At 32.4% G+C, this 116,283-nt stretch overlaps 1 protein-coding gene across 1 annotated transcript; it reads left to right on the top strand.

The window, feature by feature from the left end:
- The first annotated feature begins 633 nt into the window (after positions 1-633).
- On the top strand, positions 634-69,786 carry LOC123720652 (dopamine receptor 1-like). Its single transcript, XM_045677352.1, has 8 exons — positions 634-695; positions 56,423-56,563; positions 60,893-60,980; positions 62,869-63,049; positions 64,297-64,425; positions 66,451-66,699; positions 67,396-67,643; positions 69,257-69,786. Exons 2-8 carry the CDS (start codon positions 56,534-56,536, stop codon positions 69,562-69,564), a joined length of 1,233 nt encoding a protein of 410 aa, XP_045533308.1. The 5' UTR covers positions 634-695; positions 56,423-56,533; the 3' UTR covers positions 69,565-69,786.
- Positions 69,787-116,283: the final 46,497 nt, after the last annotated feature.

The following is a 116,283-nucleotide window of genomic DNA, read 5'->3' on the forward strand; positions in this document are numbered from 1 at the left end:
AAGTTACGAAATGAATATGAAAAAAATAAACCAAAGCAATATAATAGTAATATTTAAATTCAAAAGGATGAGAAAATTAAGCTCTTAAAGATTATGTTCTCGTCTCATAAGATCAGGCAAATAATTTTCTTCATACTTACGGTAAGGGTTGCCAATTATCTTAACGTACTTATTATTAAGCTATGTAAAATAATAATTATAGCAGTTTTTTTTGCAATAATAAATATTTTTAGTAATGCTTTATAAAACCATTATGTTAATTTAAAATGGTTTTTTCGTTAATATTTATTAACAATTAACGCAAAGCAAGGCAAGAGGTCAAATAATCCAATAATACATTTTTTTTCCTAATTTGAGTGTCAAGATAAATACTTTTTTCCTTCAATTTAGTTTGAATGAAAATAGGGTGAGTTACAACCCTACCTGTAGAAGAAAATGGCGCCAATTCACGGCACGGCAGTAGACTGTGCGGCGCCGATGCCAGAGGCCACTAGTTGAGTACGGCAAGTTCAAGATCGGAACGTATCAGGACATTTGAAATTCGAACTATTCTCTATTCTTATTCTGTTTAATTTAGCGCGATTTTTTGTCTGTGGTATTTAATTGATGACATTTTTTTGTGTTTTCTGAGTGAGTGTCCGGTGCATTGTCTATTTTTTCGAGCCCTATTTTGACATATGAATATTGGGAATAAGGTAACATATGTTTACTTATAATTAATATGACAATACAACTTAGCGAACTATCATATGTTTCTTAAGACTTTAACTATATTTTTAACGAGCATAATCCTAATTTAATCGTTTATTACAGTAGAGTAAGTTTGAAAGTCTTCACAATCATAGCTACTGAAGATTTGTAACATTCTATAAGCTGCTAGCATTCTGTAATAGTTATAGATAGTCATAATAATAGAAGTAACAATTTTGCCGCACACAATAAACTATAATTAAGTTGGAATTTCTAAATTTAATCGCTTCAATGTAAGCGGATATTAATAAGATTAAAGTACACACAACTACATATGACATAAAGAAAAAACTTTATTATATTCAATTTACAGGATATTCGTGTAAAATAAAGTGCAATATAATGCACTTCTGCTTCCTTTTGACGTGTAAACAGTATTTTACTCTATTATTTCTACATAAAACAAATTTTTAATTAAACTATATTTGCACAGTAAGAATATTTTCTGCATCCAGCATATAACAGCTTGACAAGATATTGTTTGAGATTTTTGGTAAATGTATGTAATGTGAGTTTAGAAATGTTAGTGATATTTTGTTTTTAAGGAAGTGGTTAAAGATTAATGGTCCTCGGAAGGAAGCGTTGGGCGAAGAAAATGCGTTTGGGTTGCTTATATATTTAGGTTTACGTTGTGTTTGATGTGGTGTGGTCGGTGTTTGTTACCAAAAAAGTCTGCATATTTCTATTAAGTCTAGTTCAAAAGTTTTGTTTCGTTGTACAATTTTGAAGTTGAGTAGCGAAAAGGTTCCCTATAGAATATCTTATGAATGGTACAATTAATACGACTTTTTAATGAAAAAAAAATATAACGATATTTGAGGTTGCATGTACATAAACTCTTTTAATTTGCGTAACGCTGATGTGAAAAAAGCAAAAACAATTATTTTCTATTTTAAATTTAGTTACATCAGGTACTTTTAAAAGCGAATAAAACCTTTTTTGGCACTATGAAGTGCTAAGTAGGACAGTATTAGCTATTCACACAAATCTCACGTTTTAAATGCAGAATTCCAGCTTAAAAATCCGAGAATCCGAACTTTATTTGCACATTTTAAATGAAAATTTGAAACTAGGTGTTATACGGAACGTTTCATATATTTTCTAGTTTCATATTTAAATCGTATATGTGCTTTGTATATTATGTAACATATGATCAATAATCAAGATTATTAGAATATTTTTTATGTAATAAAAAAATGAGACTAGACAAATCGTATTATAAAAATGTTATCGAAAATTTTTATGACCGCTATTATCGGTGTATCGCTCTCGAAGGCTAAAATGAATAATCAAATCAAGTTCTACAAAGAAAAAATTACATATCTGTCAGGCCTCAAATAAAAAAAAGGAAAAGAAACAAGTTATACCAACTATAAGAAACGTGTGGCCAAGATGATAGTTAAAACTTTTGTATAAATGTTTTTAATTAAATTAGAGCTGTTCATTATATTTTTCGTCTTAAACATTTTACGCGTATGAATTTCTACATATTTCTACAGAAGTAAGTAAGGAAACTAATTTATTTATAATAAGTACCTTTTATAAAAATGTTTTTTGTTTCGATAGCTCTTTAAACAGGTACACACACACAAATTTTATCTCTATTCGAAGTTTACTACAACTCGTTTGTTTTTTGCCGAACACGACCACTGTGTTGATCCAGCTGCCTACTAAAGTATATCCGAACCAATTCAACTAAGGGTATTTAAAAAAAGAGCGTGACAAAATTAAATTTAGCTGTAACAAGAAAAAATTAATATATGTCGAAGCAAATATAATAAATCAGAGCAGGTGCAGAATATGTGAATGGCTGGCAAATTGAAATTCACAGCTTTGTCGCCACAATCCATATAGAAAACTTCGCCTTTGTGCCACAAAATAGGTTATTGTGGGTCATCTTGTTGAAGATTTATTTATTGGAAAAGCATTTTTACTCACAATTACAAAATCTATACAGATATTGTTCATTTTGCTTGAGGTTTTTACACTGGCTTTCAAGGCGTAGCTAACATAATAACTATACGGGTGTTTCAAGGAATAACCTTAACTTTAAATTACTGTAATCTACCGCATCTAACAATTGCAAAAATTTATCAGGCAACTAGTTGCCTCTAGAGGTACACGTTTCTTGCATACATAATTTTTTCATGACATAGTTATTAATTTTAGTCGTTTTGCCGGTTGAAATCAAATTTCTGTACTCGGGTTACTTGTATAAGGCGAAATACTGTCTGTCGCATTGAAACTTCACACAAAAAGCTTTATACTTTTCTTTTCACAGAAATAGGAAAGCTATAAATACTTTACTTAACGAAGTAATACCGAGTTAAGAGCGCAAATTTTTAAAAAATGCCAGCTTTTAAAACGTTTTATACCTCTATAGGTAGTAAAAACTAGAACAATGCACTTAAGTATTTTTAATGTCGCACTTTTACAATGGAAATGTATAAGAGATGAATATAAATGCATAACGACGGTGTCAAATACATTTTTAAATAAGTGATGCTTATGGCCTAAGGTTCTGATTTTTTCTTTATATGAGGGGAAAGTTATTTTAGATGTCGTCGTATGGCGACATTTAAACACACCCAAATTCACTACGCTGGCTCTGCTACCCATAAACTGTCTCGTCCTCCGAAACGAGAAACTTCCTGCGCTTCCTGTCTTGTCCCAGCTCCAGTCAATGCAGGCTTTCAGCTTGACATTTATGGACTAATCATTATATCCATCAATTGTTATCCGTCTACTTGGTGTGCCAGTATCAATATTCGCTCGAGATGATTTATTAAAATATACTCGCAAAAATCATTAACAATATTGAGATAATTATTTAAGAAAAATACTTAAGACTACTGAGAATATTTTATGTATAGAAAAGGAATCTTTTTATGGATATTTACAGAGATAATTCTGCCTAAATGATTTAGGTGTCCCCATTGTAATTAGACCTTTGTTATTTAATTACGAAAACAATAAGACAATTTTAATAATATTTACGGCCTATTCGTTTAGTACAATAGATGGGACAATAAATGTGATTTTCCTTAACGACTCGTTACTCATCATTTGTGAGATATCAAAGGAAAATAACTGCTGTTTCAATTGCTAAATAATATTTTGATTTGAGATTTTGTTATTTTCAATAAACACAATTAAAATGAATTCATGCATAAATTATTAGGCGAGGCGGAGAAGCGGAGCTTGGATCAGGTACAAACGTTTTGTTTAATTAATAATGTTTTGATATAAATAATATTATACTGCAGATATCGGAAGCCACTTTTTTAATACTATACGGTTACATTTATTAACAAATATAATATTAAATCACAAACAAAATGTAGACTGTCAATAAAATAGAAACATAGGTATAAACAGTTAATCCCCAAGCTAAGAAACAACTTTAAATGAAATACGTACTACTGATGACTTCCGTCGGAACAATAACATGTCCATTTTTATTTGACAAGATTATAGAGTATAGTTAGGATTATATATTAGTGACTATAGAACTTAAACAAATCGTTATTTTTAATTCGTTTAAGGAAAGCCTTTAAACATTCATTATTTCTAGAACCCGCCGAAACACTTCTCTAAACAAGATGGCCTCGTAAAGAACGTCAAGTGGTTTACGTGTTAATTATAATTCTTAAATTTTGTGCATTTTGCACATAACAGGAACAGTTTAGGGAAAAGGAAAAGGACAGGTTAAGAACAGTCTTCATCAAAATTAAACTCCAAAACATAGGATAAGACAGGCGAAGTTATATTATTTACTGAAACACTATGTCATCGTCAATTCGCCTAATCTGTGGCCATTTTGTGTCTCATGTATTCGTATAAAATTCAATGTTTTTAAACGCCTAGACTAGACTTTTTAAAATTAAATTGTATTTACAAGTAATTTTTCTCCATATTAAAGCCCTAAATGTTGATATCGTAAACTCGGGTTTGTGTTGTGCAAAAACGCATATAGTCGAAATCGCTATTGCTTTTATAAGATACAGAGTACCAACACAGGTCGAATCGAATATGACTCTACGAAAGGAGGAAGAGGGAGGAGGAAAGGACTCTCTGGGCTCTTTACGAAAAGGATAGTCTTATTACAGTGTTTATTTGTATAACAGACATATTTCAAATAATATTTCCACATAAGACCATAGAGTAGGTACTTCTTCTACTTTTGTACGAATTACTGACTATAATTATATTAATAATTTTGACAACTGACAATCACACAATATACATTTGATGAAACGCTTTATTCACATTGTTACATTAGTACAGTTGCCGATATAATCCAATTCTGTTGCTGCTCGTTGTGGTGAAGCCACTAATTAATTAGTGAATTTATTACTGTTGCATAATTCGTAATGTGTTAATGGTTGAAGGTATTTCCGATTATGTCTCATTTATCATAAATTCTGTATTACATTGTTGTAGGTAACATAACTTTCGGTGTGTTTGCAAATATAACTGTGTGTTTAGAAGCTTAGCAGATATATTTTGTTTAAAATATTTTATTATTAAATACTAAAAGATATCTCAGAAAGATTTCATTGTAGTGACAGCCGAAGTCCAGTGTTGCTAGAACCTACATATTTGTAAACTATGAATGCAACTCAAATAATAGTAATGTTATACTAGTTTCAATGTAGTTCTAGCTTTTGAAGATAAGACCTACCAAGCAGACCTCGTCCGCAAACGTAACCATAAAGTCGGGACATTCTGAGGCGGCAACACTTTTGCAATATGAATACCGTGCTAGAATTAATTGTGCTGGAATACCGATTGAAAGACTTTCGAGGCTGTTACATGCTTTTTGTTTCTTTCTTATGAGCATTTAATGTTCACATTGAACTAGACGCTGAGGGTTTAGAAAATTTTAAACCCAATACAAATAGTTTTTCTAATATACGTCGTGAACAGTTGTGGCGGACCGCATATCGCGAGCACGTGCGACCGCAAACCGCGTACGTGCCTACTACGTACTCGGGCCAATTCATAAAGCTGATGGTCTGGGTTCACATGTCGAAATGACAAAACATAATTTTTAATATTCTTAATAATTGTATTTTACCTTTAAAAATATATTAAACGTTTTGTTAAAACATTACCTTAATATATAATTTAAATTGGTCTGTTTCTAAATCGGTGACTATATGGACATTTTTACGAATTCTTTTACATGGTGGAAAGTCCTGAAATAAGTCTACAAAATTTGTTACAGAGACAAATAGTTGCCATTTTCATATATGGGATAGATGATAATAAATCTCTAAAAGCTTCAATGCACTCTGAATATGAAGCGATGATTGCAATAACTTATTGTCGTTCGATCAATTGGATGAATGTACTGCCGATAGGAAATAATTGCCAATCGGATGCTTATTCATACAATTCAGTACTATCGAAACATTCTTTCCCAATTTATACGTGAATTTAAAAATAAATACGTATAAAAACTACGATGAACTACGTTTAGCAAACGCTTATTAATCGGGACAGTTAATACATTAAATTGTTATATTTTTCTTTGTCATTACCGTTTCAAATGTAACATTGTATCAATAAAAAAAATATACAGTATATAGGCGATTTTTTTTTGCCATCCTAGAGTCGATAATAAGAGAACTAGACTGCGGCACAAGCGGTAACATAGTATACTAATTATATTTTTTTCGTATGTACGGTGTTTATTAATATTGTCTAATAATTGTAACCTTATGTTCAAAACATTTAATAACAACCTACTACTACTTAACTTTTAATTTACACTATACATTCTTCTCCTTCTTATGCCCACTCTTGACAGAGCGGTCGTGATCGCTATGTAGTAGTGGTATTAAAAGGGGCTGATGTGATACGCTTCACGACGTTTCGCCGTCGTTGCCTATTAGAGGTCATCCTGCTACACTCATTGAATGAACATGCTACGGCAGACTTGATATAGTCAATCCAACGCGTAGGTGACCTTCCGCGCGTTCTAGTGCCTTCCACCTTCCCCTGGACGACAAGGCATTCTATGGACTGAACACCACGAGATGCGAGATTGTACTGTTGAAAACAGACGCTGCTTAATACCAAGTTCTTGAAGTATCGACACGTTTGTACGAAACTCGGTCCACGAAACCCCAAGCATTCTCTTCCTGCACCACATTTCTAGAGCGTCTATTTTCTGCCTTTCCACATCTCGCAAGGTCCACCTTTCAGACGCGAACAGAAATATGGGAAATATAAGTGTCTTCACGAGCCTCGTCTTCGTGGCTTTTGTTATTTTCCTGTTTCTCTATATTTTTGCATCTTGTCCATAGCCGTTCTTGTGATGCCCATTCGTTATTTGACCTCGTCGATCGACACTATACGTACCCATTGTTAACTATACTAGTTCAAAGGCTTGGTAATTTCGAGTTCGCAATAGCCTTATAATGTCGATTCATTCTCGTGGTAAAGAAGTTTTTAGTAACGGATTGGACATTTTTTGTTGACTTTTGTGGAACAATTTCGTGTTTGTGTTATTGTTTCAAAATAATATTGCTTTAAAGGCAATATTTTTATTTTGTTAATCTGAGAATAATTATGGAATCACATTTTTTAAATATTTAGTTCTAATTTTACAAGTATTCCTGTAGGTATGTCGATAAGTTAATGCGACGATTTCCTATACAATTCGTATAGAAAATCACGAATTACTACACGTGAATCGTTTAGTTTACTACACGAACTCCATCGAAGGATTAAAGTTCGTGCTAATAACAAGAGCGTACCATTCCCTCAAAAGTCGGCAAAGCACACGCAAGCCCCGCGACCGGCGTTGCAGATATCCACGATAGCCCTTAATTCAAAGTGATCCGCCTACTCCATAAAACAAAGAATATCTCTAGAAATCTCTATTTTTATGTCGGTTTATAAGATGTTACTCTACTTCCATGCAAGGAAGTAATTTTGTTTAATTAGTTCTCCTATTATGTAAACACGTCAACCGGGAACCGTTTAATTTAGTATGTAACATCTCCGAGAGAAAAGCTCGCAAGCAATTGACTTTAGTATATACGGTTACGATAAAACCTAAAACAATCGTAAACGTATCGTATACGAGAAAAAAAGGACCTATACTACCTACTGTTAGCAGCGGGAAAATGTATACATGAACATAATATATATAAACCTTTAAAGTTAGTTATAAATATATAAAATTATTTAGTTAAGTTTATTTTGTCGAACACGCTAATCTAGTTCATTTGTTCAAAATCATTTTGTGTTGCGGATTCATGCAAGTGAGGCCCACGCTTAGATCTTCGAAGAACAATCTTGGTACAGTGAAAATAAATGCAATGTAATTTATTTATTGTTTAATTAAGGTCTAAAAAGGTAAACTTCTTTTCAAAAATTAAAATAATTATTATTTATTTAAATAGTATACGAAACAATCGACCACGTAATTCTTAATTAGAGCTTTAAAATATATTTTTTGTAATTAGGTTTGGTAGGTAGATTACCATAATTATTATTAACTTCATTAGAATTTCTAACCCAGCGAATTATTGAAACCATGCTTGATCCATCTCACCCTGTGTTTGAGTTCCGTTTTATAAATTATTCGTTACGATATTACACCTAATCCACGTAAAGCAGAATCTGTTATGTACATGCTGTCATAACTAATGTAGGTGGCCTAGCATCTCTCGCAAGTTAGCTTCAAGAGTTCATCCTCCTTAGACAGAATCTCGTTGTAACATTCTCTGTTGTATATTTTATAAATATTTGTCTGTTTCTAATTATTTTGCTTACAGAGTACATATATAAGTTTGTATTACATACGATATGTATTTTTGTATTCCGAGTGTTTTTATATGTTACGTGATGTGACCCTTTAAATCAATAATTAAGCTAACAAGCATTTTTAATTATCACCTAGTTGTTATACAAGCAATGTATAATGAAAAAATGTACAATGTATAGGAATAGTCGTATAATGTAATGGGCACTTTGATCTACTAAGCCAGCTTGACCTAACTAGGATTAATGTGACATTAGATTTACACGATATAATCTCACTGTCGTATGTGGATTACAAAGTACTCAGTACTAGTTGGAATGACACATTTCTTTTCTTTGTGTATATAAGCTGTGGTAAAAAAAAATATAGTAATTTTATTAATCAGTTTTCTGAATACTAAACATTCATTACATAATCAATTTCGTGTGTTTATTTCATTATTAAGTAATAGAGTAAATAACAAAAGATTTTATAGATATTTAAATTGCATATTTTTACATGTTTTTTACATTTTTATACAGCTTTATTCTGTATTTAGTTTATATGCAGTGTAATTTGGCAAGTGAGTATCTGTGTATTATGTATAAAAAAAGGTTGTTTGTATTGTTCTGTTCTACTACTTCGTTCTACTGTTCGGCTAGCTGGACCGATGGCTAATTATATATATCAATGGCGCTACTACCTTTTTAGGTCTGGGCCTCAGAATATGTATCTGTTTCATGATCATTTGTTAATCGAATAAGCAAGTAGGTGATCAGTATTTTGTGCCTGATGCACGCTGATGACTTTTTGGGTCTAAGACAAGCCGGTTTCCTCACGATGTTTTCCTTCACCAATCCAGCTAATGTTTTGCGCACATAGAAATAAAATCCATTGGTGCTCAGCTGGGGATCGAATCTACGACCTCTGGGATGAGAGTCTCATGCTGAAGCCACTAGGCCAACACTGCTCAGCGTACCGATGGCTAATAAATATTGAAATATTTGTGAACCGTTTAATTTAGTATGTAACATCTCCGAGAGAAAAGCTCGCAAGCAATTGACTTTAGTATATACGGTTACGATAAAACCTAAAACAATCGTAAACGTATCGTATACGAGAAAAAAAGGACCTATACTACCTACTGTTAGCAGCGGGAAAATGTATACATGAACATAATATATATAAACCTTTAAAGTTAGTTATAAATATATAAAATTATTTAGTTAAGTTTATTTTGTCGAACACGCTAATCTAGTTCATTTGTTCAAAATCATTTTGTGTTGCGGATTCATGCAAGTGAGGCCCACGCTTAGATCTTCGAAGAACAATCTTGGTACAGTGAAAATAAATGCAATGTAATTTATTTATTGTTTAATTAAGGTCTAAAAAGGTAAACTTCTTTTCAAAAATTAAAATAATTATTATTTATTTAAATAGTATACGAAACAATCGACCACGTAATTCTTAATTAGAGCTTTAAAATATATTTTTTGTAATTAGGTTTGGTAGGTAGATTACCATAATTATTATTAACTTCATTAGAATTTCTAACCCAGCGAATTATTGAAACCATGCTTGATCCATCTCACCCTGTGTTTGAGTTCCGTTTTATAAATTATTCGTTACGATATTACACCTAATCCACGTAAAGCAGAATCTGTTATGTACATGCTGTCATAACTAATGTAGGTGGCCTAGCATCTCTCGCAAGTTAGCTTCAAGAGTTCATCCTCCTTAGACAGAATCTCGTTGTAACATTCTCTGTTGTATATTTTATAAATATTTGTCTGTTTCTAATTATTTTGCTTACAGAGTACATATATAAGTTTGTATTACATACGATATGTATTTTTGTATTCCGAGTGTTTTTATATGTTACGTGATGTGACCCTTTAAATCAATAATTAAGCTAACAAGCATTTTTAATTATCACCTAGTTGTTATACAAGCAATGTATAATGAAAAAATGTACAATGTATAGGAATAGTCGTATAATGTAATGGGCACTTTGATCTACTAAGCCAGCTTGACCTAACTAGGATTAATGTGACATTAGATTTACACGATATAATCTCACTGTCGTATGTGGATTACAAAGTACTCAGTACTAGTTGGAATGACACATTTCTTTTCTTTGTGTATATAAGCTGTGGTAAAAAAAAATATAGTAATTTTATTAATCAGTTTTCTGAATACTAAACATTCATTACATAATCAATTTCGTGTGTTTATTTCATTATTAAGTAATAGAGTAAATAACAAAAGATTTTATAGATATTTAAATTGCATATTTTTACATGTTTTTTACATTTTTATACAGCTTTATTCTGTATTTAGTTTATATGCAGTGTAATTTGGCAAGTGAGTATCTGTGTATTATGTATAAAAAAAGGTTGTTTGTATTGTTCTGTTCTACTACTTCGTTCTACTGTTCGGCTAGCTGGACCGATGGCTAATTATATATATCAATGGCGCTACTACCTTTTTAGGTCTGGGCCTCAGAATATGTATCTGTTTCATGATCATTTGTTAATCGAATAAGCAAGTAGGTGATCAGTATTTTGTGCCTGATGCACGCTGATGACTTTTTGGGTCTAAGACAAGCCGGTTTCCTCACGATGTTTTCCTTCACCAATCCAGCTAATGTTTTGCGCACATAGAAATAAAATCCATTGGTGCTCAGCTGGGGATCGAATCTACGACCTCTGGGATGAGAGTCTCATGCTGAAGCCACTAGGCCAACACTGCTCAGCGTACCGATGGCTAATAAATATTGAAATATTTGTGGAAGTTCGGTATAGGTTAAGGCGGTGGGTAACAAATACCTAATAAGTCAAGAAAAATACGTAACACGACAATTGAATTTTCCTTTAAAAATCTTTTTAGAAACATTTTTGGTATGTCTTTTGTCTAATTAGAACAAAAAACTTGTGTGTGTACTTATGTACACGCGTTAGAAGTTATAATTCTTTGGCGTAACAAGATAAAAATCTTTTTATTTTTTTTATCTTTCGCCTCAATTCAACGTTTGTAGAAAAAACGACACTAACAATAGAATAATGTATATATATACATTTAAAATTTTATTATAACGCATTATCTAGTTAAATAAAGTTTATTTGAATATCACAAAAATAAATATTTCTACATAATTAAAGAAATTGATTTTTTTACTTTAAATTGTTGACTATGCTAACTTCACGGTGTCGGTTTTTTGTGACTGTGTGAGCGCGCATCGTAAACATATACTCTTATAATTTTGCCCAAAAGCGCCACAAGAAGTATAACTTAAAAATAACTTAATACATGTTTCATAGCTGTAGTATGTGATCTCTTTGGTCTGTTTTAAATATTTTGTATTAAGTTTTGACACAAATATGTAGATGACACGAAGTTCACCGTCATCTACTACGATAGTAAAAACGCATATAGATAGCAATAATATTTATAATGTCTATGAATATTTCAAGATGATCCTTTGTCTTGTTGACAGTTTTACGCGTAAGTAAAGTGTATTCCCCTATCACGTTGTATACTCCTGAAGCAATGAGTTTTGAAATTGAATCTTAATATCCATTTTGAAATATCGTTACGGGACCTATTTTGTATTGGATTACAAAAATTGGTCTTAAAGCTGAAAAACAATATAATAGGAAAACAAGTTTGCTGTATAATAAAAGTCAACAATTTAAACATATGACAATATTGTATACTGACAAAACTGGCGCATACATACTATTAACCATTTAATTTTAACTTTGAACGTGATATCCATCTCTTGTGTCAATATAAATGCAATCATGATTTTAATTACACTTTATTAAACAATATTACTTTAAACGTTTAATATAGGTTAAGATTTATCATATCACGCCATGATACGGTCTGTTTCATGGAAATGGGTGATATTTGAATAAACAAGAGGTTTCTCATGCTGAGTGTTTGGTTGATTCAATGCCTTTACGTTAAGATCCAGGTCATATTTCATTTTCAGGAGATACGGAAGGCGGACCCACTCATAAATGAATAGATACTAGAACATGTATCATATAACTAATATTTGCGGTTTATTACATGCGGTAAGATCATGTTTCATATTTATTGCTTTAATTAATTTATTTCAGGAATAAAATTTTAATGTTTGTGTTTTGTAGGCGGTTAAATGCTTCAACTACCATGATTAAATTCTTATGTTAGCCTTGGTTGATAAATTGAGACAAACCGTTTTGTATAAGATTTTACACTACAAAGTAATTATTTTTAGGAAATGTAAAAGTATATTATACAAATACTTTATTTTTAAAACGTATACGTATCTATAAAAAACTGGCAACTGGTCTAGTAGATAAGAAATGATCAACGGATTAGACGTCATACAATGTGTTGCGCTGATTGATAAATTGCGCAACAAGTACTGCCACGGAGACATGTTGTGAAGCAAACTGGGTTTGTTTAATTTACATGTAAGAGCAATATGTCTGGGTATTTCACAGACTTTAGATCCAGTTAGATTTTTCTTTGATTCTCCTCATTCCTTGAATGTAACTCAAATGTAATGATTGCTGGAAATGGAAACTAGGAAACGCGGAGGCAAAAAGCAACTTATACTGCTCCTTAAATTACTAAACAATCAGTTAGACTGTCCGTACTTTATGCTCACACCCCTTATTATATTTGCATGAAGTATTTTAGTATTAAGGTTGGTAAATTCTTGCATGAATTGTAATTATTGTTACGATCTACTTATTTGTAAGGTGTTGGAATAATTGTGGAAACTCGTTTTAAGTTTAGTTTTCTATTGTTCTATATCTGTTTGTTGTGTTCTTTACTACGTGGGTAACACTGGAAATATTTAGAACTGGCCAGTTAGAAACATAGCTAATTAAAACTTTTTTATATTTCAATTTTAGAACTCTTTGGTAATCTAATGTAGTATTTTTGTGAATTGGCGGCAAATCTAAAACTCTTGCTACACGTCAAAATGAACCTTACGCGAGAAAATTTTCGGCCAATGATTTATTATGACTTTCATTGTGGGCTTACTCGACAAGAAAGCTATGATAGGCTGCGATTATCATTTAATAATGAAGCCCCATCTCGTGCCACTATTTACAATTTGTTTAGCGAGATTAAGCGTGGACGTAGCAATATCAATAATAATCCGCGTAAGGGACGTCCTTTAACAGCGACTACTGAAATAACATCAGTGCTGTGCGACGCATGATAGAGGAAGATAAGAAAGTGACCTATCAGCAGATATGGGCAACCCTTGGTATTGGTATTAGTCAAGTTCAAAAAATATTACGTGAAAATTTAGGCGTCAGGAAGCTGTGTACCAGATAGATTCCCCATACTTAAACCAACGACCAGAGACACCTTCGCATGGACTGGTGTCGCCAAATGTTAGATAAGTTCAACGTCGGTGACTTGATATATTATGATCGCTGGATAAATATCCAGTAATATTACTACGAACCCGAAACTAAAAGACAATCAGCTCAGTGGGTGTTTCCTTTCGAGGATCAGCCAACTAAGTAAAAGAAAGGAAGAAGTCAAGGAGAAAAGATGATTGCTTCATTCTGTGGTCGGAAAGGTCTTTTCGCGACAGATGGAAGGACAGTTACTGCGGACTGGTATGTCAATCGCTGTTTGCAACAGGCAAAAGGTTTCCAGTCTTGGAAAAATCTCCTTCACCACGACAATGCTTCAGCGCACTCCGCAAAACGGACTGTTGTATATTTGACTGTGACAGGTGTCGATATAATGAATCATCCGCCATACAAGCCTGACCTGCCGCGATGCTTTCATTTATTCCCAAGAACTAATGATAAAATTCGAGGTATTCGCTTTACGAGCCCTGAAGATGCGGTGAAAGCGTACGAAAATGCCATAGAAGAGACCCCTAAGGAAGAATGGACCCACTGCTTTTCTCACTGGTTCCATCGAATGCGACGATGTGTAGAGAGAAACGGAGATTACTTCGAAACACAATAAAAGTATTGGCAACTTTCTACATTAAGCCGTTTTTCATTTTCGAAACATTTTCAGTGTTACCTAGGTATTTTCCAGTTAGATGCGAAAATATGTGATAACCTTAATTGCTGTTAGTAATTGTTTATTAATTATTAATTTAAACTTAACACAACTTAAGTACTTGGTAGTCTGAACTTGGAAAGTGCACTTGGAAATACGCTTAGGTATTTCTTCATTCAATCAAAGAACTTAGTACACTACGCAAACTATGCAAATCACTATTATCGAAGTATTACTTGCTTGATACTTTTGGTAGTTAGACGTTGAAGAAGTTTATATAGTACATAATATTTATTATTATTATATTATGTACTAATTTTTACAGCAATAGAGAGTAGATATAGTACTATATAAGCATATTCTATTTTCATAGGAGTTATGTGTAAACTATAATGTAGAGCATAGTGACAAGTTAAAAAAAAATAGGTTGGTTTATACAATTTCAAAATTTAAAAAATTGGTACCATATTATTGGTATTTTTGGATTAGTCGGATAAAGTAGAAACGCGTACACACTTAACTTAAAAACTAACACAATGGAATCTACATAAATAAAAATGGACCGCAATATAAACGGCTGGACCATTTCGTTCGTATTTGTTTTTTGAGCTCTGAGGAGGCTTTTTTATGGAATAAATCAAATATAGTAGTTTGGTTTTTAATACGGAAAGAGATCAGTTTCTATGTGGTCACATAGCATAAATTGAAGTATGGGTACATAAGTTATTAGCACCATCTAGTTTATTAAATACTTGTTGAGATAATTCAAGCAAAAATCCAAAGCAAAAGCTCTTGAAGAATCAAAGAAGAATATCTTGATTCCCGTTTATTAAACTTTTGATTAACTTGAATCGATGAATATTTATGTTTTGTTGTCATTTTTAACAAAAACAAAATTTCGAAATATTTTTAAGATACACAAATAATTGTATACTCAATTAGTAATTTGTCACTTTGATATTTGGGAACTGGTGCCTTCTTGATACATTTGCATTCATTATGTGACTCGTAACAAAGTTTTGTCAGAACCTGGGATCGTTTATTCGCCAGAATCTCTACGTTAAAAAATAACCAAATAAATAAAAGATTTAGTTTAACTTCAATTTCACATGTAGCAATAATCATTATCTACCAAAAACTAGAACCGAATGACTTCGTACATATCTGATTTCGGAGCAAGGACAATAGCGTGCTAATAGTAGCAGTGGACTCGTTCCAAAGACACCTGCAAAGGGTTTTGGTGGGTGGACTTTGATAAACTAATACCAGATGACGGTGGTACGGAAATTTTTACTTTCTCATAAGTTAAATTTTTCTCGTGTGACATGTATTGTAAATGTTTTTGGTAGAAGTTCTTTCCAAACTGTATCATCCTACACCGGTACACATAATTACACCGGTCTTTGCAGTACTATATATACTATTCCTTAAATGAAAGGCATTTTTTTATTTTTAAGATACAACAACTTACAAATGCTAATTACTAAGCAGTTAAGATCTCGACTTGGATTCTTGCCAACATGGCTGACTTTATGAATAATACATAAATAGGATTCAAGATAGACATCTGTGAGGCCGCAAATAAGAGATAATATCCAAATTAATATAAATAATTAAAGTTTAACTATAGTTTTTGGTACTTATAGAATAATGTAAATTCTAACAATACACATTTTAACATACATATTTTTATTAATTTTTGTTTCCTATTAGAAAAATAATAGCTTAAAGCGCTTGACGTATTAAATTACCAAGCTCACGTTTATGATAGTTTCGTCCAAATGTTGATGTCTAGTTCGCTACACTAATTCTATACCGACGATGTAATATTTCGTGTATTTCCTAAATTTGAGCTAAATTTTTCATAAAACATCTAACATAGCTATTACAATAGTTGTTCAACTTACGTATTGTTCGTCCACAAGAAAACCGTCTTCCTTCAAATACGAAATAATAAATATATTAATAAAAGCTGGTCCAAAACTTATGAAGTTTAATCTCTTAGATCTAGCCCATTCGTATAAAAGTATAAAGAAAATAAATTGTTTCATTTTAAATTTAACAATTCCACAAAATGTTGGGTAAAATGAAACCCAGCAATGCAGTTAGGCCCTAATTAAAAGCTTGATTGCATAAACTTAGCTGGAAGTTATAATTAATACTGTACATGAAGCTATATATCAGCAGATTTCATAGGTTGAACGTATCGTATACGTATAAATGTATGCAATTAAGAAAAGTTTTCCTTTAAATCACTGCTCATTTGAAGTTTAATTACAACTAGTAAATATAGGTTTTTGTTTCGATTATCATCCTTTTTTTTACAGGCGCTTTATTAATCTATACTTAAAAAAATAAATAAGAAATGGTTGGACCAATTACAGTATTTTTCTAAAATTTATTCCTTGGAAATATGAACATTAACACTGAGGAAAATGTTTTTGGAGAGAAAAAACGTTTTATTTAGTACTTAGGTTTTTATTCTGGAAAAGCGAATAGTCTCTATGCAGTAGCATATATGTAGCTAAAAATATAGGTTAAGTAAAATAATCATATTAAAGCGAAACAAAGTTCGTGGGGGCAGGTAGTACTGTATATTGATATAGCAAATATATACATGTTTAAAATAACAAACAGTATATTTTAGCAACGATATTTTGAAAGAGTGGTAGGCGTTGGTTACGTTTAAGTTGTTTAACAAAGGAAGTCAGGAATACCAGATATTTATTATTATTATGGTCTATCGAAACATTGACTGATGAGCTTGGCACCGCGCGTCAATTGAACTCTTTATAAATTTTATCGTTATATGTGAACAAGGCCTGAATTTCTTAAACATTTTAAAATGTAATAATGAATATTGTCAAAGATTTAATTAACAGAATCATAACTTAATTTACGTTTATCATGACAAGATAAACATTGGTACTATCATAGATTTCTATACTTTTAAGATTATGTAGGTAAATCGTCTCGGTCTTTTTACTTTTTAATGTAATTAAACAAAACAAACACATTCACAGTATATACAATTTTCTTAACCTACACAGTAGTAATAAAAATAATTTTAAAAATTAAAACAAATTTAAAAAGTATGGACCCTGTGGCACCTTTAACGCTGGCAGCATTTCCTCTCTGTATTGTAATATTTATTACTTTTGTCTTTTTAATTACATTTTTATTACATAAATAAATACACTTCACACATAATTATCTTTTAGTGTACTAAATCTGTGTGTATCGTGAGTTCGAATAACAACTAAACACCAACAAATTTATTATTTAATGTTCACACTTACTCATACCGTAAAGACAAGAATTATCGTATAGAAAACTATCGTAAATCGGCACGTCTGATCTTATCTTTTAAAAAATCTAAATACGGATGCAATCTGAGGCTTTTCATTATAATATTGTTACGAAGACGGGTCGACTGCATGTTTCTAGATTTTTCCACTAGTTAGAGAACTTTTCAGCAGGCTGTAATATGATTTCTGACCGTTTCAGGAGAGGGTCAATCACATATTAGAAAATTGTAATTTTCATAATGTTACCCTAGTTTTCAGGACGCTGAAACCTTTTTTCAGTCGGTTTCAGAACATGTGTAGTCGAGTGGTGCAGTTTTCAGGAGACCCGTTTTCAGGCGTTTTCAGGCCTTGTTATACCCCTTTGATGAAGGAATATTCTAGACTGAACTTTCTAGGTGTGAGACAAGGACGAAATGATACGAGAGAGAGAGAGAGAAGATCAGAACTTTCTCGAAACTAGACGAGCACTCTAGAACGCCGTACGACAAGGACGGAGCAACGTGCGAAAGAGACAAAGAGTGCGAACGTTCTAGAATTGTGCAATCGCTACTCAGTAGCAAGCGCGCCTAGAAAGTTCTCGAATATTGTTTAGAATTATTCCCAGGGATATATAAGCGAGCCGAAACGCGACTAGTGACTTAGTTTTTAATGCGATAACAAGAGCGAAACACCGAAGCGATAAAGTGAATACAAGTGATAAAGTACTGTGTGAAGAGTGTATAAGTGAAGTATTTAGTGACTGTGTTTTTGTGTGTTATTAGTGAATCTCTGCGATTAAATTGTGCCATAAATTCCTCATTGATTTTTTAAGAAATAAACCCTTGAATAACTCTACGGCATTTTCTATCCGATCCCCTAGCTCGTAACATTTTGGTGTCAGAAGTGGGATAGAAAAATGCCAATTACTCCAAGGGAGAATCAAGAGGAGTCTGTGGCAGAGTCTTCAGCTGCGGAGGGAGTGCAGACAAGGGCGCAATCAGCACGCGAAGCCGCCCGGCGACAAAGTTTCGATGCGAACCGCGGGATGGGTGAAAGTAACGATGGCAACATCCTCCTTGCTCTGCAGCAAATGATGGAAGCACAGGGACGCCGTCAAGAGGAACAGACACGACAAATGATGGAAGAACAGGCACGCCGTCAGGAAGAACAGACAAAACAAATGATGGAAGAACAGGCACGCCGTCAAGAAGAACAGACACGCCGTCAGGAAGAGCAGGCACGCCGTCAGGAAGAACAGACAAAACAAATAATGGAAGATCAGGCACGCCGTCAAGAAGAACATACACGCCAAATGATGGAAGAACAGGCTCAGACACGTCGCATGATAGAGGAGCAGGCACGACGTCAAGAGGAGCAGGCACGACGTCAAGAGGAGCAGGCTCGCCGTATAGGAGAAAAACTTTGTGACCTGAAAATACAGGTAGATAAAAAGATTGAGAATTTGGAATCTGATATGGATTGTAAGCTATCCACGCAGGATAAACGTATCCTTGGAATAGAAAATGAAATCCAATGCCTGAAGACCACTGGTGTTGTCACGACTGTAACAGCGCCTGGAAATCTGAAAGTGCCTCCCTTTGATGGTACATCTTCTTGGGGCGCGTACAAGCTGCAGTTTGAGACTGTAGCACAGTCAAACGGGTGGACTGACGATCAAGCAGTTACCGCCCTTATTCTGGGATTGCGAGACGAAGCCCTCTCCATATTAGATACCAAGAAAGGTAAGGTGACGTTGAAGCAACTGCTAGATGCCCTGGAATCACGGTATGGAGACGCACATTTAGAGCACGTTTACAGGGCTCAATTGAAGGATAGAATACAGCAGACAAATGAAAGTTTGCAAAAATGGGGACTTGAAATAGAGAAGCTGGTAAGGAAGGCCTACGCATCCTCACCAGATGTTGCAGACAAGATGTTGGTTCAAGCTTTTGTCGACGGTATTCGAGACCGTGAAACTCGAATGGCTGTGAACCTTGGTCACCATAAGGACCTTAAGGATGCTCTTGCCCATGCGTTGGAGGTGGAAGCATTTTGCAAGGATCATCGACCTAACCGCATCAGGGCTGTCACGGAAAAACCAAGTTCCCAACGTGGACCCACCTGTTACCTCTGTGGGGAAATAGGGCATATGAGGTTTTCATGCCCAAAAAAAGATCTCAGAGGCGAAATAAAGACTAGACGTGAGGAACCGGTAGCAGCGGGTGTGACTGCCGCTGAACAGCGGCAGGGAAACGAGTAGAAGCCAGGACCAAGGGGCGGGTGCTGGCCGGTTCTGTAAGGAAGGCCCCAAAAGTTATGATCACTCAAACTCAGGATGGCAATACCATTGTTATCGACGGAGAAGTAAACGGATGTAGGTGTGAGTTAACCCTTGATACTGGAGCTTCCCGGACAGTAATTAGATACCAACTTCTGAAGTCATTTTACAAAAGCCTTTCTGGTGGAAATGTACAGCTCCTTACAGCTACTGGTCAGCACATAACCGTTCGAGGGGAAGGTATCGCTACCTTCAAGATTGGGGGAAGATCATATAGGCACAAGGTGATTATTGCTGACATCGTGGATGACTGTATTATCGGTTTAGACTTCATGAAGCATTACAACTGTAAGATTGACTTGGAGAACGGTACGTTCAAGTGTAGAGATGAGGTAGTTTCGCTAAAAGGTAATACATTGAAGGGAGGGTACGACGTCTATAGATCTATCACTGAAAATAGTACAGTCAGTAAACAACGAGATATAGTTCAAGAAGTATTAAAGGACTGTAAGGAAACCTTGTCAAAAGAAGAAATGTTGAAAGCAAAGGAACTATTGATGTCATTTTCAGACATGTTTGCTACACACGATGGAGATCTAGGCAGGACAGGTGTAGTTAAACATCGAATTGAGACTGGAACCGAAGCACCGATACGTTTGCGACCGCGACGAGTACCTGTCGCATATGAAAAGAATATAGACAAGATGATTGCGGAAATGTCAAATCATAATGTCATTGAATCATCATCCAGCCCTTGGTGCTCTCCAGTAGTTTTAGTCAAGAAAAAGGATAACAGTTTAAGGTTCTGCGTCGACTACCGTCGTCTTAATGATATCACAAAGAAGGACAGTTACCCCTTACCTAGAATAGATGACACCTTGGATACCTTAAGTGGGGCAAAATGGTTTACAACTTTAGACTTGAAAAGTGGGTACTGGCAGGTGGAGATAGACCCAAGCCATAAAGAGAAGACAGCGTTCTCAACTGGAAAAGGACTATGGCAGTTTAAAGTTATGCCGTTTGGGCTTTGTAATGCGCCTGCTACCTTTGAAAGACTAATGGAGAAAGTACTGTCTGGACTGATAGGACAAGCCTGCTTAGTGTACTTGGATGATGTAGTCATCATTGGGAGAAATTTTGAAGATCACATACGGAATCTGCAACGGGTGCTCACCAGACTCCATAAAGCCAACCTGAAATTAAGTCCAAAGAAATGTTTATTTTTCAAAAGAGAAGTGAGCTACTTGGGTCACATTATATCGCAGGACGGAGTTCGAACAGATCCCGAGAAGATAGTTGCGGTGAAGGAATGGCCAGTACCTAAAGATAAAACTGAAGTCCGTGCTTTCTTAGGTTTATGTTCTTACTACCGAAGATTCGTGAAAAATTTCGCGGATATTGCAAAACCTCTTCACAGACTCACCGAAGAGAAGAGGAAATTCACATGGGATGGAGAGTGTGAAGTTGCATTTAATGAGCTCAAGAACCGATTATGTGAGACTCCGATACTAGGCTACCCGGAACATGATGGCGAATATGTGGTAGATACAGATGCCAGTGGAATTGGCATCGGAGGTGTACTATCACAGGTAAAAGGTGAGCACGAGGAAGTAATAGCCTACTTCAGCAAGTCGCTATCGAAACCAGAACGAAACTACTGTGTCACTCGGAGGGAACTACTGGCTGTTGTGAAGACGCTGCAGCATTTCAGTAAATACTTACTAGGTCGCAAGTTCCGTCTTAGAACAGATCATGCTGCATTAAAATGGCTACTTCAGTTCAAGAACCCAGAAGGACAAGTGGCGCGATGGATCGAACAATTGCAAGAGTATGACTTTGCTACTGAACATCGCAAGGGTAGAGCACACGGGAACGCAGATGCATTGTCTCGTAGGCCATGTGAGGAAGACTGTAAACATTGTACAAGACACGAAGGTAGAGAGGTTGCCCATGTGAGGATACTAAGAACGGATACCATTAGTCCAGATTGGTGTGGTAAGTTAATTCAGGAAGAGCAACAACAAGACTCTGACATTAAACCAATTTTGGACTGGATGAAATCTTCAGCTATAAAGCCGCGATGGAATGATGTTGCATCTACTAGCACCACGACCAAGAGTTACTGGGCTCAATGGGATAGCTTAGTTCTCCATAATGGGGTGTTATGTCGCAAATGGGAAAACGCTCGTGGGGATGCATCTCATCTACAGTTAGTTGTGCCAAGATCCAAGATTCGCAACATATTGGAAATGTTTCATGACGGCTCATCAGGCGGACACTTAGGTGTAAAAAGGACTCTTTTGAAAATTAAAGAGAGATTTTATTGGATACATTGCCGCGAAGATGTAGAAGACTGGATTCGAAAATGTAAAGCTTGTGCAGCTGTTAAAGGCCCACAGACGAGAACTAGAGCGAGTATGAAGAAATACAATGTCGGAGCCCCATGGGAGAGGATAGCAGTTGACATAGCTGGACCATTTCCGTTAACAGAAAAAGGAAATAAGTACATCATGGTTGTTATGGATTATTTTACGAAGTGGCCCGAAGTATTCCCTATTCCCAATCAAGAGGCAGTTACAGTAGCTGAGATACTTGTAAATGACGTATTCTCTAGATTTGGAGTACCCTTGGAAATGCACAGTGATCAGGGAAGAAATTTTGAGTCTCTACTATTTCAAGAATTATGCCGATTAATGGAAATTCATAAGACGCGGACTACTCCATATCACCCACAGTCAGATGGAATGGTGGAACGCTTCAATCAAACCTTGGAAAGGCACTTGGCAAAACTGGTGGACAACCATCAAAAAGACTGGGACAAGTATATTCCATTATTTCTAATGTCATACCGGTCTGCGGTTCATGAAACCACAAATGTTACTCCTGCTTTAGCCATGTTTGGGAGACAACTTAGATTACCAGCGGATATTGTAACTGGGCGACCACCTGACACACCGGAGAGTGTTACAGAATATGCTGCGGATCTGCGTAATAAACTGGACGAAATCCATGAACACGTACGTGCATCACAAAGTAAAATAAGTGAGACTACGAAGATTAGGTATGACAGAAAGACGAATCACATAGAATTTAAAGAAGGCTCGCAAGTATGGCTCCATAACCCAACAAAACGAAAAGGCAAATCACCAAAGCTTCAAGCTAACTGGGACGGTCCATACACGATAGTCACGAAGATAAATGACGTTACCTATCGCATAAAGAAAATGGTTGGTTTAAGGAGCAAACCGAAAGTCGTTCACATAAATCGATTGGCCCCCTATAAAGGATGTAATGATGCTCGGGACGAGCATGTCTAAGGAGGGGGTAGTGTTACGAAGACGGGTCGACTGCATGTTTCTAGATTTTTCCACTAGTTAGAGAACTTTTCAGCAGGCTGTAATATGATTTCTGACCGTTTCAGGAGAGGGTCAATCACATATTAGAAAATTGTAATTTTCATAATGTTACCCTAGTTTTCAGGACGCTGAAACCTTTTTTCAGTCGGTTTCAGAACATGTGTAGTCGAGTGGTGCAGTTTTCAGGAGACCCGTTTTCAGGCGTTTTCAGGCCTTGTTATACCCCTTTGATGAAGGAATATTCTAGACTGAACTTTCTAGGTGTGAGACAAGGACGAAATGATACGAGAGAGAGAGAGAGAAGATCAGAACTTTCTCGAAACTAGACGAGCACTCTAGAACGCCGTACGACAAGGACGGAGCAACGTGCGAAAGAGACAAAGAGTGCGAACGTTCTAGAATTGTGCAATCGCTACTCAGTAGCAAGCGCGCCTAGAAAGTTCTCGAATATTGTTTAGAATTATTCCCAGGGATATATAAGCGAGCCGAAACGCGACTAGTGACTTAGTTTTTAATGCGATAACAAGAGCGAAACACCGAAGCGATAAAGTGAATACAAGTGATAAAGTACTGTGTGAAGAGTGTATAAGTGAAGTATTTAGTGACTGTGTTTTTGTGTGTTATTAGTGAATCTCTGCGATTAAATTGTGCCATAAATTCCTCATTGATTTTTTAAGAAATAAACCCTTGAATAACTCTACGGCATTTTCTATCCGATCCCCTAGCTCGTAACAATATTTTAGATTGAATATGATTTCATAGATAAATTATAATAGTATGTATGGAGTTGCCATAAATGAGATTATTGTACATTTCGTCCTTCTTGTCCTAAATTACCGAGGTGAGCGTACATGATATATTGGAGAAAATCCCACCTCCTGGTACCTCTAATCCTATCCTAGGGTTCGGTGTTTTACCCTTTCTTGGAGTCTTACAGATATACATTTATTATTAATATATTAAGATTGTAGGGTTCTTGGTTTCACCGTCTATTCTATATATTTAATCATTTTAGTGCCAGTACTATTACATTAATATAGTCTCTTCACAATTAGGTACATAAATGTGTCAGTCCAGCCTAGCAATATATTCTAAAGTATATATATTTAGCCGCGCTCATCGACAGAATACAGCAATTACTTGCCTTCGTCTATATTCCAGCTATTTTGGTCCCACCAGGCATCTCTAGGGACTATAGCAAGCGGACAGATGGCATATCTATGATCTCTTTGAGGATGTCTCACCTCAAAAATATAAGAGTAATTTCTTCAACTTTGATTATGTTCTCTTTGGAGTCTCGGGCCGTGGGGTTAAGTGAAAAGGTGATAATTTTGGCGCCTGGTAAATAGTACCGGTGATCACAGAGCTCCTCGTTCAACGAATATGTATCGCAATACAGCGAGGAATGCTTCCATGCTTCCACCATTAAAGGTACTCTGCCACGAGGACTAAACTTTTCACATTTATTATAGTTTCTATTTACATATTTTTTTATTTCTTATTACTATGTAGATAAAGAATATTCTCTATTTTCGTGGAAGTAAAAAAAAATACATATTAACGTTTAATAAATTCAATATTATTTGTTTTATCACTAGTAAAATTTACAATTTTTTTTTTTACTAAATCTATACTAAAATGAAAAGTATATTAATATCTATTTCACTTAAAAAATATTGGACCGATTTGAAAAATTCTTTCACAGTTATCTCTGAATAACATAGTCTATAATTATTTCCAAAATATTAAATAATGTAAATAACCAATTATTTCATAGTCTAGTTAGAATCTCATCTCTCATCATCATCATCAATCATCTCATCTAGTTAGAACCAGACGAATAATTAAACGTAAATATGATTCATAACGAGCTCCCTGTAATTGTTGCGAATGGAATAATTACTGTGAACGATTTCATTATAAAATTGCAAAACAGATTTTAGCTTTTCAAAGCTTTCATAATTAAAATAAAATTGAACGCGTAATTCTATTTTTGTTCTTTAAAATAAAATGATATTGTTTATGGCACTTTAATGATTACCTAGACGTTTCAAAAATATTTAACCTTCATAAAAGGTTTGAGACACTACTGAATTAAACTGTGAATTTATAAGAAGTTACTAATTTCAATGTTTACCTGCTGATACTAGACACCAGAACCAGAAGGGTTTTAAAAAGTTATCGTAAAGTGAATATTGACGAAGATTTGTATTAGAATTAACATAATTAGAACTTAATTTATATTAACATGGCAATGGATGTTTCGTAATATCAAAGATTTTTATACTTTTAAATTTATGTAGATAAATCATCTCGGTTTTTTAAACTTTTTAATGTAACTCAACATAAGAAACAAATTTACGGTACTTACAAATTTCTTAACCTACACAGTAATAATAAAATAAATAAAGAAGTTTGAAAAAAATACGGGAGTGCAAATCTGAACTTATTAAAGTATTTGTTACATAGACATATGTGGACGCGTTTTTTTATCAAAGTTATCTATGGTGTTGTGTACTTACCCTCAGTTGTAGAGTCTAGACTAAATAAGACTTCCTGAATGTCAAATCCGTTAATGACACACGGAATATTAACCTTATTGTAGTTTTTTGCAAAGCAGCTCAAGGAACTATCCACAAGTGCGATTACCAGTGGCGTGTTAGACACGAACATTAAAGAAAAGTAAATGAATTATTAGGCACAACAACTTTTTTACAATAATAATGTAATTATTACACATATAATAAACATTTTAAACAGATTTTAAAAATGATGTATTGTTTAGATTTAGTGCCTATTTCGATATTAGAACTTATATGGTATTATCATTATATGAATTAAACGATGAACTACAAAATTTCATGGTTAATAATTTCGTGATAGCCAAACCACAATTCAAACTAAAGCCGAGCTGTCTACGTTTCTGGCCATAATTGGCATTTCAACCCTAAATTCTTGTTTGCTTAAATTGTAAATAGTAGTTTGTAGGCTTATTTCGATATAATAAGTCAATAAAACTTCTTATATAATATAGTTATGTCTCTATGTTTATCTTATCGTACATACTAATCTATTCCTGATATTGTTGTAACGGATTTTAGCAAGGTGTAAACTCCTATATTTCCTCACCACACACAAAGGGGATTACTAAAGTGAAATCGATTAAGCAACACAGATTTCGTTGTGAAACATATACCGTTTTAAAGAAATTAACAGAAACAAAACACAATGCGAAAATTATTCGCAAAAGGTGTTCAATAAAAATATATGAACATATTTTTTGTAAGTATATACTGTTACTGTTTTTAGTACCGTGTTTTCCGAGGTATTTTACAAATAAGAGCTTAAATTTAAAATTCAATTACGAATGAGATTATGTAATATTAACGAAGGCCCAAATATTGGTTTGTAGGCACGTAGCGGTGTTTAACTGGTTAACGTGGTAATATGTATGTATATATATATGTTGCAAAGCAAGGAATTAAGGCGGTTCATAAAAATCTACGTATTTCATATAGCAATGTTTGTGTTTCATGAGGTTACAGAAAACCACTTTCATGATTTATACAAGTAGATAGGTAGGTTTCTATTTCAAGCAAACTAAACTTCAATTGACTCACGTTATTATTTGATTACTCATCCTATAAACAATGATTAAAAAGTGCTCCCAAGTAACTTTATTCGTGAAAATTATAAATATCTATAATTATATTGAACTGTAACTTATCGTACCGTGTCGTGGTTTCAAGTTATTAAATAAATGAAGGTACTTTATTAACTACAAACGGCAATAACAGAAATAAACAGGGTCGATTCAATTTTTCTTTTTGTCACACAAAATTCAGAACGTGTTGCTGAGTACAATACATTTTTTCGACAGTTACAATTTTTTACTTTTATCCCTACATTTTCGCGTACATAATAGATTTTACGGTATACCACGCTTTATGCCATATATCATGCATTTTCACTTGAAAATGTTTACTATAAACGCTACACATACACACGCTATATATACACATATATTTGGTAATCGAAAGAAGAAAAGTGTGTTCTCTTGTTAACTTAAAACTCTTTTGTAAACTTTTAAGAAGTCGATAAGAGAGATATATCAGAATCAGAAGAATTTCAAAAGTCATCAGAATTTAAGGTTATGTTTACATTGAAGATGAAATAAATTTTTAATATTTTATAAAATACAATACTTTTCTAGAAGACATTTTTATCAATTCAATTTTTTATAACAATTATGTTACCAAGGCAACTTCTTGTTTGGTCTTGTATACATACTTCACTTCTTTTGTGTTTTATCTTTTTTTGTCACTTTAAAAAATGATAAGAATAAAGCCTTTTTAATTTCCCTATCCTTAAGTTCCGTTTCAAATGATGATAGTATTTAAAATAAATAAATCCATTAAGGGCACTACAACCTTTATAGGTCTGGTTCTACCTCAGATTTCTGTATCTGTTTCATGATCATTTGTAAATCGAATAGGCAAGTAGGTGATCAGGCTTCTGTGCCTGATACACGCCGTCGACTTTTTGGGTCTAAGGCAAGCCGGTTTCCTTACGATGTTTTTCTTCACCGTTCGAGCGAATGTTAAATGCGCACATAGAAAGAAAGTCCATTGTTGCACGGCCGGGGAACGAACCTACGACCTCAGGGATGAGAGTCGTACGCTGACGTCACTACGTATTTACTTATGGCTAAATATTAGTATGATAGTTTCTAGCTTACGATGCGATAATAAGCAATATAGGAAATAGCATATACATTAAGAGCTGATAAAACATCCAATCATCCCACGTAATCCGCAAGGCACCCTCAACTTTTCAATCTTCGTAAGCAAATTTGTTTCCATTGGAGCACACTTGATTAGTTTACTGAAGGCCAAGTATTCTAGATGTCTAGATGTATATTTATAAATTTATTTTCAGCCTATGACTTCGTACATTAGAATAAACAACTTTTCTATAAGTTTTGCGAAGTATTCTTATATACTGTCGAATAGATTTTTAAGGAAAATATAACTCGACGATTAATATTTAATTTTTTGGCTTCCATAATGTTTTTTAAAGCAGCTTTATCCGCGTACACCTATGTGAGACCGGCAGTCTATTGAAGTATTACCACCATTGAAGTATGTCTATTGTAGCAATTCGATTTATAGTCCCTTAAGAAAATAGTACCTATTCATAAAAGGCAATGCACTTGTGATACTTCTGGCAGTGTGAATGTCCATGAGCGCTGGTATCACTTAACATAAAGTGAGCCACACCCGTTTGTCCAATGTTAGATGAGAAAAGGTTTTATTTTTTAATATTTCGGTAGTTGATTCTACGTTTAAGATACTGCTAAGTATTATATTACAGTGCTTTGGTTTCACGCATATAGTAAGCCAGCATGTCTTGCCACTTCTTCAACAATAGCGGAACGTTAACACTTTCATGGAAAAAGAAGATAGGTTCGAATATTCATAAAATATTAACTACTAAGTAAGCAGCCAATAATGAAAAAAAAATACACCTAGTATCTCAATGTGAAATCGAATTTTCATATTACAGGACTTACATTATGTACACACGTCTAATGAATACCACAGTCTTCATTTCGCATTTCTTCTTAAGTTTGGAATTCGGGAGCAAGCTAAAATATGCATTTGTATTTACAAGACTGGAGGCTAAACTTCGTTTCTCAGACAAAAGGGGTCGTAGAATAAACAAAAATGAAAGGAAATCTTTCTTAACCCTTTGTCCTGATCCCTTTTCCGCCAAAGACGTGGCAATGTAAACATTTGCCCTTCAATATTTCAAATGTAGCAAATGGTTATCTATTCTACAAGTTGAAATAAGAATATAATTCCTACGATATTTAAAATAACTTCATAGATTGTCATTTATTTAGTTATAAATTAAATACATAACACTATCAGAAAATGTAGCATTTTTATAAGGGATACTTTAGCAATAGTGTTGAGAGTATTCTCTCTTAATTGGAAAGTTATTGCTCTATAGAAGTTTCAGTTGGGAGTCATCAGTACGGACCGGCGTTAGATCTTTTTTAAGGAGCTACGCTTGTACCCCATTGTTTCAAATATTAAGTTTGCCTACTTCTTTGACATAGTTAGACATAGCACGAAGTAAGTTTGAGAGCGCTATACAATACTCGTAGCATTCAATAAAAGAATGCACATTATCACACTAGTAGTGAAACTCTATTCATAAGGTTATAAACTTATTCGCGCACAATTAATTAATAAATTACGCTGGAATACTTTACGTATTCACAGAATATTCGTAACTGGTGCAACAGTGATTTTATAATACATCAAACAGATTACCTGCATGATCTAAATCAAAGGCAATTCTAAGCACTTCATTACATGGACCGCTTGCTTCAATTTAGCGCTTGTTTCAGTATAGCGTTAATTTTAGTGTGGTTTTAGCATTTAGGCCGTTGATACACTTATCCTTCATAATATTTTTTTAATCGCACTAAGAAATATTTTTATATTATTTTGTATTAAGTATGAATAAATTGTAGTGACTTATTTTTCGATTTCAGAAACCTGCAGGAGAGGTTTGCAATTGTTTTTATTTGTATACAATTTCAGTAAATTGTTCAGTAATTTATAATTTAAATTCTCTATTTATCTAGACATTAATTTGACAAAATTCTAACGCATTAGTTGTTAACTGTTATATGAGTGTGAAATATGTGTGAATTTCTATAAATATATAGTATTTTATGTAACTTGCGCAGTGTAAACAAATATTTATGAAATAATCATGTGAGAGTGACTTTAGTAATTTCCATACAAATTTATTTTGAGATTGCGACACGTCCTCGAAAATAGGTGTTTTGCCTTAAGCCTCGGTCATTGTAATTAAAAATTGTGCTAACATCAGCGCTTTGAAAGCCAGATAAAGGAATAATGCTGTTCTTATCTGGACATCGGCTATAAACAGATAATAAGTTTTTAATAGAAAGTGTGAAACTTCTTTATGAAATTCTAAAATATAATGTAACTTGAGATAATAAAAACAAGTGTTAGCCTTTATGCAAACGTGTAAAGGAAGTGTTTGTTACGTGATAGATTTTTAGAATCGATTGAAATATCAGCGTTTTTTTATATCTCTTATATATATTTTTTTGTTATGGAATTCTTCTCTCTTTCTTCTTATTTCTTTAGTCACATTCTTCACTGTTGCATAGCTCTCGTGGCTCAAGCAAGCTGCTATATGATATTAGGATCTCTGCGTGCTGTATATCTAAGGAAGCCTTGCCTACATGCTGTATGGCAGGATCCTTCGGTAACACACAGAAGAAAGAGACCCATGAATTCTGTGACGCAAGTCGTCACTGGTTGGCGCAAATTGTTCAGTGTTGTCTCCATCAATCTTTTTTGTTAAATTTTTTTATTTAAGTAAAAAATATGAAAAAACGGTTTTTAATTTAAGACTGAGTTTAATGATCCTTTTAATTTTTTTTGTCAAATTATGTGATCCAAAAGAACCAGTGGCGTTATGACCTTTTTATCTCTGAGGCTTGGAATTTTGTTTCTGCTGCGAGATTATTTGTTGTTTTTCTCTGTGATGCATTGCTTTATTTGAACAAGCTAATGAATCCCAAACTTCTTATACAATAGCGGGTACATCTAGTAAAGTTTTAAGTGACTTTCTAGAATGGTGGGCCACAGATTATCTAAAGAACTGACTCTAAATATATAATACATATTTAATTTCCGAAAAATATATTTTCAAATTAGTGTGTTGCCATCCTTACATCCTTAAGGGGTTGTTTATTTTACACAGCTTCGTGTGCTCAACTTTAGAGAGTTCTGTTTTCACACCTGCCTTATCTTTGAATTCAATTAACATACCCTTATTTTTATTCTATTACGATTTTATTTTAAACGTAAACAAAGGAAAATAAACTAAGATTTTATGGGGTGTTTAGATATAAAGGGATATCCTTTAACTTGAGAGGATAGATGAGAATTTAAAAAAGTTTCGTTAACAAGTCACATCTCTTGGTAGAACTTTTACCCGGCCCTATTTTTTCTCATTTGTGACGGTGAGATTGTGTGGATAGGGCTAAGCAAACCCCAAAGTGGAAGATTTTCTGATAAAAAGTCTATATGGTACATTAAAAAAATACCAGTGTTTATTATTCAGGACGATGCTTAAAAAGAAATTCAAGGGTTAACACGGTACAACGAAAGTGGAGTAGAAGAAAACATCACAAACTAATACCATAAAACTGCAATACCATTAGGTACATGTGTCTGTACAATATTAGCTGCAAGCATTTGGTATTATATAAGAAAAATAAGAATACAAATAATATGTCGAAGCCATAGTATATAAGTTGGCGTCGCAGTATATACACTTTTTGTTTACAAGGCAATAATATATTAAAAAGGTACATATTGAAGGTAATGAATAAAATCTGCAACGTAATCCTAAATAAAATAAAACATTCATTTAAAATACTTCAATTTGCGAATGGTATATAAACAGTGATTTAGAGGTTGTATACAATAATCACCAGCAGTAAAAATTTATTTGTCGTGAAGCCGTATAGACCGGAAAGCCATTTTATTTTAACTAACGCTATATTTACGGCTTTTTATGGTCTTACGGCTTACTTTATGACCTCATTTTTCACTTCAATTCACTATCGAGGTATGCATCACTGTGTTTATTGAGAACTTCAATTGTAGGTTTGTTTAAGTAATCATACTTATTCATATATGTATTGTGTCCATATCATGTTCATTTATTTAGATAATGATACTAGAGTGTTTAGGAAACATTCCACAGGTCCAGAAAACGTATGAATGTGTTTTTAGTCGAAGGCCAATTATGTAAATACAAATTGTATAGCTGAATTAGAGCGAAGTACAGCGTATACTTTTTTCGCGAACAATGACAATACACTTTCAGACAGACTGTGGGCTTCCTATAACAACCATACCCAATAAACCTATCATCTCACGGGAAACACGTTTGTATTTTATCAACAGACCCCGTGACTAGTTAATACAGCAACTCTTTACCACTAATTTCCAATCATTTTACAGTTTTTGAAGTAAAACTTCCTTATCGGCGTTGGAAAAAAATTTACCGCAACATTTTTGGGTTACGCGTCACATTTTTCCGTTACGTGCCATCTTTTCCTTGTCCCTACTACGGTTGATTCGAGGAGATTCGAAGCCTTTAATAATAAAAATATATAATAACGATAACAATTATAGTAATAAATCTCTTACAATTAATGACATTCTGTAATAATCTTAGTAGTAAAAAGGTAAAATGAAATAATTTTGTTATTTGTATTCATGTCTATGATAATAAAAGTCTTTTGTCAAACTTTATCTAATTTTATTTTCTTTAACAAATTTCTGTAAAGTTGCATATAGTAGATCATTTTTTGAAAATAAGGTCATAAAGAAGTTTCACTTGTTACGTGTTCACGCACACATTTTATTAGTTACAGTAGGGTTACTTTCATGAACCAAACTTGTGATCCGCTGGAATGTTCTCGCTCACATACACAACGCAATGCGGTTCTTCCTCATATCTTACAAATGTATGTTGCATTTTTCCGCCCATGCCTACATTGTCTAGATAAGCAGGTCTTGCTTGCTGCCTACACGCTGTAGCGGTATTGATTTACACCGCAACGAAATATTCTCGCTCTATTGACCCGCTTTTGTTCTGTCATCATTTTTAATTGAAAGAATATGTTATTAAATGTTACGCGTGTTAACGCTTCAAATAGACAACGTCAAATAGACGGAAAGACAGGTTTTATAATTGACTGATTATTCCGATAGAGGTAGGAAGGTAGGTAGGTGTAAACCAACAAAGGTAGGTTTATAACTAGTAATATACCAATTGAAGACTTAGTTTTCGTTAAAGTACCAAAATTTTTAAAAGTTATAAATAAGTAGGTGACCCGGCAGACGTCGTTTTGCAATTTATATAATTTATAGGAAACATTTTTTTAGTTCAATAAAAATAATACAATAATAAAAAATAGGGGTTTATCTTAGAGGGGTGACAATTAAGTGTTGTATGTATTTTTGTATGTTGTATCATAACATAATAAAAACAAACAAAAAAATGGCTAAAAAATAAAATGACTTATCACTATATTATATTGAAGTTTATTGGGTTGAAATATAGATAGTAGCCGATTCTCAGACTTACTGAATATGCATAAAAAAATTCATAAGAATCGGTCGATCCTTTTCGGAGGAGTATGAACGAACATTGTGACACGAGAATTTGATATATATAGTGATTATTCAATTTTTTGACGTTATTGTAAATATCTCATTCAAACTTTATATGAGTAACTTAAGATATTTTCAGTCTGGGAGATTACATTATAGTGGATAAGTGCGTTTTGTTTAGTTTCGATGCAATACATTTTTTAATTGTATTATAGTATCATGAATAGTATTAGTACTAATACTAAAAGCATTTAAGCGTTACAGTTTAAAGTTTGTCCATACAAAGTTAGAACGCTGACAAAGCTTTTTATTTATTATTTTCTGACCTGCCCTAGTTTCATATAGTCATTCATAGGAAAACTGTACAATTAAATTAATACGTATATTGTGAATTTCTGTTATCAACTCAGGTTTGGAGTTTTCTTAGCAACGAACCACTCACAAACATTCAGAATAATGTATAAAAACGTTTGTTAAACTCAAATCTAGACTCTGTAAAATAAAATATTAGATAAAGTAACCTTTGTAGGACAGAACTAATTAAATCAAGAATGAACCGAATGTTAAACTCGAAACTTTTATTAATTACATTAACATACATTTCCTTTAGTTTAATTGAAGCAACACAAATTATTTATCATGTTTTAAAATTAAGTTTTGTACTGATATGTGAGTGATTGAAATGAATTGGCCAAATTTTATTACGAATATGGCATTTTTAAGATAGTTTAATACTTCATATCATAAAGTAGATTTTGCATTTCGTAATTTTTAAATGCTGTAAGTCCGCTGTGGCACTTTGTGTGCTGACATTGACTAGGCGTTTCTATATTTCTATGCGCAGTTGAAAAAAATTTCTTCTGAAGTAGTGCTAAATAGTGTATTTGTGGACTTTTTAATTTAAACAGAGGGTTTTGATAAATGAGTAGTAGTGAGTATTTATAAATATATAACGACCCGTAATGTGTACGTATAGTCGTAAATATTTTTTATAGCCTGACCGGCGAACTTTATAGCTGATTTATGGTTGACATAATACTAATGATTGTGGCGTAAATAATACTACTGTTTACAAAATGAGGTATCAGTTTTTATCGTGTCTCCGGTAAAGTTATCCAATGGATGTATGTCACGCAATTTCGCGACACAATAATATCGTTTAAACGATATCTTCTGTCTGTGATTTACTTTTATTCATTCTTTGATCACGATCTAGTCAAATTAAAGCTCTTAATGAGGTCATGGGTTCAGTTCACGCAGCAATGTATTTATCCATGTACCATCGGATAACATTATTAAAAGTAAAAGCTAGTTGAAATGTTAAATAATTCCTATACGTTCGGGTCCGTCAAAAGAGTTATGAGTACAATATGAGAGGAAAACCAATATTTGAACGAGTTGTAATATTTGAAGGGCTTAAATAAACCCATTTACTTCTACGTAACGATTTATTTCAATTGTGTGGATTTGTTCAAATTGGTTTCAGAATAATATGAAGGTTTTGTCAGTTTTATTTATTGTAATTACTAAATCTGTGCCATTCTTTTTATCATAGTGCTGTGAGTGTGTGTGTGTGAGGCAAGACCCTGGTGTATACCATAATATATTAAATGTTCCCTGAATGTCGATTTGAACGGCATTTTTCTTTTCCTTATCACATCTCGTCTTACGCTGTAACTAATTTCTTTATTTGAAAGAAATGTTTGACAGCGCCTGAAACTAGATCTTTTGAAGCAAAAATGCGAGTCTTGAATTAACTTTTACATATTTTGTATGTATAAGGATGTTTCAAAATTGCAAAAATGAAAACTGCATTTACGTACGCCGTAAAACAATGAAGTAAATAATATTATATTGATTTACAGAAAATAAACGATATTCTTATATAAGTGTCAATAAAAGTTCTCGTAGTCCCCGGAGCTGTGAACATGTTGTTACATAAACAAATATGAGAGATATTTTATTATCTGTAAGGGATTTATGTGAGCTGTTAGATTCATTTTATTTATTTGTATTGAACAATGTAACAAGCTGCAGGCTACACGTAAAATAAATAACTCCCATGACTTAGTTGATAAACAGTAAAAATAACTGAATATATTTTCGCGCGAAACGATTATTGTACGCTTGAAAGAAAGATATTTTTCCAAGACAACAGGTAAACAGCGATTGACATACCAGTCTGCAGCAACTGTCCTTCCATTTTCTAGCACAACTGTCGCGAAATGACCTTTCCGACCCAAGAATGAGGCAATTATCTTTTTTTCTTGACTTCTTCCTTTTTTTACCTTAGATGGCAACCCCAGAAACACCCACTGAGCTGATATTTTGGCTTCGGGTTCATAGCGATATATCCAGCTTTCATTATCTGTGATGATGTTAAATACAGCATTTGAGTCACCGCCGTTGAACTTATCCAACATTTGGTGACACCAGTCCATGCGAAGGTGTTTCTGGTTGTCGGTTAAAGCTTCCTGAAGCTTGAATGTTCGTGTAATATTTTTTGAACTTGACTCATAGCAATGCCTAGGCTTGCCCGTATCTGCTGATACGTCGCACAGCACTAATGTTATCTTCAGTAGTCGCTGTTAAAAGACGTCCCTCACGCGGATCATCATTGAGATTGCTACGTCTACGATTAACGGTTAGTGGCAAGAGATGGGGTTTCATTAAGAAATACTAATCGCAGCCTATCATAGCTTTGTTATTGAGTAAGCCCACAACGATAGTCTCTCTCTCTCTCTAAAATTTTCTCGCGTTAGTATCATTTTCACGTGTAACAAGAGTTTTAGAGAATTTACAAAAACAAATGACAAATGAATGCAATATACTATATTAGTTTACCAAAGAGTTCTAAAATTGAAATTCACAAAAAAGTTTTCATTAGCAATGTTTCTAATTTTCATTGTTACCCAAGTATGTCTAAAAAAGGAACTTAATAGAGAATTAGACTTCCTGATTGCTTCCTAAATTTAATATCATTGGAAGAACATATAAATCTGCTCTATTTACTCATTGTGAAGTTCACGTTTGAGAGTAGTGTTGGCCTAGTTGCTTCAGTGTTTGAGCCGAGGCTGCACCAATGGGCTTTCTGTCTATGTATTGAACATTGCTTCGTACTGGGTGAGGAAATTGGCTTGCCTTAGACCCATCAAGTTGACGGCGTATAGCAGGCACAGTAGGATGATCTACTTGCCTATTAGATTAACAATTGATGAATTAGATACAGAAATGAGGCCCAGACCTAAAAAGGAGTAAAGCCACTGGTTTTTAAAATCATGTCTCGTTGTTTTAGCTGAATTTGGATATTTTTAAAGCTAGTTCGAATTTTAAAGCTATAAAATTTATTTTGTTAACTGGTAAAATTGGAACTACGTTTTTGTAATTCTTCGTAGACGACGAGGTTTAGAATCTATTTAATTAGTCTCCGTTTTAAACGATTAAAACTGAAAGCTATTAGCCTGGATTAATAACGCTTTAATTAAATCGCTTGGAAGATCGAAAGATAAGAGGTATAGCTAAACAGTAGAAATTAAGTTTAGGTATATATATATATTATTTTTTATCTTCTCTTGTATTCCATATAATATAAAGGATATATCCTTTATATTTTTATTTTATTACAGAGATATTTTGAAAGACATTAGTGAAAAGCTGAATTCATAACAAGAAATTGGTGAAGAGTTGGGTATATTCTGGACTGGGTGCAATTCACCATGTCACGACCTCAGAAGTTGCGAGTCTAGGCACGTTAGCAAGTTAGAGAATACTTATATATAAAAATAGTATCCTTGCTAACTAGGAATTAACTTTGACTTACGAAATATTTAACTATTTTATAAGAGGTTGGGGAAATGGGGCTTCTGATCAAAATACCGCGACAATTGCTTTTGGCAGTCCTCTCGTGATGTTAACCTGACACGGCCTAAAGAATTCTGAAGAGACCGAAACAAGTGGAAATCTGAAGGTGCGAGGTCAGGACTATACGGCGGATGCATTAAGATCTTCCAGCCAAGCTCTCTTAATTTTTGCTGAGAGGCTAAAGATGTGTGAGGTCTAGCGTTATCATGATGAAAAACCATACCCCTTCTGTTGATTAATTCCGGCAGCTTTCTCTCCTCTCAACTTCTTGCTTTAATCTCATCAGTTGTTCGCAGTAGAGTTCAGAATCGATGGTCCTGCCTGTTAGTAACAGCTCATAATAAATAATGCTCTTTCAATCCCACCACACACACAGCATCACCGAGTTAACCCGGGTTTCGCCACAGTCTTTGAAGTCTGACCGGCCTTCGACCACGACCTTTTTCGCACGTTCTTGTCGTACATGATCCACGTTTCATCACCAGTTATCCGCTTCTTCAAAAACGCTTCGGTTTCATTACGTCGTAATAAACGATCGCAAATGAGTACACGGTTCATTAGGTATCTCTCAATGAGTTCGTGGGGTACCCAAATATGAAACTCGGTGAAATAATATGCGATTTAGCGGGAACAAGTTCTTACATACTATAATGCGAAAATACTTTTCCCCCAACCTAATTTTGTAATTTATTGAATCAACATATCAATTTTTTTATAGTTTTGTATTAAAGTTTTGAGATAACGCCAAATATGATTTATCGCCAATAAAGAAAGTAAACGTAATTATACGTTATAATTAGTTAAATATTTTAAGTTAAAGTTTTTTTTTTAAATACTACCCTTTGAACCCTCATTTGTAAACAAGAACAACAACACTGCCTTTTGTCAAGTCCGTTTACGTTGACTGTTAACTTTATTTTTTAGTCTGTTATGTTTTTAGTGTTTATGGATATGGATGGCTTAGAAGTCATAGGCATGCATTTCCATACATCCCCCATCCCCACCCCATGATTTAGGGGAGGGCAACTGGGGCTACAGCCTCAGGGGTACTCCCTCTTTTGTGAAGGGGACACAAAATAGACTCCTGATGAAAGAAACCGTAAAAGAGAATATATAAATAAATTCACAAAGAATTGGATTAGAAAAAATTTACTATTTTATTCGGAAAATAATGTGGGCCCAAAGCGGGCTTTCACTTCTCTGTTACCCCTAGACCTCTATATCCAGCATTATGTATATATATAAAACTGTGTAAAGTTGTAAATAGATACCACAAAATTCTTTCGTAGTTATGGTATGAAATTTTAAAGTTTTTCTATGAAACTGTCTGATGAACTTTTAATAATATTCGACATTCGGCTAGTTTGAAATTAGCAAATTTCTGAAATTCAATTAAACTGCTGCGTTAATTACTTTATGTTGCAATTCTGTTCACTGTTCAATTTACCCTTAACTGTTGTTAAGAAATGAAACCCCTATTTTTAAAGTCGCTTTATGTTAACGTTGAATTTATTTTCTGAACTATCAGTTTTAAAATAAATAAATAAAAAGCATTTTTATTTCTTGCAAAATAATAAAGTAAACTCAATACTATTTATTACATATATTGTTAAGAAAATAATTTAAACTATTTTTTTTTTTCCTATTTTTATGTCTATTTCCCAATTATTTTCCTAGAACCCTTACGCAGGTAAAGGCCTCCTCCAAGAATCTCCAGGTATGTAGGTTTTGGGTGAGTTACATCCAGCTCGAGCCAGCCGTGTTAGCAATAGCAAGAGAAATGACGTTGAGGTAATACGGGTGGTATTTCGTATTCTACCTCGACGTCCGATGAAGAAAATAAACATTACAAACCTGAAATACCAGCCAAATAGATTTTATTATCTATCTTTTAATGTGTTTATAATTTATATATAAGTATATTTTAACAAAATATATATTTATTAAAATGAGGACATGAATCCTAAATCTACTTTTTATTTTCTACGATAATGGAATCATTAATATAAATTTCATGCTAACAGTATAACAGTATAATAATACTAAGTATGTGTCTATTAATGCGCTTGGCACATTTTCAATCTACTTATAAGTAGGTCAGGCACAAGTGCCGCGCAAATAAGCTCAGCCGCACGTCAGAGATGTATTTGAATATAAGGCCCAGACAAAAATACGATTTAGACTGTCTCAAAATTATAATGTAATAATTTTTACTGAACATGTCTTCCACATCAATCTAACACATCGAACTATTAATGTTTCTTATTAAATAACTAATTTCCGTCGATTGTCTTAGCATCTATTAAGTTTGTGTGTCTCATCACAAATTTTTAGCTAAGTACGAGAACGATCATATTATTTATTTACAGTGGATCAAAGATGGGTAAACAATATGGAACTAGAATGGAAAATTGTTTATTTCTACAGTTTTATTAAAAAAAATTGAAATTAGATGTCATTTCGAACATGAATGAGAATCAAAAATATATCATATTTTATATTAATAAAAAATTAAATAACGTTTAATTGATAAAGTATTTATTATTATTATTTATTAGAATAAATATGAAGTATTGAGAAATGCTGCCCTGTCCTGTTCAATATTTGGCGTATGTTTGATATCTCGTAAGAAATTAAAATATTTCGTGTTCAAAATGAGATATTTGTTGCTTTCATGAAGATGCTTATTATTTACTAAGACATATGTTATTATTTACATAGTATTCATTGGTTTTGAAGGAGCTTCCATATTTGTAATAAATTACAGCTCGTATTTATTACGTTCCTCTTCCGTATTACCTACTATAAGATTTATACATGTTTTATTTATATATCGTACCAGTAACGCTACATAAAATTTATTATATGTCACAAATATCTTAGAAAATCTATATATAACTGCATAGAATCGCGAATACGCTCAAAAACTTTCAAAGCTTTCCTCGCTCAACGAATAAGTATCACAATACAGAGAGGAAATGCCGCCAGCTTTAAAGGTATAAAACCTTTTAAATTTGTTGTAATTTTAATTTTATTATTACTATGTAAATACTGTATAATTGTCTTTAATGTGTGTTATAAAGTAGGAAACAAAAATCCAACACCAGTGTTTCTAAAAACGTGCAAAACTGGAGAATGGCTGGACCGATTTGGATAATTATGATTTAAAAATATTTGCTAAAGTACAGGGAAGTTTTGTACGGTGGTAAACATATATAAGTAAAGAAATATACTTAATAAAAACGACAATTAAACTGAACATAGCTGGCATAGAAATAAAAAATTGACACTCTGTTGCCAAATAAATATAGATGCTTTTGGAAACGTATGTTTCATACTTGTACTACAAGTCCGAGTAAGGTCCGATCTAGTTAAAAATAAAAGTCTTATATTTTGACACAAATATATGTAGATACGGTACGAAGTTCATCATAGTTCAGCTGAATTTTCTAGTTCTTTAAAACGACTGACAAAGACTATTGACGGAAAAAAGGGCGAGGCGAAAGAGGACAAAAAGAAGAAAACATGACCTGAATATTAAGAAGAACAGGACCTCCTGATAGATTATTAACACTGCCTGTTTTTATTTCAACAAGTTGCGTGGCATTTGATACACTCGTTCTACTTGTAAAGGTTTAAAGTGAAAAATTACTTTTAATAATAAAAATGACTATAGAATCAGTATTACTTTCGACTATCTTGAACGTTAATTTCTAGAACAAGTATTAAACGGTTAAACTGATTTAAATTTGACGTTAATTTACCGAGGTAACTCTGAAAATGTTTAGAAAATTAAAAACGGCTTAATGTAGAAAGTTACCAATACTTTTATTGTTTTTCGAAGTAATCTCCGTTCAACACATCGTTCCATTCTTCCGTTGGCTCTCTTCTATAGCATTTTCGTACGCTTTCACCGCATCTTCAGGGCTCGTAAAGCTATTCGCTTTGTATCTTTACTGTTTGGGAATTAATTAAAGTCACAGGGCGCCAGGTCAGGACTGTATGGCAGATGACTCAATATCTCGACACCTGCCATAGTCAAATACTGTACTACTTAATTAGTACTGTTGAACAGTCCGTTTTTCGTAGTGCGCAAGTATTGTCGTGATGAAGGAGGATCCTGCTTCGCGGGCGCTTCTGTCAAATTTTTTCCATGACAACAGGCAAACAGCGATTGACATATCAGTCTGCAGTAACTGTCCTTCCATCTTAAATAAAATAAACAAATAAAAAAGTCTTCTAGCACGCTGTTAAAGGACGGCCCTCACATGAATCATCATTGAGATTGCTACGTCCACGCTTAAACTCGTTAAACCAATTGTAAATAGTGACATGATATGGGGCTTCATTAAGAAATGTTAATCGCAGCCTATTATCATATATATCATAGCTTTGTTGTTGAGTAAGCCCACAACGAAAGTCATAATAAATCGTTGACCGAAAATTTTCTCGCGTTAGGTTCATTTACACGTGTAACAAGAGTTTTACATTTGTCGCCAAAACACAAAAACAAATGACAAATGAATGCAATATACTACATCAGGTTACCAAAGAGTTCTAAAATTGAAATTCAAAAAAGTTTTAATTAGTAATGTTTTTAACTGGCCAGTTCTAAACATTTTCATTGTTACCCACGTATGAGCTCTGTGACATATAACGGCTGTTGACAGTAGTGTCATTACTGCGATGTAAATAATTTTGGTTTTATCGATCATGCGTTGGTTCAATAAAGCAAGATCGCTAACACCATGGCAAGGAAACTTACCCAATTAATACTCAACCCTTGCAATTACAACCCTTGAAGCTCTCTCGGTTGAACGTAATGTGATTGGCAGTGCAAAATGAGTTCAAAGATGTAGGTGAGAAAATGCAGCGAGCCGTTAACACACCGAGGATCGATTTTGTGTCATTCATCCCTCACGTGAATAAGTTTCCAGTAATAAAGTTTCTCTACTTTTTTAACAACAGTATTCTTTTATACGATAGGACCAGTACTCTGTAAATTGCGATAGATCAATAGATAGTATGTTTGTAATTTTGAAGTAGTTCTCTGAATATCTGTACCGCTGAGATCTGAACAGGAGTAACAGGGTACAAACCCAGCGGCCAAGAGGATCATATGATGTTATTTGTGGTGGCCAGATCGACTTTGCCAGTCCGGACGCGAGCTCTTTGCCAGCCTTTAAGATTAGATTAGATTAATCGGATTTGAAGAGCTAGATTAATATAGTGGAGGTACTTTGTATCTTGAGAAACACTTAATTGTAAAGAATTTAAAATAAAGTATCTATAAATACTACATAGGTGTAATTTGAATCTTTAAAAATTAAAGAATATGCCCCAAAAGAGGTCACAAATCAAATAATAATATGTTTGTTATCTAAATATTTATACATGCGTATATTGTTAACATATTTCATTATTTATTTTGTTTAAAAAATGATATTGCGTTAAGCAGTAGTCATACATATGGTAGTACCTCGCTTCTAAAGTCAAAATCTAGGTTTAATTGTCACAAAGTACTGCTAGTTCATTCATGATGTACTCGAGATTATATATAACAACATTTCACATATTTATCAGTGGTACGAAAGTTATTATAAATAAAAAGCAATAGGCCTTTTTTAATAAAATATCCGCCCCTTAATTATAATATCCTAAACAGATTCAAAAAGATGATTTCGCTAACCAACCATTAAACGAAATTTTAGGTAATTGCTTAATTAAGTAGGGATGCAAATAAGATTTACGATACGCTTACACTTGCTGTGTCAGCGGGAATGTTTTTCGTTCATTACATTTTTAAATGTTTAATTAGGGCATATTCTCTTAATTACTTACAAAATAATGGTAGAAGTTTTGCTATAATAACTAAATTTATGACGTTATGTCCGGAATGCCTTAGACCCAAGGATCGATGCCAAGTCAGGCACAGAAGACTGATCTTGCATATAAGAAAGAGATGCAGCAGAAGTTATGTATTAAATTATTAAAAAAAAGTCGTTCATGTTAAATTTAATTAAATAAAAAATCATGTATGAGTGAGTTTATGAGTATGAATCGATGTGTGTGCGTAAAATACACTTTGTATGTGAATGTGTGGTAGAGTTGTTGTTTCGGGCGTTTTTCATTGAGTCATGCTACTCCTTCTGTAGAATCGAAATTCAAATCTGCTGGAACAATTATTATGTAATTGTATATTTAAAATCCATAGGACACTTGCTGTTGCTGCTGAAAAGCAAGATCAAGTTCTAATAATCTCGGTTCAATAGTAATTACCGTATGAAGCTTAAAGCTTGAGTAATAGGGAAAGGTATTAGCGTCAAATTGAGGCTTAAGAAGGGTTCTCAGATTAAAATAATGTCTCGAATAACCGCAATCGATAAGGTTTTTGCTTAATTGGTACAATTCTAAAAGGATAGGGACCCTTAAGAGGTTGTAGTCCTGCTCTCTAAGTTTCCTTAGATCGTTCTGAAGTATTTTGGTGAGAGTATAATTAGGTATATCAACAAAAATTATGAATACCGAAACATGGGATGTTAATTAAAATAATTTTATATTTGTTTGTTTGATAAATTAAACTGTGTTTATGAAGTGTCTAAACCTTTGGCTTTTAAGAACAATTCATTTCTTAAATTACACGAATGAATTACGATTACCATAATACTATAATAGTATCTAAAAACTTTAGAGTACCACATCTATCTAAAATCCAAGTTCCACATATAATAAATAATAAAATTCTACGAAATTCCGTAATAATTCTTATTTTAAATATAAAAATATTAAATAAAAGTACTATGTACGTTGACTTACTATATTATAGTTTAACAATTTACCTAATTAAGCCAATATGAAATTTAAAATAATGTATTCTACAAACAAGGAAAATTGCAACTAACTCTTATATATTCAGTAAGAGTTATAAAATTAAACTGGCAAGGAAAAGGTAAAGAATGAGTATGTAAAACTAACTGGCGTGGCATTGTAAAAAGTATTAGATTTAACTTTATAAATTGTGCTATAAAATCCCGTTAAACTAGGAAAGTTCTTTGTAAAAATATTTGTTCTCGGTATTTTAAATATTTTAAAAATCTGTCAAGCTAATTTTTTATAAAAAGCAAATTACTTACAAAGTATAACGAAATCTTGCTTTTTCAAATCATTTTATCGGCTCAGCAATATAATGTCAAAAAATACACCAATGGATCCTGTTTACTACTTATTTATTTATTAAAGCTTACCACTTCATACATTGTACTTAATCTACTGCATATTTTATAAAATCTTTCATCTAAAATGTATGACAATTGAAGTAAATATAAGTGTTTCAAAAAGAAATGAAAAATTAAAAAATACAATTAAAACATATAATACAAAAAACCTTATTTAATGCGAATTAGGTTCGAGATAGGCATCTAACAATACGTTCTCTAAAACTGACTTACACTAAAAAGTTATCGTAGTTAAAATACGTGACGTGAGAGATCTTGCTCACTAACGCTCTACGATTAATAATAAACTACTAACCTATATTAAAAAAAAACTCTATGGATAGTTGATTGTGTCTGTGCAAACTCTTGTGTATAACATCTGCGTAAAAAAACACATTTATGACATCTGCATTTTGTACTTTTCACGTCAACAATGTAAACTGTTATAATAATAATAGCCTTTTAATTCAGATACTTTTACATTTAACCGCGTTCTTTTTTACTCTTTTGGCAAAGGCCTCCTCCGAAACCCGCCATTACTCTCTGCACTATCTGCCATGTATCTCCTGCTGTTTCTTTAATTTGTTTTTTCTACTTTCTGAGGGAAAGAAAAAACAGAGATAATTAGTACAATTCTAAAGGGATAGGGGCCCTTAAGAGCCAAGGTTGTAGTCCTGCTCTCTAAGTTTCCTTACATCGTCTGAGGTATTTTGATGAGAGTATAATTTGGTTTATCAACAAATATTATGAATACCGAAACATGGGATGTTATGTACAATAATTTTATGTATGTTTGTTTGATAAATTAAACTGTGTTTCTCTTTCTTCTTCTTCTCTTTAGTACTTTATTGTCTACTTCACTTCTTTTGTCTTGTGCCCCACATGGTAAGAGGAACACATGGCACCCAACTACTCAGGTAACAGATTTTAATTGTAACATCTGTTACCTTAGTTGTTTTTCTTAAAGCTGTATTCTTTATGAAACCTGTAAGCTTATCAAAAATAGTATATATATTGGGAGAACCGCAATTAATTAATACGATTTAGCTAGTTTATAAATATCTACGATAAAATAGGGCGTATTATGTTTCACATCGCTTTTAAAATAACGTCAATTCAAACAATGTCGATCCGAACAAGATTCTTATCGCTAATCCCAAGGGCCTTGTAACAAGTCTCATTTTTTGCTAAAGTTGGGGGACTCTGACTAAATGCTATTACTTTCTGACTTTGAGGGGGTTCGTAATGTACAAGTTAAGAGATAAGACGTTTATCACATTAGTACCCTTATGATCGCCAGACTGCGGTGAATTAATTATGTATATGTTTTTAGTCGTTTTAAATAGCATAGAATGAATAACAATCATTTATATTATTATGCATAAATAATTGTGGAAACTGTGTATTTACAGAAAAACCGAGAATTTAGTCTCAGATTTCTGTATTCAGTGTTTTTCCTTATTGGTGATCAGCCTTCTGTGGACAGCCAGGCATCGAACTACGACTCTAGGGATCACTGCACGCTGAAGTCCCTAACTGACACTGCCCACTTGTCTTTGCAGAGCCAATAGGCAAACGTGTGGTTTTTATTCCATAGATTGTTAATTTTGTAATAAGTAGAAATACTATTATTTTGTCTCGTGTTCTTGTTTGAATATATTTTTTACTCGATGGGCTAGTGACCCACACAGGATAAAAAACTTTGTCGTAGTTGTGATATATAAAATAAAATAAAGGTTATATTCATAAAATGTAAAAAAATAGCTCAATTTCTCCATAATTCAATAATGCATACGTACTTGAAGTTATAAATTGCATTAATTTATGACATTATATCTGAATAATCAAATCAATTTCTAAAATTAAGCTTTTCATTATTCGAATATTTCTAGTTTATTCAATTTCGTTCAATCTTTTCACCCGTAGATTTAATTAGCTTAGAGAAACGTGAATTCAAGATTATAAAGTATTGGAGACGGTCCAACTAATTGACATTGTATCGACACGGCTCAAGGCTCTATCGAGGTTATTTACCGACCTACTGCTTAGTTACTACTTATCAAAAATATAACTTTATACAACTGTTGAACAATGAGACTTATAGAACGAAAATATAGCCGATTTTTTCAATCTTGCTATTATATTCAAGACAATTTCGTCATGCATTACCTTCGAAGGTCGCGTGTGTGAAATAGTCATATAAACCATTGGCCTTTGCTATCTATGTCCGCAAATAACACTGGCTCGTGTGGTGACAGAAAACATGCTTAGGCACAGAAGGCTGTACACCTACTTGCCTATGAAGATAAAAAAATATTTCGGTTACAGGACCCGGCCGCCACTTGTTTTTGCTTCCGAAAGTAGCATGTGTGGAGACACTGATACCGGAATCTCTACTAGTTAGAGATGAGGTGAGTAGTACCAAATAAACCTCGGGTAGATGCAACAAGGTTGCATTATTAGGCCCCAGGATTGGCCTTGATTTAATATCACTTGTATTGTCTGCCAAGGATAGAGAGACGTGGAAACAATTGGGCCCATGTCGATAGACAACCTGAACAAAGTGGTATCTAATAAATTTATTATTTTGCTATTTAAATTAGATTTAAGAATACTACTGTTTTATAAGTATAGCATGTAAGTTAAAAAGGTCAGCGAATAAAGGGCTTATATTAGAAGTGGAGTACATGAAGTTTGTTTTATTATTATTTGCGCCAATAGACATTATAGATTTTTTAAGGCCCATTGTATAACAGTTTATTATCTGATCTTTGTGCATTTGATGATAGAGAAATAGGTAAGGGCGCGTGTGTACACCTACAATTAATATAAATGTAGTACATGGAATAACAAAATTTTTTTTACTAACTATTGTCTCACTTATATACAACCAAATTGTTCGGCGATCTTGTCAATTCAAATGATTCAATTTGTTCGTGCAAAAGATGTTTACGCCAGTAAAGCAAATAGAAAAGTGATATCACAACTTTTCATCTACAGAGATCCCACTTTATGCTATGTAGTTGGAAATGACACTGTACTGTGAATTCTTTGCAATATTTTCATAGTAAGTAAAAAACTATATTCAGTGGTTAACGTAAGATAAACTTACAAAAATAAGATGTTTTATACCTAACAAACGAATTTTCACACATTGATTGAAAAAAGTTTAAAAGATCTCTAGTTAAAATTGATATTGTCGAGCCCATTCTTCTCAGCCCATTATCAGTCTTTGATGAAACGTGGATCGAAAAACCGTATTTGTAACTAAGAAAACAATGTTATTTTCACATAAAAATAATTGTAATCATGAAACTAACATTAGTGTACGTTTTATAGTTAGACGGAATGTATACGGTGTGATGTATTAACAGAAAAAGGGTGTTCAGGTTTTTCACAAATTATACAGAGAAACAGAATCTGGTTATGTTAGTTAGATTCCAAATTATCTTTCAGAGGCAAGTAGTGAAAATAATAACCTAGTTATAGTATCTTTGTCTAAACACGACTAGTCTTAATACGCGTAACAAATCCACTTAATTGAATTTTACAAACTTTTCTTAAGCTACAATTCTCAAAGTTAATCTACAAGAAGAACAAAGAAACACTTATTATCTTTAATTAGAATAAAGATAGAATATCATGAACTGTGAGATGGATCTTCTTTGATTAGTTATGAGTAAAGGAACAAATTAGATTAATCATATTACTTTTGTTTATTTGTATTATTGAGCCAAGAATGTATATAAGGATACACAATACAATTTATTTATTAAGAAGTACGTATATTAATTATGCTAAAATTGTAGTGACAATACGAATATTATTTAAAGGGTTTGAACGCAATACCTCAACTTGTTTGGTTTTCATTTTGTCGATTTCATTATTTAATATATTGTTTGTAATGGTAACCCCAAAGCTGGTGCTTACCTCTGTCAACGAATAAGTATCGAAATACAGCGAGGAATGTTGCCAGCCTTATAGATATACTGCCACAGGGACCAAACTTTTTATATTTGTTATAATTTTCTTTTTATTCCTTCTTTAATTATTTTTACTACTACTGTGCATATATTGTTTATCTGTTTTAGGAGGATTGTATAAATCCCCCGACTTTGATTAACAGAACAATTTGTTGAGAATTAGCGTAGATCCCTACAGCTTCGCTCCTAAATTCATGCTTGTAACTTCAGAAATCAAAGTTAATAATTCATTATTTATAATAATAATTAATTTTTTTTATTCTTAACATTTGGATGACTTCAAACCATTATACGTAACCGTATTACACTTATAATATTGTCATAAAACCTATAATTCAATTTGATAAAACATGAAATATATCTGTACAAAATGTCCATTATATTCGTGGAAGAGACAATTGTCACGCTAAAGCTCTTTTAAGTCTCAAGGGAGCTCCTTTTCTCGGTTCCATATAACACGATATCTTACAAAACTGGGATAGGCTTAACACTCGTAAATCTTAACTAATATTGATATTAATACAAAAACCCACAATGGAATTTCGTTTATATTTTGCATTATATGTTTCATGTCTTATTTATATTTGATAATATTGTCAACATTTTGAAAGGCTAACTTTAGATGTCCTATGATGACATAATACTTTAATTGTTTTTACTTGTACTTAGAGTTACATAGAGCGAATATATATTTAACCTCAGAAAGTGCAAGTTTATGTATTGATTATTGCTAATAACACTTTCCGCTTAGAAGATCAGTGTAAAATATTCTGCCACGTAGTACAAAATATAGATAGTATAAAAATATTCTGACACGTAGTATAAAATTTGCGTAGTATAAAAATATTCTGACACTTAGTATACAATTGCCGTAGTATAAAAAAATTCTGACACGTATTATAAAAATATTCTGACGAGTTACAGTCAAGCTAACGAGCTAACTTTAAATAATTGAAAATTTCATACCGATTTTTCAAAAATATAATCGATACGTAGTTTCTTACGAACACAGAAAGGTAAGAATATTTCGATAGTTTTAAAACTTAATGCTTGCAGCGCTAACTTCGTTACAGTTAGAAAAACTTACTAAAAGATGGAGCGGTCGATCTATTAACGAGAACGAATCACTTTGTATCCTCAGCCTCTCTTGGGTATACATGGACTAAAATTGGATATATTGTCCCATACAGTGTTTATTTTCACTGTTACAAGATTTTGAACGGTGTTTGTACAGGTACACAGTACAATTGCGCTACAATTCAGTATAGATATCGACTTTAGATTTCCGCTTTTGGGTCATAATATTTTTTATCATCAATTGTCAGAATGCAGCATTTTGTAAGTATCATATAGTCTAAGATGTGCATGTTTTATCCCCACGAACCAAGTTGATTGTTCATTGGTCCCTTTAGCCTCGCCCTAAAAGAGGTTTTCTCCTGATTTGCTTTGCATTGAGTTTTTTTTGTCTTTTTACCTATACGCAGAACTATCAAAGAAAGAAAGGATTGCATGCCAAATTTAAAAATTATATCCTAATAGGAACAACTGGTTATTTCTTAAAAGTTTAAAGGTTTCTGCTACTGGAATTAGGACACTGACGCGTGGACAGCTAACTGTCACCTGTCATAAATGGTTCCAAACAAGAGCTTATAAGTAACATAAAACTGAAACTTGAGATGTTTATAGGTTCTGAAAACTAAGTGACACACACATCTGTTACCTCAGATAATTTATGTTGACACATTCAGTTCTTTAGGAAGGAGATAACTTAATAGTTATAAAATAATGAAAAACTAAAGAGATTGTTTATAACAATCAAAACTTAAATTTATTGGATATAAGGATAGTTAAGTTGTTCGTGAACATTTGCGATTAACAGCTCTATATTCTTAACTAAAACATAAAACGTATTTAGAAATGTGTCTGCTATGAAGTTATAGGACATTAAACATATTTTTTATACAAAAATATTAGTATCTTGTATCATTTCATTAAAACTTTTATAGCTTAGTGAGGTTCTAATACATACACATCCCACTCCGAAGTGATTGATTAAGCCACAATGTTGATGTGGTTGATGCCAATGTCAATAAATATAACTTTCTATAACAGAAATGAATGTTTTCATGATAAAATGAAACAAGTGAATATCATAAGCCAGCTTTCCTTAGACCCAAAAGCTATAACGCGTCAATCAAACATTTGATGCCTTATTGTAGGTCCGTAGGTAATACTACAATACAAAGGTGCCATTGAAGTATTAATAACAAAAAAACTAGCTAAAGGGAATATTTTAGTTCGTGACGGTAAATAAATGTATTTTCAAAATGAGTTATTACAAAAAGTACATACACACTACACAGTCACATGATACGACAAGTTAGTCGTTAATGTTAAAATTAATAAAATTGTTTTATTCAAAACTAAATTATCTAATTTTATTGTTTTTTTGTCAATTTAGATTTATTATATATATAAATAAACATATTTACAATTTTCTTAACCTACAAAGTAATCAAAAAGAAAATCAAAACAAATTCTAATTTAATTACAAATGTATACCTAACTAATAGTTTGGAAATATTAAAATAAGCATAAAACCATTATTGTACAAACCTAGGTAATAAGCATAGCCGTGAACAAAGCTAGTCATTAATATTGTCAAGATTTAAATGTAGGTAATTTCAGTCATAAATATTAACAACCAATAAAACTCGCACTTGGGACATTATCTTTTCAATTAAATTAACTGCTCGTTTTAATTGTTTTAAATGTGAATTTGATCGTTTATTTACTGCAAAGTCTTTTAATTAATTCTCAAGGGAATAATGTAAAAGTAATAAAAGCTTAATAATTGAATTCCATCAATTCGATCCAATATATCAGGCTAAAGATCTTGTTATTTTTAGCTCGCTATAAAAAAGCAACTGAACACGAAACAAAGCCTAAAAGCCACTGTTTTTTGATCTTATGACATGTATTGTGTCTTTTGAAATCATAAAATTATTACATTATTTAGCGTTGGACGTACCGATCTAGTTTTGGTGACGCATGTTGATAACACACATTAGATAGAAGCCAGTGAGTAGGACTTCGAGAATAATTAACACATAACATGTATTTTTATTTAAATACTTTTTCGAATGTCTATTGCCACTATAGAGACAAAAACAAACATTTAAGAACTAGGCCTCAGATTTGACCTGTTTCGTGATCATTTGTTTTTATTTAGGCCTGACATACGCCTCGCTTTTTGGGATCTAAGGTATGCTGGTTTCCTCACAAAGTTTTCCTTCACCGTACGAGCGAGTGTTAATTGCGCAGATAGCCATAAGTTTATTGGTGCACAGGATGGGTTCAAACCTATGACCAAGGTTGAGAGTTGCACGCTGAAAACACTGCACTCTGTCTCTCTCAATTGTAGATACAAACATTACACTTAAATATTAATTTCAGCGTTATCATAATAAAGTTAGTGTTCCATATATTTTTGGATGTCTATTAAAGATGACACATTATTACCCCACATATCCCGAATAACTTTCAATACGAATTTCCGAATATTTTCCCAAACATATTCATGCCAAGACATAGAGCAGAAAAATCCGCATTCATTTGTCGTTCCTATGAAATAAAAAAAAAAATAATTGGAATAACCAAAGAATTATTTATACATATATTTACGAACAATTAATGGTTGCATAAATGTTTCTTTTATATTTTTTTATAGAACGGGGCAAACGGGCAGGAGGATCAACTGTTGTTACGTGACTGTCTCAATGCCAGAGGGCTCACGAGTTGCCGGCCTTTTAAAACGTAATAGATACAAGATCTTTTGTCTCTTTTCACATGATATTTTTTTGATACGGCTGTTTTTTTGTTCTGTATACAAATACCACATTATTTTGTTGGGTAACGGAAGATTGCTTCATCACTTGAACGTTCTCGAAATCCATTCAGATTCTCTGTGTGAGCTACCCTTTGTCATTGGTAAGAGCTATTTGACAGCCGATATTATAGTCTGTGTTACCTACATTATTAGTCTGAATCTCTATACCTCTATGGTTTACGTTATTTGTATGAGAGGTTAAACTACAAGAAAAATAGTAAGAAATGGTAGGAGTAACCACGCTATTTAAGACTATTGGACTACGAATGAAATTATTTAAAGTATTTTTTGTCCATTTATCATACTTATCAAGTCTTTTCCGTCTATAAATAATAATAATATACAACATTTACAGTGTATCTTGCTTGCTTCTTTTAGAAAGATTCATATCATTTCTCATTTTATGTTTTCACTGATGTGTCAGACACACTACAATTTAACATTTTCATACTGCTACATACTTTCACATTCTTATAAAGATGATTAATGATGAAGTCCAAAAAAAGTCGTTCGACACATTATGTTACCATTTCCTTTTTTTAATGCTGCCTATGCTGTAGGACCATTATATGTATAAATATATATATATATATAAAATTATTAAAAAAAAAACACTTGTTGTCTATTCGACGAGTGCAAGCTTGCGAGATGAAATTACCGTCCCTAAAAAACCCATCTTTAGCATCGTGTAAAATCTTCAATTCAACAAACGCTCACGAAGCAAATAGAGATTTATTTTATTTGCAACTACTCCAATCTTGCTCGAAATCGATTTGAATTTCATATTTTATTGGTTTCGTATTGTGGACTGGTAAAACAGCACTGAAGCGCAGTAAAACTTGCATCTATAGCACAAAGTTTTGGTTAAATATAAATTCGTCAATACGATAATGTCGGTTTTTGACAGCTCACAGTTGTATAGTTTAATAAACAAACGCTGTTTGATAGATGTACTAGTTTGCTTTTGTTAAGTTCCAAATACTGCCAGGTTTAGTAATTAATATTGTTATTTTATTCGATGTTACGTATTCGTGATGTGGCTACCGATAGATATAGGAAATAAACAAAACCATACGTACCGGTATAGTTTTGTAATTAAATTAATTGCTTGTTTTAAATGTGTCTTTGAAAGTATTTTAATTAATTCTGAAATGGATAATGTAAAAGTAATAAAAACTCAATTATTGAAGTACGAAGTATTTAATAACTAGCAATGTTAAAATGACAAATGAAAATATAAATTAGAACAATTTTTTTTTGTAACATTTTACCATCTATCTGTGTGTTGTCTTCCGAATTAAAAAAATAAATAAATGGCTAGCGAATTCGACATTTTATATGCAAATATGTCTGCTATAAATATGGAGTAGCTTAACTAAATAAAATTGAGGATTTACTTTAGTTTTGGTTTGAGTTTGTTGTATAAAAACATCTTTTTTAAAATACAGTTTGATTATTTCGATGAGTTAAAGTGGAATACAAATTATTTTCTGAAGTTCGTATATAATAATATTATCTATTAATAGCCTAATACTGTTTTTTAACCTTAGTAAAGTAAACGAAATAGAAAATGTAAATTCAAACCCAGCAAAAATAGGCTTCCACCACCTGAATACGTTTTAATGAATTAATTAACGTGCCTTTTTAAATACTATTAACATAAATATGTTTTTCCAGAATAAGTAGCGCTTTAAAAAAACACATTTTTCTTTCAAAACACAATTTACGACATTGTATTTATGAGTGAAAACCATACAATGTAATCATAGCGTATTTATCTACGTCTAAAAACTATGTATGGTTTTGTAAGCACCTTTTGGGGGAAGTAGATCTCCACTTTCATTATCTACTAAAATGGCTGATATGTAATCGTTGGATTTTAAATTTTACCGTACGATCGTAATACAATAATTTATCAAAGGATTATTGTTTTTATCAATGCGAATTAATAAAATAAATTACTCGCTATTTCTAGATATATGTATATATTAATTATAATAACTTAAAAGACACAGTAAATTAGAGCCATAGAAATATAAAATCCGTAAAATAATAATAGATTTATCCATTATAAACAAAGCATTATAATGTGTAAAATTTGGACTCTTAAGTGAAAAATACCTGTGTGTAATTTTATTAAAATAGCAACACTACGGAATATCATAGACATCGCACAGGTTATACAATGTCAAGCTATCAGTAAAACGTTGAATCGATAGTTGAGTTTCAAATTTCAATTGTTCTCTGAAGTCTGAAGTCTGAACGACGACTAAGTTGGATGTGCGCACTGCCTTATTTTAAAATAAACTTGACGGACGACAATGATAGCTATGTGGTTAATAACAATGACATCGAATCTGCGATATGCTTTTATACGCTATTAAAAAATGACATAAAAATTGTCTTATTTATTTATTCAATTAGGAAACAAAACAGATTCATCTCTATACAATAAAAAGTAAAAAAAAAAAACATAAAATTAACACATTGGATAAATCCACAAAAAGTTTCACTGATACAAAACAAGATACAAACAATACATGTTTTGTATTATTTACTATCAATTATAGTATACTCCACTTATCGAAGGACATAGCTATTCACATATACAAGCGTATTCAAATAAATAGCTCAAACCTTTTCAAAAGAATAATCTGGTATACGTTTACCCATAAATATTTTTATAATGTTAGAATTACGAAGGTTCATGAATTATTCATGTCTATATTAGGCTTATCGTTATCCATAATTATGTTGAGCCGGTAGGATGAATAGCTTAGTCCGTAGCGTGAACATAATATAATAAGTGTATAGCAGCGATTCCCACATAGCCCTTCACCACGAGGCAACCGTGCCACGGGATGGTATGGGTAACGCATATCCCCACGAAAAAATCGGTAGAATGTATAGCTTAGTCCGTGAACATAATATAACCAGAGTGAAAAATAAGAAAAACATCTTTATATACTGTTCAAATGACTTTTTACTTAAGAATTAAAAAGGTTGGTATTTTAGTGAATGTTTTCTAGTATTTAGTTCAATAACAATTAACTTGAAGGTCGCGCTTGTACCTACGGCGAATATGAAAATATTCAGAATTGGTTACATAAAACGGATCCTGAAAATATAGGTACAATTATTAAAATATAAACAAAATTAAGACCGGTACGATAGTTGTAATGCTTTGTACATTGAGTTAACTAATATTTAAACGTTTTAATGATAAAGACCCTTTTTCTTTTGTTGGACTTTAAGTTTAACGATGTCAACGTTATTTAGTCCGCATTATAGTATTATTCATACCGTAAAATGTTTTTTAAAACTTCTTTATCGGCGTTGGAAAAAACTTTACCGTCACATTTTTCCGTTACTCTCCATCTTTTTCTTGTCGCTACCACGGTTTATTCGAAGAGATTCGAAACCATTAATAACAAAATATATAATAACGATAATAATGATAGTAATAATCCTATTACAATTAATGAAATTCTGAAATAATCTTAGTAGTAATAAGGTAAAATGAAATAATGCCATTCATGTTTATAATAACAAAAGCCCCTTTTAAACTTTATCTAATTTAACTTTATTTAATAGATTTCTGTAAAGTTGCATTTTCGAAAAATAAGGTCATAAAGAAGTATCACTTCTAACGTGCGTTCATTAGTTCACGCACACATTTTTTAAAATTGTTTCTTGTCAAGAATGTTTCTATTAATAATTATTTAATATGGTATTTGACTAAGTGAAAAATATTTATTCTTTTAGAAATGTGACCGAAGAAAATGGACTCACGGTGGCAGATATGGCGTGTCGAGGGTTTCCTGTTGAAAGAAGATACAAAGATTTGAGACATGCCTAAACATAAAATAGAATAAAATGGAGTTCAATTATATCACTCCGACTACTGTAAGTATTTATGCATGCTTTTGATTTTCGGACTGTTGGCTATTTATAAAATCAACCAACCACACGATTAGTGGATCCCAATAAATGTTGGCCTCAACTTTGTTGTTATAAATCTCGTTGTGTGTCTAATTGAATTAGTTATTGTTTCGGGAATCAAATCCATGACGATAAGTTGCCATAGGATGTCTAGGCCACAGACTACATCAGAAAAGAACAAAGAAATTAGCGCTTGATAAAGTCCATACTATTATTAGTTACAGGATTATACTGATACGACTGAATGATTTAGGTACATTTTCCCTAAAATTCTAATCTAAATTTTTTCCCGACCCTTCTAATACACAAAATACACAAACAGTTTCGCTCTGTGACCTCAAATTGTGGTTAAAACAGAGTAGCTGTCACCACACCAATCAGAGCTTCAATGTATAATTTGAAATGTCGGCGTGTTTCAAACGATTATTTAGTTAATTCCTAAAACAACATCTATGCTTAAAATATATAAGTCTTTACAAGTTTTAGACACATACATACACATCAATTATATTAGAGCATACAAATTACCAAACAAGGAAAAAATTAAATATACAACTAGAAAATTAAAAATAACTAAAACTAAATAGAAACTCATTAAAAGTGTGATACACGAAATTACGGTAAGTAGGAAGATTGTTGTAAAATATATCAATATTTTTATAAATGTTAGTAATAAAAGCGACATAGCCTAATCACTTGATCATTAAAAGTATCAAATAAGCGAGCCGTAGGTACGTATAGAAGACTTTTAGTTCTAGTAACTCTAGGATTACAATGAAAAATTTAGCAAGAAGGTCATGATTATTAAAGTTAAATATTTTATACAAATAAAAGAAGTTAATGAAATCACGTCGGAGTTTTAGGGTATCGAACTTGAAATAGTCCAAATGAGCCTCGTACGTTTGCAAAAGACCACGCAAGTGTAGACACATAAATTTATACAATAATTATATTTTAATTTAGTTGGCCTAATCTTAAAAAAAAATATTTTTTTTAATTCTATAATAGCCCTTTCCAAGTAAATTTCTGGATGAAGACCGCCTCCATCCTCTATCATTTCACAAACTACATTCTATGGCGAATTCTTGATTCAAACCAATTTCTGGTAGTTTATCCATACGCACAATATTTCGAATTTCTAAAGTTATACTTCAATACCAGTTGCCCTCCTTTTAATTTAATTATGTCAATTGAATTATGTTTTAGCGATTTGTTAATAAATTAAATAAATAAATTGACATTTATTACACTTTTCTAATATTTGTCGTGGCCCGATTATTAAATTAGCCCTCTCATAAAATATAAAACAATATCGTCAATTTTAAATCAGAATCAATCAACATTTGGCCATATTGTCAATGTAGCAGCGGCTTTTTCACCTGATTGTATTGAGCCTTTTTCTAATTGTCATCAAATTCAAATTTTCATTGTCATCATCTTCATCATTTTTTCAGGATTTAATAAAAAAAATATAGATACATCGAATGTATCTAAAAAACTCTATTATGTTATGAGATCATAAGTAGTGTTATAGTATATGTGAGTACAATTAGAATATTCTTACGCACCTTTGAGATTACATACAAGATTAGGTTCGGTAAGTCAAACAAGTTGTTTCGAATTTCATTAGGGAGCTTCCGCAGTTGCGCTTCCGGTTTCTAGAATACAGAATACAACTTCCAATAGGTTAGCCAATTATCTCTTAGCAAAAGGAAGTATTGTTACAAACTTTTGGTTTTATTTAAAACATTGTATTCCTGCTAATTATTAGTATCTTGAAATTGTAAATGTTAAAAACTATTGTTGATTGCCGGATATCAAACTCAGATAGATTCAATCCAGAAAGGTTACGTTACTGGATTCAGATGAATTTATTCCCAGAGAAGGAGGAATGAGGCATTATGGATATCTTAGACTAATAATTCCTGACAACTTTTTAAATTGATGTGTAAGCATAATTTTAATTGTGTGCAATTTTAAAAAAGTAAGCAGTGTTGGCCTAGTGGCTTCAGCGTGCGACTCTCATCCCTGAGGTCGTAGGTTCGATCCCTGACTGTACACCAATGGACCTTCTTTCTATGTGCGCATTTAACATCGCTCGAAAGGTAAAGGAAAACATCGTGAGGAAACCGGCTTGCCTTAGACCCAAAAAGCCAACGGCGTGCGTCAGGCACAGAAGGCTGATCTCCTGCTTGCCTATTAGATTACTAAAGGATCATGAAACAGATAAAAAAATCTGAAGCCCAAACCTAAAAAGGTTGTAGTGCCATTTATTTTTTATATAATTTTAATTGCCTCACATAATGCTGATTATATTTCAGTTTAATGGTTTACTAAAAAATATAAATTTAATATGTTTTATTTTCTGAAAACATTATTTAAAAGCCGAGGACTGATCAATGCTCTCAATGAAACTACTCAATGAATATGTATGCTATCTGATTTACAAGTTAACATATTGGTTACATCAACAGTGCACGCGATTTTCTCCACTACTTTAAAGTAATAAGTGTGAATTCAGTGTAACAGAGAGTTAATTAAGCAATGCCGATTGTTGTTAAGGTATTCGAGCGTGCAGCTTTTGTAAATGAACGGTAAAGCTTTGTTTACTTACTACTTGAATTATTTCAGCGTTGAAGAATTTCGCGCGATTTTTCGTGAAAATTCTCTTTCATACTCCTTACACGATTAGTGGGATATAAATACCTCAAACCGAATTGTTTGGTATTCTATAGGGAATGCAATCCTGACTCGAGATCGTGAATTGGAGACCCCGCGGGATTAGAAATATCAATCCGGCGGGATCCCGAAATTTTCGGGATCTCGGGAAATAATTCACGGGACTGAATACGATGAAAACTACATGTTTGTGATAGTGAGGTTAATTAAAATAAAATATTATTTGAAAGAAAACAAAAGCCTTTATCCTTTAATATTACGAACTAAACAACTAACAATTTTAATTACATAAACATAATCAAAATAAAAGTAGGTATAGCTCAAGGAGATTAAAATTGGTGATTTTGAAAGTAACTTCTAAAAAAAGAGTATCTTCTAAAGTGTCTCAAGAGTGCTATCTGCTAACCGGCATCTAATGTACCCTATGTAATGTGCAATGTCGCGTGAACCGTCCCGAGCGGATGTGTGTAGAATCGCTGACCATTGCAGCCCAATCTCGTCAATCTCGAACGGGATCTCTTCATATTATGTTTCGGGATTGATCCCGAAAAATTACACGGGATCTCGCGAGATCGTATTCCCTAGTATTCTACAAGGCTAAATCACGATTTATAATTAATTAATTTATAAATATTGATGATGCTTTTATTTTTTTACATGTATAATCAGTAAAATTATTGGTATTTAATGTTATTATATTATATTATCTACAATTAAAAGCAGCATATGAAGTTACGAAAAATTATAAAAAGGCGCTTAATATTTTATGATCGAATCTTCTAGAGAAGAAGAATTTATATTTTTAAATTTAGGAACGTAGACAGTTCGTAGTCTTAAAATTAATTTAAAGTAAAAATTATACATATTCGCTGCATATATTGGATCTCTGTGTCCAAGTAATATCTATATTATCTTGGAATGATTTCGGCAAGACAACCTTTAATTTTTTATATGTGAATATAAAACTATGTATAGCTAAGAAGTATATCGAGGAATGAAATGTTTTATAGTATTAAGATGTCGTCTCTTATTAAACGCAGAAATTTTCTTCAAGAAAATTTTCATATAAATGAAATATTATCTCGAGAAAATCCTAATACGTATTTGTTTAGCAAAGTTTTATGTTCAAGTATCCAAGAAGAAAACTTTTGACGCATTCGTGACTTCATAATGTTTGAGTTTAAATTTTAAGTCTGTCTTGATTCAGGGTATCGACACTTCGTAATTTCTTTAATTTATACAAGGAGAAAAGTTTTAAACGAGTCCGTAAAGTCAACAGTGTTTTCAAAGACAGAATTATTTAAAATAATGTTGTGATGGTAACATTGGACTTTAGAGAGAGAACTTCGTTAGTGATGTAGACATTTCTGCATTCATATCTTTAATTATTTGTCTGTATAGGCAAGTATAAATATTACATGTGTCAAATGCATAGATTTTTAAGTCTAAGACATACTTCGTATAAGCAAGACGTAAAAGACTTCACACGAATACATGCTTAATCATTATGACTCTCTAAAGAACTTGTTATTTAAGATTACAGAAAATAAATCTCATTCATTGGCTAAGATATATTACACTAAGTCACACACACTTAAGGTAATTAATTTACAGGCGGTCATAGGAACGAATGAAACGACCATAGAATATGACGACGCCGAAGACCCGGATGCAGTCACTCTCCTGTCGATACTAGTAGTCGGTAAGTCATATCTTACTTAATCAGATTTTTAATAGTATTAGAACAATTAGACAAGTCAGCTTGCCAAGGCTTTGCAGGTGCTAATTGGAGCCACAGTGCATGCTCGTCGGTCCCGTTGATAATAAACGTGTCACCTGATGCAAAGTAATATCGTCCATGACACACAGATAATCCGATTAAAGTTATAAATATAATATTTACGAGTAAATTTGTATTGAAATAAATTATTTCTTAGTGGTTTTTATAGCTAACACTCAAGACATAATAGTTTGTTTTTACAGAAGTCTTTCAAGGAATAAACAATACTCTTGAAGCGATATAAGCGTATCTATGTAAATAAATATATGAGAAGCAGAAGAGCGAAAAGGGAGTTGTAGTGGTATACATTGTAACTAGCATTTTGCTACTTCGACCTTTTTGTTGAGGTTTGTCTGGTCTGGCATAATAAAACAGTCAAAAGGGAATAAGCAACGTTTAATACTGAAAATAATAATAATTGAATTTAATTAATACGTAACTAAATACAACCCTTGTGAGTCCTTTGGAATATTTGTGTATTATTGACAAACAATAGTGTTGATTATACCAACTTAACATCACTTGGAAATGTGAAAATACAATGGCAAGTGTTATTATTATTTGGTATAGATTAAACTCATAAGCCTTGGGAATTGAAAAAGCTTACTTCTAAACTTACTTTCGCTTGGCTGTATTTGCTACTACGGCCTCCATCTTATTGTCAGTAGTAATATGGTATGTCAGTAGTATCAAAAACTTATTTTCACCAAATATGTGACTTGGCTGTTTACATCTACTACGACAATATGACAAAGTGATATTTTAATATATATATATATATATATCTTAGTAAAAATCAATATATTGTAATTGTGGTAGTACCAGGTGTTATTTACAAATAACAGTAGACCATTTAAAGTACAGTGCGAAAAAATTTTCAACTTTAATTTGTAATAAATTGTAAGTTGGTCAGATAAAACCACCTTTGTGTTGTTGGCATGATTAAAACAATGTTTCGGGTTGGTGATAAAACATTCAAGGAAATCAAAATCATATATACATTATGCAGTAACTTAATGTTTACTTATGAACGTCAATAAAAAAATACATTACTGCTATTTGTCTACATGGGCGTAATACGGAAGAGAGAACAAGTAATAAACTCTCCGTCAGCCTTTTAAATCGCCGGGGTTTTTGTAAGTTCCTGCAACTGTTACATTATGATCCTTATCAGATTTTAAAGCTGTTTATTTAATTAATTACTAAAAAAATCAAACATTACGCCTCTTGCAAGGCACGGTGAAATAGAAGACATGAACACAGCATAATCTACTAAGTATGCCCGTAACTGATTACTGTGGTAATTATTAAATAATTAACACATGGCTTGCTCAGCATCCGAGATTAGACTAGTCGATGACCTTATTTCACTGTAACACAAAGTGCATCGATCGATGGGAGGTTTATCTAAGTGCCCTATACCATGCCATACTAAGTGCCATATAGTAAGTAATATATTACTTCCCTGACAATAAATGAATAAATAAATAAGTCCAATTAGAGTCCTAACTAAACTACTAGTTCGTCGAAAGGGAGACGAGTTATATGTTTTTATGAATAGCAGTTTACGAATTTACTTTAAACCTGTCTTCTTTAAGAATTTCAATAACATATTAAGATATATTATATATTGAGGATTAAACTCCTGAGCACTTTAAATACGCTTTTCGATAAAAGCCTGAACTATTTTTCATTGTTAAATTCAATTCTTGTGCAAAAGTTTTTATTGCTACACACACAAATTTAAAGTAATGTATGCGTAAGCATACAATTCGGTTTAATACTATTTTCGCATCTTTATTTGTTCTAGGTATATTTCTATCTCTCCTCATATTTGTGAGTGCGGCGGGGAATATTCTTGTCTGCATCGCGATATACACCGATCGGGGATTAAGAAGAATTGGGAACTTATTTCTTGCCTCGTTGGCAATCGCTGATATGTTGGTGGCCGCTGCTGTTATGACATTCGCCGGTGTTAACGACTTGCTTGGGTATGTAAATATAATTTTAATATTTTTATAATTCATTTATCTTGGATTTGTTAGATTTATTTAACAAAAAACCTGTGGCGCTACAACCTTTAGGTCTGATTTCTGTATCTCTTTGGTGATGGTCTAATAGAGAAGTAGGTGATCAGCATTCTGTGCCTGACACACGCCGTCGACTATTTGTCTCTAAGGCATGTCGGTTTCCTCACACTGTTTTCCTTCTCTGTAAAAGCGCGTGCAAATTCCGCCCATATACAGAAAGTGGTGCACAGTTCGAATCTAAGACCTCATGAATGAAAGTCACACAATGAAGCCACTAGGCCTCTAATATTTTATGTAGATTAAGAAAATTTTGATTTACTGACTGTACATGTATACATAAATGTTTATGAATATTCTCTCGTTACTTTTACTTCGATATAGATATTAACTACCGACAACACAAAGAACATCAATTATACGTCAATTAATAATTGAATAAAGATCAAATACTTGACTTGATTAAATAATATGTAATGATAGGCGAGGGCATCGTCAAGAGGCGATATATTTAGTCTCGATATAATGCAATTATTTTCGCCCTCCCGTTCCCGAAATATCATTACGAATTCCGTGGTCCCGGGAATTTATTCGCAAGACCTATTTCATTCTTGTCTACGTTATTATTTGTTAAATTAATATTTTTGCCGTCTTCCGTAGAGTCAATTAGGCTATATTTTTTGTCTCAATAATGTATTTAATTTTTATCAAACTTCATAAGGTACACATAATATTAAGGGAGGTCGGAAGGTTTTTTAACATATCATACTTGTAAAATTAACGTACTTATTAAATATGACACATTATATGTAATGTGTGTGTGTTATTCCATTTTATTTTTATACGTTTCCGTTTGACGTATCGTATCTCTTAAGATACGTCAAACAGTTTAAAAATGGAACTAAATTTTACTGTGGCTATTGGTGCACACTCCCTCGAGAAGGATGAGCTTGCTGGTACCGAGCGTCACGGGGCTGGGCTCTATAGCCCTTGGTGGTGGCTGCAGCGCGCGTGGAGTCATGGGCTCTGCTCGCTGCGAGTAGCCGAGGTTGGGCTCATGTGCAGAGTGTTAATCTGGTGGTGAGGAGTAATATTCCCTTGGCCTTGGTGTCATAGTCCGTGGTAGCGGGTAGACTCGCGGCTCGTGCCCGTCAAGCTCCACCGAGTGAGACCCCCAGTTACAGTAAAGTATCTTACCTCTATTTTTTTAGGTACTGGGTATTTGGCGAACAATTCTGTGATACGTGGGTGGCCTGTGACGTCATGTGCTCCACTGCGTCGATTCTTAACCTATGCGCCATATCACTTGATCGATATATTCATATTAAGGACCCTTTGAGGTAAGTAATTGATAGATAACGTAACTTGGACCTAAAGTATTGACGAAGTAAATATCTGATTTAACATTTTTCAAATGAAAATCTCAAAAATATTCTGAATTCTTAATCTATTAGTAGCAGGTGTATCCTATAATGATGACACAGTCGTACTTACAGTCATTAACAGTTACTTAAGTCAGTAAAGACTTAAATGCCACCATTGTGACGACCGGGTCAATCGCTACGCTTTTCTGGCCCTAAGCTTTAGTTGTTCATTAAATAATATTTGTTTATTTTCTATTAAATAATACAATTTACGACTCTGAGTGTATTTTGTTATACGTGGGTAACACTGAAAATCGTATTGTCTTTTGTTAACATAGCTTTTACAAATCGAAAGAAAATCGCTAGAAAATTTTTGATCAAAGATTTATTATGACTTTCGTTGTGGGCTTTCTCAACAAAAAAGCTATTATAGGCTGCGATTAACATTTCTTAATGAAGCCCCATCACGTGCCACTATTCACAATTGGTTTAACGAGTTCAAGCGTGGACGTAGCAATTTCAATGATGATCCGCGTGAGGGCTGACCTTTAATAGCGACTACTGAAGATAACATCAGTGCTGTGCATGATAGAGGAATATAAGAAAGTGACCTATCAGCAGATATGGGTAAGCCTAGGAATTGGTATGAGTCAAGTTCAAAAAATATTACACGAACATTTAGGCGGCAGGAAGCTTTGTACCAGATGGATTATCCATACTTTAACCGACACCTTTGCATGGACTGGTGTCGCCAAATGTTAGATAAGTTCAACGGCGGCCACTCAAATCCTGTATTTGACATGGTCACAGGTGATGAAAGCTGGATAAATTACTACGAACCCGAAACCAAAAGACAATCAGCTCAGTGGGTTTTTCCTTTCCAAGATCGGCCAACTAAGGTAAAGAAAGGAAGAAGTCAATGAAAAAAATAATTACCTCATTCTTTGGTCGGAAAGGTCATTTCGCGACAGTTGTGCTAGAAGATGGAAGGATAGTTACTGCAGACTGGTATGTCAATCGATGTTTGCCTGTTGTCTTGGAAAAAAACCGACAGCAGCGCTCCTTCACCACGACAATGCTTCAGCGCACTCCGCAAAACGGACTGATGAATATTTGACTATGGCAGGTGTCGAGATAATTAGTCGTCCGCTATACAGTCCTGACCTGGTGCGCTGCGACTTGCATTTATTCCCAAGAACTAAAGAAAACATTCGAGGTATTCGCTGTTCGAGCCCTGAAGATGTGGTGAAAGCGTTCGAAAATGCCATAGAAGAGACCCCTCAGGAAGAATGGGCCCACTACTTTTCTCAGTGGTTCCATCGAATGCGACGATGTGTAGAGAGGAATGGAGATTATTTGGAAAAATAATAAAGTATTGGCAACTTTCTAGATTAAGCAGTTTTTCATTTTCTAAACATTTTCAGTGTTACCTAGATATAATACTAATTTCTCTAATATATTTTTGGGATTAAAATTATTTTCCAACTATTAAAATCTGTTCAGTACTTACCCCAAACTTTAACAAACACTTAGAAATCTTATTGAAAACATTTATTAATTTCTTTAATATAAAATAAATGATTCTCCTCACAAATCAATTTTCAAATATCGAGCAGATGTCGATTGTTAATTAAAGTTGCCTTCACAGGTGTAGACGATTTATAGTTTCTAAACGACCTTCGAAAAGTTCTCTTATTTATTAGATCTGCAATCAATTTCAATGTTGAATCTTTATTAAATATAACTATGTAATATAAATGAAACTATATAATAATTAAAGTTATATATAGCCGCTCCCTGAAGCGGTCCCCAGCTTATCTTAAATAAATATAAGTAGTTTAGCATTCTCTGTAATAATTCCGCATATTTACAAAAAAATTATCAACATATTCAAGTTATGAAATCATAGTCCGGAAATGTTCAGTGACATATCGTATATCAAAGATCATAAAAGGGATTTTGATATTTTTATATCTCAAAATCGTGTAAACCGTGTTTTAGATACGGCCGTTGGGTAACCCGTAAAGTGGCAATCATCACCATAATTCTAATATGGTTGTTAGCCGTGATGGTCAGTTTTCTTCCCATCTCCTTGGGATTGCATAGACCGCCTGATGAGACTGTGACGACAACTGAGAGCCCCCCGCAATACCCCACATGTGCTCTGGTTTTAACACCCACCTACGCTGTAGTGTCAAGCTGTATATCTTTTATCCTGCCGTGCATCGTGATGATCAGTATATACTGCAGGTGAGATCATTTTATGTTCACCCATTCTGAAAAGCTAGTTAATTTCCAGTGTCAAATCTTTGGATGTTCGTAAATTTAAAGGATGACAGATAAAATAAAAAACATGCTCTAGTCGCGACAAATTAACTGTGATTAAAGCAACCCTAAGTATGTAATTATAAATTGGCATGATTGACAATTATTCTTAGAGTCCATTTCTTGAGACTTTCTTTCGGACGAATACTTTGTTATATTATAAATAAATTGTATTAACTAGTTTTTAATAGTTTTCGCAATAGCGAGGTATCTTTTTATTTACTTGGTCAGGCTTCAGTTGCTAAACATGATAATTGCCTCAATTTATTTATCTGTTTCAACTTAAATTAATTAATAATTATCAGTTGAACAGAACACCAACACTTCTTCCAAAAACTGGGCGTTACACATAAATTCTGTAATTACCGATTTAATTGAATGCTAGTTACAGTAATATTAGGACGTGTTATTTTAAAAGTTTTTATTACTAATAAAACATTTGTATATTGCAAAGCTTTGTTTATACGTATAAAAGTGGTTATTACAAAAATTGATATTAAGCATATTGCGTTCACTACATATTACTAATTAACGAGTTAAATATTTACAGATATTGAATTGAAAGGTAAAAGTGCTCTATGTATGATATATATATGGATTTAAATATGCTAACCGTTTCAGATTATACTGCTACGCCCAAAAGCACGTGAAATCAATTCGAGCGGTTACTCGGACGGTTCAGCTACCGGATAATCGGACAAAGTCCGTCCGTACCCGGGTACATACGCACGTACATTCATCTCCATATCACGTGTCTGATCATAAGGCAGCCATCACTGTTGGTATCATTATGGGAGTGTTTCTACTCTGCTGGGTCCCCTTCTTCTGTGTTAATATCGTTGCTGCGTTCTGCAAGACTTGCATACCAGGTAGTTATTCTGTTTTTCTGTACTAATGTTATAAAGTGGAAAGATTTGTTTCCTTGTTTGTAACGAATAAATTTAACAGCTAATTAACCACTTTCTTTGGTTTACCAAAGAAGTCTTTAGAAAGAAGGGATTACTGAAACAAATTTTCAGCTTAGAGGACTGAAAACAGACAATAATAAAACTGTCCGATGGCGACGTGTAATTCTTTTAACAATTAAGTTGTCATATAATAAAATATTTATTTCCATAAGGATAAAGTTCTTGCCGTTTGAAGTCGTTAAATTAAAATTAAAATTTGTTCTACAACACCTAAATATTACATAACCTATTTTTTTGCATTAGACGAAATAATTGTTATGGTAAAGACTGGCAAAAATCTGAATCTTACTAAATACTTGAAATCAAATTATATTGTTTATTTAAATATCTAAAGTGTGTACCGATATATTTGGTATTTCTATTTACAAACACATTTATATGTATAAAAAGGCTACAATATAAAGAACATTATTGACTAAAAAACGCTTATTATATTTTTCCAGAATTCTGTTCACAAAATTGTATTGTTGCTTTTAAGGTTGTAAGTGACATTATATTTTCCTGCGCCAGGTGATTAATGACGAGGCAGACAGGCGGAAGTATTATCGCTAATGATATAGAATATTATTCAGTTTTAAGTTTTACGACACGTTTTCTATTTAACATAACTTTATGATGAATTTATTCCTAAACTTTCTGGTACGTTATGAACATTGAAATATATAAATTTAGATGATTTTCAGCGATATTTAATAGTTTTGTCTCAAAGTCGAGTCGCTGACCATAAAAAAAGCTCTATAACGTCAAGTAATATAAATAGTGTTTGTATGTGAAGTGTAGAATTATCACTTACACATACAAACACAAACTTTACCAGATTGAGAAAAATAATGGATGAAGGCATAGTGCGTTCTAATTACGTGATCAGTATTTGGGTCAAGCACACAAAAATCCCATTAGCATTAGTTCCTGAGTTTCCTCAATTCGGGAATATTTGATCTACCCAAACTTTTTGATTGTACCTTTGAGGTTGTTGGGCCTCCTAATGCCTTTTGAAAGGGTTGTTTGGTTAAAATTCTTATTTCAAAATGGTGAAAGTTGGCATCTAAAATCAGTATTTGCTCTTAGGCTTGATTTATATTTTAGAGTATTGTTGGATAGATAAAAAAGTTAACGGCATCAATTTAAAGAATTTGAATGATTTGGTAGTACCTCTTATAGTTAGTGTTCACGTTGAAGCATCGATATTCTTAGAGGTGACGCAAAAATATTGAACCAAACTTGATAACCAGTTTTCTACATTACCTATATGTTTAACGGCTGAACTAAATAATCAGACTAAAAGGAGATAGTTGAGGTCAAAGTGGCCAGTACGACAAATCGCCAATTTCATATGTAAGGACCTAATATCATTTAAGTACGGGTTTATAATTCAACGTGCAACCATGAATCCGTACTAATTACTCTGATATTTATAGAAGTAGATACAAACATAAATTATAAAATAATTCCTATACCAATACCAAGTACGTCAGTTCCATTAGTTGAAATATTTTCCACATTATTTGTTACAGATCTCGCTTTTAAAATCCTAACGTGGCTCGGTTACTCCAACTCAGCATTCAACCCAATCATCTACTCAATATTCAACACAGAATTCCGGGAGGCCTTTAAAAAGATCCTAACCTCAAGATATCCGCCATGTTGTGGCTATCAAACGGTTCGCGCCAACACACCAACGAGAAATGACAACTTCGTCACAGACTATGGAACTAAGACACTCGTCGTAAGACGCAGTGGTTCTCTAGGACTTTCTGGTGTCGACCCAACGCCTAGATCTTCTGCGGAGTCAGTCAAACCCTTACGAGAATACCACATTTGACAAGAAGACGGGAGTAGTAATAATGGGCTACTCGATAAAAGTGATGTAGTATAATTTCACAGATAACGAAAAACCGGTAACTAACCGTAACCGTAAATTTTTAATCTGATCTAAATTTTAAATAGCATAGTTTGGGTAATGCTAAGAAATATTATTATAAAGTATCTGTATATAGTTGAATACTAGTTTCTATTCAATCAAATAAATAGTGTTTATATTGTATGTGAGATGTGTTGTTACTATATTAAATTTTTATCTACCATTATCTACCAAAGACCATTAAGTATACTTAAAATATCCCTATTCATTCTTATTAGTATTTAAAATTTCCTGTGATACTTTTGTAAATATATTTTAGTCTTTGTAAATTGTATTAATAATTTATTTAATTTACTTCATTACTATGAAATTTTATATTAAGACACGTTTAACAAAACCTACGTTATAATTTTGTTGGTCGCGTCTACACGCTTAAAATCTGAGGTTATTATAATCTTCATATAATTGTTAGTAAATTCTAATACAAATTTGAACTGACTATTATATTTATCACACTAATAGTTAAAATTTAAATCAATTTTTATCCGTGTCTGTAATGAAATAAAATATCCATAATTATTTAGCTAGACTGTATTATATATAAGACTGTCCCATATTTGTAAATTCTACAGATTACAACAACAATCTCTGAATTATCATAGAACAGAGTTTATATATCGTATACTAAACCATTATTAACCATTAGTAACCAACCTGTAAATCGTGTTTTGTATATTCAATGCTCTGATAACAGTACTAATTGATCCAAATTAACCTAAATTTGACTTTAGTACGTATTAATGACGATTATTTATTGAGCCTTTGGACTCCAGGGAATTACCGTGAGCAATCACGTTATCCTCTGTCAACATTCAAAAGACATTTTAATGTTATACTATTTTAACCGGGTTACTGAATACACTTTGAAGGGCGCATGAATAATTTCATGTATTTTAATTTTCGTAAAAACAAAATTGTGTACGAACACTTGCATTGGAGTTGGTTAGAAAATATATTTATAACTATTTTACAATCTGAAAACCTGTCAACTGCTCAACATTTTTTTTACTGCAACAAATTTGTTTAAATTCCACAGTACATACGATTCCGGTTATCTTGTGTGAGAATTCGATTTGAGATATTGAAACTATTATTATCATAAATATACTCAGTTGCTGCCTAGTGAATTATAATCAGGTTTAATCGGGATTATTGAGTCTCATTAATAATAAAATTTATTATAAGCTTAAGCTCTCTATTTAAGGTTAATTAAGAAGAAACTAAGCAATATATGGTTATTTACCAAGCACGAGTTTAAACTCTTAAATTTATATAAAACCCTGTGTAGACGCTGACTCACTAATTGTTTATCATATTATAGATAATTAGGACAAATTAAACTCATCTTTAAAAGAGTATGCGGTTAATAATAAATTTATCCCAAAAAGTCTAAATCGACTAAATACTTAAACAGACATATTGTCAGTCTACATATATAAACTATTTCTTCCGAACATTGCTCGCACCTTTTTGCGATAAAATTGTTCTTCTAGCTTGCTTGTTTTAAGATTTACAATGTACCGCAATGTTCGTTAACAACGTCGAAAGTATCTCGTAAGTATTCTTTGGACACAGACGTATACACTCGTGCTAGGCAATGAGAATTAAAGTGTATTAGGTAAACTTTAGCATAATAAGTGCAATATTAATCATAGAATTAATTATTTATAGATATAAAAAAGGGGGAAAAGCGCTAAGAATATTATAATTTGTGTATAAAATGTACTATACTTATGTTAAGAACAAATTAATGTAGTATTTTTTCTGTTTCATTCATTCATTCATTGTTGTATTCATTCAAGCGTTAACATAATAATTAACGTGTAAATGACGATGAATATTTCCAAAGACGAATATATTGATTCACCTGTCAGATGTCACGATGTCATTGTCAAGTCGTTTATATATTCGATAATAATTAATGCCTCAGAAAGAAATTAAATTGCATGGGTATAACTTTAGCTCACGTATTTTCACTAAACCATTCCCATACAAGTTTGGCAAAATACTTTCTTATGAGGTCCAGACTTCGAAGTTGGAGCATTAATAGGTAATGTAAAGTTTCAATGCGCAACAGTTCATATGTAACAGACGCAGTATATCTACTAATTTACGACCGTTCCATCTCAATAGTCGTTTAATATTTAAAACTTTTTAAAATGTGTGGTAAAACAATGAATAGTCTGGTGAAAATGATAAAAGCTTTCAAAATTTTAAAACGTTGCAGTTGTGCCATGAAAACTATGAATGGCAGGTTACGTGAAGAGCATAAATTTTTTCATAGAATATCTGTCTATTGAAACTTTAATTACAATAAATCATTGTTCTGGATTTTATCCTAAATAAATAAATCGTTTTTTTGCAAAGAAAGTGGTACATTCAAATCTATTTATAAATATCCGCACAGTCAGCATAATAAGCAAAAATAGGGATGTTAGGTATAGGGATACATTCATTTTTAATATACCATGCTTTAACAAATGTAAAAAATATATTTTTTATTTTCTTTCACACTTCACATCACTATTATCGGCGTACAAACCCACAAAATGTTATTATTATATAAATGAATATATCGAATAATATCCCTGTATCCTGTGTATTTATGATCCCGACTCATTAAAAAAAAATTTAACGTTTAAATATAAATTGCAACATAAAATTTATAAGCTTGCTTTACACAAATAAACAACATTATTTTCGTTTCGTTCTGATTAAAGTAATTCAACAGTCACTCTAAAGTATTAAAAACTATGAAAGTTACCAACAAACTTTATAAAACGATTTTAACTTTTACAACAATAATATTAAATTTATTTCGCGAGTAAAAATAAATTCTAAAGTGCTTTAATGTGACGTTAACTTGATTTAAAAAGTTAGTCTATTGAGTTACGGCAAAGCTCTGCACTTTGTAGCAAGAAACTTTTAAATTCAATTGTAATTTCATTAATGTACTTGTTATGTTTTTGCGAATTTCTATAAACTTAATTTCGCAAACACTAATTTAAGAAAAAAAGCAGCAGTGGCCTAGTGGCTTTAGCGAGATACTCTCATCGTAGTTTCGAACCACCTTACTATTTACTCGCTTGTACGGGGAAGAAAAATATCGTAAGGAAACGGGAATGCCTTATATCAAAAAAATCGACGGTGAGCGCTCCTTAGGCACAAACAAATGACCACGAAAAAGTTTTTTCTTTAAATTAAAAGAACATAATCAAATCAATTAAGTCTTCATTGAATCAGTTCAAAACGAGATAAGAAGCGTCTTCAGATAATATTTTTATTCAAAGTTTATGGAATGCTTATAGCTCGAAAAAGAAACTAATATCAAAATGTATTTTGAGAGGCATATAACATAAGATGTACTTATAAACGTTAACTTGTTACTTGAAATCTTAGTTGTATCAGGAACGCTCCAATTTTACGATGTAGGGCCTAAATCTGTTGACAAATTATTATATAACGATTATATAATATGATGTTATTGAGAAATTTATATAACCATGTTGGACGGACGAATAAGAAGCGTGTAGTAGGAACTACAAGCCAAACGTGGATGGTGAAGTCGAGTTGCATATACCTGGACCAAATCCAGGAGGTACTAGGAAAGGAACAAGAGAAAATTAACCACAACAGACGAGCATACATGGTGAATGTCATATTGATCATGAAAGTCAAATAAATGAGAAAGGTATGTCGGGACCGTAGCAAGTGGAGTTTCGTGGTCTCTGTATCCCTTTGGAAAAAAGGCGTGATGATATAAATAAAGAATTATATAACATAACAGTCTATGCAAGGTATGCCTGCCTGTGTTCTGAACGTTTAAAAATATATTCAATCTATTAATGATATATAATTAAATATGTAAAGGCATCTCCAAGGGTTACATTAATACTAGAAAACGCTGCATTAAAAATTCAATATTTACCGCTTAGTGACAGTAAATTAAATTTTATACTCTTTTTGATTAATCACTCGCTTCTTAATCTGGTTTTAACGACTTCTTGTCAACGTTGCTGAATTTAACCACAAGATTAATATAAGCCGGTTTTTAATCAAAGCGATCGGCCTGAAATTACTTCCCATATATTTTTTGCCTTCTTAATTTATAATCCCGGTGATTTTGGCAGAGATTTAATCAGCCATAAAAAGAGATTAAGAAAAAAGTCGACAATGTGAACTGAAGATATTTCATGCAAAAACACCGCCCATATTACCAAATACCTAATTATTACAATATATTGACAACAGGAATACAAGTTATTTAATGAAGGGTAATTAAAGTATTGACGTTATTAAGATATTAACCCAATTCATTAAAAAAATTAATTTAATTGTACCGGTTACACTGAAGTACCTACTCATCTATCTTTTTTTATCAAAGCGTAAAAACAATTTTACAGAGGGAGACGAAAGAGTACTTTAGTAAGGTGCAGTTAAATTCATTTTTTTATTAAATTATCTTTAAGCTTTTAACCTCATTTATCTATAGTAATATATACTACATATATATAGATAAAAGGATTCTTATATTTATTAGACGAAGTTAAATTTGCACATTCATCGTCATTTGTCACGTAAAGTTCCATTTATTTAGTCGTTCCTGTATTAGAAAACTGTGTTAGATGTCTTATGAATTATGATTCTTGTGTAAATACTATAGGATAATACTAGATTAACGGCCATTAGAGAAATATATTTAAAAGTAATTTATGGTTCGAACTTCCCTATATAATACGATGTATGCACATAGTAATAATTATAATCACTATTCCATATTCGATCTCACTATGTTCGAAAGTTTACGCGAACATTTATCTTTTTGTACATATGTAATAAAAATTCAATAATTCTTTTTTTTTAATTGTAAATAGTTTTCTATAATCTTTGGATTGCGAGCTTTCCATGTTGCGGCAATTCTTGTACTTGAGAATTCTAGTCAATATAAATTATATGAAAATAATTTGGAGTTTTATTTCAATCTACATTATAGATATATTGTTTTGTATTTTTATTTTGTTTGTAGTTTAAATTTAAAATATTTTGTCGACCATGTGAAAATTTCTAAATATCTTACAAATGAATTACTGCAACGTAATAGTGCGCTTATCCATCATCCTTAATGATTTAATTTTTAAAGGTTAATGGAAACCTTCACACGCCACTAATAGGGAAAGTATTTTTATAGGGAATTAAGTTCCGATATTTACACAATTTAACGCGTTTGGGATACAATTTATTTTAAAATAATACAATCTAAATAAATTAAGCGGCTTGAGCGTAAAAGTAAAACAAATATTCTTTAACACATAAAACTGTAAACTACTTGAGAATTTGTAAGTCGTAAGAACCGTATAAAAGCTCCCTCTGCACTATCAAGTAACAAGTTGCATGTAGGAATCTAGAAAGGTACAATTCCCGAAAGGCCCCAAAACCAAATGTTAGAAAACTAGGAACGATATATAATGGAAGCGCATAATCATTATCATTCTGGGTATTTTAATAATCAACGAGCTTACTGACCACATGATTTAAACTTAAAAATACAACATTTGATGAACTTACATTTTAATACAGTTATTTTATTAGCGTTATGAATCGAGTCTTAATATGCTCGACGTTTATATTTCTTTAGTATTTAGTAGATTTAATATTTCGTCATCATCATCAGCCTCTTTATTTGTTTCATTTCTGCATGGCCTACGTCATTTTCCTGCACTGGCCTCCCTGTATCCACTGGGAGCCAACGCCATTGACGATGTCGTCAGTACACATTATCGGTGGTCGGCCGCGTAGTCTTTTGTTATGCCGAGGTCTCGATTCAGGAGCCTGTGGATCCATCGGTTCTTGTCCATTGACACTATATGGCCTGCCCACCTCCACTTAGATGTTGCGACAGCCCTTACTACGTCGCTTACGCCGGTCTTTTCACGAATTGCCTCATTTCATACGCTATCGCATAGGGTTAACTTGATATTTACGATGTTTTGAATATTTTATTTGGATTATTTCCATTAATCCATTTTTAAAGAGATGCTCCGTGGCCCCAAATTGGTATGATACGACCCTGGCAAGAGCTTTGTTCCGGCGGAAGTTCGTAAATCCGAGGCTTCGCTCTACAATGTGGAACAATAGATTTTTAATATATTTCAACTTTGTGCTTTCCAGAGCTTTATAGGTTATAAGCGTAAGTTTAAACACCTGGATACAGTGTTGTTAAATGCAGTTTATGAGGTTGTATTACACATATGTTTAACCCCGTTTTGGAATATTCCTCAATAAATGTTCAATTTTGTAATGTCTCGCGCTTGTATTCTGCCTGCTCCAACGTAATGAAAACTACTCCAAGTTTTCAGCTTCAAACAATTGACTATTGTGACTTATTAACTACTTGCGTACGCGTAGCTAAGCATTCCAAACCGGCGTGGAGCAGGTGCCATTCCAGCCGGGGACTGTGTCTTGATGGATTTTTTATCTATCATATATAGATTTGGATTACACATTGGGTAATTATTATTCCATGTACTGATTTTCTTTCCACCAGCAGTGTCGGACAAAGAAGACTTTCTGTCATTAACAGTACAGTATATTTGTTCTCATAATTGAATCTAAACCTTGCCTATAAAATTTGTAAAGATAAAATTCACAATATTTTAAATCAAGCCCTTATAAAGTTAAGGCAAAAATGTCAAAACAGGCGAATTACTTGGCGTGGAAATAACGAAGATGATTGTCTGAATTGTTAAATTGCGTCGGAAGTTATGGGTATATTTATTTCTTTTAGATTTTGCTTTATTACGCCAGAGCGTCGAACTCGGAAATAATCATTACATGACGATTCAGATTTAAATCATGTTTATACGCAATAAAAATTACAACATAGATCTAATAAAGGTAAAGATTAAATAACGAAAGAGTAGGTTGTTAAAACTTAATACCAATTATACTAAAGTCATAGTGGGTTCGCTTTGGACGTTAAAGTATGTAAAGCAGTAATTGCTGGACTAATAATAATAATTTATTTTACAAACCGAAGATGAATATTTTAAATATGTTAGTGATAATTTAAACTTAGGTGCGTATGTTATATGAAAATCTTATATATAGATACTATATCATCAAAGGTGTCAATGGATTGGAGCATGGATCACATATGATATGGATATGATCAATTTGGTAAAAAAAATTCTAGTTATCAATTGTATTACCTGTTTATAAACTGTAATATATACGGCTCTCTGCCTAAAAGAACTAGGCAGAGGCCACCTGAAGTACGTTTAAAATGTATTTAATTTTGACAAAGTGTCGTTTCTCGAATATCAAGCTAATTAGTCAAGAAACATAATTAAACAACATTTTGTTACAAGCAACATTTCCATGAAACTACATATACGACTTCTTAATTATTTCATAACAATCAAATATAAGAAAGGGCCGCTCCCTTTGCTTATATTTCATTGTTATCAATGAAATTGTTTACAGTCAAAATTTGTTATAACGACATCGAAAAGACTACTTACATTTGGTCGTAAAAACCGATAGTCGTAACAGCCGATGGCATTGTTATTAAGATCCTACTACATAGAATTCAGCCGGGACCTTAGATTTTGGTCAATATAACCGGTGTGTTGTTCTAAACAATGTCGTAAACGGTTTTGACAGTAAGACGTTTTTGATCCTAAAAGGCTTACAACGAGCTTGCCTCTGCCTCAGCCTTCAAGTGTGTCCACGGGCGGCGGTATCACTTAACACCATTACTTCCTGCTAACTATACAAATAAAATACACTTATTTTCGGAGAAATTTTTGAAAACTGAAATTATTTAATGCGGTCATTCTTTCTTGTGATTTTGAAATCTTTTATAATACGAAATTTATTTCGTGTCCTACGTTTGGTCTCTTGATTTTTTTACGTGATTAAATTCCATTTCATTGAAAGCTAAATGAAATGCTGTTGCAAATCCTGTCGTGTATAATATTCTAGATGTGTATGTATCACGTTATATCCTCAGTCCAATATCCAGTTTAATTCGGATCAACATTAATGGTTTCTCAATCTACTACGACTAGATTAATCATGAAATTGTTCAAGCTATTATAGCCTTTGATATCACGTGTATTAAAAAATTGCTTTGTGCTATTGTTACCTAGGTAACATTGAAAATGTTTAGAACTAGCCAGTTAGAAACATTGCTAATAAAAACTTTTTTGAATTTCAATTTTAGAGCTCTTTGGTAACCTAATGTAGTATATTGCATTCATTTGTTTTTGTGAAATTTCGGTCGATCAATAATATGTCGGTATATGCTGTATCCATTACCTGATATCTGACTTTGTCTATGCAGAATACTGGCTGAAATATGTGGAATTTATATTACGGATAAAAAAATACTATTAATTGAACCTTAAGCCTTAAGTCGGTTAAAAATACAACGCTACCTTAAAATATCATCAATATTGCCAAATAAGGTAGATATTTTGATCTTTAACATGAGGTATTTTCCTGCAAAATCAATATTGCAATCGGAATTGCTAAGTAACAGGGTACCATTAATGGGCTTTAATGAAATTTACTCAGTCAATGGAAAGTTCCAGTTAAAATGAAACCTTTCACGTGTAAAAGTTTTGTGCCTAACAGACTCGACTATGCGGAATCTGCATTTCGCACTCCGCTGAACAACATATGACAAATCAGTTATTTAATAAACCGTTTATCTTGTATTTACAAACGGTGGAGTATGAAAGTAAATGCCGCATTGTGCTAAAGGTTAGAATGACTGATTGATGGTAGAGCAAACTTAGATAGATAGGTAGTGTTTGAACGTTACCGTTACAGGATGGACGTACTTCCTCCCCATCCGTAGAAGTATGGAATAGTGATAAGAGAGTGCAATTGTCTTTACACCATAAACAACTAGAGTCGCTTCCCGTGATCAATATTCTTAGATCTTTTAAGCTCCTCTGTTCTGTTTTAACGCAAACGAAAAACTATGTAATTTGCGAAATAGCTTTCTTTTGGCTGCTAATGACAACATAAACCCTTTCTAAATTACAAGGCTTGTTTTTCTTCGAAGTAGTTTTTAAAGTAAAATAGTTTTTTCCTTAAGCATAGAATATATTATGTTAAATAGACTAGTATTATTTTTGAATCGACTACAAGATCTGAAACGTTTAGTGTTTATTTGTGTTTTTACATGTTCCAACTTCCACTTCACACTTTCCTGTGGAGAGTTTTCATTCAATGTGTTTTAAATCAAGAATTAAGTGTAGTATAAATTTTTTCGTTATTGCCAAACGAGACTTACTTTTTCATAAAAACCTAAAAGAAGATAATTCTTATCAATATTAGTATTGTACTAGTATTTAGTAGAAGATTACCGTTGCTGGAAAATGTATCACAGGAAATAATATCGCATATCTTAATCTCAAAAGATATTTTATCAAAACACGCTGCAACATTATTTGTATAAACCTGTAACAGTTAATATTAATATATCATTATAATTCAATGGTCCACGATATAATCTAGCAGACTCGGTTTCAAATTGAATAAAAAAATTTGCAATTGCAATACGAATCTATAAAAAAATTCAAATAATTAAATAAGTAATGACAAGTAGTAATTTTAGGGATTTGAAATAAAAAAAATAATCGAATATTGATTCTAAGAATAAATAGAACTTGAATATATTAGACAAATATTACTTTTTCATATTCTGAATCTGTCAATGACGTCAGATCCATTTTATTTCCGTGGCGTGTCACATTTTGTCAGAAACTCGTTTAGCGGCAGACGTTTTAGGCAAAATTATATTAATATTGATCGTGCCAACGTGACATGATGTCATTTCTCCTTTAAGACCCTTAAAATTAATTCAGCAAGAGTTTCTAACGTTTAAATTAAATGTGCCAATGTTATTTGTTGCTGATATTATAAGGGTTATGTAATTAAAATCACGGTATACGGTATATTATAATTTAGCTTGGATTTATCAACTAAATATCAAATTTAACGAGATAGGAGACTTAACTTAAACTTAACAATAACCTTAAGCAAATATACACTTAAAATGCGGTTTAGTTTTCACATCACGTGATTTTGTCATTTCATCAAATTGCATTTTAATCGCGTAATATTTTTACAAAACAATGTTAAATGTTTTTTGAACAAAAAGAAACTTCGATAAATTATTATAACTGCGTCTCGGCGTCATTTATTTATGGTTGCGCCCGCATTAGCGCATGCGCGGGTATGTGCTTCGTTTTGGCGCCAATAATTGTAAACTTTTTAATTTATGAAATATAATGCAGGTAATGTATGAAATTGCAAACAATTCGTATTAATCCGCTTGCGGGCCTTGTGGTGACGTCTAAGATATAAGATACGACACCTTCTGTCAGCGTAATTATGTATATACATACATGAGAACTGATTATCTTTAAAAGGTTCATTCATTAATCCTGAAATAAAATTTCTATCACAATTGTACTGTCCACGGAACGACTGTACTCATAAATCAGAGACGTAAGATATACGGTATACCCACCATACGCCGAGGCTCATTTTGGGTAAAATGGTTATATTTCATTTTTGCTAGCACATTTGATAGTATTAAATCTCATCAACGCTAGTTTAAATGCATACATTTTACTTCAGTATTCATTACCAAACCTTTTAAAGTTAATCAGTTCTGATTTCACTTTAACAATTTGCAAAATATTTAAATGAATATTGCATTCACTTTTAAAACATATATATTTACTAAAGTTTACACGTTATTCATCTACAGTTAATAACCAATTGAATATTTTCGTTATTTATCCTCATAAAATGAGGAAATTGGAAAATAGTATAATTACATAGATATTGTAACAGGTAGGTAGACAAATAAACACAACCAGTTTCATTATGACATCGTAATGTTTAATTTCGTTAATATTTTAGGCATTAAATAGTAATTATGATATGTTAATATTCATGTTTGCGCTTTGGGATCGACGAAGTTTTAGTTTATCCCTATGCGATCACAATTTTATGACAAATATAAACAAAAAACTCAATTCAGGCAACGGTTTCAAACGCACTAACAAAAGAACATCAACACTTAGGCTATACCTAGAGTGTACATTACAATAGTACATTCCTGTCACGCAAGCTTTCAATACCAGCTCAATTCTGGATTAATTTGTGATGTGACGTGCCTTGCATTAATGTAGATGCGAAATTAATACATCAATTATTTTATTAGAAATTGTTGGTTCTAACTGAGTTAGTTTATTGTTTTAGTATGATATTATTATATTTATATTCCTTTAAATATTTTAATTATGAACAATGTTGGCTTTGTTGTTTCAGTGTGAGATTCTCATCCATGAGGTAGTAGGTTCAACTCCCACATCAAGTGACTCATTTAAGGGCTCATTGGACACTTGCTCATACCGTGAAGAAAACATCGTGAGGAAACCGACTTGCTTTAGAGCAAAAAAATTCAACCATGTCAGACGCAGAAAGCTGATCACCTATTAGCCTAGAAAAACAACTGATCACGAAACAGACACAGAAGTCTGAAGCCCGTACTTAGAAGTTTGGTTTTTATTAATATAATAAATCTAGCTCGATGTGTAGAAAACTACTTATAAAAGTATGTAATTTAAGGATATTTGTTGAAAGTCGTTCAAAGTGTAATCACTCTCCTTTGTATTAAATAGATTGATAGGATCTTAAACATCGGTGACCTTTTTAGAGTTAATTGCTTTTCGTTAAAATTGGCATGTTACAGAATCCAATCTTAACTTTTGGGCTTCAAAGCTTACAATTTCAAAGTTACATGTCACTGAAATAGGGACACGAACGGTGACATAACAAATATTGGTACCTTAAAGCAGTCGTTGATTTTGTAATACTTGTATCTGTTTAATATGTTAAACCGTTAATATATATGTCGGAGCAATGGCGCTGATATCGGCTGCCATTTTCATTATACAGTAATACCATCAACGTCAAATAGTTCAAAACCATTAAGAGGTTTATTTGATTTGTCAAAGGTTACTTTAATATTTATTGTCATAAATAATTTATCTTATTTAATTCATGTTCGCTTTTCAAGAATCAAATTAGGATCAAACTAAGATCAAAGGTGAAAATTGTCTTTATCAAAATATAATTAATATTAAAATTGTAAAGTTGACATGATTGTAAAATAGGAATTGCACAAATTATATTCACATATTTTTATACAAAGCGCTTTTAAATCTTTAATGTTTTTAGCACCAGCTCCGATAGTACAGCAAAAAACTCCTTTCACACAGACTAATTAATAAATATATTTTTTTTCTATATTTATTAAAATATAAAATGTTCATTCAAATATTTTTGCTGTGTAGGTGTAATATCATATCATATAATATCAGAATCATGTTCGCTTTTCAAGATTCAAATTAGGATCAAACTAAGATCAAAGGGGAAAATTGTCTTTATCCAAATAGAATTCACATTCAAATTTTAAACTTGACTTGACTGTAAAATATTAATGCAACAAACTTTATTCAAATATTTTTATACAAAGATATTTTAAATCTTTAATGATTCGTTTTTTTTACCACCAAAAGTCTTAACCGAAAAACCCCTTTCAAAAATATTAATTTAGAAGTATTAAAGAAAATGTTTATTTATTTATTATATATTGTAATTTTTTTATTGTATTACTTATTAATACATATTTATAAAAATACAATAAGCATTATTATTGATTTATACGTGTCTATGAAATTAAATCACATCAAGTTCAAGTAAATAAATTATATTTATAGTTAACGAGTAAAAGCCAGTACTTTAGAAGATTCCATTATCACTTCAACGCTCCAACTTTTCAATCTAACTTTCCACCTTCATCTCGTTTTCTTTGCGGATATCAACAAATTGGATAAATATTTTCTCAATCTCATACAATAATATATACTTTGTTTAACTACGGTCTAAGTGCGTCATTATTTTATGAACCGGCTTTGTTCCTTTTATAATTGTCTTATTGTAATTTAAAATCAATATGTGTAGACTGTCTACATATGTTGATATGATTTTTAAGCATAGTAACATTTATCTAGTCTAGTGAACTGATTTAATATTTTTTTAGAATAATTCATAAATTAGAATACTAACATTTAATTCAATTTTATTATTATATCAGGTAACACTGAAAATGTTAAGAAAATGAAAAACGGCTTAATGTAGAAAGTTGACAATACTTTTGTTTTTCGAAGTTATCTCCGTTCCTTTCTACACGTCGTCGCATTCGATGGAACAACTGAGAAAAGCAGTGGGCCCATTCTTCCTTAGGGGTCTCATCTATGGCATTTTCGTACGCTTTCACCGCATCTTCAGGGCTCGTAAAGCTATTCGCTTTGTATCTTTACTGTTTGGGAATTAATGAAAGTCACAGGGCGCCAGGTCAGGACTGTATGGCGGATGACTCATTATCTCGACACCTGCCATATGCACATATTCACCAGTCCATGCGAAGGTGTTTCTTGTCGTCGGTTAAAGTATGGGAATCCATCTGGTACAAAGCATCCTGACGCCTAAATGTTTGTGTAATATTCTATGAACTTGACTCATACCAATGCCAATGCCTAGGCTGCTGATATGTCACTCTCTTATCTACCTCTATCATGCATCGTATAGCACTCATGTTACCTTTAGTACTCGCTGTCAAAGGACGTCCTTCATGCGGATCATTGCGCTTATCATTGAGGGGCTTTATTAAGAAATGCTATCATAGCTTTGTTGTTGAATAAGCCCACAACGAAAGTCATAATAAATCATTGACCGAAAATTTTCTCGCGTTAGGTTCATTTTCACGTGTAACAAAAGTTCTAGATTTGCCGCCAATTCACAAAAACAAATGACAAATGAATGCAATATACAAGAGTAGGTTACCAAAGAGTTCTAAAAATGAAAATAAAAAAGCGTTTTCATTGGCAATGTTTCTAACTGGCCCGTTCTTAACATTTTCAGTGTTACCCACGTATACATTGTGCTCTAATTATTTTAAATATTTATAATAACCAAGAATGTTGTTATTATTATAACTATTTACTTCAATAAAGTCGTCCTTATCGTGTATTATCTTTGTAGTGTGTCTCTAACTATACTGGTAACCAATCCTAGCGTAATGTAATTATAAATAATTAAACTCAGTTTTGCATTTATAATTCTAATAAATTAATTAGTGCAAGTTTGCGTAAATATGTGATGATGTAATTTATTGCAAATGACAATGAGGTTAATAACTTATTAAATTCCTAATCTTACCTTAATTCCAAATTCGTCACATAACTTCAATAACATCATTAACCTCAGATTTTCTTTGGCCCCCAGCGATATACTTCTTCGTAGGAAAATCATCCTAAATGACGAGAACTTAAGCCTATTTTTCCGAACACAATTTTGCGTGTGAATGGATACAATACTCTTTTGTTCGTCTATCTAAGGCCTTCAGGCGCTTATTTACGCTGCCAGATATTTGTGAAGTCCCTGACACCACTTTGATGTAGGTATACTAAAATATTATTGAAAAATGTGTACTTTAGTTAAAATGGTGTGTTGATTCTATACGGTAACATATTTATGGTACTATGATAAAAGCAGGTAACAGCCGTTGTGATTTAAACAAGTGAAGCTTAAAAGCTCTTTGAGATTTAAACTGATTTAATTTAGGTTGTATGTAACAAAATTTATTTTATACTCGCAAACCAATATTTTACGATTTGAATTTGTATTGTGAGGTCACCAAGTTAAATTGCTTGGACTCATAATAAATGATAAATGTACAAAATTTTGTACATACTAAATATGGTTATTATTTAAAAACAAAGTATGTACCTGTAAACTATTTGCATATAGTAATACACTTCGTAACAAGTTACAAAGTTAAGCCCAAGAAACGTACTTTTAAACCAAATTTTAAGAAGTTGCTTATATTTAAACAAATACATACAAATATAAAATGATTACTTGCAACTTCGTCTTGTCAAAACTATCAATTTTCTTCTCGGAAAATAGATATTCCCCTTCGACATCTCGAAATTGATTTTGATATTTATTCGACAAAAACTCCAATGGCTGTGTTTCATTTCAGCTTAATTATAGCCTTGGTCTGGCAAACATACACTCCAATTAAAAACCTAGTCAGTAAACTTCTGTTTTAAATTCACAGTACATTGAGTGAAAAACTTTTTATAATATCTTTCATATACGAGTAACGTATTTTAACGGGGTTTTTTATTTGTGCATGGCAATCTTTAAGCAGTCGTTATAGATAATACTTTTTCATTCTATGTGCGGAATGAGTTTTTGTGGTAAAGGCAAACATTCAGAAGAAAACGTTTTACACCCTAAATTCGATGTTTATCGGGCAAAGAAAATATATTAAAGAAAGTATTCTAGCGCCCCTGAATTATAACTGCTTTTTAAAATATACTTAAACTGTGTACAAAAGATCTGTGATTGATTGATTTGTGATTTGAAATTAAATTTAATATATTTGGTTACCAATAAAAATCCTAAAAACAATTTCAATTAACTAAAGTCACAAATAGCATCAACGGAAAATTAATTTACAACTTGAGACAAAGAGTTCTTTTAGTTTCTTATCGTGATATTTAGTATTGTTCGATTTATTGTACGTCAGTGTAATTTGTTTGCTAGGGACGGTAACATGATACTACACTTCAAACAGTTTTATATTGAAATAATTAGAATTTCTTTTGATTAAGAAAATGGTCTATCGATGTTAGCTAGAGATTGTGGTATAAAATCTTTGTGTCAGTACTTTTAATAAATACCAAACGAATTAAATACAGAGTTGATAAGCATCATAAGATCGTACTTGTACCGCTTTTGATCTCGCAATTTCTAAATAGAAAGAGAAGAAAAACCTGTCATCTTTATATTTCAGAAGATTACCGATTAGATGTCTGTGCTTTACCAAGCGATTTATTGTATTATAAAAAAATGAATAATGAAGTTTAGAAACAGTAGATTTTATTAGCATAGTCTAAAGCGTCTTTCTGTCATTATCCGTTTTCCGTTAAGTGGATATTTCGTGTTACTCTTGCAACTGTAGTACATTTGTAATCCATTTATACAAATGTTTCTTTTTGTTATTTAAAGTCATCGTGTGCAACTGTTATTACAATGTCCAAAAATAAAACACAAAACAAAACCGCACCAAAGCGTTATTTAACTTTGAAAACGGTTTGAAGCTTAATACTAGCTTTGTAAGTTATTCAACATTGCACTCACGTGCTGATTTCAGTTTTTATAATTGAAGTTCCCAAAACACTCTATACAGAAACCCGTAACCGTTTTAAGTGAATTTAGATATACACACAAGGATATTTCAAATTCAATCTGAATTTAGGATTGTTGAGAATACTATAGAAAATATAGTGAAGAAAAAGATACACTTAATACTTAATGATCGCGTTTTAATCTATTTATTATATATATATATATATATATATATGTAAATTAAATGAAACACCTCTTTTCTATGAATATATAACACAAGAGACAAGTCTCTAAATAAAGTTAATAATGCCAGCCATGTGTTACTAATAAGATAATTAATGTTCTCGCTGACATTCGTTAAGATTCGCTGTGTCATTAAAATTTGAATATTAACATGGTTAAATATACTTAGGGTGCGTATGTAATGTGAAATGAAATAAAAATCAATGGCACTACAACATTTTTAGGTCTGGGGCGCAGATTTCTGTATCTGTTTCATGATCATCTAATAATCTAATAAGCAAGTGGGTGATAAGCCTCTGTGCCTGACGCACGCTGTCGATTTTTTGGGTCTAAGGCAAGCCGGTTTCCTCACGAGATTTTCCTTGACTGTTAGAGCGAATGTTAAATGCGCACATAGAAAGAAAGTCCATTGGTCCACAGCCGGATTATCGAACCTATGACAATCTGTCAGTCAGGGATGGGAGTCGCACATTGAAGCCACTAGGATAACACTGCTGTTTGTGTGAAATACTTTCTAGAAAAAGCTTGGGACAGGAAGAGAAAGTAAAACGAAATAGAAAACTATGAGACTATATTGGGGTTGGTCAACGGCATCTGTAGTCCAAAGTCCAACGTAACGTTAAATACGTTACACAATCGACATTTTCTTTGACTAATCAAAAGAAACGAACTATTGTTTTACGTTTCGTTTCATATTCTCACCGTCCCGTTACGTTAACATGTTTCTCAAAGTATGCTTGTTTGTTAACGTTTGGTTTTCCAAATATTTGTATGAAAAACGCATCCCTGACGCAAATATATTTTTGATACAGCGTGCCGTAGCGATATTTTACAGTTAATTGTTTAATAAATCCATAAATAACTGCTGTTGTAGTATGATAGGGCCTTTTAAACCTTCTTTGAAACAAGAAATTCCATAAGACTGTACCCATATTAATTTCGCATAAATAATAAACGCAGTTCATCTGATGTCTGTAAACATTTAAGAAGATTTAAAAAATACCATTTATATCTGTTGATGTTACCAAGTTGCAACGGAATTTGTTTATATAGCCGGGTAATGAATTGTAGACTTACGTGATCAGATTGTGAATTCGGCTCGAGTCTTTGAAATATTTATTTACATAAAACTTTATTACTCTTCTGAAATTCCTTCAAAATATATTGAAATAACTAAACTAAAAACATGTAGATTTATGTTTGTTGAATGTGTATATTTCAATATGGTTAAACTGTAATTACATATTTTTATATGCGCGTGTAGTAGTGTACACGTAAGAAGTGAAACTTATTTATGACCTAATTTTCTGAAAAATGATCTACTATATGCAACTTTACAGAAATTGGTTAAATAAGATATAGTTTAACAAAAGGCTTTTATTATTATAGACATGAATACAAATAATACAATTATTTCTTTTACCTTATTACTACTAAGATTATTACAGAATTTAATTAATTGTAAGAGATTTATTACTATAATTGTTATCGTTATTATATATTTTTGTTATATTGCTTCAAATCTCTTCGAATCAACCGTAGTAGGGACGAGAAAAAGATGGCGCGTAACGGCACAATGTGACGCGTAATCGAAAAATGTGATGCGTAACGGAAAAAAAATGTGACGGTACTTTTTTTTACAACCCCGATAAACAAGTTTATTACTTATGTGTGAAGTGAGCTTTTTTAGACTATAGTGTGACCACACAATCTATGCATTATACAGCCCGATCCGTCAAAAACACAAGAAGTTTCACCGTTTACAGCGCATATAAAATATAATATAAACAAATACTACCAATTTTGTTTAATATGGTTATACATCATTGCGTGGCGCTGCAGGTGACCTGGTTAATCACTCACCTCGTCATCCCTCCGATATAATTAGCAACCCACAAGAGTTATTTTAATATTACGTCAATAATAACGGTGTTTGTCTATGTACGGCTTCCGATGGTTTTATTTACTTAGGATAAAGTCTATGTCCTGTAGCGTTTCAGTTATTAAAGAAACATTAAATCGTTGGTCTTTCATCATTGTTTTAGCTTTATTAAAATAATAAAATTCAAGATGATCATCTTGATGATCAGCATTTGTCACCTTTTTTTGCTGTAGATACAACATGAAAATGCGGTGAAAGCGTAGGAAAATGCCATAGAAGAGTTCCCTAATGAAGGATGCTTTTCTCAGTGGTTCCATCGAATGCGACGATGTGTAGAGAGGAACGGAGATTACTTCGAAAAACAATAAAAGTATTGGCAACTCTCTACATTAAGCCGGTAGGAGCTTATGATTTGAAATACAAAGTTCACGGTATGAATTGTTCATGGATTAATTGCAAATTAATTAAATATTGAAAATTGTAACACATTCATTCGCTGTACAAATTCGTCTATATAGGAGTTTGTGTATCTTAAAAATATATAAATACAGTATTTAAAATATTACATATTGTACAATACCTACATAGTAATAATAATAATTACTATTATAACTTATTTATCAATTTTTACCAATATATTTGTGAAAAAAAATATTCGTACATAGTTGACAATCCAGATTGTATTTGCTATTTTTAATTTACAAATAAATTTATTATTCCCGAGTACACATATTAAATTGCGGGTAGCTATTCCACAACATTCTTCTAAACAATGTCCAATCAAGTTTAGGAGGGTAGGGTGAGTCGATTGAATCGCAAACACAGTACAAGGCGGCCTGATTGAACAAGGCTGTATAGATATATTGTCTAAACCTTATAGATGACAAACTGACAACCTCTTCATTTGCGTATTGCTTATAATTAACAGGAATAAATTACTAATAATCTGAGATTTACATTTTAAATTAGACTTCATCTGCATTGACCATCTTTGGATTCGTTGTATCTATACGTTATCTTACGATAAATATCGATTATTTTATGCAACGCTATGGTTTCTCTCATTGGCACTAACGTTCAATAATTAACATCACAGGATTTTCGTGTATGTAATAAAATCGAATCACGCTACAACCCTTACGGGGTCTTTGCTTCAGATCACACCCAATTCTTTGGTTTGTTTATTTTAAAGACCTTCCTTCCTTCTGTCACAGACTCATACCGATAGATGGGTCCAACCCAGACTGTGGTTATATACTACTATCTAGTATATAAACACAGTCTGAGTTTGACCTCTAGTTTGAATATTGAATTAGCACTTTAATCCCACGGCCTAAGTATCTCTACTCCAAAGACAACTAAATCAAAATTTGAGGAAAGAATCCTGTATCTTTGCCGTTTATTATTTCCCGCCTGCTCTGCTGCAGCGTCAGCCATTGCGCTTGTCCAAGATGCTAATATTCCAAACCCCGTACCAGAAGTATAGCTATCCCAGATTTTGAGGAACCTATGTCGAGGGACTATCTCTATTTAGGTGTATTCAATTTATAAGTTAAAACTGTTTTAAAACACTTTTAAAAAGCCAATGGCACTACAACCTTTTTGGTCTGGACCTCAGAATTCTTAAAAAAATCTATTGATGGGTTTATGGTTTGCACGATCTCTAGTGGTCCAGTCTGCTCAACATCGCCTATAAATAATAATAACACTGCACTTTCAATAATTCCATCACACTGTTATAATAATAACTCCTTATTATAAACTAAGAAACAAGAACCCGTATTTCATTGTGATTAAAATAACAGGAGTGAGAATTAGTTGATAATTTCAGTTTCACGCTATGCTAATCTAATCATAAAAGCCACGAGAATTTACGTTGTGGTTCACAATCGTGTATAAGAAAATTAATTATTAATACTATGTCAACTGAAACCCGCTCATCAATTATACAAATATTCGGCAACACAACATTCGCTATAGTTCATCAAACAAGATGGAGAAGGCAAGGTTACTGGTCTTTTAGTGGTTCAACTTGTAGATGAATTTGTGCGAATCACGGAATACAAAAACTCACATTGAAACCATGAGTTTCATTCTACAAAGAAAGTTACAGAGCTGTATGTAAACTATATTTTTTTATTTATATCATCATTCCCGAAAAGGTGGGCAGATACCATGCCTTCCCACTTGGTATGGTCCTGGTATATATGATTGATGTATCATTCACCATGCATGCTTCACGGTTATGGATACTTTTATTGTCCCTTTCTGCATTTGAGCCAGGTATGTACGACATAGCCTACCTAACACTATTTCACCAACAGTAGCCTATTATATCTAACTTGTTAACTGCTTCTTATTCATCCGTTCTACTTGACCAAACTACCTAATCTCTAATTTAAGTCTTACTTATTTACTAAAAAGGATATTTAACATAATAAAGTGTTAAATAACACTACTTCGCAATCTCTTTTAAGGACACTGATCTTGTACTACTATTTTTTCCACTTACTACTGTTTAGTATTAAGGACGAACGTGCACTCACACTTATTTCCCTAATTCGATTGTTTTTGACTTTTCTTCGTCTATCTCTTTCATCTTCTCATTAGTCCCGTGGTTTACAAGTTAAATATCCTCGACATGCATGTGTTTGTTGAGCCTTTTTTTTCTTGGGCTCTAGCAATATTTTTTATTATGGTGGCATCGTCTTCTACATTAAGGTCACGTTTTTGAGGTTGCAGAGGCAGAGGAGTGAGTTTATTGTTTACTAGCTATCACTGCTACTTCGTGACATTCGGCAGCATTTGCAATTATTTAAGATGATTATTTTGAAAATAAAATATATTCCTATATTAAAATAACCTCCTCCATAAGTGGTCCTCATTGCGAATATACTGAGCATAATATACGTGTATACACATTTACACTGAATGTTCTATAGACTTTAATTTTGCATCAGCTTTTAGCTGATCGACTGCTTTGTTACTCAAGATACAAACGAACCAAGGAGACCAGACACTTGAGTCAAACGTTTGATTAGCTATATAAGTTACCTAAATCTAATTTATTCTATCTCTCTAGAGTAGTTTCTATAATTTCCATGTCTTATTAAAATCTTATATTATATTTAATGGATACACGTTCGAGAAAAGAAGCCTATTCTGGTTTGGCTGTCAAAAAATAGGTATATGTATCAATATTCCATATGAATATAATGAATGCGAAAGTAATCCTATCTGACAAAGTTACGCAATGATACCTAAACCACAGAGCCGATTTAAATGAAATTTGGTACAGACATACTCTAGAGCCTCAAAAAGGGCTGTGTATTATGTGTGTGTGTAATATATGTTTCTGTAGAGATAACTGTGCGCGACGTATTAGATTATACAAATTTTCCCATGGAAATTAATTACAACACGTTTACACGGTTTTTTGTTTTACTCAATTATGTTGTTTGCGGAAACCTAAAAACGTCCTATATGAAAATGTACCTAAATAAGGTATTTGTATTAAATATTGTAAATTGTTTTTTTTTTGGTAAAGGAATGTATTTTATTTGCAAAATATTTAGCTTAAAAAATTTAAAATGCTTCAGAAAGTCGCAGGGATAGCTAATAAATAATATACTATATTTATAATATAAAATAATATACTATATAATAATTATAAGTTTATATACATAGCTTCAATCCGGTAAAAATGTGTTTTCTTTAAATAATATACTCACTTTGCCTCTACAACCCTAAACGTGTTTTTGCCTCCGAAACGAGAATTTTCCCACCTAAGAAATAAATTACTAATATCAAAATAATATCGTGTCAAATTTTAATTATTACATTTAATTTGGAACTCAGTAAATCCTAGAACGTTTAACTTAATACAACCATAACGTCTTATTCAACAAATACACCATATAAAATACTGGAGTCCCTTGAGTAAAATTCTCAAATTGAATGGGCCCCGAATAATGTATTGAAAATCTTGGTAAGGTATGACCACAGCTCCCAGCGGAAAATGTATCCTTATTAATTAAAATGGAATTAGTTTAATTTGGAAACTAAATACAAGCGTAATCATATTATAATTAAATAGTTAGTATATGAAAAGCGGATTTTCCCACAATAATTGGTTTTGAAATAAATATCCATATGTTACATATTTCGTATATTTTCATAACGCAAATGAAAGTTATACCTAATTGCAATATTTATAATTGTAGCGGCTCTATGGCTCCATTTACTGCGTTGATGCCATGCCCTGAAACGCGGAAAATTTGTCCGGCCTTAACGAGGCTGAGACGGCCAGTTCTGACTGCCCTAGTTGACAGATGAGACTGGTTGAGGACCCTCCCTTTACATTGGAGGAACTGTTTACCACATAATGACAAAAAAATATGACCACGTTTGAGCGAAAATATAAAACATGGTCGCCTGAGAACAGTTTTTTAATTAAAATAAAAAATGATTACAAGATAGAATGAATAAATACTTATTCATTCTATTTTCAATGATTTATGAGAAATAACACAGAATAATATGTATGCTATGATATATGTATGGACGTATATATTATACATCTTCTAAAATAAAAGATTTATTTACAAAGTTTTGTTACGTAACTGCGACTAACTGTGTTAATTCTGGAAGTATGAATGAAGTCAGCTGAAATTTCATCATGTTTGTGAGGTTTGCATCATGGAAAATATAACGAAATCATCTCGATGTGCCGTCAATAGTGTAAACTATTATGTAATAGTACTATGATTTAGCTAAAATAAAGATGTTTATACGGTATAACATATATGTATATTACTATGGTTCATATTTTTTATTTGAGAGTAATCTGTGTCACAGCAAATCAAACACAAAAGTGGAAGTTCTAATAGAAAAAGTTAGTTTAAAAAGGTAGGATGGCATTTGAACTTTGTGGTGCGCGTCACAGATTACATTATTAGTTACCGCGCTTCGACTTTTATTCAATAGTCTATGGTCAGAGTTTCTAATGGATTTCAGCCACCATCTTAGAAGATTTTAAGCGTTGTAGTGTGTGACAATATAGTTAGTAATAGGTAGTTGACAGATTGACACATCAATTATTAATACATAATTTTCTTAGACGTCGCTTTTCAAGGTATACCATCAAAATCAATGTCACAGTTAACATAGTTATGAACAGGACGGTTAAAATTTTTAATTATTAATGCACAGCGATTTTATATACACGTCGTAATAAATTTTACCTATTATTTTTACTAACATTTAAGTTAACATCTGCACCTACTAATAATAGTACATTTTACTTCAGATCTGTATGAGGCATCTTAGAAGGGACTTCAAGTACAGAGCCTGCTCAGCCATTGTTCGTTGACAAGCGATAACTACCCTCCTTTGTTTGAGCTTCGTTTTAGTGCACTTAGGGGAAAATATTCGTTTATTATCAACATAATAAAACATGCATGTTTGTGTGGGTTCTAGGTGAACCCGCATTATCTCCATGGCCTTTGTTGTGTTCGACTGCCGATCATGAGTTCTATTCAGATTAAGATCACTGGCTTCCCGGGTCAGTTACATTGCTGCAGGTATATAAAACAACAATCCAAAGCGTAGAATGAACGCCTATAGGGGTCCTACGGTTTATCTTGTGATTTTTCTGTCGTGTTGGGAAACAGAGAGGACACACTTGTCCCCTTGATTTAAAAAAAACATTGAAAGACGTACGTTTTGTTAAACATATTATAGAACAAATCTGGTAATAATAATGTTATCTTAAAATTTCACATATATCACACAAATATCATACGTACCCAAATCCTTAAGCAAATAAAGCACAACCAATCAAAGAGATTCAGATTTAAAATAAAGTTGTTAAAGTGGACTGAATGTTTACGAAAATATTTGTTTGTCAAAATCCCTTTACACATCGAGTTTTTATCCAGTCGGGGAAAAAATATTTGCTAAAAGGAATTGGATCCTTTTAGAGTTTTGCCTAGGTTTGGAAAGGCATGCATTTTTTATCCAGTTTTACATAGACATGTGAGGATGACTACTATTTACATAAAAAAGGTTTTACATACAATTTTACGAACAACATATTTTAATTTTATAGTTACAGGCGCTGTTAAATAAATGTAAATGTGCATATTTAGGAAACTAACGTTAAAATATGCATAATTCTTTACAGACCAGCGCAATCATATGAATGATATTATTTCCTGAAAATACTTTTATTTCTAGTTTAAAAACAAACCCAGTTTCCTTAATAACACATTACGTACAGATATAGACGTTTTTTTATTTCCAAATATTCAAGTATAAATAGCTCCATTTGGATCGATTTCACTTTGTTCAATGGGTGCAGAATCGGTGTTCAGGGGTGCGTGTAAACATTGCGTTTGCCAAAATTGAGACTGAGTTTGGTTCAATAGATTTCGGTGCATATACATATGCGTATACCTGTATAAAAGGCTGCCTACGGCCTTTGGGTATGAAAATGGCTAATGTATAAGTGACTTATGTATATGGAGCGATAATTGTATAGTGGCGCTCCAAACTTTTACTTGTTCGATTTATTTCTCTTTATTCAGACAGGTTATCTTCTGTCTCAGATATTAGGTCATTGATTTTTATATAGGTTTAAGACAAGATAATAATAAAAATTATTATTGTCTAAAATTAAACGTACGTACAACGTAGAAATAAATACTATAGATGTATCTACTGTGTATGTTTTACACTTTTAATATTATCCTCTCTGAAACTTATACTAAAACGAGATTCGAACGCAGTACCTCGAAGAAGGGTAAGGTTAAGAATTGCAAACTTTCTACGCTAATACTCCTCACATTATTTATAATATTTATGGTAATATAAACCTGCATTATTTATCCTTGGAGTTAACCTGGCGAGCCAGGGTAAGTGCGCAATTCGCTTAAAACTTTCAAACTTTCGAACTTCTTGAATATTAAGCAGCAATTAACGCTGAAGTACGGACAAACAGACAGAATTTGTAATTTATGTTGGAACCCTACAAATGACATTAAAAGTTATGTAATAAGTCGATCGACTTCTTATTCATAAACGTTCTAAGACTCAAATAGCTATTGATTTTTTTGAAAACAATAGGAGGAATATTCAAGTAACATACCAATTGAGGTTAAAGAACTATGAATAAGACTGATATTTTGTATCTGTGCAAATGTTATTTCGTTTTTATCTTATCTTTACTGTTAAGTTTAATTTCTATCATAGCTAGTTTAGTTTAAGCTCTGAAGAAAGTTTATAAAAACAAAATAATCACATACATTTACGACACATAAATACAGCATTTACAATATTCTTAACCAATGTAATAATTACAAATGGATAAATCTAAAACAAATTTAAAAAGTTTTGTCCCTGTGGCCTTTTAAAGCTGGCAGCTTTTTCTCGCTACTTATTAGTTAAGCGAGGAAAGCACCAGCTCTGCGGTCACTAGTCCTACCTACCACCCGTCAACTTAAATATTTAATTTGACTTAAAAGTCTCTACTCCAAATGGAACAAAATCAAAGTTGACGGAATTACATTCTTATATTTGAGCCGTATATTATGTTAGGCCTGCTTTACCGCCGCGCCAGCTTTTATGCTTGTCCAAGAAAGGCCAAAATTCAGTATAAAGCGTCTAAAAGCTGAATAGCCTGAATAGTGGAGTCCTTATTCGTAAGTACCAGCATCTTCTTAATGATGCTGGAGTGATCTATCTATGACCTAGTTCTAGTTTGGTACTGATGAAATAATTACCTACGTCAACAACACCTCCTCATTGTAATCTTCATTACTGAAGGTCGTGCATATATGGAAAAGCCCCCCGTGGACTTGCTGCCTTCATACCAGTGTCTTCCTCAGCTTGGTTCAGCAACGGTAATAATACATGACCCATTTGTTTATGTCTATTCCAAACCTGATGAATATGTTTACGATTTAGCATCAATAGGAATCGAGATTTTCATATCCTATTTTTCAACGTATGTACGAGTCTACATGAGGCAATAAACACTACAAGCTTCAGTTATGTGAGCATCAAGTATTGGGAATCGCTTGAATAACTGTGAAATGCATTGAATACGTTCTGATATATATTTCCCTGAATTCTGGATATTCAACGGTTTATGAATATATTTTTAAAAAACATAAATCTATCGACAGTAAGATTAAGAAACGTTGAAGAAAAAGTTTTTTCTTGTTTACGCATAGTAGATGTATGTAACAGGGGGCAGGAGCTCTATGTAAAGTAACATCGCCGCACATAGACTCTTACATTGCCAGAGGGCTCGCTCTTTTATTGAAGTACCCTAAGCCGAATTGGTATGAAAGTACATCGATGGGCAGCTGGTTCCACATAATATATCACATAACACATAAATGATAAAAAAATCTATCAATAGGCTTATAATAGTAGAGAATTAACTTTTAAAAATTGCTATGATAAAAAGCAATATTGCTATATAAAAATAAATAAAAAAAGCAATTATTCGAGTACTAAACTTCACTAAGTCCATGTCATTATATTTTAAGAAGGAGAGGGCCTCCTCCAAATTCTTCTACTTGTCTTTATTACAATTTTCAATTTCTGCTTAACTATCCCTTTTATTCTATCTTACAAAGTTTTTGGTGGGCGTCCTCTCTTTATACTTCCTGCTGGGCCATTAATCTTCTTGACCCATCTGCCATCGCAAATGCGAGCAATATGACCGACCCATGTGAAGGTAAGAATAAGGATGTGCAAATTCTATAAAGCTATGGAACGTATGGAAGCTATCTTAAAGGATAACTGGGTACTTTTAAGGCATTGGTGACCGATAAGGTCCACTTAAAAATAATACACATGACACCTACAATTGTAGCGATGACGTCATAGCGTGATATGCGCTAATAATGTTATTCCAGCTGCAAGGCTATATACATCTTCTCAATCTTATCTACCTTTGGATGTCAGTGATTAGACTGGTCGAGGATTCTACTTGGATTGAAGAACCTCTTCACCATCGTTCCTTTACGTACCCTAAAAATAAATAATATCAATCATAAGGTCGTACGTCCGAATCGTAGCTATGATCCAACAGATTTTCTCTCCATACGTGCTATTAAGTTTTACTTATGCGATAAACACAAACATTGAGGAAACTGGCGTAGTAGAGCGATTCCAATGTGTCATGTTGGCTAATGCTACCATAACTGGTGCCATAGGAAATAAAGAATTGATAGCGTTTTTCAACCTCTTAAGTATGTACACTTTAAAAATTATAATTCGTTCACTTTTTAGTTTTTGAAGTGAAACTTCGTTATCGGCGTTGGAAAAAAATTACCGTCACATATTTCCGTTACGTGCCATCTTTTTCTTGTCCCTACCACGGTTGATTCAAACAAATTCGAAGCCATTAATAACAAAAGATGTAGATCATTTTTTTAAAGATCATAAAGAAGTTTCACTTCTTACGTGTGTACACGCACACATTTTTTTTACACTCTGTTGCTTTCGCTATATTCATGTGAATTTTTTGGTTCAAGGGTTATTCCAAAGGGACGTTTCAATTTACTCAAAATTATTACGAATAAATTTAAGGATAGAAATCCCAAGAGTGACATCGGGAAAAATTTAACTCCACAAATATATGTAGTTATTTAAACACATAGTTATGTTAAATGGAGAGATTTAGTTTTATTTATGATAATTTTATATTTATGAAAGTCTCGTCGGTGCCTGCGATTTTGTTTGCGTGAAATTTGCTAATAGCAAACCTTGCCATCTACCGAGTAATCCGACCGATAATAGCTTTTTATTTCAATAAAATAAATGATATTCATTCGAGCTAAGCTATTTATTTCTTTACTCAACTAAATATTTATTCAGATGTTTTGGATAGATGTTTACGGATAGGTGGTTTGAATTACCTATTGGCTAATTTCAAATTGCCAAAACTATTTACTTTTGTAAACTTACCTAGACATTTAGGCATTTAATAGATGTAGTATTTATAAATAAATATGTATTTGGCCATCCTCATTTGTTGTTCAACAGGTGCGATCAGTTTTATCAAAGAAATCTTAATTTCTTAAAATCTAAAGCAATATTCTTAATCTTAATATAAAATGATTCAGATTTAAGCTTAACAACGTCTAGCAAGTTTTATCGAAACGCGATTTTCATGTTTCAAACTTGATATCTTTGAAGCTTAAATGTAATAACATTCTTAGGAAATCTTATTGTTTGGGGTTGTTATTATTAAAACAAATGAATGAATGTTACACCGGCGACACATTCTGAATAATAACTTGAAACGATTATTTTTCAAGAAAATTATGTAAAAGTCGAATTAGATATTCGGGCTTAACGGAAAACATGACGGGGACGTTAAGGGCCATAAAAAAATAAGAGAATGTATATTATTAGTGTTGTAGAACGTTATAATAACCCCAAAAAATATGCTTTTTATTATAAATAGTTAACGTACAAAATAATTATAAAGCAGTGGTTGCTTTGTTGGTTAAGCAGAACTCTAATTCCTGAGGTCGTATTTTCAAGTACGTACCTTTCAAGGTTTTTTTTACACATTTATTTACGCTCGTATGATGAGACAGCGTGAGGAAACCGGCATTACTCTCAGTTTAAATGTCGATGGCATTTGTTAGAGTCAGAAGACAGGTTAATCAATATTGCTACTTAAAAAAATTATAACAGAGGTACAGAAATCTAGGCCAAGATTTCTTCATATTAAGTAAATACACAAAGTATAAATAGCCTAATTCATTGCCCAGGGTTTGGGTAATACTGGGTAATTTGTGCGTAACAGTATTCGGTGTTGTAAGGGAAAATTTGGATTCGTTCGGTATCCTTTTCAGAAAAACTTGAATAGGCCGTATGAGCCCAAGGACTGTATGTCTAAAGGTTATATCGACATGAAAGCATTCACGACACATTGCTATTTATTAGTAAAAGCGTTGCTGCTACTCTATTACTATTAAGGTTAAAAATGGAACATTGTTCATTTCCAGTTATATTACATTTCCGGTTTAAAAGATAACAAAGATGCAAAAACGTAATTTTATGAGTTTGTAGTTAAGATAGAATTGAATTTGAATAAAGAATTGTAAGCGGTAATCATTAAATTGGAATCTGCCAATAATGTACGTTTCAGTTTTTCACTTCGTTGTCACATTTAAGGGTATGTAGCACTTTAAATAGCTTATAAAGGAGTATATACACTTATCGGTAACATATACTGTAAATTGTAAAACGATAAATGTAAGCTACATTTATAATCTATCATTCTTAAAGGGATGAAAAATGTTAGCAAAATGAAATATATTGTAATATGAAAAAAATATATAAAATTAACAATCTATACGTATTTTAGCTTTATATCTAGGAATTGAATTACAAACATTTAACAAAGTTAAGCAAGTTACAAACATTTTAAAGTTAATAGAACGATTATTTGAGAATAACTAAATGTTGCTAAGGTTGTCATTGATAAACTGACTCGAGACTAAAATATAAAAGAAATTTATTTAATACTTCTTTAAGGAAACAGCAAAAAGGGTAGTCGACATTACAGGAGACCGAAGAACTGGCAACTACCTCGGACAAAGAATTAGTCTAGCCATTTAAAGGTAATACTCTGCCAGTATCTTCGGATCTTTGCCCACAGACACTACTTTTAATATTATATTATAAAATTAGCAATTGTTTTTTGTTATATTAATTTATGTTAGTTGTAGGATTACTTTATTTTAAATAATATCTCTCTAATAACAATGTGGTCTAAATGTTTAACTTTACACATTTCAATATTATTAACATTTGTAATCTAAATAATATTTCATTTATATTGTCTAACTTTTTGATATTGCTGACATTTTAGAATTTCAAACCTATTATTTTGACAGATGGACCAGTTAGGTCAAATAAGTCTCCGAATCAGCTTTGGTCATATATATAGAATATAATAAATTTGGGCATATTTATAGAATATTGTGCATGCGTACGTCACTACATCGGTTGTTATATTAATATAAAAAAAATATTCGACGACCTATAATTTGAATACTTTTTTAGTGTCAAGTGTATACGATGCCTTATTAACACTTGAGTGAGCACCCCGAAATTGGAGTGGCAGGTTACCGGTACAATTTATATTTTAACGTTCAGAAGCCTATTCGATTCACTTATCAATTTCCTGGACGCAATAAATTAATATATTTTTAGCTTCAGTTATTTTTGAGCCCGTAACGAGGCTTTGTGAAAATATGTGCGATGAATATTTTTATCGCGTGCGCACGATTTTTGTCAATGCATTTCAATTTATCAATCCTGTAAATCAACTTTAAATTTAATTGTACTGTCAGGACAGTAGTAATAGTCATTATCATAGAAACGGTCTCGAATGTTTTATGAACCTGGGTTGCATATTCACCATGATTGTTAATAATATTTATGTAATTTAGTCCTTAAAGATGCCTAGCAAAGTCGTCCATTATTAGGTGTATGAGTATAAAATAGAATGTTAATTCGCGTATGAAAACCGTAAAATTTACTGACCCTATAACGACTCTTAAATTTTCCCACCTACGCCAGGATAGTTTTCGGAGAATTCTTGCCGTGAAATAATGACACAAACATAGTGAAAGTTGGAATACTTTCACAAAGTGATCTTTATATCAAAGGAATTTTAGTTGAACTAATGGTTCCGGGTACAAAGCGATTGTCATGTGTCGTATACGTACTACGGATACCTGTATCGTTAGCCGAACACTATGTAAAATACATTTCAGTATCTATTTAGGCTTCGCAGGTGTATGTTGGTGGGTTGGTTGGTTATGTTACAATATTGACCTACAACGACCTATTTAGCTATTGCGGAATATGGTTAAAATGAGTATTAAGAATATCCATATTTAGTGTAATTGTTTGTTTATGTGGGATTACAGAATAAATAAGTCAAGGAAGTTTTCAAAATAGGTTAAGTGTTTTTTCCTTTTCAGTTGACTCTACTCTCTCATGAGCTTTTATTGCCTTTTAACAATCTACAACTGAGATGCACAGCATAAAAAAATCAGCATGTTTGTTTACACGTTTCTCGGTAATCATATTTTGTTACATAATTTAAAGTGATTGATGAATTATATTATATTTTTTATTACAATTAATATAATCTATGGAACCATCGGTCGAATCAAGATTGACCGTTAAATTTCAGAACTTACATAAATACAACAAACAAAATTGTCGTTATTCGTTCGGTCATGCGATTCCAATACGTTTTCAGTTTATAGGATGGGGAAGGAAGGAATAGGTCATGGAAAAATACTATTGATATTAGGAACCGAAACTCATCACCATCTCAAATGGTTTTTAAGAAAGTCCATGCCTCTGGGTATTAGAACTTGATAATTTTTCTAAATTAGTTTTTAAACTGCATCCTTACAGCGTGGATGTAATTAGAACTACGCGTAAGAAGATCGACACATATATAACATGTAATACATTGCAATATATGCATTTAGTCGCTAAAAGTTAACTTAGTTTAAAAGTTAGAACGTCGTGTACAATATTTTTATATTCTCTATTGCCTTTTATTATGAGAATAGCTTTAGTTGAGTCTATCTATTTTCTTTTGTTGTAGGTATCACGACTATCTGTTCAAATAGTTATTTGTCTCTAATTATATGTAAATATATTTTTAATAAACATTTACATCGCCTCTAATCACTGTGATTTAAACACAATTTACTAGATTTATCAAACTTCAACCTACAAAAAATCGTTTCATCAAAATAGTTGCCTGAACACAAACCACTCAAATATAACAGCTAGTTGAAAAAATGCCGGGTCTTTACGCTGCAGTATAATTTCATAACGATATAATCATTTTTTGCATATAAAGCAGTTGAAAATAAATATCGTATATATTAATTAAGTGAACGGCCGGCACATTAAAAAAATAATTTTTGAAAAAAACAGTAAGACGTACCAAACAAACTTTTTATAGAAGATCCAAAAGGGGACTGAAACAAAAAGATTCCTATATTTGTAACATGTAACGCATGAACCAAATTATACAAGAATAACTTGAATCGGATACATTTCCCAAAGATAATATTCTTCGCATAAAGCCTAAAGGTATTCTGCCGAAATGGCGATCGTGTAAACCCTCGAATTATGATAATCCAGCTTATCTACTTACTGCAGATTATTTTCACTTCGCACACCCCACGAAATAGCCCTAACAATATTCTTATTCTAAGACCGTATAGTATTAAGATATTTTAAGTATATTTTTGCTATTATCACGTTTCCAAAAAATCCACTCTTACCTGGAATTATTATATTTGTACCTTTAAATAGCAATAAAAGCCGTAGTGAAATTAGTAACTAGAAATTGAGTAGTGTTAGTTAGTTAGTTAGCTAGCTAGTTAGCCTAGGCCTCGAACCCTCTGAGCATCGTGATATATTTTACACTCGCTCGTTCGATGAATGAATACATCGTGAGGATGCATGTTTTAGGCTAAAAAGATGACGGTGTGTGTCAGCCACAGAAATTTACCCATTAGACGAAAAAATATCACGAAACAGATAAAGAAATCTATCTTTGTTTTTTCAAGTATTGCTTAAAAGCTCAAAACTATTCTGACGATTGCCGGGATTAACAATGTGCTTTTGGTTTCGCTAAAAGTGTACCATATGTTATGGTATATATGTTTATGTTGCATATGTTTCTTCCATACCGCCGTTGGTCAGCTAAGTTACTTGCTGCTTAAAACTACCGCGAAAAAGTATCCATATGCAAAGTTTACTAAATAAAGAAATCTGTGTTTTGCTGTAGTGCATTTAATAAGTTTTTTTTATATAATAGGGAGTAAACCAGCCTAAGGGACGTTCAAAAAGGGTTGTCATCGCAACCCATGAACACTCATAAAATTACACACGATTATAAAATAAAATAGTATATTTACGAAGCTTTATAAATTAATCAATATAAACGTTATATCCAAGTAGGTACGTTATTCCTAAAAGAACTCAAATGGCACAGATAAATATCACCTCTCTGTTTAAGTTACCACATTAAAGCGAGAATAAAGAAGACAAATAATGATTGAGGCAACTTCTCACGCGAATCTTACTGTAATATACTAAAGTCGGAACCAATTTGCGACAGGAAGGGCCATTGTAGGGGAACGAATGCGTGTCTCAACGTGAGAAGGTTAACGTATATTACTGAATTCATTTTATATATTTCGATTGAATTATGTTTTTTATTTGTATATATACACTTTGTCGGATAAATTTAAATTATTTAAGAGAATCTGATAAGAAAGTGTGGTAATAATATACATAAATTTAGTTCTGAATATCAGAGGAATCAGTTACGGAAGATGTATTCAATCTTAAGCAATTTTCTACAACGAAAATTTTGTCTATGATTATAAAATAAATTTATTTTTTAATTTGTTTTTAAGGTTGGTTGATGTTAGACCTGTTGTGTTAGAGTGCCTCAAGCGTTGCACGCTTAACTCTGAGGTTGTGCAATCGAATCAATTTTCGATGTCCAGCCAAGAGGTTCATTCTATGTGCTCGATTAATAGAAGTTTCTACGACGAAAGTAAATTTTGTGAGGAAACCGTTGCATTTAAAAGCCAAATATTACGACATGTGCCAGATACAAAATCAATGAAACGGATGCAATCTGAATTAATTAGACTTTATCTATTAATTCGGCTTATAATTTCGTTTGATATGTATATATTAAGAGTGAACTACTTGACTCTCATCTTCAGTACGTTACTTTAACTTGCAAACACCTGAGCCTCAAAGTGTATAAAGTAACAAAGAAAATTAACTTGTATTATGAGCCCTTTGAAACAATGTTGATCATTTTTTGGTAGAAATTTGGCATTTTAAAAATGGAATACAGCTAGTTAATAAAGTTTGTTAATTTTTGAATTAGAAACGTATAGTACCTTTAAATCTATGATCTCTTTGTTGACTTTGAGCAAGTAGTTTGTTGTGTATAATGCGTCTCATAACATGATCGTGTCTTATACGGTATGTCAACAGCGTATAAAAGCGTTGTGTAGGGGTTGTTGTCACCGTAGTATGGGGTATTATGCGGTATGCGTGTATGTATAAATATCGTATGAACGTACATTCTTGCGTAGATATAAAGAGGACATTGCAGTGTAATACTTATTTGAGTTACACTGAACGACCACCACAAGTATTCTCGCCATTTTGCCACCATGCGCAGGCCAGTGTAGCGTGTCGTGAAAATATACTTGCTGACAAATTTTCGTTGGCAATTCTTGTTGGTAGACAAAGCGGTCTACTGGACATAATCGTACACTTTTCCATTCAATAATATATATTTGTTGCTTATGATGTTGATAACTAAACAAATGACTTAAAATCTCAAGTCATGAACTACTAGATAGATAAGAAATTTCCATAGATAATCGATTGAGATGAAATAGGCTTTATTACTATATGTTAACACAACGTACAGTTTATTTCGAAAGGCAATATTCATAAACCCGAGGGAAATATGAAAATGGAGTTCAATCCTATTCACTACAATATTTATCCGAAGGAATCTTTGATTATATGGAAAGTGGTTTAGAGTAGATGTACTTAAAATATTCACGAAAGAAATTGTTCACAATTAATAATTTGTAGTCTGTAAAAACTTTTCCAATGAAAGTCAATCCGAAATATTTTTTGCTGAAACTCACTCAAAACGTCTGGAGTAGGATAATTTTTAATTTTTAAAAATGCAATTTTGTAATCTCTTATATCTCAATGTAGGTTAATAAAATTTGTTTAAATTATATTAATAATACATAGAATACTAATACAAATAAAATCGTGTGTTTTTTTAATTATTAATTGTTCATTCACCCCGTCTATTTTACGAATGAGACCGTAAAAATACTTATCAACGGTATATAAATAAAATGATTATTTGACGTCCTAGTTCTAAACAACTTAAAGTTAAGGTAGAATAACAGACCACGTTACCTAGATTAATTCACAATTCAAAGTGTCTAACTGGCAATACTCCTCGTATTTGTTGAACGTTAAACCAAGACGTTGTACAATCAAGCGTTACGATCGAGATATTGCTTTAATTAGGAACTTGTCCGTACCAATTCTGAATCAATTTGTACGAATTTAGCGTATTTTGGTTCAAACTTAATTATTTCTACATATATCACATATTTAGATGATTTAGACTACAATCAAAAAGATAATAAGTAGATTTATAAGATGTAGGCATCGCAAGCGTTCTAAATTTTATAATTGTGTGGCAACGATCCTTCAAAATTCTAACAAAGGTCTTCGTAATCTGTTCCGCCCATCTACTTTTACAATTGTTTGTATATTCTAAATTCAAATTTTAACCTACAATTCATAAACCATTCGTGAACTTTAAATACTTTTTAGCTACTATTTAAGAAGTTATCATATCTTGCTTACATATGCAACATTTAATATTCTTGGAAAAAGGTCATAGGTGAAGTAAAATTACCAATTAGTTTTTTGATTCGAAGCTATGAATAAACACGTACTGCCTGCCTAAATAAAACCTGGTGAAGAGTCGAACTACCAAGGTGATCATTTGTCTGTGTCTAGCAGTCTAAGACAATTTTAGTAAGTATTGTGCTCAGAATCTTATTATTCACATTAATTAATGTGAGCTAACCACGTAGGCAGATTTTCTCAGAGATATTAGAGTTATCTTAAAACTAATGACGTTTCAACTAAACACAATAAATTACATAAATACAACATTATAATACAAAAAAGCAAATGAAGTATGCTTACGTTATTTAATATGATTAAAAAAAAAACTCATTAGACTATATATCAGTAAAGGTTAGTAAATGTCCCAGAAGCCAATTACCTATTAGGAGCAGGCAGCGCCTTTGAATCTATTATCCTAGACCCGCTTCAATCTAGACTTGAATTTTACCTCTCAATATGGATCTAGATGAGACCGCAGTATAAAAACGAATCAGCGTTTTTAAATATTAATAACATAGTTACGTAATAGTTTATCTTATCGGTTTTGCTTTAAAATTCTTGACCTGTTTCATTCATTTTTAACCAACGTCCGATTACAAATCCGAAGAAGGAGGTTAATTCGATGTGTAAAGATAAAAAAGTATCCGTAAAATGGTATAACTGGTATATCTCTTCTAAAAGTAAAAAAAAAGAATTAATTTAAAAAATACATAAACTTTATCTTTCTTCAGATTGATCATATGGATTAAATTAAGGATAGTCATTTCTTCCAACGTAAAGGGAGGATACTCGATCAGTTTATAGACGAATCTAAAGTGGGTTTAAATGGATCTGATGTTCCACCAACTGTACTTTTAACTATAGGAACAGAGGAGGAGTTAAAAACTTTAACAGAGCGAGAGTCAAGTGAAGCTACACATACTAACTGTGACCACAATGAAAGCGTCTTGGAAAATTGAATTGAATATTTAGAATGAAACTTCACCTGTGCAGTAACGTAACGACGCTTCTGGAGCGCACAAATTTCAGACCTGCGATAATGTTATACGTGCATCATGCGGAATAACGGTGGGTACAGAGGGTCATGGAACTAAAGTGGTGTGTGTTATGTGTCAGCTTGAACAGGATATAAAGTCTTTCAGACTGCTTGTTGAACGGCGCCATTTAGTAAAAAGGCTAGGCTGTTAATTGAACGGCTGATTAAGCTAGTTGGCTTCGATATATATATGATGAGCGATGAATAACTTTGTTAGCACGTTTCATCACGGTTTGGCGTCATCGCAATTATTGTAGCTATATAGCGTAGGGGTGTAAAACATTAAAACCTTTTTACATACAGGCACAACTAAATTATATTGAACAAATGCCGCTGTTTTTATAGGGTAGACTATTTTTTTCTCACATGCTGGGTCCAATATCCATGAAAATAGTATTTTTTTAAACAATTTTTAGTTACAGCAGAAAAGCCCGTGAAAAGTCTTAGTGATGGTGCTTTCCTCAGAATGTTAATGACACTTATAGATTTTTAATAGTTTCCTCTAGATATTTATCATCTGGAAACCACTAGAGATACATTTTAAACTGCAAATCAGAACCCTCGGTCTGTTATTGGCAATCAACTCGAATAAGATACTGTTATTATGAATTTTCCTAAAAAGTAATTCAACATTGTAATGCAACATGATTAATAAAATTTGGTATGTAATGATAGTAATTTTTTTTAAACTAAACGAAATAATTAGATTTTATTCAAACCCTATTATTTTTCTAGGAAAAAGGATAAAACAGTGAAAGTATAGCCATAAAAAAAAATATACGACTCATGCATTCTTCCAGTTTTTAAATCCAGAAATACGGCTGTCAAGCTTGGGCCCTCACCAATCCTCAAATTGAAAAGAGATAAGTTAACTAAATATAAACAAAAGCCACCGGGTAAGAAATACTCGAGGAAAGGAAAATGACAAGGACAACATTAAAATTATAATTTTAATTATTATTATTATTATCATTGAAATTATTATTAAGTGTGCGCGCGTGAGTGCATCTCTGAGCAGCTTATTGCGCAATAAATCCTAAATAAGACTAGGCTATATCTGTCCGAAATTACTCTTTAGACAAGGTTATACTCACCTAAACGCAAGTCAACTACACGATCACAGTTTTGGTATTACGTCTGCAAGCTTAGCAAACAACTTCAATTGCGATTGTGATCTCGATATATCGAAATCACATATAGAACAGCAGGAAATTTCAGTATAAGTATTTAGTGTAATACATAAATAATATTGTAACATCATAACTGCAGACATTGAAAGTACTAAAACGAAATGCCTTCGTCGCGAGATGACGTCAGTATTTTTTAGGGAGCGGACATTTTTAACCACTATTTTTTAACATTCACTTACTCATTCCGCTGGTTCTACGACCTTGGTCTCCGAAACGAGAAACTTCCAGCCAGAAACGCCAATTGATGGCTTCTACATTCTGTCTATCCAGCGATACCTGGTCGGCCTATTTATAATATAACTCAAATTCTAATAGTAGTATAAATTAGGATTTCTGTAATCACAGAAGCCTAAGAAAATTGCATAATCACAGAACTAGCAGGAATTAACCAGAGTGATTTGAATGTAAAACGAATAGCGCTTCCTATTCATTTATCTCAAATTGGAATCCTTAATAGTTTTCACGAACGGGTTAGTACAGGATTCATCGAGTTGACAGGAGTATTGCGCTTATTGTTGTGTTAAAAACTTGATAAAAAAATGATCACGAAATTCATAACCCGGTCAAGGTATATATTCCATAAACAAAACAAGTTGTTCGGCGGATTTAGAAATATCTCTAAACATGGTTTATTTTTTTTAATATAAGTAAAAAACTCAGCTATTATTTAAGACAAATTATTCCACATGCAGGTTATAAAAGATAAATATTTATAAGCGTATACATATTAATTACTGCCTGGATTAGAATAGTACTAAATTTAAATTCAGCAGAGATTTTATTTTCTGTATATTCCATTTTTTTATTTTGATTTTTCAGATTTTGCCTTTTAAAATTAATATATAATTTGTTTTAATCTATTTTTACAATGACAATGTTAAGTTCCTACTTAAAAGATAGTCGTCATATTTACGCCATTGCATTACCGAAATGGATGTGAGCTCAGTTTTTAAACAAATATACATAATTCAGTCGTGTTTCCATATATAAATATATACATAAAAATTATAAACGTCAGACGTAAGAAGTTCATAGTAAGTCTTAGAAAGGGTTTTTCCAATTCAGCGATGTGGGTAACCCTCGTCAAACTATGGATTGTCAGTCACACATTCAGTTAGGGTCCATTATTTTCGCTTTTCGAACAAAATACATGAATGGCCATTTATTTGGGCGTGACAGCTGTGGCTGTAATAAAAATTTCTAGAAAAAATGCATTGGCATTTATGGTTATTCATTGATTTCAAATGGGCTTATTATTCACTCTACTTCATTAATAATATATAGAAACCTCTTTTGGTGTTATAAAAAAACATATTATTTATAATTAGACAGTCTCTGTCACCCTTTTGATTTTTCGGAAGCATATGATAATAATTGAAAACGTTAAATTAATGTTCACGAAGGCGTAATAAATGAATGTCAAAGCCTTCAAAAGGAAATGTAATATATATAGGTTTGTGAGTCTAGCTACAAGACGTAGCCGTTTGGTTTGTCTACTAAATTTGGGGCCACTACTTCTTACCTCTTTTATGCCTCTTTATACACAGAGATGAGATTATCAATTAATATTAGGCAAATTGCGAACGTCTATCCCGAATGAACTGAATATGAATAAATGTGTAGTAGTGCATAAATTTAATATTTATAACAAACATTAACGGCTTAATTCTATTAAAATTTCCATAATAATTTCAAAACTCATCTAAATTTAAATGGAAACAGCGCCAGGAAAAAGTGAACAATTTAGCAGGTGAAGCGGAATGGTCAGAGCATTCGAAACGGGAAATAGAATCGTAATCGTGTTGGCTCCAATAGTATCTGGCTAACAGCTTTGCATGTATTGCCTGCAAAATTTTAGCGACTTTAAAAAAATTTAACTGGACAGTTTTGAAAAATAGGCGTTAGGGACTAGACGCATAGCTTAGTTTGTAGGTTAAAATCCAAATGTGATCAATCCATCCAAAACTTCGTGAACCAGCAAGTCTTACAGGCAAAAATAGATGGCCAATGTCAGGCACAGAAGCCTAATCACTACCAGTACCAAGAAATAGCAAAAAGGTTTGATTATAATTAAGTGAATCCTTTTGGATCACTAAACAAGTTTCTGTTTTACTAGATATTTGATTTCAAACTGATAATTTTTATAAGGCTGTAGATGAAAATTTATTTGTCCGAGAGATCCGTTCATTCAAAATTATATTTCTGTATTTCGTAGAAAATAAGCAAACACGACACTTATTTCATCAGCTGGTGAGCTGGTACTTGCTTATTTATTTGGAGAAACCTGTTTTTTTTACAACGTTCATTTGTATTTATACTCAACTACAAATCTAAAATTATAAATACGCAAGTTATGTAACCTAACATTAGTTAAGTTACATATGTATGTATGTGTAGACTCAGTTTTCCGCACTAAGACTCTCACTAGGTCCATTGTGCGTATAAGTTACATATATATTATTACGTAATATTTAAAAGCGTAAAAATCACCGCACACTTGAAGCCCTTTAGTTTTTCACAGTTATAAATTGTAATTTAACATTCTCGTTTCCGATAATGTTCAATAAGTGTCACACGATTTACGAACTCGTCAATAAGTCAAGATAGTTTTAGTTAGTATCGCAACCCCACTACCCCTAATTTTATGTTAGTTATAAGCTCATATTTTAAACTAAAGTCAGTTGTTACCCACCTTCAAACAAAAAACATCTTAAGTGTTTACATATCTGAACATAGATCTACCAAACGTAATTAGACATTTGACATTAGACATAACATTTCTTACTAACAACACACAGAAACACATAAAATGACATAAAATAATTCGCGCTTTAACTTTTCTGTTCTCTATCTTGTGTGTTATACGTGCCGACATCATACATACATAGATAGTATTTTTCCTTCGAGCATTTTTAGGTAGGTCATGGTGAAAATTTAACATTTTATTTAGTCCCGTTCTGTAAAATTGTATTAAGAATGTGAAATCCGAGATCGAACACACGACATGCTAATGCATTAAATTTATATATTTAATTAAGGATTTAAATAAACAACTGAGCATACTGATAAAGGTACCTTAATATTTTGTGTATATTTTGCTTCCTTACAAAGACTTCGTTATCAAGTTCTGAGTTTGTTCATCAAGCACAAAATAAGCAATGCCGTAATGAAGAAAGTTTGTTAAGCAAAATTCACCTTTATTTGGCAGGAAACAAGGTACTATAAAGTTAAGTTTGCCTGTAGCATAGCCTTCTTTACAAGTTTAATATTTCGGTTCTACGAAATTCAAATTCTAGAATATCTTTATTAACATTTCGTTCATCTAAAAATGAATTCAAAATGATAGCGCATTTAACAATCATGATTAAAAAGGGAAATATACGACTCGTAGCAAATACAGTTAGTTTGGATATAGAACCCGAGGTTGAAAATGTGACAAGAACGACGAAACGATTATTATTCTGTTTTTTGTGAATTCTCTTTGAGAACAAACCGATAGACTAGAGAGAATTAGCAACCAAACATATATAAATATAGATATCCTTTAATAACTATTGATTTTCAATTTAATTTAAATTCTCTAACTGAATCACCGTTGGTCCTTATTTTTCTCGAGCTAATTCATAACATTACAAACTTTAAATTACTATTAAAAGAATCGATCCGTAAGGTTGAAATAATTTAATAAGGTTTGGTACGTATACATGTACATACAATGTAAAACTCCTTCAAAGACAAATATGCGCGCCATTGTATGGCAGAATATGCGAAATCACTATTGTACCACCTTTTTGTACCATATTCTTGCAATTGCAACAATTATTATTATTACAGAAATCCTTTAAAAAAGGTAACATTATAAAATGGATGGGAGAGGTGGCGTCTAAAACTAGCGACCGTTGGTTTTTAAGAGTTTTCTGTGCCTTCAAATATTTGTTATATGGCTGGACATCGAATCCAGAACATCCATTATGCACTGGTCCCTACTAACTCAGGAAAAAAATTGGCAGAGGTAAAGTTTTTGGTAATATTTAAATATCTGAATTGAATTCGCTGAAATCCCGCTACCAGAGGCTCCTTATAACTGGTCCTTTTATCAAACTGATGAGTCATCAATTAGGCTGTAATCTGATTCTAAAGTTGACTTCACACTGGGCAGGCTAATTATTTTTTATTATATGATTTGTCTCAGAGTTGCCATATTTTAATGACTTATTTATGTACCCAGGTAAGTGGGATCCTAACAGTAAAATTATAAAGACAGTGTAGGCGACTTTTGGTTTTTTTTTTATGGAACAAGGGTGCAAACGGCTAGTATACTCGCCAGATCGCCCATAGACAGTCGCAATGCCAGAGGGATCGCGAGTGTGTTGGTGTCCTTAGAATCGGTATGCTTTTTTCTTGAAGGACTCCACTGAGGCCGTCGAATTGGTTTGGAAATAGTTTACGAGGCAGCTAGGTTTTACATAGTGGTGAACAAAAATTGCCTACAAAACGCTCAATTGTGGAACGACGGACGTCCAGGTGATAGGGGAGGAATTCATATTCCCTCGAGGTCCCTGGATGAAACTCAGCTGCCGGTATTAATGCAAACAACAATTTATGCAAAGAGACTCAACATTTCTACGCATCGCCAAGGGCTCTAACCGCTCAGAAAGGTATTGGTCGTGGACTATTTGAACCGTTCTTGGTTGAATACGGTCAAGCGGAAGTTGGTAGGAAGCTCCAGACTAGAAATGAGAACAGTACTCCATGTGGGACCGACTTTGCGCTTTGTTATCGTTCAGTCCACACAACTTCTTTAGTTGCTGATAAAACTTATAAATGTCTATGAACAGAAACATATAGATTTTAAATTTAATTATTATTATTACATCAGGCTTCTGATGTATTAATTCATTATTATTTTATAAATTCATTAATTACTTATTGTATTATTACCCAGTGTACTACATCTTCTAATAGTAAGAATGTTTCGTGGTAGAAATTATCACAGCTCGACGGCAAAAAAACCTCTTGTTCCAATGAGTTTCATACTAACTTAGATTAATGACGCCTTTACTCGTTTATTTTAATTAAAAATATTCTAACAAAGGTTTTACTAATTAGTCTGAATCGACTGTATTTTATTTAAAGTGATAATTTAGTTTTATAAGATTTTTTTTTATTTCAGTCAATTTAAAGATACCTTTTTCTGTAATAAAAAAATAAAATAACATAACATATCAGATCTTTAAAGTTCAGTTATCGAGGCTTCTCAGAAAGTAATAGGTACTTGTGTTGGGAAAACTCTACTTACAGACATTTTTTGTTGGTGTGCTAGGGTGTATGTGCATAGGGGGGGGGCGGAATGTTTTTGTGTGTGATGGGGAGTAAATTTAACCACATACATCCACTAATTTGTTTTGTGTCTGTACATATATTGGGTATGTATCAAATTCGAACTTATGTAACCAAATATAGTAAAAACTATATAATTAGTATATTAAATAGGTTCATCTCCTTGGCAGTACATCTGCCCATTTCGGGAGTCATAGTTCGCACAGTCGTATTTTTGAATTAACCTTAGACTTACAAACGTGCATCAGGCTCATCAGTTTATCACCGATTCTTATTAATGAAATAGACGCGAGTTTCTTATAGGACTTCATACATATAGCGCAATGTTTAAACTAACTATTTAAAACTTAATTATAATTCAAATAAACATAAATCCAAATAATCAAATAATGCTGAAGTTAACAAACTTTAAACATTCTCGTTTTAAGAAAAGCAGTGAATTTTATTTATACAATCGTAGAAAAGATCTCATTATACCAGCTACTTAGAAATAATGAGAATTCAAAAGGTAAAAATTACGCTAAGAAAAAAGACTTTTGTTGAATTTACATATTGTCTTGAAAATTTCACTTTCAATTAGTCTCGATTGTTATAGATTTGGAAATATGTATCTAAAATTTATTTCTTCATATTAAATACGCTCCAAAAAGCTAGACTAATTTTAAAAAATCACAATTTAAATCCTAAGTTAATCCTGATGAACATAGACAGTTGTCAAAATCCTTAAGAATCTGTACGAAAACTTCGATAGTGTAAACCAAGGTATGAAAAAAAAGAAGACATCACAAAAAAGGCTGCGATACCTCATTATTACATACTTAATTAATATCCAGTCGTGAAAAACTATGGACACTGCAACATATTAGGTATAAGTTTAGTAGTTCCAGATAATAATCTACCAATACCAATAAAACAACACATTGAAGCTGAAGGGAGGCTACAAGTCTGTAGCTTTGTATTGCCATAAGGGCGTTCCTCAGGGAAGCATACTGGGTCCATTACTGTGTCTTCTGTAAATTAATGATGTACCCAATTTGTTAAGTTATAAATGCGTTCTACACGGAAATTATATCTCAATGGTTGTAGTAAAGAGTAAAGAATGTCACGAAATGTCGTGACATTTCCAAACATTGTTGGAAAGCAATAATCTAAATATAAATATGAAAACAGACAGGTTTCTTTAAATGTTTTCAAGAATTTTTAAAATAATTAAAGAAACTTGTCTGAGGGATCCAACACGGCTGTGGATCTCTGCATGCAGCCCCACTATGTAATCAAAAATCTGTTACGCTATGGCTATCAAACTATTTAATCACCTCCTAGAAGATCCTTATAGATCACTTCCTTGTAATTCTTTCAAGAGGAAGGTGATTAACTTTTAAAAGCCAAGGTCTGGGCGAGTATTTTGACCATAAGTTTGACGCCTATTCTAAATAACTTAACTTATATTTATGACATAATGTTAATGTTCTTAAATTATGACTATTATTGTGCGGATTTTTATAATATATCGATTTAAATATACCACTATCTTACCAAATAAACGATTTTATTATTATTATAACTTATAATTTATAAGAAACACAATAACATCCTGTATAATATTACTAAAACAAATTTGCATACGTTTTGACTTCCTTATATTTATTATATTAAATTATTTATTATTATTTAGATTTATTATTTGGGCAGCTTGGTGAGCCAACGGGCGGGAGCAATAGCCTGTCCGTGTCAAACGATGTTCTGGGAGGAGACTGCAGCGGCATTATGATAAGATATTCTAAAATTCCTCTAATCCTTTAGAATACAACATATAGATGCCTATTCCTATATTACATCAGTTTATTCAACCACAAATAAATGACTAATTCTCAGTACTTATTAATTTTACATTTTAACGTTTATCAGAGAAATGTACAATAATGTTTAAAATAAGTTTGTCATATTTAGTTCTATAATTGTTATTATTATTTAAATAAATGGTATATAAAAAAGTGTATCTGGACCTACAATTCATGGACAGATTCACTCTTGTCAAATTTAAATTAACTGTTAAACTTAGATTTCACTGTTACAAGATCATTCAGCATTGCCAAACCACAGACGTATAATAATTTAAAAAATATTTATTACTATACGTAAAGTTAAGAAACGGTATATATCATATCTTATATATTTACTATCTTAAATATACAGATTAATAAAAGAATTCTTAAAAACCTACAATCGATGCCCCAATTCATGAACAAAGCAGAATGAAAACCTTTGTTAAATCTCCTAAAGCTTGCACTTAAATAACGGCTTTTTAAATAGTGATCTAAGTTAACGTAAGCCTTTGACTTTGTATTTCAAAGGTTTTAGGACAGACTTTATATAGAATCTAAATCTTTCAGAGCAACTTTCATGCAAAGCTCTTTAGTTTGCGAGTAGACCTAAGTAGAATAGATTGTTCCGGAATACTAAAATTGTAATTATTGTAACTGGCCAGTATTATAGATAATTCAAAAGAAAAAACTCAATGAGGTCTTATATTGAGAATATGTTAGTTATACATTAATATATATAGATTACTTTTAGTAAGTATATTTGTAACGTTATTAATCGCAATTTGTATGTAGGCTATATAACTTTTAAGAATAAGTTTGTGTTATCTTTCAATCTGGTTATCTGCATGTTCAATTTGGTTTTTTTGGTGTAATTCGGAAATGTCAGGCATGTCTATTGCTTTCACATCTGTGGCGAGACTACGAAAACTATGTATATGATAAAAGTAGACGAACCAAGTCCGAACCCTTAGTGGTCTTTATGCACGAAGCAGTTTCGAGTAGAATGCAAGAGTATATCCGCTTTTAACAACCAAAGATTTTGCATTATCTATGTTCTCTAGTTGTTTTAGTATGTCTCCGTAAAGAACCCGTAAATAAATACCAAAATTACAATAGATTCTACATATAATAAGCGTCGCTTTATATACATTATTTCATTTTCCCTAGAGTTGTTGATACGGATCCAGAGATAAGAAATATATCAGATTATATTTATTGACCTTAGAATAATGCTTTTAAATTAAAACTAAATGT

The sequence above is a fragment of the Pieris brassicae genome, chromosome 2 (genome assembly GCF_905147105.1).
Source record: "Pieris brassicae chromosome 2, ilPieBrab1.1, whole genome shotgun sequence".
Taxonomy (NCBI): domain Eukaryota; kingdom Metazoa; phylum Arthropoda; class Insecta; order Lepidoptera; family Pieridae; genus Pieris; species Pieris brassicae.

Excerpts from the sequence above, each read along its gene's own strand:
- LOC123720652 (XM_045677352.1), top strand. The coding sequence starts at position 56,534 with ATGGAGTTCAATTATATCACTCCGACTACT. Across the intron at positions 60,981-62,868 it reads CCTGTCGATACTAGTAGTCG|GTATATTTCTATCTCTCCTC; the intron begins GTAAGTCATATC and ends TATTTGTTCTAG. Across the intron at positions 66,700-67,395 it reads ATGATCAGTATATACTGCAG|ATTATACTGCTACGCCCAAA; the intron begins GTGAGATCATTT and ends TAACCGTTTCAG.